We start from the raw sequence: 144,179 nt of genomic DNA on the forward strand, positions 1-144,179 counted from the left end.
TTCTGGGTTTAAAGACAGGAAATAATTGCTGAAATGTATGTCTTCCTCTGATCTTACAGATGGAGATCCTCCTATATAAAAATATATATTTGTTTTCTTCCCAAAGGCCTGCAGAGACAGTTCTATCTCCATGCCAGAGATCCAAAACTCAAGCTGAAGAGATCTTGAGCCTCCTTTCTTCGATGGACTCCCTTTGAGCAGGAAGCTGCACCAGAAAGACCTCTGGAGATCCCTTCCAGCTTCTTTGATCTGTGAGTCCCTGAACCACTTTATGCTTCCTTGGCAGCCTATGCACATGACTTGTGTGAACTGTGTGAATCGTGTGATTTCTGAAGGACTTAAAGGGCTAATAGGTGGTGCAATGTGTTGGGAGAAGCCAAAGGCACAGATGGCCTTGGGTTACGGCTGTCAAAACTTCTCGTACCTGAAATGAACATCTCACTGAGCACAGTGCTGTAAATGAAGCTCTCTTCAGGCTAGTGCTGTTGCTGGGGAGTACTCATCTTCTGGACTGGTGTTACTGGGAGCTTGATGGAGGAGCAGAAATAGAGAGTCTGAACAAATACCATATATTCCCAAGAGCAGTCTTTCCAGGAGGGAGATAGCCAGCATATCACACAGACACCGTGTGGGTTGATCTTCCTGCTATGTCCCAAAGCAGAAGGCAAATGAAGGCAGAAAAATCACCAAGATTTCTTTTTTTCTCCCCTTCCCAACTGCGCCATGGCTGCTGTGTCAAAGAGGATGGTGTGCTTCAGCCATTTAAAGACAGTCTAGTAATTTTATTTCCTATTATAGGGACCAAGTGTCTAGTAAGATCATTCTTTAAATACAGAGGGCTATTTAATTGGGAGGTTTTTACCTTCTAGCATATAGAACAATATAACTATAGTCATGTGTTAGCATTTAAGCAATTAGTACTCAGTAAGTTTTACAATAATGAAAATATTTGGGTTCAAGGTAGAAATGCCAGCATAAAAGCATTCAAATATGGATTGTGCCAAGCAGAACTCTAAGTTCTTTTTACTGTTTTATGCTAAAATAACACAAATTGGCATAAATTTCTGTAACTGGGGACCTCTCTCTTTCAATTGTGAGACCCTGGGTTATCTGCAATGCCAAAATGTAAAGAAATGGACACTGATCTCTCCAGTCCCAGCAGGCTGGAGATGAGCAGGTCTTCACACAGCCACAGCTGCACAGCAGGACATGTGCTTCTTTATTTCACACTTTGGGACTGACCAAACCTGGAATCTGATGGAATGCTCAGTGGATAAGTATAAAAGTTCTTCTTTGTTCTAATTTTTGATGCACTCTGGTCAGCTTGGTCAGCTTCTATTATAGATGTCTAATATGATGATAGCCCATAATGTTTGAGTTGCCCAATAGTTTCTACCAAATTAAGTAAAGGAGAAAAAGAGCTTAAAATATTTATAATGCAAGACTACATATCAAATTATAGATAACCTCAGTTTGAGATCAAGTCAGATGTCCTCAATTTTCTTTTGTAATTGTGGAAATTTTGGTGTGACTAACAAAGGTCATAGCCCATGGGTTTCTGAGCAGGAGGCTGATAACACTGTAAGTTGTGATTGTGGGACTAAGAGATAGGAATATTCTTTAGAGTGTGAGTAATAGACAGAAGTGTTCTCTACAATGACCAAATATTATTTTTCATCAGCCTCCTAAAAAGTTTCAACCTGCCCTGATTTTCTCCATTCAATCTAATAGAACTGGATTAAACTACAGGGGAGATGAGAACATAAATTTGATTCCTTTCATTCCATGTAATATTAGGGTTTGTATTCTTTCAAGCTGTAATAACCTCTAAACTTCAGCAAAATTGAAAACCTTTAAATAGCCTTTCACAACCTTTCAGTGTAGTAATGAAGTTTTAAGTGTTCACTGGGGATTTTCAGTTCAGAAAAATCTAAGCAGCAGTAGATATTAAAATCTAATGTTTACTTCAACTCTTTTAAAGCCTAATGGGTTTTTCTGACAATGTAATTTTTAAAAGGTTGGGTATCATTTATTGATATAGTATACTCACCCTGGAAATCTTTCTTCTTCAAAAACTCTGGTTGGAACACCTGAAAAGCCAGCCAGAACAGCGAAAAGGAACGCTTGCCAAGACCTGACTAGAAGAACAAGCAAGTTAAAAAAAACCCAACCCACAACTCATGATTTAAACACCACAGGAGGCAAAATACAAATTAAGGATGTAGATTCCCTGTGTGCACATAATTACAAGTATGTGAGTCACTGGAGTCAGCATGGTTGCTCATCTACCTAAAGACCTGGAGAGGATGTCTGACTGCACTTGACTCGGGGAGTAGCTAAGCCAATTTTATTTATTTATTTGATTATTTATTTATTTATTTATTTATTTATTAAGCTGTTGCTCAAGGGGGTAACAGTGGGGAGAGAAAATCGCAGGGTGAATTTACACTGATTAAAGAAACATAGTCTGTGCACACAGGCGTTTCTGAGACACAGTGTGGGACTGCAAGGATTCTGGGTTTTTGTGCTGCTAAATTAGAGGATCTGAATTTCTTTGAGACAGTAACAGTGTAAGTCCCAGAGGGACATTTTTCATTGCTGTATTGCTCTATATGCAATGTTTTATACATATCTGTTTTTATTATGCATACAAACAGTTATTAGTACTTGCTGGGAACATATAGTAAAGTGACTTGTAGGTTTACTTCCTGTTATAATAATCCATTCAGATTGCACCTAGATATCTTTTGATGATGGTTTTTCATCTTCCTAAATAATAAAATAAAAGCAGAAGGAAGTACAGAAACAAGAAAATAAGAAAATGATCAAAAATTCTTGTATGTGACAGATAAAAGTCCAGTGCTTCTAAAGCAAAAAGTTACAGCACATTTTCATTAAGAAAATAAGCATGTAGGAGAGAGAGGATTTGCTCATGAATATCTCTTAAACACATAAATATATGCATATGAAAAGAAACAGGTCCCAGCATAGATATATATGTAATAGCAAAACATCCCATGGCTGGTTTCTAATTTCTAGCTAATTTTAACTCATCAGTGTGTGCTTAACTTGAAGAGCATGTCTATATCTTTTGGTTAAACAAAATGCTATTGGGCTAACTACCACTGCAGTGTCCCAAGCTGCCTACTGAATTCCCTGTTAGAGGTCCTTGTTTATCCATTCAGGACAGTGGTAGCTTCACATGGAAAGCAGCTTCCTCACGTCTGTGTTGCTCTCCTTTTGCCCTCAGACTGTACTTCACAGAGAAGTGCAAGGAGAGTCACAGGTTGATGGTTGAAAATTAAGAGTTAAAAACAATCACCAAAGAGCTGGCCTGTGGTCAGTGCCTTGCTGTTCCAGTTTCAGGCAGATATCCTTCCTCTGCCCAGCACTCCTGGTCCAACAACAGCATGGTGTTAACACATCAGAGAATGTCAATTGTTGAGCAATGCACAATGGCACAACTCTTCAGTCTTCCCAGGCTGAAAGAGACTTTAGGTAAAGGGAAAAGCTAAGAAGCCAGAGAAATGTTCACAATATCAGAAGCAAAGCCTCAGAGAGAGACAAAACAAACAATGAAAGAGGTTTGACAGAGACATTGGTGGTTCAGAAAAAGCAGTGATAGGACTATTGCAGAGAAAGATACTTAATTAGAAAGTTTAGAAATAATGAGGTTTCCCATTTCACTTGTCATGTGATGCTCAAAATTAAATACTCCAGTTGATGGAGATATTTTCAAGGAGTCATTTGAGAACCTTTCATGGGTATGGTTCTGGCTGCTGCTTCTGTGAGGTACACAAAGCTCCAGTCAGCTTTCCTCCTTGTCTCTAGATACGTGCACTTTCTGACCATGTGAACGTAGCTTTCTGCAGAACATAAGGTAGAGAAATGCAGTGCCAGCAGAACACTTGCTTTTCATTTTGCAAGCAAAAGTCCCATTCACACTTCTTTCCTGTAGATTTATTTAAATCAGTCTTGGGCAGATATGAGATGGAAGAAAACAAAAGGTTAGGAGCAAGAGGGAATGCTGACAGAGAAGAAAAGCAGGTTAGAAAGAATAATTGAGACCTAGAATGAAAAAATGACAAATGGATTACCCAGACCTCTGTTCTCATACAGTAAAAGAAGGAAGCAGGGAAATGAACAAAAGGGAAAATGCAGTGCAAAGAAATGATAGTTTAGGGATATGAAAATCTCAGAACAGCTGTGAACACATGCTGGGCCAGCTCCTTCACTTGGTGTAACTACTGATTTAGTAGTTATCTGGAAGTGGCTTTATCAGAGTGGGCATGTGTGTCAGACCCACAGGGGGAACAAAGCCAGGTATATTTCTACAGTAGGTCCTGGTCTTTCCTTCAGCTATTTGAAGCTCACTCTTGGGAAATTTGTGTGCCTCTGCCGTTCCTCACCGGCCCCCAGACTTATGCTTGGGTGGAGCAAAGTATGAAATTCAGGCAGACCAAAATTAAAGCACCAAGCAGCACAGTGGCAAGTGAAAACACTGCTGATGGATACGGGCTAATGGACTTCAGAGAGAATAATCTGAGTTTTCATGCACATTGGTGTTTTGAAATTATCTGTTAACCAAATAAAAAGACTATTATATCCTTGTAGACAGGTCACTCTAAACCTCTGCTTAATGTGCAAATGTGAAGCAGTTGATTAAGAAGCAGCCTAGTTAAATTGGTTTTTTTTTGGTTTTTTTTTTTTTTTTTTTAATGAACTGGATACAGAATAATACTGAAAACATCACCTCTGCCATGATTCAGAAAAACTCTCATCTCCCTTTAACTCCATGCTGTTTTTCAGCCAAAGCAATTCTGTCCTGGAAAACAGTTAGAAGAGGGAAGGTCTTCAGATGACAGACATGGCACATTTCAAGACAGAGTGAGATTTCAGGTCCACCATATGATCTTACAAGGTCCCTTCCAGCATAAGCTGTTCTAATAAGTCTATGATTTTGAAATGAGAAGAGGCTGAAAAGTATTGGGACAGTCATATGTGACCAGGGCATTGCCCAGCAGAGGTACTTTACTCCTGTGCTTAACAACATATGTGAGAGGAAAAAGATGAAAAAACAATGAACTTCTAAAAAAAACAAATTAAAAAGTGTTGCCAGTTTATCCAGTTGATAAAGATACTTCCAGTTCCTGGGAGTTGAATCAAGAATTGAACTTTTGCAAGGGCAATGAAAGCCTCCATGCTATCCTCAGATAGGATACTTTTTTGCACATTTATTATTTGTGATTATAAAAGCTGAAGTTGCTAGGATGAACTAATTGCCAGGTTTATGTCTCCATTGCAGAAAAGAGTGCTGTGCAGATATGACTGAATTAACAGAGAAAGAGGTGATACCCTCACTCTCTGTGACTCCTAGCACTAGAAATTGCTGTGTTAATTATAAAGTTTGGGAAAGTCTCCATGGCACTGCTACTTTAAAACTGACAACATAAGCTAGGAACTTCTCTTGTCAGAGATTAGTTCATTTGTCTTGCACCCTTCTCTGATCTTAGAATCATGTGAAAAGATAGACTGAGCTCAAGATCATCCTAGTCTGTTTTTCCTCAACAGAGCTTGACCAAAAAAGCCATGTGTCCTCATGTACTTTCTGTCTTTAAGACCAAGGAATGGACATTCCACAGCCTGCCCATTCACCACTGTCACTCTTTGGTTTTGAAAACCAAGCCCCTTTGTTTTTTCATTATTCTAATTGTCTTTTTCGGTCTTATGAAATGGTTTACTGTAGAATATTCTTAGTTCTCTTTGAAGATGTTCTCCAGTGGCATACAGTTTTGTTCAGTTTCTTCAAAATTCAGCACACTATTTTAGCTGGAGATTTTACAGTGGTGGATGACTATTTTTTGAGCATATGTCTATGCTTTTTGACCTCTCATCACAGCACTTTTGAAACAACAGCGCTTTCTTAATTTACATTAGTGAGGTGTATGCTTTTTAATTTTTACACTGTTCCGTCATGTAGGTGGCTAATGAAAACATCAGAGAACAGCAGACTCAGGTGTAATGCACTGCAGAGCCATGTTTGATATAGACCTGTGCTTGATAACCAACCACCAGCAGCTACATTTAAACTACATTTTTCCAGTAGTTTCAAAAATGCAATGAAAAAAATCCCCCAGAAAACTTTTCCTTAGCTTTCTCCTAGATGATGTCAAAGGCCTTATTAAAGAGATGGTATTTGACATCTACTCTAACTTACATATCTCCTTGTCAGTCTCTTGTCACAGGAAGAAATCAAACTATTTTGGTGTGATTTTTTCCAACAAGTCAACCCAGACTGTTCATCTTGTTGTTTTTTTTTTTTTTTCAGGGCTTATGGACAGCCCTTTGTTTAATTGCTTGTTTCAGTGCTTTTTAGGGGATTTGAGATTGGGCTGAGTAATTCTTCATTTTCTCTTGTATAAATACTATCTTTCTGTTGGCCCTTGCCAGTTTTCCAATATCTCACTAGTCACCCACGAATCCTCAAAGATAGTGGGTAATGATTCTGACTTTGCATCAGCCAGGTATGTAAATACAATAACTGAACAAATTGGTTTTTAACCTCTTTTCTGCGTTAACCTGAGATATTATCCTGCTGTCATTGGTGTTGTTGGCTACAAGATTTTGGCTGGCCTCTGTAGTAAAGAGATGCAAAAAAGCAGTAAACTTGGATCTTCTCATCACTGAAATCACCTGTTGCTGATTTTTCCATTTTAATTTGTGTTCCAACTTTTCTTTTTCATCTTCTAGTATAACTAATACTATCAAATGATTTCTAGTTATGTACCATGTCACTTCATTGTTGTAACTCATTTCATGCTTTTGTGAGTCTGTCATCTTTGGCTGTTTCTGGAAGCCTGTCTGTAAACAAATATAATTTTTGCCTCCTGTATGTCTTTCAGTATTTTTTCTATGTGAAAAGATTATTGTTTAGTGAACTTCTCTCTTATTTTCTCTCTCTTTTGCATTTATGTCCTAAGTAGAGTCAAATCGGGGAACTGCTATTTCTCCTCCAATGTTTTTCCCTTTCTACTTAGTTCCTGAAGACCTGACTAGTCAATTTTTTTGAGGTTATCAATATCTTGCAGTTCATTGGTTTCTGTTTTGCTGTTCTTTCTCTGTAATGATGCTCCCTTGAGATGTTTTCTATATTCAGGTTTTCCAGTTACTCTTGTCATTAGAATCAAAGACAGAAACATATTTTTTTCTAGAGGTTTCTCTGCCATCTGCATTTAGTGGTTGTTGCCAAGGCATCTCAGGGAGAATGGGATTCTGTAGCCCAGTATACCCAGTTTCCATTAGTTACATATGTAGCTGAAATGCTTGGGTGCCATTAAGTCCTCTCATTTAAATGGTTCTGGTCATGAAATTATCTTCTACCAGATCATCCCGTTTTGCTGAAGTTTTATAGATTCCCCACTACATGTATTTCCTCTACTCATTACTTAAGGGCTCTTCAGCCGCTCAAAAATCCTCTCCTGGGATCTCAGGGCAAATAAATATATCCTTAATATTTGAAATATCAGATTCTCCTTTTCTCCTCTACCTCCACTTCTTAAGAAAGTTTTGTACCACCTCCTGTGCTGGTTCTGAGAAAGCGGTTGGATTGAACCTCTATGCCATGTAAGCAGTAATTCTGATCACGTTTGAAGATTCAGTTCTCTTGTTTATGGCACTGTATGATTGTTCCACATACTTGGTATGTAGATGTCAAAGATAATCACTGAATTTGATACATTATTCTCTTCCCAATGTTTGTGGTTTGACCAGATATCTCCTGCTAATGGTTATGCATGGTGATTTGCTTGCTTTGTCACCTCTCCCTTTCACTGCTCAGGATGGTTCACACAGACTTTAGTGGCTCATGTGCAACAATTGACCTCTGGAGGATTAGAGGGGCCACTGGTGTGACCCATTTGGGTTGTTCCTGCGCCTCCTACGTATCTGCATCTATGTCACTGCACATGTTGGAACTGAGGCTCCTGACGGTGGCAGATGAGACTCCACTTGTTGTTTTCCACCTCTGTATGAGCTGGAGCCTGATGGCTCCACAGGTGAGCCATCTGTCCAAGTTTTACTATTACTATTATCTTGAAGAATAAACCCAAGAGTTTTAGATGCCTTTTGTTTTTAAGCACAGTACAGGGAGGAAATTTCAGTGAGCCAGGAGGAACAACTTACCTGCAGTTGCATCAGGTATCCATCTGTGTTACCCATGCACCAAACCAGAATTAGTGGTTACTAGTGGAACAGCTTGTGAGTAACTGAAAATCCCACTGTCTTGAGCTTATTATGTAGGTTCAGAATTTCACTTTCCTTGTAATTGTTATTTTTTATATAATTCGAGAATTTTATTATTTTTAGTCTACAATGTGTGTTGCCAAATTAGCTTTGCCATCAGTGATGCAGCATTTGCCTCTTCACCCTCTGCATCCTTTAGACCAGCTACAGCAGCAGAACAAGGATGTGTCCAACACAATGTATATCAATGTAAATGCTTATTTTTAGATTTTTCAAGTCTTAAAACTGTCTATGATTGCATGGGTACTTTAGTTTCTACAAAACCACTTCTGTGGGCAGTGATTTCTCATGCTTGTTCTCCAGGAGATGATACATATCCATTTCCAGGAGGGTATAAAGAATATGGAGTGAAAACAATGACTTGCTTTTGGGAACACCCTGGCTGCTATACTGCTTGTGTGCCATGTGTGCCAAGGAGATGCAGCATGTGCCCAGTGGGGTACCTGCCCCTAGGCTGTGCTGGAATTGCTCCTTGTCCAAATACCAGATGTTTTGGTGAGAGAGGAAGACATGGGGATGGAGGAGGAAGCTGGATCTTGCCCAGGTGCCTCTTGGTGATATCAGTCACCTCATCCTTGTGTCAGCAGAGAGAGGAGAGGAATCCAGGAACATCTTTTCTCCCATTATATCTTTAAATTAATTGATTTTTTGTGAGGGACTCTGAGAAGCATATTTAAGTGGAGAAGTTGGGTGGACATGAAACTGCTGTTGTTCCTCTTTTAAACTTTATTTTCCTGCTGTTGGAGATTTATTTTTTAAATTGTGTGTTCCCATACATTTCCCATGTTACTGTGAAAGATTGAGTTAGTTAAGAACTGCATGAGCTGTCTTTATATTACAGACTCAGATTGGATAAATAAGGGGAAACTCTGGGGCTGGGGAGTGACGGCAGGGGAGGCTGAATTACAGGCAGGAAATGTTGCTGAATCCTATACATTTTAAATAACCCAGAAAAATGATCTTTTTAAGGTCTTTTCTTTTGTCAATGCATTGTGTTGAACTACTCTGATGGACAAGACTACAAAGCCATGGGGAAATTCTTCAAAGGTCTGGCACAATCTGGAGCCTTGGTGTGCTTTGATGAATTTAATCGTATAGAGCTGGGAGGTAATTGTAGTACCGGTTTCTTAGCAAAGTTGGTATTCAATGGAAGTGACAAGCTTGACAACTTCATTAACAGCACTGACATTAAACAACATTGACTGAATTTTACTGTTAAATGAAAAAAAATACAATTTTAGTACAATTTAATCAAATACAGCTGGTTGTCTATGGCAAATCTTTCCTTGTGATTTTCTTATGGTTTCTGCATTTCTTACAGAAAATATAGCAGAGAAATATTGTTGTTGCAACCTTCTGAGCAGAGTGACAGAGGTTTGTGGGGAGACATTGTATTTTGTTCGTGATAGATTAGCAGCGAGATTTCTCTTTCGCACGGGTGTGCAACTGCCACTCATAGTGCTTTGAAAGACAGGAGTTAACTTCCATCTTCAGAAAGCTCACAGCCAGAGAGAGACTGCTTTAATACCACATTTATTACTTTGTTGGGAGGGGGGAGCAGCAAAAACAAAAAAACAGCCCCGCACCAAGGGATCTGCAACAAATGAGAGCTCTGGGTTTTAAGATAGTAATTTATTGCACTTACACAAAGCAAAATTAACTGTCCATATTGGGAGATACTGCATAACTTATTTTCTTGTATAAACTGATCTGATTGGTCTTTTATAGATCCTACATTTTCTGAGTTTTTTTCTTTTGGAGTCACAGCTACAAACAACCCTAAGTAGAAGTTATAGACATTGAATTAGTTTATAACCATTCATTTAAATTTCTGCTTCTGATGTGGCACAGAAACCAGCTTTAAAAATACAGTATTCTTGCTGTATTTTCCATTATCTTGTATTAGACCATTAGAGATACATAGCTGTTTCTGGAAGATGCTATAGCTTTAGCATTTTCATTCATTTAGCAGGTTACCCCTATTTGATGTATAGGGAATTTTTCAATGCACTGGGAAATTTATTAGCCTAAGAGTGAGATGGATTTTTGTTTTTATTACATTTAGTAGCACCTTAAAGCATCCTTTTGAAGTTTAAAAAAAAAAAAAGCACTCTTTTTTTTCAAACTAAAATAGTGTCAAAGGTCTTGCTTTGCACTTCACTTTGATGATCTTTATATCTGTTCAGCAAACGTTGACCCTTCAGATACCAGGTCTGAGGAGATGTAGGTGTAGGAAGATATGTCTGTACTCACCTTCAGCTATGTTTATTATCAACAGTTTTGGTGAGCTGGAGGAGTGGAGCTGTCAAACAATCCAAAAGGAACCAATAGTACAGCCACTTTGCTATGGTGGACAAAATTATAGGGTCATTTCTTCCTTATTGCTGTTTTGTTTCTCAGCTAGACTTGGAGAGATTTTCTCCCTAGATCGCAGTACCGCAGAGAGCAACGGTGCCTGCATTGGTTCTTTTTCAATAAAGAGGCAGCAGGCACCCCTTTTTCTATTAGAGTGCAGCATACACCAAGTAAATGCCTGAGTGAAATCTCTTTTGCCTTTGTGCACTTTTTTCATTTGCCCACTGACAGGAGATCCCTCAAGACCAGCACTAAGCTCCTCTTCATTAGAAGCCAGTTTTCAATTTAAATTTTAATTAGAATGAATGACTAGGATACTCGCCATTTGCTGTAATTTCTGCATGCCACTAATCAACAACCAGAAAAATACTTTTTTTTAAAATTAATTTATTTCTAAAAACTAAGCTTCTTTTCTGTAAAAGCATTTGTTGCTTCTAGCTAAAATTATTTTAGCTCACCTCATATAGTTGCATTTTTGAATGAGTTTCATGCTTGCAAAGTGATATTCTTTTTTCATTTTTTTTAATGTAAGGTCACCTCAAACCTGGATTCTTACATTAACATAGGGCTAAGGGGCAGTTAAAGTTAGATTTAAACTACATATATGTGCAGTCTTAAATGTGTTGTGGTTTTTAGACCTTCTTTGATTCATAATATTATTTAATGTTAATATTATATTATAAATATTATTTAATGTTAATATATTATCATAAACTGGATATAATTATATCTACTTGATGAGAGTCAACTGACGTATTAAAGCTATCCAGTGTTTATTTTACTTGTCTTTTAATAATTTTTTTTGGTCCAATTCTAAGACCTAGGCTGCATGTATTCCAGCTGGAAGATAAACTATTACATCTAAATATTACCTATGTCATATTTCTAGTCCTCAAATTCCTGAAGCAATTTATTCCCAAAGAAAAAAGCACCATACTAATGGCAAAGAATTTTATCTAAACAAAGGTCACTGTATCTGATCAAGGAGTGTTTCAGCCTCTGGTACCCACAGGCTGCCATAGGCAGAGTGAGATGTTAAGGGATAACTTTGGTAGAAGCCACACATATATTTAAATGATCTGATATAATTTGTAGGCTTTTTATAGCATATGTAGATCAGTGTCTGGAAATCCAACAGAGGTCAGTGGGTATTTTATTCTGCTTCATCTTTTTGGTCAATCCTTGCAACCACTCCTAGACACTGCTCAATATCACTGCAATTGCCTGGCAGTAAAACAGTTCAGTCTGTGTTGGAGCACTAATATCAGAGCTGTGAGTCTGAAAAGACTTTGGATTTGCAACGGCTTTTTCATGTCTGAAAAAGAGCTCAGGTCTAGCTGAGCCTAGTCCGGAGATTTCAATTTCAGTGCCTAGTCTGAAGATTTCAATTTTAAAAAAAATTATCTTTTACAATATGTCTGGTTTCTTCCCTCAGTCCAGTACTGTGACATGTGTCTCATCTGCACAAGTTTGACTCATCTCTTAGCATCCACTCCTGAATCTAGAAATTCACTAAGTTATTCATTTTTTGTAAGTGTTGAAATGTACTAGATTAAAACACAAAGACTGTAAATGTCCTGTAGGGAGAACCATTGGGAATTCCACTGGGAGTTTTGCCATTAAAGTGTGTATATCCAAAATTTTGTCTCATTATCTTTAATTACTCTTCAAAAGCTCTGATACTGTCACTCTTCATTTTGTATAAGTATACACACAGGAGCACTTAGAATACATGGTTGAGGATTTGAAATTTCTGAATATTTTTTAACTCATGCGCTGGAACATTTTCTTAATGGCATACTATAGGAAAGAATAAATGGGAGAAATAGGAAATAAAATATTCCCTTAGAATTCTGAGGACTAAGATCTAATTGACAATAATTCTCTGGTGTGTTACAAGGTCTGAAACTGCTTAAAGAACAAGTATTTACAAGAATTTCAGACTGTGGAGAAAGCTAACTAGCTCTGCATCAGGCCAGATGTTACATTAGAATAGAATCCAATTCACACAATTGAAACAACTTCAGAATTTCTCTCATTTCACAGAAAGATATTATGCTACATCTGTGTGTTTAAAGACAGTACTCTTTGATACCATTACAATAACAAGTAAAGTAATATTCTAATGGGAAAATTAAATAGGACAGTATGTTGGGCTGGTAGATGGCAAAAGAAGTGAACTCATCTTTTCTGCAAGTATATTCCCCAAACTAGAGATGAAAAGTGATTTAATTTCTGTAATAAATATTCTAAGAGAGAAAAATCCAACCTTTTGCTTTCTGACACCAAAAATATTTGTTATTCATAATAATGTATTTGGATTACTAGCCTCAGCTATTTTCTCTCTATATCTCCTTTTTTCTTTTTTTCCTTTTTTGTTTTGTTTAGTCTGCTCCTTTGCATTCTGTTGTGCACTTTTTCAGTGCCTGAAAGAATGCAAAAACTTCTTCTTGCCATTGAGCTAGAGATTGGTTTTGAGCTATCTGCTTTGCTATTGCCATTTATAAATCAGGGAAATCGATTAAATTTTCTTGAAGCAGAGCTTTACTTTCAATTAATATCAGGTAAAACAGGAAGGCTGTTTTTTGCCTGCCTACACCTGTTTGATTTGAACCACAGCATGTGGTTTCTCTCACTGCCAATATTTGTATTCCCTGAGCAGTAGAACCCTTCTCTTCCCAACTTCTTAATCTCACCTGCACAATCTCTGCCACTGATTAATGTTCAGATTGGGTTCCACATCTCCACATTTTCTTGTAGAACCTGAAGCATGCACACAGCTCCAAATTTAGTGCTGTCTTCATAACCACATGCTCTGCTCTGGGACAATGACAAAAATGTTAATTTTAAATTTGAACATCCTCAAAAGATTACTTATTAGTGCTCCCTTCCACATCCAAGGAAAGGCCAGCTATTGCCTGATGGAACATATCTTCTCAGTGATGCCAGGGCAGCTGTCTACCCCCAGGGCTGTGATTCAAACTGTCACACAGGAGTGACCTGTGTTGTATGCAAAGGCTTCTCTATTGCAAGATCATCTCTCAGTTTTGTAAACCATTAAATTTTAGAAACAGAAATGCTGCTTACTGGGAGATGATCCTTTTCAGACAGTGTCTCCCAGAACAAAATCATCCAAATCAAGACAGCTGGTATCTTTTCCTTTTCGGTGACAAAGAGAAGGGAAGATCCATCCTGCTTTCAACTGTGATTTCTTCATCTGTAACCAGTGCCTCCACCTGTAAGCAGTACCCCCACCTGTAACCCACTCTGGCCTACGCTCTTTGTGCATTCAAAATACTGGTAAAATATTCCAGTACCACCTCCAGGTTTTTTGCCATCCTGAAAAGAAGTGATACCCTCCAATATAGGATATAGCTAATTGAAAGCATTGAGTTGGAGCAGGTAGAGTGCTAAGGAAATCTTGCATCACAGCTTTATACTGCCCAGTGCTGATTCTGTAAATTTTGTGCATGAATTCTTTCAAAAATGTGCATTCCCAGCAGTCAAACATTTTCTGGTGTGTATCTCTGTATATCAATGATGGTTATCTATTTATATTAATTTTGTGATATTTTTTATTTTATTGGAGCTCACAAGGCTGTTCCATTTTCTCTACTATTATGTGACATTCTCCTATGTAAGGTACCACTTTACTATTTCTCTGTTTAGCTTTTTTAATGACCATGTGTTTACACAGCAGCCTTGCAAACAGTACACCATCATCATTTTTCCTTACAAATGAAACAAATAGCTGACTTTTCCAGTACATTTTCCAAATGTCACTACAAATTCAGCTGGTTTCTATGCACTGAAACTATTCTGGGTAGGTTCTGCTATTTACTTATTTCCATAAGCAAAATTTTAAGCTCATTTGTCCTGTTTTTAACATTTTCAATACTCTTTCTTTGAAAGCTTCAAGAAAAGTATGAATAATTCCTTTAAATGCTGAGATCCCATTTTTTCTCTAAGTTTTGTCCTGATATTCATGGCTCTAGTGATGCAATGTCAGCTATTTGTAAGTTTGTAGGTTATTAAAATATGAAAACATATCCTTAAAATTAGTATAAGTAAAAAAAAAAAAATCTTTCTCTATACCCTCCTAAAATTCTCCTGCCATGTGTCTCTCAGTGTCTTTTATATCAAAGGTGCTCAGTGTAGAAGGCTGAACACAAAGCATCTAAAGATCTAACATTTTAAGATGGATCTGGATCTCTTTCTGCTGCTTAAAATTTAATGTAAATAGTGTGCACTGGGAATGCTTGCCAGCACCTTTGCTAAAAATTCAGAAGGCAGGGGAAGATTTAGATTGCTCCTCCAAAGCTCTGCACTAGCACTGCAGCACCAGTGCCAATAAAAATTTTTAACATATATGTAGTGAAGCAACTTGAAATCGTAACCTTACAGCAGTCAAAGAAAGTGTGGCCATTAATTTCAAAGGCATTATATGTTCTCTTGTTAATTTTGTGATGCATGTTGGCATGTGACTAATGAAAAGAACAACTGGTTTACTTCACTGGGGCCTTGAATCTCTAAAGATTCCAAAACACATAGGATATCTGTGCTTTTGTATTAATTTTTTTTCTTTTCCCTGAAGTCCATTAAAAAATTTAATCTTATTGGACTGATGTTTTGTTTAGGATAGTGATCCTATATTTAAGTGAACAATTCATGTCAGTGTAGTATTTTCTTTATGGACATATTCCCAAGTTTGTATAGAAATCCACTTTAAAATCTGTTCTTCCCTTGCTGTGTTATTCCATATGTGCAAGAAGTAGATATTCTGAATGCTCCAAATATGTCATTTTAGCAGATGACTTAATTACCCTGGCCATTTTGAATTTAACTTCACGTTAATTTTTCAATATTTTTGATTATTTGTCATTTAATGTATGTGAAAGTTGCACTCAGGTAATGGGACCAACATGTTTACAGCATGTAAAAGACTCACTTGCATGTCAACAATGTGTTTGACTGTGCTGGTATTTATTTAAAGTATATAAATTTTCCAAGTGATGACCACATGTCTCTGTATATATTTCATCCTGGTAAAAGGCTGCAATATTTTCCTCAAAGAAAATACATGTCATATTTCATTTCCTCATGCAGGTAATGTTGAGACAGTTGTTGTGGGGCTCTAATTTTTAGACTGGGAGCTAAAGCCAATGTTTATTTTCTTACTTGCTTAAAAAGAAGACCTAGGTTACTATACTTAAGTGTACTGGCTTTTTTCCTAGATAAACAGGCTTCTAGTTAACTCAAATGTTTTAAAATATTTCCTCTGAAAAGGTTTATTCTTCTGTTGAAATTTTATATTTCCTTACCTTCAACAGGACCAGAATTTAAAAGCTTGAAAGCTTTTAATCCCATGGATTTTTCTGGAAGTCACTAATCAAGTAACCAATAAATAAATGTGGCCCAAAATAGGGATTTTTAGGGTAAGAAGGATTTGTCTGGGCAGATCTGCTTCTGAAAGAAAAAACTTTATTCTTTCCTCTTATGAAGGACAGTTGATGAAACAAACATAAGGAATTCTTGGCAAAAGGGAAATAAAGGGTTTCTAATGTGCAAATCTCTTTTGATGAAGCTAATGATATTTCGTATTAAAAGCAGAATTTAGGTTGGAGTTACAGTCTCAGTGTGATGATTTCCTACCATATGCCATCAAAGACTTACAAGCACCATTTTGACTAAAGCACCTCTTGAAAATGAAAACGGGGGAACACAACAGCCGTGAGGTAAGGCATCATGAGCAGGTGCTGCGCTGTCTTCCACAGAGTGGGATGCAGATCTCGAAGTGATGTGGCGGAGATGTGTGGGGTGGAATGTCTCAGCTGATGGCAGCATGGACAGGAATTACAGCCTGAAGGCAGCGGGAGGAAGTGTAACACTGCTCGGGAGGCTGCAGATGCTACCTGCACAGGCACCCCAGCCCAAACTTTCCCTTTTTTTTAAGGGTTGCTTTCTGTTTGTTGCTTTTTTAAATTCTTTTTTAAAAACCACATTCCTAACCAAGATAGCCTGTGATGTAAAAATAAACACAACAAAATCCCATACTACTAAGTAAATTTTCTGTCTGCTACCCCAGCTTCGATAAACTAGTAGCTTTTTTTCAGCTAAGTAATTTATTTTTGCCTATTATGGTTTTAAGAAATAGGTTACTACTGAGTAAATTTTCTGTCTGCTACCCTAGATTGGATAAACTAGTAGCTCTTTTTCAAGTAATTTGTTTTTGCCTATTACAGTTTAAGGAATAGGTTATAATTGGCATGCTCATATTAAAAAGGGACTGTTTATCTATGTTCCTTTTAATACAACATGGGGAAATTGATTAAAAGTCAAAATAAAATTGAATATTTATTATTTTGCCCCATCTGTTACTTACAGTTAGGTTTTGCATCCCTGGACAGCATTGAAAATAAGTTTGCATTAATTAATTCAAGCAATTCTCTGTTGTACTACCCAAACATGATGTGTAATATTTGCAGCCTATTTCAGCTCTCAAAAAAGGTGAAGGGAAAAGATAGATATATTTGAAGATGTGAAATAGTAACTTAACAGGGGGATCTTTTAGGAATCAATGAGGCTGTGGTTTGGTTTTTTGGGTTTGTTTTTTGGTTTTTTTCTGGTTGGTTTTGGTGGGGTTCTTTTGTGTTTTGTTTTTTTTTTTTTTTTTTCTGGCGTAATTGCCTTCAAACACATATGAAAAAGACCACAAACTGTAAAAATAATAACTGAACTTCCTCCTGCCTAGTTGCAGTTAAGTTGGAAACAATGCATCATTCCCTGTACTTTTTGCCCCTGCCCTGTATGACAGCACTATATCTTTGATGCTAGATTTCCAGTGGGTAACCTTGTTACTTTGATGAAATGTCTTTGAGAGGTGTGTTCACAGAAGAGAGTTCACTAGTCTTACTATCATAAAATGGAATTTTAAAAGAAAAAAAAGAATGGAAGCTGCTTGCTCTTTACACTTAGTGAAGGCTTTGTTTCACCACAAAGCATGACAATTTCTTGCATAATCCAAATAGAAGTCCTTTTTCCATTAACTAAGCTATTTTTTCTGACTAGTTTAGTTTAGTTCTTACTGTTTCATTTCAGAGATGTGTTTAGTAGCCTAGTGCAGTGTGCAAGACATATCACTACTTCTCTACATACAACGTCCATACTCTAGGGTGGAAAAAAAGGACCCAGTATGGCTTCTACTGGGATCCTACCAACCTCCAGTAGGATTTCAAGGTGGTCTACACTGAGGATTGAAAATGTGGCAGTCAGCAGAGCTCTAGTATCCTCTGTAAAACAAGACTACCATTTCATGATGTATCTTGTGGCAACTCATCAGCTTTTCTTTTTACCAATCAAACTTGTTGGTAAATTATGGAAAAACAAAGCCTTGTGGAAAAGCAAATATTTCATCTAAAACTGAACTGTCTCTGGTAAATAAATTTTTTAAAGGTAAATTTCTTGAGATTTGTCGTTACACTCAGGAGAGATTTATCAAACCATTTTCTGTGGGTAATTTTAGAAACTCCAACTAGGGAAACATTTTTACAGCTAAATAAGTAGCTCAGCTTCACTGGGGAGCAGGCTACAGAGACTGCAAACACTGACAGTTTTGCTGAGATAGTTTCATGGCCCTCTAGCATAAAGTGATGAGCAAAGAAAATCGCAACTCTTGATTAAAAAGAAATTCACTTATTTAACACTCTTGCTTCTAGTATCATTTTAGCCTTCAAGTAGCCAGTGTGAAATGCAACACTGCATATCTTGCTCATATGCATTAAGTCCTTGAATGCTTTCATTTTAATTTGGAGCTGAAGTTTGACCTAATTTTAAGTTTCCCAGTCTTATAATTATAAATTGGATGTATTCCAATGGCTAGTGTCGTGTCAAATATGCTTTTAAAATAAGTTCCAGATTTTAGTTCTTGTCAAAAGATCTGGCTTTGCAACCCATGGGTGACAAGGGTGAAATTTGTCCTCGTCTTCACTGGAATCTGAAAGTTAATTTACAGACATTGGAAGTGTTGGTTTTCAGAAAAACAATCAGAGATGTCAGCTTGCCAAAATTAACTATTCTTGATGGTAGCAGAGTGCATTTTCCTTGGAGGCATCTATTTTATACTCACCTTCCCTTTGTCTGCTTGTTCTCAGGAGGAGCTGGTGGAGTGACAGAGCCAAGTTCTTTCCTCCCTGCTGCCAAAATACCTTTCCTGACCATTACTGAAAAAATACCCCTGTGAAACTACTTCTGTTTCAAACCATGAGGTATCAACTACTTCTCTCAAATAGAAAGCTTCCTTGAATGTTTATATCCTACTTTTACATTGCATAGTGCAAGTTTGTGCATTTGTACACATGAATTCATAGATTTAGCTTACAGAATTTCTCTGTGCAGAGGGCCATGGGTTTCTGGGGCACTTGGCTGGGAGGCAGGGAGCCAATGCCCTCCTGCAGGAGCCCTGATGCCCTCCTCAGCAGCTGCTCCAGGGCGAGAAGTGCTGCTGAGCCTCTCAGTCCCTGACACAAGCGCAAAGCAACCCATGTTTAACACCAGAACCAAATCAAACACCCTGACAAAACTGAGTCCTCCACTGCACTCCCTGCTCTCCCTCACTGGAGGGAAAAGCACAGAGGGAATAAAACATAAATGGCAGGTATTAGATGTGGTGCAGAGTACATGGCTAGAGGGTATGCTTATAAAAGTTATCATATATACCAATAATGAATATAAATATGTAGTATAATACAAAATTATACCTATAAATATATATTAACAATATGCTTGATTTACCATTCCTGAACTAGCACCGTTTAAAAACTAGTGTGATGTGCTGTTTTTAAACAAAAAGCAACATGTTTTGTCAGGATGATTTAAAACCACACACAGTAAAAGTAATCTATCAGAGAATGAGTGTGCTTTGGCTGGAAATGGGATTAGCATGTGAATTTCAGAGGTGTAATCAGAGGCACTGGCAATGGAATGTGTAACTACTTGTCAGAAGGGCTGCCCAAGTTGTCCCAGTGTGCAGGCTGAGCACGGCTAAGCTGGCAGGTAAAGTGTGTTAGTCCAAAGCTCAGTGAAATAGACTGAGGATAATGCAGTTAGGAAGAAGTTTCAGGCTCTGCATTTTGGTTCAACACTGAGGAAGTGTGCAGGTGTTGGCTGGGATGCAGTTAATTTTCTTCATAGTAGCTAGAATGGGATGTTGGTTTTGATTTGTGATGAAAAGAGTGTTGAGAATTCAAGAATGTTTTAGTTATTGCCATAGAGTACTTACACAGAGCCAAGACCTTTTCTGCTTCTCACACCAGCATGCCAGAGAGGAGGCTGGGGGTGCACAAGGAGCTGGGAGGGGACACAGCCAGGACAGCTGATTCCACAGACCTATCTCCTACCACATGGCATCATGCTCAGCATATAAACCTGGGGGTAAGAAGAAGGAAGAGGGCACATTCAGAATGATGGTGCTTGTCTTCCCACCACTACATGTGATGGAGCCCTGCTTTCCTGGCGAAGGCTGAACACAAGAACACTTGCCCGTGGAAGGGGTGAATAAATTCCTTGTTTTGCTTTGTTTGCATGCATGGCTTTTGCTTTGCATGTTAAACTATCTTTATCCCAACCCATGTGTTTTCTCCTTTTTACTCTTCAAATTCTGTCCCCCATCCCATCAGGGCAGTAAGCGAGCATCCTTACTGCCTTACTCGTCCTGCATGGGGATGAGTGGCTGACTGGAGTTAAACCACGACAGGAAGGCTCTGTCAAAGGAAAGCTGGGCTTTGGGTGCTCCAGTAAGTTATCAAGCTGTCACAATTTGGTCTTGTTCATGTGAGAGCTTTTGTCTGTCACTGCTGCTCTGGGTGGATAGGAACCCACTCACCTGTTTTGTGGTTGCTGAGCAGGGCATGTCTGTGCAATGCTGTGGTTTCTTACAGCCCACCCATTTGTACAAGGTTTCTTTACCTTCATGTCTTTTTGTTTTACTAGTGGTGCTTCTCCTCTTGTTTTTGGCCAGTCATGAATAAGTTTCTTGATGTTTTATTCTAGGACAAGCTACATAAGGTTTTCAGTAGGAGAATCATGCCAGCAAGTCACCTCTAACAGTTGCTTCTTGCATGAGTCAAATCTGAACTGGGATTTCCACCGTATTTAGACAAACTATGATCTCTGCATATCAGAAATCTCATCTCAGTGGAGACTTTATCAGACATACTCTGTATGGTCCATTATAGTTAGCAATATGACCCTTAAAATCAAAATTATTTTAGGAGGCTATTTGTTGCCAGAAATTGAGCAGGACAGGAACAGAGAACTCTACATCAGAAAGCTAAGAAAATGAACTTTTTTTATTTCAAATGCACCGCTCTATATATAGAGAACATCGAGAAGACTAATTTCATTGGTCTTAGAGTAAAAATATGTTACACCATTGGTGTGCAGTGAATGACGCACAGTAGCAGAACATATCTATAAACAATGTGAACAAAATAGATTGGAGAATTATTTACATTCTTTCCTAACTGCTTCTCAGGCTCTCGCCTGGTTAGAAAACTTTTCTCTTTCTCTCTGACTGAGTTGAGAATACCCATAAGAAATGAAAAGTGATATATTCTAAATGGGCTTTTAAACTAAGGAAACAGGACTCAGGGCTTCATTGCAGAGCTTGGAAACTCTCCAAGGAAGATTTTTAATGTTTATGTCTTGTTTACTGTGTGTTCTCACCCACATATCTGATAAAATGTTATGTTTTCTTACCTTTACATGTAAAAAACTGATAAAACAGTTTGACAAACAGCTGAATGCAGGAATTTTCAAAAAATAGTGTCCAGGAGGCTATACAAGATAGTTCTATCCAAGATGAACAGTGTAACTCATCAAAGCTTTATTTAATTTTACCACCAGTTTGGATGTAAATTCATGAGGCTCACACCACATTTGAGACTATTCATTTTGTCTTATCTTTTTTTAAGACGAGAGAATGTGAACAAATCCATTAGTATCTCTGGTTCATGTTTTCCCCAGTTTATAGTGACACACCAGGAACCCCATAAGGACTAGAAAGAAATGTCTGCAAAAAAAAACCTCTGTGTTCTTTTCCTTCTTTCCAGGCAGTTGTACAATCAGAATTGACTTTTACTTTCAATTAGTGAAAAATGTGAGAAGGTATTAATAATATAAGACACTGAAAATTCTCTTCAAAAATCGCTGCAATATTTTCGTCACATGAAACCCCCAGTTCAGGTCTACTTTATATTGTAAATAATAAAGCAGGAGAAATTGTACTCTTTTCTTGCAGCTTTAAAAAAAAAAAAAAAAAAGTGAATGCTATGCAATAAGGTTTTACACCTGTATTCTGAAAGTGTAACCCTACATGAGTAGCAATTTGCTAAATATGAGTAATTAATTTTTTTAATAGTGCCCATGTGCTTAGCTTATTTTGCAGTCTGAAAGTGAGAGGTGAAATTCATACTGAAAAGAGGTTGTCCCTTGCAGTTCTAGCTGTCTTTATGAAGACTTACAAAACCAGTATGTACACGTTCATCTTTTCAACAGCTACTGAAATGTTGCTGGTGAGAGGCCTACAGCTACCACATTGACCTGCAGACTAGAAAATAGATACTGGTTGCTCTATCCAGGCTGAAAAACAGATAAATATGTGGTTTGTGGAAGAATCAAGGCATTATCAAAGGATTTTTGTTACTTGTGGGTCTTCCTAACCTTGATTTACGCACATATTAAACTGTGTCTGGTTAAGGGATCTCTTTGCTGAGTGTTTATTTCTTGTTTGTAACATGAGAAGTAGACTAATTACAGGTAAAATAAAGCCTTTTTGGTGTCTATTGTCAATTTTATTTACAACTCATGACTACTACTTTGTTTTAGTTGGGCCAGACTTCAAAAATTGCATATTTTGAGCCAGGAACACCAGGTACAACATTCTTAATTAGCTAGAGGACATTTTTTTCTGTGATGCCTCTTCAAATCCGTCTAGATTTTTAAAGTGAGACTTTGCAAGGATTTATAATCTATTTATAAGCAGATTATAAGAGATTAAAGGATTTTTTTCTTACTTAGTGGGTAATGAAATCTTACAGCATAGCTCCTGAAAGGTTATGTTGATTGTTCTGGTTTATGTCCTTGTGACCATTTGTACTTTGTAGATGCCTTTTCCTTCAGCCTACTGAACAAACATGCGGGACACTTGATGATCATGCTTCAAGCACAATAAGCCATTAAACTCTTTCCTAATCTCTTTTGATTTCTGTATAAAAATGGGATGCACTGAATGCCCTCCTGAAATTCATCCTAAATAATTTTATGACAGTAGTAGAATTATGAAACCACGTATATATTGTTAATAGTACAATTTTAACTAATTTTGAAAGGTATTACAAATTTTGTGTTAGAAAAACTGTAAGTGATGATTGTGTACAAAAAAAAAGCCCAAAGTCCCCACAAACTATCTAAATCAGGTGTTTTTTGCTGCTAAATACTAACTTTTCCATATAAAGAAATCTTTGCTTAATTAACCAGACAGCAGTCCCAGAACATTAAAAAATATAAATTGTGTAAGTAAAAAAACAATTACTGTTGCTCCATTTTGAACTAGGGAAGAGAAAGCACAGTAGCTATTTGGGTTTGAAAGATCACAGAATTGCTGGGGCTGGAAGAGACCTCTGGAGCTAATCCAAAGCAAGTTCTCCTACTAAAGCAAGTTCTCCTGGAGGACAATGCATGGCATCATACTGAATGGGTTTCCTATAGCGACAGGGAAGGAAGCTCCACAGCCTCTTTTTGCCCAGTGTAACACTCTAGGTAAATCTCTTGAGCCAGTCTACATTTCATCTGACTGATTAAGATGTATAAGTTTGAGCCAATGAATTTTCACTGCCCTGGCAGGAGAGGTAGAGATTGGGATATTTCTAGAGGGTTATTCAGTGGATGAGCCTGGGGTGATATCTAACTTTGAAAACTTAAATTAGGGCAGGAAAACATTGGGCTTTTTTCCTCTGACTCATAAGATAATACCCCAGAGAGGCTGGACAATAAACATATTTAATACAGAGAGGCACTCAGGAAGCCTGCTATTGGAGGCAATATCAAGATCACTGACAGAATTTGCCAGGACATTCCGAGACAGGAGAGTACTTTCAGGGGTTCTGGGATTTATTTTTTGTTTATTTTTAGGGCCTGTTTGTTCAAATTGTCAATGAGGGTTTAACTGAGTGGCAGCATGGGAGAATAAAAGTCCTTTAGTAAAATTATTAACATTAATTAATGTTCAGTAATTAATGTTTCTTTAATGTTACAGGAGAGAAAATAAATTTACTGCTCATGTCCTGACTATGAATTAACCACTTTTGCTGGAACTTTAAAGAAATGTTCACACTTTCATTAAGAGTGTAGGTTTGAAGCTGCTGAGCTGCTGTGAACAAACTCATCTTAAAGTGGGAAAAATGAATCAGTACCACCAGATTTGCACTGATGTTACTCTTCTTTTTTCTTCTCATACCTGATCAATTTAATAAGTTCCCACCCCACAGCCAAAGAAAATTCCTCTTAGAATAGGTGCTATGTGATTTATAATAACTGAAAGCAGATAGTGCTATACACTGAAAGCTAGGAATTTTAATTTATGTAACCATTAAATAGAAAGTTTAGCATTTAACATTTCAGTTTGTATATATTTATTTAATTTTTATATCGCAATTTTGTTACCAATTTTTATATCCTTCTGAAGCTGCTCCAAGGAAAACCTTTCCTTCAGTTAGAATTCATTTTTCTTCTTGATTTGCATGGTAAGAGGCATAGTTATTTGCGTTGAACATGAACATTCACATCAACAGTTTTCAATTTTGCAAGAAAATTCCAAGTATCTACAAAGAATCTTAATATATATTACTTTAAATTCTCAGGAGAGCACTATCTACTATGGAACAAAATTTGGTGGCTCTGGAAAATAAATTGATAAAAATAGATTAAAAGTTAACTGAATTTTATTTAATTAGCACTTTGCTCAAGTTTCAGGTGGCAGATGCCACTTGGAATAGATCCTGTTCTCCAGACCCACAATCAAAATAATCAATAAAACATATTCGCTTCAATGCTTTCTCAAGTTGCAGAAAATGGAAATTCCGTCTGATCCACAGCATGCAGCTCTCAACTCTTACGCGTTAAAGATGAAAATTAACAAGAAAATGTTTTTGTATCCCCCGCTATTTGAGCCTGCTCCAGAGAGCGGGCTGGATCCAGCATTTTCACACAGATGCAGACAGTGACAGTCAGATAGCTCCACAGGAGCTGTTGCTCAGTTTTGGATGCAGTTCTGGCTGCACTCAGGCTGTGATTTTTTAGCACAACAGCACTGTCCTTTATCACCTATATAATTCCAAGGAGTAAGAGGGGATAAGTGGGAGAGGGGCATGCATACTCAGGATTTTGTGGGAATAGCAGCCATTTCTGTACTATCTCTCTTAAAATGGAGACCAGTCAGGGTTTGCTCGTTCTACAGAGAGACAATTTTCTGCTTGAGATCCTGCAGATTAATTGCCAAGTGTCTCAGCTATCCCAGGAGAGGTGGTGGAAGGTGTATTGATAGTACCTGCAGATAGCCAGGAGATATGAACAGTTAATGGGATTCAACAAGTCACCTCCCCGATTGGGAAAAAGCTTCTGGTCTTAACTTAAAAATCAAATTCACCTGTCAGAGAAGCTCTTTGACTTTGCAAGGTTAAGAGTTTCTCTATATACTTAGGATTCCTGGGATTAACTGCATGATTTCTGCACAAAGTGGGGCACCCTTTGCTTTGGTTAAGCCTTTTCCCCGTCAGTGAAAGGGCAAGCAAGAGCTCTCCTTGGGATAGCCCATGTTGTCTGCTCCTGCTAGGGCTCATTCCCAACCTTGTCCTGGGGATGGGGTTTGTGAAGGGGTGGGAAAATTCCCCATGCTGATGATACATGCTGTAAGAGATGGACATCTTACAGCCAAAGATGATGTAAGATCCTTTCGGGGGCTGCCTCGGCCATGTGCAGCGCTGCCCACAGTGCACTGAAGGCTTGCACTCCCAGCCGTGTGCCGCTGCAGTGAGGGACGCACTGCTTCCATTCTTCATCAGGCCCAGGATGTATCAATTAAATGCTGGCAAACAACTGGCTTATAAGATCTCATTGGTGAGGCTTGTAAAGAGGCCTTTGAGCACAGCTGCCTGTGAAACCTGTGACCCCTTAAGAATTGCAGTAATTTTGTGCAATTCTTCCCTACTAGGTTGTGGAAGTAATTCCCTGCATACATAAAGCAGGCGCTAATGCAGACTCTGGCAGATTTCAAAGGCAGAACCATACCGTTTGGTAAGGTTTAAGGAACAGTGGAAGCATCTGGGGCTGAAAATCAGTCAAAAAGGTAAAATGCTTATGTTCACAGGTTGTATTTAGCAGTGAAAATCAGTAAAGAACACCTGGAAGAGTACAGAAGACCATGGAGTAAGGAGATATTGAGCATTTGGGTGAAGTACGTGCAGCTGGTTAGACAAGCCAGTGTGGTAGTAATTCAGGTGAAAACATAAATGTGCTACAGATTCCTTGTTCACAGAAAATTTTACTTAGAAAAATAAATGCAAGGTCACTGTAAACAACGCATTCAAGTAGATTAAATGCCTTGAGAATTAAGAAATCAGGATTGTTTCTTGAATAACAAGAAGATCATCTTAATATTTTTAATAATGCCAATGAAATTGGGTGTCTGGGATTGAGAGAGGATTGATAAACACTTGATTGATTTAGCTGAACATACAGAGAGAAATGCTGCAAATCAATTCTCCTTAACACATGGTCACATGTCCCAAGTTCTATAGTACTGCTACCCCAAATGACTGCCTGTAAGGGTTAGTGAATACAGCGCTTATCTCTGTGTGTGGATGCCCAAGGTGTCTGATGAAATCGGGGCTGTTACAAGCTCTCATCTGCACGTGAAAATGAAGTAAAGTCTTTCCCAGGCCTGAAGAGTTTAGTTCTATGATTTTTTTCAAATCATCATAGGTTTGTCAAACAATTATGCCTCGTCTGGAAAGGAGGAGTAAAAACATTCACCATCTCACAGTTAAGCTTGTTTACATGAGATTTGATGTTGGTTTTGCAGGCCCAAGGGGCTCAGCTAATCTCCTGGACCATGTAGTGAAACAATCTCCAAGCTGTTAGAAATCCACTCATCAGTGCTCTGCAGCAAAACAAACGGGTACAATTATGTCTTTGCTAAGGGCAGAGGCACTTAGCTCTGCACTTTGTTTTGTACACACCAGGCATGATGGGCTGCCTGTGCCAGGTTCTCCAAATCTCCCAATGAACTGTTCTCTTCACTTCCAGGCACCTTCTTTGCCTGGTCTCCTGGTTCTTCCCAGTTTCTCTTTCCAGTTCCGAGGCTGCTGTTAGTCCCAGCAGGATGACTCCACGTGTTGTGAGCCTCAAACAGTGTGTTTCAATTACTAAGGCTAACAGCTGAATTAACACATTTCCCAATTATGATGTGCAAAGACATCATGCTGAACAAACCCAAAACTCTGCAAAACTTTTACTTTTACAGAAATAGCAATGGAAGGGGCAAGACGATTCCAAGAGGCAGGAAAGGGGACAGGAGATGGAGGCTGGCAAGGGAGGTGTGCGGTGGTGGATCAGGACTGTACAGCTGATCTGACTTGCCTTGTTCTGTGGCTGGGCTGTGCAAGGTGACATCCATGTGTCACCTCTTTTTATCAGCAACTTTAGTGGCTGCTTCTGGAATACGTGTGTGGGGAGAGGGACAATTTATTTGTCTTTGCCTATTTCCTGCACAGAAAATGTATAGATCTTGGAAATTTAAGACAGAAAGATGCCTTCTTAATAAAAAAGGCTAGCAGAAAATCAGAGGGAGGGAACCATTTTGTCTGGGCTTAGCCACATCTGTTTAGCAAAGAAAGCATATGAAATATAGCTAATTGCAGAAAGAAGACCCTAATATTTGCCTCATTTGGAGGTGATGTTCCTTGAAAGAGAGAGAAACAACTGGCACAAGTCTAGACAAAGCAGACAGGTCTGTATTAATGCATCCTTTATAGACTTCCCCACAGATGAGTAAGAGAATTTGTTTTCTTGCTCATATGTATTTTTTTCTATGTGTATGTACATACGAGTATAATCAAAGCTTTATATCTTACCATGCCAGGTTTTCCTATAACAATTGACTACTAAGCTCCTACTAAGCTCCTCCTTCTGGCTCCTGCCTTCTTCTCTCCCTGTGAAATATGGATTTGCAATGTCTGACAGGTCCACATTGTCCTTTATAGAATTACTTTCAATCTATGCTGGCATCGATGAGAGGGACATCTTGTCCTTTTCTGTGCTTACTGTCAGCAAAAAAATCATTGTTTCATAGTTGCTACAAAATGTGGATGGTGACTTACCGGGATACTGTTGCAGATATTGGGAATTTGAAAGCAAAATGGTTTTATTTATGTGAATCTAGTCAAACTAATCTATGAGACAAATAGAACATAAAATATCTTTGCTGATCAAACTTAATTTCATTAGCTAATGAGTCATGTAATTAAAAGCAATGTGTCCATTTTCCTGTCTCGCCAGACAGCTCCTGGTAGGTGCTGCTGACAACACCAAATGAAGGGGACTGCTGGGAGCACAAAACTAGAGAGGAACAGAATACTGATGGCCTCACTGCAAACATGATTCTCTGCACTGTGGACATCTATAGATACTTTTTATAAAGTGTGATCGTGCTGGGCACCCTCTCCGATGATAACCCTTAATTTAAGAGGCATGCTGTCACAAGACAGCAGAGTGAACAGGAAATTGCTAAGGATGTTTTCTCTTTCTAAAACAAGAAGTTTTTTACTGTGAGAAAGATGTAAATTACAATGGGAAATTGGTCAACTAAGCTACCATGGGGCTAGGTCTGGGGAGAAATTAAAATTAGTCTCTTTATTACATACCTTATGAATATGCAGCATTTGAGATGCAGCTACAAGAAGGGCAACTTCATGTCTCCTGCATCCACAGCTACCTGGTTCTTGTGTCCTTTTTGGAGTGCTGCTTGCCTAACAGGCTAGCTGCCACAGGATGTGCTGGCCTCCCCAGAGGCTCAATGCCTGCTTGGACAGAGAAAAACAGGTCCCAAGAGCAGCTCCAGGGCAGTTTTTTTTAAGACAGTCAAACTTCCCATGGATCTTGCAGCTTGCAGTTCCTCCAACCTGCTGCTGCCAGGTCCATGGAGCAAAAAGTGGAATGTTTGTTTTCTATAGCTTTAGCCAACAGAGTCCTGAAGATGTATTTCTTTTACCTTTTTTTGATCTTGCACAGAAGGAGATGACTTGCAAATATGTCCCTCCATGCTAGATTCTAATTCTTTATTTCCACAATGTTCTGCATTATGTATTTGCCAAGTAATTCCAGGTTGTAATTCATTCAAAACAAAGGGGTTTGTGTGGTGTTTATTCTTTAATGATTGGACTGTGGATTAGAGCAGACTTTTGGCAGAGATCCTTCAAACTTGTTTACATTTCCATCTGTCTCTGCATCTTTTTGAGGTTTTTCAGATTATTGTGCATGTACCTTATTTCATATTCCTAAGAGGAACTGGCATTTTAAAAATAGAAATAAATTAGGTATTTCAGGTTTTGAAATTTTCTACTTAGGTATCTCTTGGAGTTCTACAGGCAGTTTTTTTAGTTGCCTCAGAATTCTGAACACTTTTGTTTCTTCTACAGATAATTTATTATGCCCTCCTTGAGAAAACCAGATTGCTTGTTTCTCAGCCTTTAAATGTTTTGGTATAGCTTTGAGTCATTGTCTTGCATTAATGCTCTGGATCTATATTAGGGAGACTAGGAAGCATTTCTCTTTCATGTGTTGGCTACAACACTTTGAAAAATAGATCTTAGACTTGGTGTTTCATATTCATCTCCAGTTTGCTTTTGAACATGCATGGAAAAGTGGCATGGTAATTTAAATTGTTTAGGCAGAGAACATGCTAGTAGCCTTTACTCCTTGAAATGCATTTGGAAATGTTTTTATTGTTTGAAAAACCTTAAAGCATCATTACAGTGCTGTAGAGTTATTAAATATATATATTATAATGGAAGCTGTGAGAAGTTATTTTGCCTTAGATGCACATCTCTGTGTGTATGGAGGAGGAAAGGGATTTATAAGCTTTTATTCTGGAAGTTGTCATTCTTTCTGTTGATATGAATTATGTGTATTGGGTGATAAATTTCTCTCTTTTTTTTATTGGTATGAAAACTGTCTTCAATGTATTTATACTGCCTTGCAGCAACCAGAGTGTTTTAAATGTCACAGTGAGCAATTGAGTTCAATGTATCTGCAATTTGATCATGAAGTACTTCTCAACTGTTTCTTTTGGGCATGATTGAAACCTAATCTCTGATGGGACTAAAAACACACTGACAAACAAGATGTACTTCACCATTTGAAATTTGGATTTTAGAGATTTTTGTGTGTTGAAATAATATGACACTTGTGATCTTAAAAATGTGTATAACATCATTTTTACATATTTTATTGGAAACAGCGGCATTCTTTCAATCTACTTGTCTGTGAAAACCAACCTAGCTCTGCTAGCTTAAGAGGGTAGATCAAATTAGGACATCTTAGAAAGCTAACTGTTCAAATCAGTCTATTCAAATGCTGTTAAGCTGGACAACCAGAAGCAATTCACTTTTGAAAATCACTGGCATGTATACACAACATACTATGCACATCACCACGTTCTGCTCTTTTGTCCTTGCAGGCCAGGTAGGATGGGGCCCTGAGCAATCTGGTCTAGTGGAATGTGTCCCTGCCCATGGCAGATGGGCTGGAATTAAATGACCTTTAAGGTTCTTTCCAACCTGAGTCATTCTATGATTGTATATCATAGAATATAGGGTATTGTAATTTAAAAATATACACAGCATGTACTTCTGTGTTGCAGTGGTACAAACAAGAGAAACTCATATTCAGATATCCTGCTGAAAAAACACCAACTCACTGGTGTCAGCCCTCTCCCATGGCTGCAATATTATCACTAAAGTATCCTACGTTTTTTAGTGGTCTCAGGGGACACCTCTGCCAGGGTCCCCCTCTGTGCAAGCAGTTGTCAGCAGAAGTGAGCTCATCTACTCAGTCCCTGCCTCTTGCCTCATTCTGAGGGTGAGGTCAGAAACAAAGAAGCACCAAAGAAGTTGGCTGTTTGGATCCAAATAGGGTGTCACCTGCATTCAAAGCTATAGGAGAAAACACCTCCAAAATGCAGAAACTGCCTGCTTTGATTCCAAACACACTGTTGAAGAAAGACAGGGAACTGCTTGACTAAGGGGACTGATTCAGAGTAGATTGATTTATTCTCCTGGGTGCATACACATATCTCTCTATATACCAGAAGAAAATTATAAATGATGAAGGGTAATGTTGTTTCCTCTCATGTTAAAGCAATGCCATGTCCTAAATCTCTCAAGGCAGCACTACATCATTCTCATGGCAGCAAATTTAAAGTATTCTTTATGAGAATTAAAAACAGGACACTTTTGGATGCACAAGTTCTTTCTCGGTTCTGAAATTGAATCAGGAAAGGATCTCTTTTATACTTGTTATTAAGCTTCTCAGTCTTGATTTATTTTTTAAGTATTTCCTCTAGGAACACTTAATACACAACAAGACATTCAAAGGTGGAAGAGATGGTCCTGACTATACAACAGATGAAAAAGCAATCAGATCCAACGCAAATACATAGGGAAGATTGGAAAAGATCTCTTTTTCTGTGGTAGTGTAGCTCTGGAGTTGGTCTGTGCTGCCTGCAGGACACTAGTGGGTTCTCTTCAGTCTCTGGCTTTGGTCAGAAGGGGGACTCAATCTTGCAGCTTTTTTGTCTCTTCCCTGCTCTGCTTCCCTTCAGTATCACAGTCTCTCCAGCAGGCTGGTGAGCTGGATGGGCTCTGTGCCCCGGGGCTGGTTGTGCCCACGTGCTCCCTACTTACCCCACTGCCACCTTCCCACCTCCAGGCAGAGCAGCACCAGCTCCTGGGCCAAGCCCTTGGGTAGCTGGGGAGATCCCAGCAGGGTTTGTCCCACGGTGTGCTGCCTCACCCGGCAGCTTGGGTGGAAGGAGAGGAGAGGATTCCATGCAGCTGGGACTGGCTGCGTTTCCCCCGTGCAGGCTGAGCCCAGCATGGTGCTGTGTGACACTAATGAAGGGAAGGCATACAGGTGCTCTCCTGCCTTACACACCACATCAGGCTTATCTCTGCACAGCAAATAGGACTTTGTTTAGCCATCCAAGGCCATGAAAATAGCCTTTTTATTGAGTCACTTGTGCAAATATATCATCTGGGTCCAAAATACACAAAATATGTGTATGCACAGTTCCTTTTTTATCTTGCTGTTGCTGTCATTGCTGTTACGAGTCCACATTTAACATTAATTTGGGGTCATTTCCTTGCGCTTATTGCTTCTGTTCTTCATGTACTGGTCTGTCTGACCCTTATTAAGAATGAGAAAGATAATCTCTGCATCTTTAATGGGCTACCTTTTATTTTAAATGAAAAATTGTTTTCATAGATGGAAAGCTCATTCTCTTTGATGACAGCTCAGTATGCCACAAAGTATCATCTTGCTTTATATCTTTGCTACTCTGTGCTAGGATTTTGACAATAAAATGCTCATTTTTGGCAGTTTTTTAACTTGTCACCCTCAGAGATGTTTAAAAGAGACTTTTGATTCACAAAGTTTTATATATATATTTTAGATGATGAAAGGCCAAAATTTTACTTTTATGTTTTAGCAATAAGTGTGGAACCCTCTGAACTACTTTTTTTAATAGCAAATCTTATTAATTGTAGATGAAGGATTAAAGAAGATTTAAATAGAAGAAGCTAGAATTATTATGTTAGTTATGGCCCTAGCTGCACATTCCTTATCTGTTTTGGTTTTGGTGTTTTTTAATTTTCTATGCCTGTCCCACAGTGTTCTGTTCTCTAACAGCATCATTTCTGACCTCTTCACAGGGGTTGTTTCACTGTCTCCTGACCATAGTATCTTGAATGTATCCTTCAGGGAAATCATACAGAAAATGAATCTGCATCTGGTTCCTTGGTTCATTGGTTCATTTGTTAGATAATACAAACCAGAACATGTTTCTATTTAATGCTTTAAAATGTGAGTGCGGAATTCTTTGGTTTAAGAAAATAATGTAAAAACACTCCAGTGAAATCATAGATAATCTTTCGTGTATTTAAACAGTTATTGTTTTGAACTATGAAAGCTCGCTGTTTAAGCAAGCTGATAAATGGAACTCCAGGGCAAAACTTAACAAAAGAAAAGGGGTATCATGGGAAAAAATAACCTTTCCTTTAAATCCACCCTTCTTGCCTTCCTACCCCAAAATCCCACCCTCTTTATTCAGGAAAGTTTTGATATTGCTACCTTTGTATATTTTATAATGTATTGAATAATTTTTATACATCGCATTTCAGGGGTGTACTACCTGTCCTTCTGAAATCCTCCACTAGATAACAAACAAACAAACAGAATTCTTTAAGGGCAAAATATATGTCTTATCTTTTTTGGAGGGGATTTAAACTATGTGTAGAAACCTCTGTCATGGAAAAGTGAATGATTGCCTGATTAAGAATTTTGTCTCCATAAATAAATGTGAATATTTTTTTGTCTTTGAAAGTTTATGAATGAATGCTAGTTTGGATTGGTTTTAAGGTTGTGGAAAGCCCTCCAGGGTGTAAAAACCTCTAGTTTGAAAGTACCTGTTAGATTCTTGAACAGCAGGAGGGAAAAGTTCTAATAGGTGACCATAGAGTAGAGCATGTTTTCATAGGCCCCAGAACTATCACTGTGGAGCAGTTGTATAGCAGATTTGATCCAATTTCACATGAATGAAGGGATGGCTGGTGTTTCAGAGAGCAGAACAGGGCTCCTGTAGTGAAAACTACTAACCACTTTAATTATATTTTCATGCATGGCCTATTTTATTGTTCAATTTTCCTGAAAGGCTTAAAATTTGATTTCTCAGACTCAGGAGGTTAGTTTGGTTAGGGTTTTTCTTTGGAAACTGATGGACGTCTGGCAAGCTTTTATTTTCTTTTTCTGCATCATGTGTGAACATATGCTACAAATCAACCTTACATATAAACCCTTAAAACTATTTTTAAATGTGATCATGAGTTAAAGACCAGTCTTAGCCACCAGTGTTCAATGTGAATAAGTGAACTACAAAAGACTGAGGAGCTTGATATGATGAAGTGCCTGGCTACAGTTCACTTCGGTGCAGAAAATGTCTTTGTGGTGAGGACTGAAGTGGACAGGATGAGTGTAAGCATGCATGTGCAGAATTATCTGTCTGTCCAGTGGCCTGGCCTTTCTGGGTGCCTCCTGCTCTGAATTACAGGCTGGTGTGCCCCTCAGTTAAGTGAGTTGAAGATCTGAACAGGATTTGGCTATGGGGAAGAGAATAAATTCTAAGCCCATGTTTCTGACTATATAAATATTGAAGTTAAAACTGTCATGGATTCATGTTATTCACAGAAGGCATCTTCCTTTCAGTAGGGTCTGTGTTAGTATTTTCTGTGAATTGGATGCAATAAGGAGATTATTTTATGAGTTTAATCTCATTCTGAAACAAACTGTCACAAGGGATCATAATGCAGAAGCTGTCCACAGATATCAAAAGCGAAAGATATTTAGCCAACATGATTTTCCAAAAGGAAAACAAAACTCTGTCTTGGATCATCAATACATAATCATGAACAGACACATTTTCATAACATCTTTGAAACAAATCTGCCATATAAAAACATAATACACAATGATGCTGTGGCAAAAGCTACTTCAGTATAAGCTGGATCCAAGAAGCTAAGACAATATTAAATAACAGTATTAACATATAAAATGATATTGCTGAGAGAAAGGAAAAGGAATTAAGGAGGGAAAGAGAGAGAACATGCTGCCAGCAGTGAATTGAAGTGGGATAGAAAATAGGTGAGAATGATGCAGGACAAAGTTTCTCACAGATGGTGGGAGTGTGGAGGATGGTGGGTGAATGCTCCAGAGAGGAGCAGGAGCTTCAGAAAAGGGGGAATGGCAGTGCTAACTTAGTGGAAAGAAAGAGAACACAACAGCAGAAAATAATTCCACGTGCTGTTATATACTTGTTAAAAAACTGGCTCCGGTGTAATTTATGGCATGTCTGTGCCAGTCATCTATGAAGATCTGGGTTTTAGTTTTGTAGGGGCAGCTGCTCAGGATCTCAATAGTTCTCCCACATGAGGATTGCCTGGTCAAAGAGAACTGAAAATAAGCAAATTTTTTTCCTAATATTTTCAGGAAGACCAAATTCTGTGGAGAATGTGCTCATTTTAACGAGGTCACAGGTTTGCCAACAGGACTGCTCTGAGACTTATCTGGCAAGAAATTGATTCTTTAGCCCAGGTCTTTTTTTCTGCCCCAGACTCCTCACCTGCTCTCACTTCTCCAGCTGGGACTTCATTATCCACTTCTATATTACTGGGCAGACTGGCTTACCTTTTCTTGAGTCATAGTTCAGGGCATCTGTTGGGAGAAAAGGGTTAACAGCAGAAGAATGGCGAGGAGGATGGTAGATTCGCTCCAGTGACCCTGCAGCTGGGAATGCCAAGGCCTGGAGAATAACAGTGTGTGAAACCATATGTTATGCTTACTGCTGCTTATGCCCTCTCTGTTTGGAGGAGCAGAATTTCTGTGTAGAGATAACACAGGTGTTTGCAGAGACTTGGAGGTCCTTTCCCAGACATGCTTGAGCTCCCTGTCTTGGGACAGAGATCAAAGCAGAGATCATAAAAAGCAGAGGTGATCAGAGCATGGAGGTAAACTGTGTCTGTGTGTGCCTTTGACAAATGGATGCAAAGAGCAGCCCTGCCAGGCGCTGCGCTGGACTGAGCCTGATGGTGCCTGTGTCCCCATTGCCTGTGCCTCTGCAGCCTGGCACTCTTCCCAGCCAGAGAAGCAATGAAATACATTTACTCTTTGCATTGCAGCTGTGGTGTTTTGGTTGCTCTCACTCACCTGCATGTGTTGATTCATGCAGCACCCAATGCATTAGTTCAGCTCTGGTTTAACAGGACAGCCCACATGTTTCTTTCTGCCAGCCTACAGTAGAGTAGAGCAGAAAGACCTGACACAGAAACCTGTGCAGGAGCAGTCTGCCTGTTGCAGTTCCTCAGTGCCAACTCTCCTGCCAGCATGGGAGCTCCCCCCTACCCAAATGGACATAAATAAACTAGACTTCTATTTAAGTGACTTGATTAAAGTTTACTTGGGAATCTGTACATGAAACCAAAAGTGTCTTTGGATGATACATCCTGCCATCAAGACCAAAGAAAATTTAATTTGTTCTTACTTTGAGGAATTGCTTCCACTCTTCTCAAGGATCTTTGAGATGTATGATCTCAATGAATATACAATAGACAGTGTAAGAGTAACTGTCAGCAGAGATGGCTGTCCTTCCCAAGAAAGCTTCCAGGAATTCTTGAGAGGATACAATGAAGTAGACTAGTACAATGCAAGGAGACATGACACAATGAGACAAAGAAAAGACAATTCAGAGACAGCAAGACAAAGAAAAAAATCAATTAAAAGGAAGACATTAACCCAAAAAGGAGGAGGCCTCATAACCAGTTTTCTTTGTGCAAAGAAATATCTCACAGAAGAGAATTAAAATATGTTAATACCTCTGCATAGTGCTCCAGGGATGTTGGGTAATTGTGACTGGGAGGCTGGGAGAGAGGGTGATCGCTCTATTAGAATGTGGCCCACACTGTGAGAAAATAATAATAAATGGATTGCTGCTTCTTCAACTCTTAATTTAATTTAATTTAATTGCATTTAATTAATATGATTTTTTAATCAAGAAGCAAAATCTAATGTATGATAATAATTCTGCTCTTCAGGAGAGCCTGTGAAAATTGTGCATCTTATTTGTAGACAGTACCAAAAGCTGCTTAGTCTGGGGGATAAATGCCATCTATTTCAAGGATATGGGGTTCAAACTCTATGCAGTTTGAATTTTCATTAAAATTTCTCTAAACATATAGAACTTATGATTGAATTTTTTTGTTTTTCAAAGCAGAAACTGATGCATAAGCTTTCTGTTTTAATTTATGTATTTCTCATGTAAGAGAGAGAAATTAACTGAGAGGTAAAATAACTGTTCATCAGGTAGCATCTATCTTTATGAAATTTTGGCAATTTATTTGTTTATTTCCAATATTCAGGTTTAATACATAAATTATTCTTCAAAACACTCAGAAAACTTAAAATCTGATTCAGACGTTGTTTTGTTTTTAATCTTCTCATGTTATAAAGTCCACAACTCCACATTTGTATAAAGAAATATATAAGAGGATTCCATGAGGTACCCAATACCTAAATTAAAATGCCACAATGCTAAATAAATAGCTTCACTTCACAGGCTGTGACAGTATGGACTGCATACTTCCACTAACAGTGCAAGTCATCTATGATACTTGTCTTTTTTCCTTCAGCAGAGTGAATGATACACCTTCAGAATGCTAATAAACTCTGTAATATGTGTTCTGCACTTGCTGCATTTGCTGGCACTAAACTGTAAATTTCCATTGCCAAGGGGTAAATGCCACGTCAGCATTTGAGAAAGTCTTTTCTGACTATGTAGATGAACATCCTGGTGGGGACATTCTGGCCTATAGCACCCACAACACACTTTAGGCTTCTGTTCCACATATCCCAGTTACCTGAAGCGAGAAGATCTGTATAGAGCTGTAGTATGTTTTCTCCAGATGGCAAAGGTGCTACTAAAATGTTGGAAGAATAATAATAACTAAGTACTCAGTGCTAGGACAATTTTCATATACTATTTTTTATACTAACTTTTTTTTATTGTTGATATTTAAGAATGCAACTTTCAGGCTTGATTTTGATTCCATTTGTCACATTGCTGTTTTTCAAGGTCTCTTTTTCCTATACTGATGTATTATTCTTTAGTTTGAAACGCAATTTCAAGTCCTTGAGGCTCATAAGGGATTTGAGTCCTTTGCTGACTAAGGATGTGATTTAAATAAATGCTCATCATTAAGCAGGTACCTAAAAGCTGTGTTACACGGGAACCTCAATAAGCTCTAAGTGGAATTTGGTGCTATAAAAGCACAAAGATATTTTGCACAAAAGGGCCATTCTTGAAAAGGTTTCACATGAGCAAGAAGAAACAAATAATGCAGGCAACTGAACTTTGAGCTGGTCTTTCACAATCCTCTCTCTGTCCTTTTATTCTTTGTATATTGAAAAGAAGTGATTCAATTACCATGATATTGAACTGTGAACAAAAAATAGCTAAACACATCTTGTGCTCTCTGGATGTGGCAGACCAACGATGCAGGTACCTTCAGAGCACAGGTATGTCTGAGGACCTGCACAGCCAGGGTGACCTTTGGCCTCTTGTTACCCCTTCAAGTTAGAAGTCTATTCTCTGAGTAAATGCAGCAATGTTTTGTGGTTTGTGCTGCTTCACCCCCACTCCTGACATTGGTTTTTTTTATTGTTGTCTCTGTGGCTTTCCAGAGCTGTCAGCAGCAATTTTGGCTAGTCTGTGAGGAGAGCACTGGCACCAGGTGAAGCAAACTGCAATAAAATGTTCTTCTCCATGGCTTTGCTGAAGAATTTCTCTTACTATTCTAAACAGAGGCAGGAGAGGTTGGGATGACAAACAAAGGACCCAGACACATGCTTGTGCACAGTTTTTCTCCCTCATGTTTGAACACTATTTTCACAGAACCATAGAATAGTTTGGGTTGACAGGGACCTTTAAAGGTCAGGTAGTCTAACTGTCCCACAATGAACAGGGACATCTTCAGCTCTATGAGGATGCTCCTTTCTTTTCTGTCTGCAAGATTCATAAAGCCAAAGAATAGGCAAGGAAGTCCCTCAGTTGCCAACTTTCTGATTCTTTCCTTTCTGGCCCTTCAGCAGCAACTGCTCAGTGAATTGGGTTCTCAGTGACACCAGTAAAGCATGTGCTCATCCCTCCACTCTGTAGTGGCATAGGGAGCTGCTCAGCTGCTCCTTCCTCTCTGCTTTCATGTCTTGGGTCTGCTCTGCTCAAGCTGCCCTCATGTTCTCCTCTGCCCCATGTTAAATCTGTGTGCTCCCCACAATGCTCAGGAAAGCCAGGGTTGCAATGTCATACTGGTTTCTTTCAGCTTCTTGCTCTCAGTCTTAAAATCTCTTGATGCTGCTGTGACCAGCAGTTGAAGGAGACTGTGGGAGAGGCATTGACTGTGTGATTTGTATCTAGATCGTAAACTCATCTATTTCCCAATACTTTAAATGCATCCCAATGGTTCTCTAGGCTAATAGTATCTTGACCCTGGGCTTCTTCAGAAACAAGGTTTCTGTGATGCTATCTTTTTGCTTCTGTGTCTAAGACTTGGGAACCACTTGGTCAATGTCAATCACATCTGCTGTAGAGGCAAAGAGGTCAGACAAGACATTCACAGATAGATTCCCACTTTCCTGCCTATGTGTGGTACAGCTTGACCTGTGACCTTTGTATGGAAACAGGATTCCACTTTTTCTCCCGCTGTATAGGTTTAATTTCCAAGCCCAGATGTTGAACACAATTGCATCAGAAATCATGAAGAGCTTCTGTGTTCTACATTGCAGACAGGAAAAAAAGATCTTAAAATCCTTCAAGTCTTATGCAAAAAGAAGGAGAAGGAGAGAACCAAGATTTCTGGAGGTGCATCTGTGACCTCCCCAGCTGCATGCAAAGCTTTGCTTGCAACTTGCACTTTTTCAGCCACAAGGCAGACCAAACAGAAGACACAAATATGTTGGAAACTCAAGCTCATTAATTCTGATTATAGATATTGTTCATAGAATATTGTTCATAGAAATGCTGTTCATAGGTATTTGTCTGAAGCAATAAAAGCACAACGCTTCCTTCTTCCTTTCTTCCAACTCATAAATTTTTACCTTTGCAACTCAGTTTTTACCTTTGCACTGTGCTAGCCCTGAGCCTCAGCCTGTGCAATATTTTGTTAGAGACTATAACTGTTTTAGAGGCTGAAAGTAAAAAGCTCTTGAGGTTTAACCTCAAGCAATGTTTTTAAGGAAAAGGGAGACTCTCAAAGGGGTTGAATGAACACCAGAATTAGATATCAGAAGTTGAATTTGCTGAATTATTATGTATAAAAAAAGTTTTCTCTCAAGGCCTATAAAATAGCATTTGGAGCATTAAAACATCTCTTGCTTTTTGAATAAGTAGGTGATGAAAAATGAATTTAAAAAGCAATGATTCAAAATATTTCTGAAACATGTAATCTATAAAATATGTGGTGTATATGAAATATATTACTACATAAGGGTTCCCTATCTAGGGTTTGAGCTTAGAAAAGTAGTCAGAAACAAGCCCAAGGTGGGCTGAGGTTAGTTCAGGATAAATTTGACTTTGTGCCTTGCCAAGAAGTTGCTAGGCAGCTCTCTTTGCTGAGCAAGTTACAAGTATTTGCATTTTAAGTTGAGGACATAGAAAAATCTTGTGAGCAGTGAGAAAGTAATTAGTTTTGTCTGTGAAGTCAGATGTGCAGAAAAGAGAGCATAGCCTCATAGCATGAAGGCTGAGGATGCTGAATTTAGTCTTTGGTTTAAAATCTATTTCCTTGATGCTCCTCATACTTGCAGGGTGGTTGTTGCACAAGGATCATGTTCCTGGTAGAAACAGGTCTTGTGGGCAGGTCAACCTGTCTGGGCTCTTCATCCCCATCTGTGTGTGGGGACAGAGCTGCTGGAACACTCTGTGTTGGTACATCTGGAGGTCAAATAGGGAATAAACTTCCCTTTCATTAACAGCAAAAGTAGTTGCACAGACAGGGAAATACAAACACAGAGGAAGAAATTATGTTTATTTAAATTCAAATAACTTTATGGATTCATTTAATGTTGTGACCTTGACTTTGTGACATTACTATTCTTTTAATTCACAGTTTATACCTGTAGAAAAAGTGTGTTTATAAAGACCTGCATATCTACAGTCATTTTCACATGCTAGATATGGACAGGTATAGAGATACTATAAATATATCAAGCAAAAAGTGCTGGGTATGAATAAGATCCCCTTAGGGTAGAAAATGAGTAAAAGTGTTTAAAGACTGAGAAAGTAAACATGGAAAATTATTTACAATTTCTTTGGGGTAAGTTAAGTATGAATGTGATGAAGGAAGGAAGGAAGGAAGGAAGGAAGGAAGGAAGGAAGGAAGGAAGGAAGGAAGGAAGGAAGGAAGGAAGGAAGGAAGGAAGGAAGGAAGGAAGGAAGGAAGGAAGGAAGGAAGGAAGGAAGGAAGGAAGGAAGGAAGGAAGGAAGGAAGGAAGGAAGGAAGGAAGGAAGGAAGGAAGGAAGGAAGGAAGGAAGGAAGGAAGGAAGGAAGGAAGGAAGGAAGGAAGGAAGGAAGGAAGGAAGGAAGGAAGGAAGGAAGGAAGGAAGGAAGGAAGGAAGGAAGGAAGGAAGGAAGGAAGGAAGGAAGGAAGGAAGGAAGGAAGGAAGGAAGGAAGGAAGGAAGGAAGGAAGGAAGGAAGGAAGGAAGGAAGGAAGGAAGGAAGGAAGGAAGGAAGGAAGGAAGGAAGGAAGGAAGGAAGGAAGGAAGGAAGGAAGGAAGGAAGGAAGGAAGGAAGGAAGGAAGGAAGGAAGGAAGGAAGGAAGGAAGGAAGGAAGGAAGGAAGGAAGGAAGGAAGGAAGGAAGGAAGGAAGGAAGGAAGGAAGGAAGGAAGGAAGGAAGGAAGGAAGGAAGGAAGGAAGGAAGGAAGGAAGGAAGGAAGGAAGGAAGGAAGGAAGGAAGGAAGGAGTAGAATGAATAATATGTTCAATAACAAGTTATCAAAGAACATAGAATTTATTTAATAAAAAATTATTACTTAAAATTTATAATGAAGCATAACCAGATTGCAAGGAAAGTGTCAAGATCTATCCCTGATGTGCATCAGTACCTATTACGTACAGGCCACAGGCTAATGATCCCTGGCTCTCAGACATTTTTTACCTCATTTACAGATTCTCAGATCTACCCCTCCCCTCCTTTCAGCACTGCTCTGGGCTCCTCAGACACGTGCAGTGACTTTAGTTTCAATCCATTGGATTGAAGTCATTCTTATTCTTGTTTGGATGTGGGGCCAGAAAGACTATATTCTACAATCTCTTATCATATATCTCCACCTCCTGAAAAACAGAAAACAAGAGAAAATAATAATTATATATAGATTATATATACACACACACACACTCATATATATATATATGTGTGTGTATTTATATATATGTGTGTGCATATATATATGTGTGTAGGAAAAGGATATAAAAAATGCAAAGTCCAGCATTCAAAAGTTAAGCATTCAAAAGTTAGGCAATGTCAGGCTGAATTTCTTAAGGCATCCTTAAATTCGCCTCCTGGTGAATATGCATTATGATACGGCTTTAATTACAAGGTTGCATACTATTACTTTTCCCCAGGACACCTGCTTCAGCAGGGCACAGGATGGATGGTGCTCACTTAATGAGCAGCTATTCAATATGTTCTTTTATCCTCATTGCTTGGCGTTTGGCCTCAGGCCTTATTTACTGCACACTGCTCAGGCTTGATTCTAAAGACAGAATTATTCATTTCCTACTTGACTGTTCTGCAGTTCTCACTCTATCTGAGCACATTACAAACTTTAATGAATCTTTACAATACCCTAGGAAGAGCAAGGTCCAATGACCCCCATTTATAGGTAGAGACCTGCAACATTTCCACTTATCCTTGGTTTTAACATTTATTTGAATTGCTTTCTCTTCCCCCCTTTCAAGAGAAACCTTCTTTTACAAGATGTTTTCCACATCTTATTTAGTGAATGTTGTGGCTGAAAATTTTAAAAATCAGTGCAATCTGAGATAGCAATCCCAGATGGAAAATTTGGGTGCTTTTGACAGAGCAATAAGCTCTCTCTACAGAGCAACAGCACTCTCTCTAGAAGGGAAAAGAATGACAGGTGCCACTTCAGTTACAGAAGCTGTAACTTTTAAAAAAGGCTCAAACCTTCCCTTAGCAGCCTTTCCCTGGGCATCACCACAGCTTTGTCCAGCTGCTTCAGCTGAGGAGTTGGTCAGTGTCTTCATGGCTTCTTCCCTAATTATATAATGAACAGATTTGCTTACAAAATCGAAACCTTGTAAAACATGTTTCTTTTAAACCCTGGACTCCACATATCTGTTTCTAGTAATGTGCAGTTTTCAGTCACCTTTTTCTAGAAAGAAAAGGAAGATGGGCACAAAAAATGAGTCTTCCCTCTCCTTGCTTAACCTCCATCTGTTTACCACATAAAAGCAGAGTGTTAAAATAAAAACCTGGTGATAGGTTATCCTGGACCAGTGAAATCCAATCTCCTTTGCTGGATTTTTTGGCTTAAGAAGGTGGCAGTTTACAGGTGCCTCAGAGAGATTAGCCTCTCTAGGAACCACTGAGACAAAATGGTAGAAACGATAGCAGAAACAATCTCTTTGTTGTGCAGCTGGACAATGATAAAAACATTGACAAATTACTTAAGCATTGATTTATTTTTTTTATATTTTTTTACATATAGATATAAAAAACCCAGCTGGGTTGGGCTTTTTTGGTTAGTTTCTTTAGCTGAATAAATTCAGCAGCCAAGTTGAGATTAACTGAAGAATTACTGGCATGAAACCTTTGAACATCCTGAACCAGGTAACCACCTTTTTTAATAAGTAGAAGTTCATGGCATGAGGTTCAAAGGCTGTATAAGAATATATTCTTTTTCTAGACTATATGAATCTGCCTATATCCGATGCTGCTGTTTTGAGTTCAGATATGAACTCTGATACTATGAGGTTTAGCATTTGGATACATGAGTTTGAAAAGCAAGATTTGTTTGAAAGTCATGGAAGAAATCCTGGAGAAAGAACCCCAAACCAGCCCTACTCTCTGTAGCCTTTGTGCAAAGATTTTGTAGCTGCTTTGGTTTTCCAGTGGAAGAATTCTTCACTTCTCTTTTGGCACTGAGGATACGGTGACTTTTTTTTAGCTTTGGTAACTAATGAACACTGTCTTCTGAAATGCCATAAGATCAAGAAGAGAACTTTGGGTGAACTACATTAATCAGGACTGTATTGTTTTTCCCTTTTCCAGTTCATGGCATATTCTCATTTAGTTCACAGTTTACAGTGCAAGATAAATGGGCAAAACACAATTGCAGGAGACAGAATTTTCGCTCTTCTCTTTACTTATATTTGTTGCGTGTACATTATCCTTCTATCTATCCTGCTCCTAGGCTTAAAGAGAAATTAAACCTTTCCTGAGGGACTGATGGGAGAAGGAAAATTCGTTTTCCTTTAAACGAATATATATTATATAATTTATATATATATAATATATTATATATATATTATATATATTATGTTATTATATATAAATGAAAACATTATTAAAATTTCCTTAGACTTAGTAATTTCAATTAAAGATTAACTGTAGGATAAATGTAATTTGATTTTCAGGTAGTTCAAACTTCCAGCTGGAACAAGTAATTTAGATTAACTCCATTTCCTTCTGTTGTGCCCCATTCTGTATAAATTTTCCTTTTGACCATCTGCTGAAATGCTTTTCAGAATGGTGGCCCATATATTTTTGTCTTCTTTTTTTTCAGTTTTCCTTTCTTTTCTGCTTGGAATATTAACAGAATGTTTTTAAATTATGGGTTATGTAACCTGCTTAGAAAATAACATCATTTGAATAGTAATATAATTTGAACTGCTTCTGCCCTGTTAATTATATTATAGAGAATCATTATAGTGAAGAAAAAAGATTTTGCTCCATAAGACTTCCTGGCATTTAATTGTCCTTCACCATCAAAGATGTTCACACCCAGTTATTTCAGCTAGCAAAGAAATGGCAAAATAAAGGGATAGTGATTGACAGGCACATGGAAATTAAAAAGCAACTTCATTGCACAGGTACTTCACTGTTCTGCTCTTCCTGTGATAAGCTTTAGCAAATAAATGCCTCCAAAAGCTATGGGTTATTCTTAACATTGATCACCTTCCTCTGCTTCTATCATTATTTAAATCTGTAAGATATTTGTCCCAGACTTTGCCATGAGAGTTTCAGGGACTCCATTTGCAAGGAGCTCAATCTATTCTCTGTAATTAATACAGTTCTGATACTGGATATGACTGGTTTTATTTGAAAGGGGAATATATTAATCTGTCACAATACTTTTTTTTTTTTTTTTTCACCTAAGCAACAAGAAAAAGGCAGACTCTGAGAAGGACAGGGAAGAGTTCTTGTCCTTGTATTTACCCTCTGGGGTTGCTCCAAACAAAAAGATTCAGAAAGTACTCTGAAAAATCCAAAGTTCAACATCAATTATCTTCCTGTGGTGTTTTCCCCATCCTGTTGACTGGTGGCACATAATATGGTGCCAGAAAGTCATCAGTCTGGCAGCTGGGGTGGTTTTGTTTTGTTTTGTTTTGCTTTGCTTTGCTTTGCCTTGCCTTTCTAACACTGATCCAGTAAATATTTGCTGGGCCATTTGTACCATCTGCCATGCAAATGTTAGTCCAAGGAAGAATGGCAGACAGGGTGGAATATCCATGTTAAAGCTCCATTTAAAGTGGAACTGCCCGTGCCAGCGGCCGGAAACTGAGAACAAGGAAGTTAAGCAAGAAATACAGAGCGGAAAAAGAGAGAGCCTCTGCCGCATCTCTAAAGAATCATTTGTTTCCCTGCACCTCTGACCAAAAGTGGGGATCACACATTTCACAGCCTTCTCTTTCCTCAAGATACAGTGAATGTGGGAAACTAAGGACCTGCATTTGAGTAGCTTGGCACTAGCAGTAGACAAACTGTTTTGGCTCAATTAGAAAACAGAGACTTTGCCCAACATCTGCAGCTAAAGATACAAATTTGTGTAGCTCAAAACCACTTTGGTTTCTGTCTGCTGCTTCTGTGTGCTCAGGGGCTGCTGTCTGACTCAGAAGCTGGAGGAGGCATGATTTAGAGCCAAGTTGGGATCATCTTGGCATTTGAGAGTATTGTTTCAAACAAAACACCATGAGATGCACTAATGTAATGAAATGCCCATGTTGACTCAGGCCAAAGAGAACTTGTGATATTCTTATAAGAACCTGGGTTTTGATCCCCTCCTCTATTGTGTGAGTCAGCTCCTCATTTAATGCAAGAAAAACTCATAATGTTTCTGCATACTTTTCCTTTTAATGAAACCAACTTTCTTTTGAGTTTCTTTGTTACTCACTAGATCATTTCAGATGAACACTCTCAAAAAAGTTTCAATAAAAGAGACAAGCAAATACACCTTCCTTTTGTTTGACCTGCGAGGCAGAGAAAGGCGAAAAGACCGTGGTATCGATTTTCAGATGACACATACTTCACCACGGGTCAAGTCAGTGTACAGAAAAATGCATGGATCTGTGTAACACAAAAGGAAACAAGAAAAGGTGATTTCCTGGGCATCAACCACTCACTGTTAGTGTTGCTGCAGCTATACAAAACCCTGTGTAGTCCTGTTACTTGACCTTCAATCACTGTAACAATGATGCATGGTTAGAAAAGCACCAAATTTCACTTTGTTCCATTGTAACATTCTCCACTGGCATTTGTGATAGAAATGATTGCTGTCAGAGAAAATGAGGTGTCAGGATGCTTGGACAAAGCATCACAGACATCCACAGTGTTAGGAAATCACATAAACAAACCAAAAATGTCATGACCAGTGTACATTAATGGAAGAATGATTGTTTCAACAGGGTGAAATAAAAACAACCCTCAAAACAGAAAATGTTTTTCTCCTTTGACAAAGAGATGAAATTATTAGCAGTGTTGTTCATATTAGCAATTCCTGATCATGTATTTCCGGCTAATATCTGATGCAATTTTGCTATTTCTGGTCATTTTTCTTCATTGTGTCAAAAGTAGAAGGTTTCCTTTTTGCAACATGCAAAGTACCAACCTTCTAGCTCAGATCAGGTCTGACGAGGGTTCACAGATAAAGGGACACCAGGTGAGCTCTTTTGATGTTTCAAAGACCCACAAATCCTTCCTATTGGGAAAAAATATAGCAAATCAGAGTTTGGAAAGCCAGTGCTAAATGACCTTTTTGCTTCTATTGTATAAACAATAACATTGTTTTCCATATGCTTGATTGCATTGGGTTGATAATTCTCATTTTGTATGCACAAGACAGCGTGAGAGAGATTTAATTTTTTCTTTCCCATCCATTGTCTCGGTGAATTTACTGATTCCCTCAAATCTGAAAAATACAAATTATACTGTCGGAAGGGAAATCAGGATGGCATTTCTTGCTTCCAGACTTCCTTTGCTGCCATGTAGGTTATGCTTGCCTGCACTGGAATGGAGAGTGCTGTGTGCTGGATCAGTGACGGAGTTACTGTTGTGGATTTGCAAAGAGACAGTGATGTGAATGAATCTGAAACTGTCATCTTTTTATTGTTTTGTGAGACAAAAGGTAATTTTAAGTCAGTCCCATGTGTCACTCATGTGTTCAGCATTCACTGCAACACCATCCATTTGCCACCTTCACCCAGCCCTGAGGATTGGGAAGCCCAACCCTGGCAAATGGAAAGCACACATTAAAAATAATGAACACTTGTTTTTCAGCTTTTAAGAGCAATTTTTTCACTGATATATATGTGTAGGCTTATTTATTTCAATTGAATTTTGTTTCAGCTGTTTGACCTTCATAATAGATATAGCAGCCATCAACTATTAATTGATTCATTATAGAAGTATTGATTAATCACAGGCATGGAAGAAGGTCATTGCCCAGCTGATTCCAATTTTAATTCCAAATGATGCTTTTCACTATCTTGATTTAGTGAGCTCTCACTATATTCTTTTTGCCTTGCTATAAGAGGGATACATCTTCCTTTCATTTCAAGCTGATTGACAGTTACTTTCAGGCAGGAGATAGCAACTGCAGCAAACTCACATTTTTGTCTTCCTTGTTTGTCCCAAGTGAGATGAAACTATATAAAGGGAGTTTATTCTCTGAGATCACTAGAGCTGAGACTTGAGGCATTTGGTTTTCTTACGTGCCACAGGACTGCCAACCCTGGCTTTTTCATAGACAAAATTTCACATGCTTTTCTGAAAGGAACTTAACTTTTGGAAAAATGAAACATATCTGAAAGCACTTGTGTAATGACCAGATGTAGCAAAATGGCTTTCATAAAGGCCATATTGCTATGTTACAATTTGCAGTGTCACTGCCACTGGGACACTATAGATGTATGCAGTGCTTAAAAGGGCCTGCATAATTTAGTGGCTCACATATATTTTATTTCTCAGAGCAATTGCCTGTTGCCTGGGGGAGAGGAGAAATTTACTATATTAAGCAATAAATATAATGTGTAATTGTGTTTAAATGTAAACTCATATTTTCATGTATTTTTTTTTAAACTGGTCAGCCTGAAGGTAGTAGTTAATTACAAATAATGGCTGGACATCAGGAGTGACTTTATGAAATTCTAAGGCATGTCTTGGCATACACAATCTGTTGGTTTGCAGTGCCTGAACATGCCAGTTTTTCATTTCCTCACTCTTTTCAAATATCTAAGTTGGGCATGAAATGAACAACATATTATGTCAATTGTATAACCCCACAAGATGACAAAGTATCAGAGCATTCAGCCAGGTCAAAGAGAGATGTATGTCAGGAAAGACAGTGTTGTGAGGGTCAGGTAGGGTGTTTGGCACTGGCTCTGTGCCTGTGCCACTTCTGCATGCTTGTTTTGCCTTTCAGACGGACCTCAGCACAGACTTGTTTAGGACAGGGTCCAACATTTATATTCTCCAGGTATGTTCTCACTGTCTGCAGTTGTCATCTTGGGGCTTGAGAAAAGTCACTACCATTACTCTCAATGGGAGTAGCTGAGTGTGGCAAGGTTTCACCTGTTCAGAGAGTACCTGCTATCCATCATCATCACATCACAGAGTTTCTAGAGGTGTGCATGCTTGCCTTCTCTGGTTGGGCCATGTGGCAAAGCTGTCTCCTGCCAACAGCGCAGAACTTTGGCTGAGTGCCAGTCCTGGACCTTTCCAAGAGCTGTGCTTTCAAAGTTGAAGGCAGAAAGAGAAAACTGCAAGAATTCTGGCTCACTTCCTCTGGCAGGGCAAACTCAGGGTCTGGGACTGATGTGCCAGAACAGGATGGGGTTTTCCAAATGGCATGCCAATGCCAGGGAAGGGGTAATTTGTGCTATGTCTTCATGAAGTAAGTTGACTGAGTTAGGTTAAACAGTAGTATTTCTCAGACTATTCTATTTCCTGATACTAATCAAGTATAATTAATCTGTATATAAATATTATAATTATGATGGAAGATAAAGATATGTGAATTGCAGCTAGCTTTTTTTTTTTCTGAAAAATCTCTTGAGAAATAAGTTCCTTTTCTAGTGGTTGTTTTGGTTTTTTTTCTTGAAAGTCAATTTTCATTCATGTCTCAGAATATGGGGGAGGGTGACTAAAGTAATTTCTGGCACTTTTTTTCTTTATTCAGTATTTTTACCTTGATTAAATCTAGTCAGTGAGCAAGCCACAGGTAACTCAGAGGATGTCTGTATGGAAATAGAGGCTGTTGCCTGGAGGAAGCATTTCTGAAGGACAAGAATGGGAGCTTCATTTAAGTACAACTACTGACATCCTGGTATGTCTGAAGCTCTGAGCCTCAGTCTGATACCTATTGCAACCTGCAAGGCAGATCATTTAGTAGCTGATGGAATTCGTTAGAGTACGACAATGATGGCATTTGTATTGGCATCTGTCTAGCAGCAAATATTTTAGTTTCGTGCTAAGCATGATCAAGCCAAACAGGAATTGATTATAAACTCAAGTCAATATTTTGCTGGAAAAAGTAAAATAATCAGTGAGAAAAAAGTGGCCACTTCTCAGCAAAACTTATTGTAATGTATTATTAATGCAAAGATGATCAGATAAAAACTGTAACTTGGCAAGCTGTCAAAAACTCAGAGTGAATCAAAAATTTATAAAACACTATTGAGTTAAAACAATTCTATTATAGATCCTAGCAATCATTTTTGCTGAAGCACACTCCTTAGATTATTTTACTGTTGAGACATTAGTATACAAGGATTTAGAGCTTTGAAGATTCTCCCTCTTTCTCTCATTCTCTCTCTTTTCTTTTTCAATGGCATAAAATTAAAAATGAAATTTACACAGTAAATTCTTTAGCTTCAGTTCACATTTAAATAGAATAAGAACAATAGAGTTTAAAATAATGGCAGTACTTTTTCCTTTATGGGTTGTATTTTGCTGACTTATATGAAAAATTACTGCTATTACATTCAAGTAGAATAAATTGCTTTATGAAATCTGTAAACTTAATTTGTGCATGCACTCAAGCACTAGCTGGAGATATGATGCTTTCAGGAAAGAAAATAACCCTGGTAAAATTCTTCTTGGTATATGGATTTTTTTCTGCTTGCAAATGTTTTAAATTTTTATTATCTGTGTCATTCTTAAACATGAGATCCATTTTTCCCAAATTCTGGGCATTGACACTTGGTGGATACATTCTGAAATGGGTGCCTATAACTGTCCATATCTCTGAGCATCTGTCCCTTTTTGTATGGTGATTTCTGAAGTGCCTACATCACTCTTGCATTTAAGCTTCATTTTTCCTGGAGATAGCTTAAAGCAAGGGATGTCTTGAAATATCAGCTCTTCTAGATTTCATCTTTGTCTCTCTCACTTAGAAGTTGGCAATTTTTGTTCCCTAAAAGTAAGGTCAGCCCCAAAGGTTTGCTAATTTAAAGTAACATAGCTCTGAAACAAGGATAAAAGTTCCCTTTCTTTCTTGATGCAGCTATCTCAGAACAGAACGTGAGCTTACCAGGCCCTGTCAGTCATAGATACTGCAATGTAACTGCCATAAAGCATTGAAGGGGTAAGGTGTTATATGTACTTTCCTCTGCTGGGTTTCTTGTCAGATTTCCAATTCTTTCAATTTGTATTCATAAATTCATTTTTCTAAGTGATAAAGTAATAGCTGTATATTACTTAATATAAAAGTAATAATATGCTTTGTAATAATTGACTTTCGGCACAGGAGGAGAGGTGTTTAGAAGGGACCTGGAAGATTTTTTTTCAAGCAGCACTTCTCCCAGAACCGAGGCACACCATCCCAGGGGAACACTGGCAGGCACACGTAAGGCTTGTCTGCAGGTGCAACACAGCTCCCAGACAAAATGCAGGAAGCCCCCTCGACACGATGCTGATACTGAGCTGATGTCCAGCTTCCCCAGCTGGCTGGCGAGCCATCCTCAGCACTACATTAGCCACGGGCTCCCAGCATCCCACCCCAGCTTAACACAGAGGCTGCAGGCTCAGGCTGCAAGCAGAGCTCACCAGTACTTACCTGCCTCCCACTGTGCAGACTACATTGTGTTCTCATTTTAGCAGTGTGGGGAAAATGAAGATCTGTGTAGGTATTTGAATAATTGATAATCTTGAACTGAAATAGATTAAGCTTTTCTTCATTTACAAGCTCACCTAAAGTCTGAATGCCAGAGAAGCTTTAGTCTGCTCAGAGACATAATGTAATGAAATCACAGTTGATACCATGACCCATGAATTGTTATTTTTAACTTGACATTTCTTTTACGTCACTGCAGATGTTTTGAGGAATAGAAAATAAATGAAATTACTGGGTTCTTTCTTTTGAACTAACAGTTTATTGTCAGGTTTATAATGTTACAATAATGGTAACAGCAATTGCCTTAAGTGATTTTTAATGGATAATAGTACACATCGAGTTATGATCTTGTCAGATGTGAAAACTAACCAGGGTTAAGTTTCATCAATATTTGAATAGAAAACTGAAGAAGTTCCTGAGGGCTAAAGAAAGCTTTGAGAACAACAGGTTATTAGGAAAAAATAATAACAACAGGAAAACATATTGCTGCTAATTAAAATTAAATGACCATACTAGTCTCAAAAAATTAATGTAAGTGCAGCTGTTTATGCAAAATATGGATGACAAATTTGTAATTTAAAAGAACAGAAATTTTATGAACACAGTCACAGTTAATTAATTTACATGTATATATGTGTGCTTGCAAATATATATATATATACACACACATGATCAATTAATTTACATGTATATATGTGTGCTTGCAAATATATATATATATACACACACATGATCAGCTTCATATTCTCCAGTCTGATATTTGTCAGGTGAAAATGTCACACTGCAATTATACATATGCATAAGCAGAGGCAAGTTCTGCTGTTTTGATATTACTTAGGAACATGTAACCAATAATTTTAGATCAACAATATAAAATTTTACTGTGATACAGTCCAAAAAGCCAGTTTCTTCCTGGCTCCCATTATGCTAGAATCTAGCAAACTTAAAAAAACTTTCCCAGTCAGACAGAGGAAAGAGGACTGGAAATAGATTGTGCAAACAAAGAAATGAATAGTTGATTTCCACTAATTTAAATTAATTACAATTTTATTCATTTTAACTATGCTAAATAAGGGCAAGAGGGTAAGAGCTACCACAAAGGAGAAGAGGAAAAGTCATAATGCATGACAGTTTAAGATACCTGAGTTTAGGTGGTTACATGAGTATCTTCCTCTGTTCTGGATGTCTAAGCTTCTTCTGTGTTCAGTGGGTATTTAGCTGAGACAGGGGAATCAAAAGAGCCATTTAGCTCATATACCAAGTGGTTTATCAGCCAGATTGCTCCATACCTTCCCAGAGGGTATGGAAAGGAACCTGATCCTGCAATATAAGGGGCCTATTCTTCAAGTAAACCATTTTACCGGGTACCGTAATCGCCTTCCTACCTGAATGCATTGCTTTGTAACATTCAATGCTTTTAATTTAAATGAATTCTTAGTTGAGGCAATGCATGCGTGAGGTAAAATCTATGGCATGGCTTCGGGATCACAGACTTTCCTCTCCCTCTGTGAGATGAAGGAGATACAGCTCAGCAACACAAATCTTCCTCAACCCTTCCACAGCACAGCTGTTAATTTCTGATTTGAGTGTAACTTTCCATATTTATTTTCATATTTATTATTTGACCTATATTTTGTATTATTTGGGCTGCTCACTTGAATAACACTCCATGCATGTAAACTTAAACATTTTTTTTTTTATTTGGGCTTTCAAAAACACCCTTTGCTCTCAGCATCTGAACTCAGCACCCATGCTGATCGAGTGAGCAGAAAACAATCTCCTGGAGTAATTTTAAGAGGTTTTCTCTAAATGGTGTTGCACCAGTTATCTAATGATGCATGAAAATTACATAAAACTGGAAATGCTCTTACCAATGTTTCTGTGTAATCACAACATAAAAATGTCAGATCTTTGGGCTTGAACTTTTTGAGTGACAGAGTACAGTTCACTTGTATCACTTGATGCTCAGGTATGAGTCATTTCCCTTCTGCATAGTGGGTGGCTTTAAAGCCATGGTGAGATTGTAGATGCTGACTTTTTCATATGCTGTTGGAGGATCAAGAATAAGATTTTTATCAAAGCAGAAAAGTAGTTGCATGGCCAGGGCTGTCTTCTAACACGTGAGGTTAATCTCGTTTCTTTCCATTTTCTACCTGTATTGCAGAGAAAGTGAATTTTTCTACAAATGCTGTTTCCACACAAGGATAACACCAGCCATGACATTATCTCTGAGTTACCTAGAGCTGTGTTGTAGTTTCTTGAATGATCATGCTGGGCTTGCTCTCTCCTTTCCCACTTTGCTCCCATCTGTGCTACTTGGCTGTAATCTGCGGCTCTGGGCTATAGAAGGTGCATGCCATGGGACTTATGAGTAGAGCTTTCAGCTTATTAGCATCCCAGCCAGTAAAGCATTTGATTCCACAGGGGGATGCCAGTAAACCTCAAGGAAGATCTTCTCTGAATTAATATCTTTTTGGCTATTAATAATGTTGACCAGCCCATAAAACTATCAGGAATAAGAACTACCAGTTGCATTTAAAACCCTGGTACTTTAAAAACCTTAAAAATTCCTCCAGTGTGTATGGTGACCCATTATCTCAAATGAACTCATCGCAAATGCAGTGTTTGATGACTACTACCTCAGTGTGATTCACCAGAGTGCTGGATAATGTGTTTTTTACTTTTGTTAGCTTCAAAAGAACAACTGTAATAATCAATTATCAGCAGGTGGTGGTTTCCTCCATGTTTAAATACATCAGTTTCCAGTTGCTGTCAAACCCTGCTGGGTGCATCACAAATGGTCACAGCCTCCCAGCGTTTCTATCTCTGGTACTTCACACAGTGGCAATGATTTCTTACCATTTTTACAATCTGTGCATTCATGTTGGCCCAATGAAGTCTACTTATTGCCCAGTCTTTTGCATAACATCATCTGAGGTGTCCTCATGAATCTTTTCAGCCTCTTGGAGCATTTTAATTGGAGTCTCTGTTTTCCCCTCTTTCTGCACTTGCTCTTTCTCTTTCTCTAAGTCACCTCTGGGTTTATTTCCATTCTAAAGGTCTCTGGTAGTCAAGGGAACTAGTTTCTGTGCAGCCCAGTGTGAGCTTATTCTTTCTTTTAAAGGACTCTGCATTGTACATCCTAGTTTCTCTGTTCTCCAACTCCTGTGTTTTGCAGATCTGGTAACCATTACAGCAGTGTGTGTGTGTGTGTGTGTGTGTGTGTGTGTGTGTGTGCTTCTTCTTTCAAATACTTTTCTTTGGCTTTTTGCTTCATTTTATTCCATTCTGCATTTTGTCCTTCTTAGAAATTACTCAGTTTTCTATTTCACATTTGAGGTGTACTTTTATAATTCTAACACGGAGCATGGAAGTCACTGTGGTACAAAAGACAAAGTTTTATCAAGAATATCCTTTTATTCACTTTATATAAGAGCAACCAGACCAAGTTGAGAAAAGGTTCTATCCAGCCCAGCGTTTTTCCATGGGTAATGTCTGAGAGCAGATGCCAAAGGATGAGTTTGAAAAGCTGTTGGCTATCTATGATACTACTAAAATATTCTTCAAGCATTCTACAAGTTGCAGGTCAGTGGTTTCATAAACCTACACATTTGGGATTTTGGGACGGTTTTATTATTCACTTATTTTGCAATTAATTACCCTAGAAAGAAAGGTATTCTCTCCCTTGGACAGGTTGCTTTTTGGATCTCTGTAAGCACTTATGTAAATCCCCAGAAATCTGAAGCAAGAAATTTCAAAGCTGAAATATAAGCTGTGTAAAGAAAAACTTGCTTTAATTTTGTTTTTATGAACATACCATCTCTGAATGACTATGGATTCTTTCTTGTTCTTGTACAGGAACAGACAGAAAGTCTTTCTGGAATGGTCTAACCCTACCCTCTACAATTTCATAACCTTCTGCCTCTCTCAGTCATTGTTTTTCAAAGCATCATGTTGTTTTCTGGTTTGATCTGTGTTCTTTTCCTTGTAGTTCTTTATCCTGGCAATTTGGTTTTTTGATCATAATTCCTTCTTGCTAAGATTTTCAAGGAATTCTCTACTTATCCACTAGAAGCCTAGGAACTTGGTCCTAAAGGGTAATATCAGACAAAATTGACAGTTTTGTATCAGAAATTTTTCCTCATTGTATCTTTCTCTACACTGAGTTATGATGCCCATCATTCAACTTTAAGAGGTCCTTAAACTTTCCACAGACTTTCCACTGCTGGTCCTCAACTTTCTGACCCTGAACAACCCAGTATTCTCAGTAAACTTTGCTACTTCACTGCCCACACTTCCACAGCCACTGCTTCACAGCATTTCAAGAATATGTTAAACAGCATGAGTTCCAGCATGGTCCCTGTAGGACTCCACTGGAGACCTCCCTCCACTGAGAAAAGTGGCCCTTTACCCTTTCTTCCAATCATTTAATCAGTTGTTTATTCATGCAACAACTTTTTATACCACACCCATTTAGATGCTTTAGGAAATTTTGTGGAAGAACTTTGCTGAATGATTTTGGAAATCCATATAGACTGTATGAGACAGATCTCTTTCATCCACATGAATGAAATATGCAGTTTTTAAAGTGTGAATAATCTGACCTATTTTCCAGTCATCTACATTCGGATAAAAAGAAGCTGCCCTTGGAGTGCTTATTCACTGCATTGACTCGAGAGGGACTCAAGATATACAACCACTGGTTTCAGTGAGCTTTCCACTAGAGACCACAGGTATCCTGCCTACGTGTACAAAATGTATAAGGAAATATGCCTACAACTTCCTGGCCCATAGATCATTTATGCCATTGAGTCCCACAGCTGCTGCTCCATAGAATTCACTTCTTGTCTCCTAGACCAGTTTTCTGAAAGAGTTCTTGCTCCAAGACCAGTTTTCTGAGATATCTCTTGCTCCAGATTCCATCCATTTGTTCCATTTTTTGGTAATTTTTCTGATGCTGTGCATAAATTTCCTTTGAATGCTTACCAAAAGGGCGAACTCCAAAGAAGTGGCATGGTTTAACCCCATCCTAAACCATGTTCCACACAGCCACTCACTCCCTACCCCTCTCCAGTGAGATGGGGGAAAAAATAGGAAGAGTGTAGCAAAAAATCATGGGATGAGATAAAGACAGGTAAATAATAATAGGTAAAATAAAACTGGATGTGCAAGCAAAACATAAGAAATTCTTTTGCCTCTTACCATGGGCAGACAGGTATTCAGCCATCTCCAGGAAAGTAGGGCTCCATCACTTGGGAAGACAGAATCATAGAATATTCTGAGTTGGGACTCTCAAAGGTCATTGAATCCAGCTCTTAAGTGAATGGCCCATGCAGGGTTCAAACCCACAACCTTGGTGTTAGTAGCACCAGGCTCTAACCAACACCATCATCCTCCTTCCTCCTTCTTCTCCCAGATTTATATACTGAGCATGGCAGCAAACAGTCTTGAATGTCCCATTAGTCAGTGGTCAGCTGCTTTAGCAGTGCCCTCTCCCAAATTCTTGAACACCCCCAGCCTCCTCTCTGGGCTGTTGCAACAAGCAGAAAAGATCTTGGCTCTGTAGAAGAGCTGCTCAGCAGTAACTAAAGCATCTCTCTATTATCTACATTGGTTTCAGTGCAAATCTAAAACAGCCCCATACCAGCTACTATGAAGAAAATTAACTCTACCCCAGCCAAAACCACCACAGGAGAACAGGGAAAACTACTAGACGGATGTTAATAGGGCTTTTAAAAGCTGAATTCATTCTTATCAGCTCACATCCATACACCTGGGCATTGAGGAAGAAGCAAAGTCCCAAGACATTTCCTTTATGCCCTCAAGGGTTCCCATCTGGCAACTTATCACACAATGCTGTCTGAACACATACACTTTCCATTACTTAATGTTTATTTTCAAAACTGTGATGTCTGGTTTTAAGCTGTATTTTTGGTTTCTTTAGCTTGTGTTTTTTTGCATAGACTAATTTTATTTCAGACTGACCATTTTACACAAATGAAAAGGTACAGATTCCCATGTTCAGTGTCTAGCTTAAATATTTCACCTACTCATAAAAATTGAGAGAAATATTGATATATTTGTCAGCTATTCTTATTGTAAAGGAGAAATAATAATTTATTTAATTTATCATATTACTCTAACAACCTACTACAGGCATTTTGACCTTATGAATATGTTTTATGTAGATCATAGAGAGTTTCTTTATTCAAAGGTTTCAAACAGCTGTTAGCATTAACCCAATCATTTCTCCTTTATGTTAAAGATATTAATTATTAGAACTCAGATAAATGTATAATATGTTTCATCTCAGCATAGTAACCCAAATCTATTGTAACAGTTTGGTTGACTACATTTCTAATGATAAAGAATTAGTGTGCAACAGTTCTTCATCCTTCTGGTCCACTCTCTTTAGTGTTTTTGTTTTCCTAAGAGTGCCTGCTTTTTTATATGTTCTTTTCGTTAATCTGCTGAGTTTATTATTTCATATGATTAATTCTGAAGTATTTCCTTTTTTTCCCCAGCTCATATAGTAGCACCTATTTCAAAAGCTTACTGTCAGTTTGTGATTAGAAAATTTTAGTCTGAATGAGCTTAAAGTCTTGCATGTTATTCTTAGGCAACCACTACAGCTGCCTCTCTTGATTTAGACTAAACGCCTATAATTCTACAGCTAATTAAATTAAATCTTTGAATGCCCTATCTCTAGACTTAACTATCAGACCACTTTAGAAATATTAATATTTTAGGGGGTTAAAATTAGATGATTTATAGTAATGTATCTGGGGATTTTATTATGCCTCCTTTGAAATACATAACATTATTTAATTCCAGATTTATATGTCTGGCAGCAAGTCCCTCAGTATTTCTGAGTTATTCTTCATAAGCCCTTGTTTTACTATCTGGCTCTTTTAGCTTTTGCTCATGCTTCCGGACAGACCCATCAAATGTCACTTGTATTTGGCCTCAGCCGTGCTCTCCTTCATAGTCATTTTCGTCCCTCTCATGTTTGCACTGAAGTGTTGAGGCTCTCTTCTTTTGAGCCTCAGCTATGGCTGTGGAGCCCAGGTCTTCTACTGTGGTGTGCCTGGTATTGAGGCCCTCTTTGTTGGAATAGCCACAGTGGAGGCCACCAGCACCCATAAGGAGGACCCTTTCTTCATCAGGGTCATCCCTGTGGTTACCACCTAAGGTACCTGTCACTTCCTACTGTTTCCCACATGCACAGGACATGATGCAAAATGCCACCACATTGCCCCAGCCTAAGAAGGTAGTTCCCTAGAGCAGGAACACCCACTAATGAAAGGGTCACATAGGTATAGACATGTACAAACACCGCTTCATCACATCCAATTTCTGCTTTTTTGACCAAGCAGGCAAAGGCTGGAAGGCACAGAGGCTGACTGGGGCATGTGTGTCATGGCAAGAGTGGAGACCTGGAAAGCTGGATTTATTTCTCCTCTGTTCCACAGAATGGGGAGTCAGACCCAGATCTCCCAAATGCCCAAGAGTGCCTTGGCTGTAAGACTGAATGTCTCCACTGTGGTGATGAACTACTTTTCAGACGAATTGCAAAGCAGTTAGCTTGCTCCTCTGCAGTCATGAAAGACCCCAAGACTGCTTTTCATGAGCTTCCAGTAGTGTTACTTAACAGAGTATACTGGCTGCAGTCCAGCCTGGCTTACTGTAGGCCACATCTCTAGACTTCCATCATTTCAGATGTGTAATATAAATCATCTCACTCAGCACTGCTAATATTGCTAAAGAGTTACAAAAAGTTCCATAGCCACTGTAAAGCCATGAAGTGAAGTAATCCTTTTATATAAATGTTGTATGCAAGTCATAATCTGTCTGCATTCCCTGCATTTCTTTTCACTGTTTTCATTATCACTGCTGTTATATGCTGCTATATATTTGTGGAATCCTCTGACTCCTCCCCCTCAGGGAAATCCCCAGGATCTTGCCTTGGAAAACTATCGTAGAGTTTTCCCCACCTAAGCTGATAGAGAGGACTTAACCCATGATGCTCTGCAGCACTACTGCCAATCTACATTAGATTCCCTCCCCCATTGGCCAGTTGACACCGCTCACCCCAGTTATCCATCCCTCATCCCCCCTACAGGTTGCTGCCCTTGGCCCTGCCCTTTGCCCACCCTGTGCCCTCAGGTCGTTGGTTACTGACCCCATGCTCAAGTCATGCAGACCACATGGTTTTGTCTTTTGTCTCTGGTCCCTTTGGGGTGGTGGGTGTAATAAAACCCTCACTGGAATATATCATGCAAAGACCTTTCCTGTCTTTCCTCCACTGAGCTCTCTGTGGCATGTGCGTGTGCATGGACATGAAATGGCTGTTCTCATGGCCTTACTCTGAGTGGCCTCAAAGAAGGTTGCAGCATTTCTACCACCCTGCTATGCTGCAACATATGTTACGTATGTTCATAATGGCATGGACTAAGGAACTTTGAAATGCCAGTCTTTTGCCCTGGACTTGAAACTGATTGTATGTCAAGATGTCAAGATCGTGTTTCAATAACAGGTATTTTGGAAAGTCTGCATACAGACAGAAAGGGATGAATAATTGTCATTGTTTTTTTGACTCGCAGACAGAGTCCTTACAAATTTCTGAGCCCCTCTTGAGAAATTTCTCTTCACTTTCATATTAAAGCAGCCATAAGGTCTAAATTAAGCTCTCTTTTCTGCTTGATGGTCCTCTCCACACAAGCCATATCAATGTAAATGAAACATTGTAGATTTAATCCTGGTGCATTCATATCCAGCAGTTCTGTTGTGCATTTTCCTAGGTCTGACTGGCCAGTCTAATCAAAAGATAAAGTTCTATATGGTCAGTGGCTTTCACTTTTCTATTCTTTGCTACTGGGCAAGGCTGTGTTTTCAACACTGCTCTTTCTTAGGGAGATAGTGCAGGAAACAAAACCTAACACAGGTTACAGCTTCCTTGCCTGAAACCCACACCAGGCACACCTTCGGCCATCATCGACCAACTGATTGCGACATGCATTCCAACCCCAGAATTTGTCATACACTTTGCTTTTGTTTGTAGCTCTGTTTTTAAAGTACATCATGGTAATTTTATGGAATTATTGACTTCATCTGACTGTTTTCTGTATTCTGCTCTTAAGCACCAGGAAGATATTCATCAGCCCTCTTCAGAAACTTTGTCCATATTCCATGCAGAGACTTTTGCCTTCCTCTGCTTAAAATAGCATTCAGGTTCAGCTTGAGTTTCCTCCATGGATTTTTTTTTTGCCCCATTCTATTTTTATGTGCTGATTTCAAAGCCAGGATAGTTCTGTTTCAGATATGCAAAAAAATCCTCAAAACACAAGACCATCAGTAGACTTCAGCTGCTTGCCTTCTTTTCAGTTAAGACTGTATAGTATGTCAACACCAGCTTTGGCTGGAAAGCTCTATGTATGGTGAGCTGGTTTAGATGATCTAATTTTATTGCCTTCATTCATCATTTATAATCCATTATACCATTGCTGTATGATATGACTGCAATAACATCTCAGACTTGATTAGGATATTATTTTTTCTCTGAGTTATTTCTTTCCTGTGAAAAAGATTTTGAAACTTTTCTGCATAAGAAGTGGGTAGTTATTTTTCTTATTATTATCCTATTCCAAATGTATTTCTTACATTAGCTAGAAGTGGGAATTAATATTTGAGACCTCTCGATAGGTCTTTTAACTTTCTAAAACTCAGACAAAGGTGCCACAGCATTGTCAGTTTTCCTTTTTGTTATACACCCTCAAAAATTCCTAAAAATATCCATTTCTGTCAAATTAATTTCAAAAGTTGTTACATATACTCACAAAAATGTACTTTAGAAATTGCAATATGTAACCAACTTGAGAAAATTAAGTTGATCAGTACTACCACTAGATTATAAAAGCTTGACTTAAAAAAAAATGTCACTAAAAAGAAAGGCCCAAAAAACCAAAATGTAAATTCTGCTTGTCACGTTCCTGTGTTATTGGCAGATGCCCCAGGCAACTCTGCTTTCTCTGTCTCAGATAGTGAAATTATTACCCTAGAGCACAGTGTCTGAAGAGCTTTCAGGGCTCAGAAAAACTCCAGGGCAGCAGACATCTTTAATAGGGGTGTGGGATGACTAGGGCAAGGATTTCCAAATCTCACTACCTGCAGTTCCCTTTTATTGGAAACCTGAACATTGGGTGCATGTTCCAGTTTCAATATTTTCTCTAAGTGGCTGAAGGGGGGAACAAGCAGTTCAGGGCTGCTGGCACAACCAGCTCTGTCTGTCCTTCTGTGTCATTTGTCCTCTCTGCAGAACAAGCCATGCTAAAAGCCAAGGATGAGCATGGCCCTTTGTGCTGCATAATGGCAAAGATTTACTCTTAACTCCATATTTCTTCCATCCACTCTTTTTCCTCTGTCCTTACCGAGAATATGGTTCCTCTTTCTTCAATCCATGTCCAGTAATTTGTGATGACACTGGGTGCCACAGTGAGGGGGAGCGAGCGTGACCCTACCGCAGGACTCTGGCTCCTGCCTAGCAACAGCATCCATCAGCCTGCTGGTTGTGTGCTCTCCCTCCCCTTGCTGGAAGAACAAATGCTAATATTCTTCGCATGTGACTCCAGAAACTGAATAATAGGAGCTGACCTGACCATAAATGCCAGGATCACAAAGTCTCGAGAGTTTAGTGGCTAGCATAATGCATCATTACGCTGGTGAACCAAACTCCTTGCTTGCTGTTTGCAGCCACATTAAATATGAATAAGAGAACTAAACAAACCACTGAAAAATAGTCTAATTAAATTGTGCAGTGAGATAGGCCCATGGCTTCTAGTGCTTTTAATTCCCTATGAAATAAAAATAAAGACATATTCTCTTTCCTTCTTTTTTGTGACATTTTTTCCCATACAGAAAGGCTAAAAGCAGCTGGTGTTGGCTTGCTGTTAACAAAGGACTTTCGACTGTGAGTTTGCCTGCAAATGACTTTTGCAAGGTTAAGCAAAGCATCTGCAGGAGAAAAACAAGACTTAAAGCAACAGTGAGTATAATCAAACTTCATTTGTGTGCCACTGATCTCTGCTGCAGAATAATCCCTGCTGTGTGGAGAGGTCCTTTGCTCTCTGGCCTAGAAAAGGAGAGGAGTCAGGGGCGCAGAAGACACAGCAAGGCACAGCATGCCACACTGCCACTGTGCCAGCTCCCCCTGTCCGTCCAGGCTGAAGATTATGCTTAGCTGTAAGCGTGTACTTTGGGAGTCAGCATTACTACTCACAGGCTGGAAGATAAGTGGGTGCCTTAGTGCTGTGTAAACCAAGGTCTAATTGGGAGCTTTTGTATCTCTTCCATACAAAGCATTTCCTTTACCTGTTTTACAAAAGATAAAAATGAAACACTTCATAAGCAGCACTTACAGTCTTTTTCTTTTCAGTGCTCCCTCTCACTTGAAGGATCCAGAAAATAACTTTCTCTAGCTCTAGTCATCCACACTTGTCCCTAAAGGAGAAGTACCTCTTAAATTTTTTATGATGTGTAAACAAGTACATTTCTTTTAAAAATGACAGTGTTTTCACAAACAATGCCCCAGTCCCTGGATTTAGCTCCAGAGAGGTATTTCATGGAAAACACCTTCCAGTCACTCTGCTTCTGATTACAGTGGCAGATCTGAAATATGGCCACTTGCCACATAGGCCTCCAAGCACTTGTAATATCCCCCTTCTCCCAAATCAAATGCAGTTGAATTTCTTTGCCTCATAGAATCCAGGAGCTTTTTTTGGGGTGAGAAGAAACACGTATTCTTGAAAATGAGCAGCTGAATATTTCCCTCTGGATTTCGGTTGATAAATATTAAAGGATGGCAGCAGTTCTTATTTGCAGAGGAGAAAAAAGACACTACTCCAATCTCCTGAGCCACATTGGAAAGTTTATTTTATTTAGCAAAGATGAAAATTGCACTGGAGCCGTCAACACTTTGATAGCCCTGAAGCATTTTGGCACCCTCTGATTACAGGAGCTGAATCAAGAGAGGCTGCCCCATTGCTGTGCTCACTGCCTGTCCTAACAGGTGTATTGGGGAATGTTTGCCAAAAAAGCAGAGAATGGCACATTTCTGATGAGCCAGTGGATGCCATTTGGCCAAAAAAGTAGCTGGATGATAATAGTATGTAAAAACAGAAGCAAAACATAACCTTGTGTGAATATCTGAATGCTGTCTTTTTCCTGCAGTCTGCAGCCTCTAAAAGATACTGGAATTAGGCAATGTATTTTAAATCATATCAACAACCATTTTTTAGAAAAGAACACAGTCTAGGACTTCTCACTCACTAATTACATAATGTGAAATAGTCCAGGAATGCCCAAACCAAATCCCTCTTTTGATCTTTAATCAAAATATACAATATTTTGAAATTCTCTAGCAACAGTGTTTCTAGAAATACACTACTAACGCTATCAGCACAGAATCTTCAGCTAACCTTTTCAAGTGTTAGCAAATGACACAATTGTTCCCATTGTAATTTATGGAATTACATTGAGGAATATCAGGAAACATACCTAAAGGCTCTGACAATAATTTTTTTACTAATATATTCCCCTGGTCTGCCTTTGAACTCTGTCATTCCTTGCCTTACAGCTGTATTTAATGAGTGGTGAGATTATTCAAATGAACCCACAGCAGAACATTGTTTTTTAGCTCCTAGATTTTGAGAAGACATCTCCTGACACAGTCAGTAGGTAAGACCTACATCACAACCTTAGCATTTAATTCAGTGTTATGCTTACAGGTTGTAAGCTCTGTAGCCATAAATATAATTGTGCTTGGTTGTGATGGAGCTGATCTCTGCTTACAGCAGCTGCCAATGAGCCAGCAATAAAACAAAAGGAACAGCTCAGCCTGTCATCGATAAGTGAGAAGCCAAATGTGACTGTGCTTATGCCATGGCATACGGGCTTCTGCAAGTACATTGCAAAGAGAGTTTGCAGGATGCTCAGACGGAGCAGATTTGTATATGGGAGATTGCTGCCATCTGTTATTTCCCATTCTTAACCACTGGGTTTTGTCCCTGAGAGAGAAAAGGGAGACAGAAAGAAATTCAATTCTGTCCGAATATGGATTGTGAGAGACGTTTTCCAGCATGGAACAAAATTAATAAGGTCCAATTTAAAACTGATAAATAGTCAATTCAGTATGGTGGGATTAAGGATTTTTCCTGAGGAATTTACAGAGAGATAAGCATCTCATGAATAAATAAATTCAGCTGCAGCACAGAACATATTTATTGATTCACAAGCCATTTGTTTGAGAGTTTGCCCCTGAGGAGCAGAAGGTACCCTATTATTATTGATAATATAAGAGTTACAGTTATATTCAGAAATGACAAACTGCATTTAAATGATATCTTGGGGTTAGAACAAGAACCCACCAAAGCCAGGAGATTCAAAGTTAAGTCTGACACTATGTCAGACTGCATGGTGTCAGGAAAAATGACAGTCGTGTCTTTGCATATCTTGGCTTCTGTGGTTTGTGTCTCAATTTTAATGGCAGAGAAGTGATATCATTTCCTTCTAAATTCATTTTTGTTTTACTTTATCATAAATAAAACAGAGCAGTGCAGGACTGAATATGTGAAGAGGCCATAGTAGCTCTCCTGAGATAATAACTGTCTGTGAGAGAAAGGACTCTACCACTTGTCTAAAGACCTACCTTCTAAATGAATTATTATTTATTATGTTGCATGTTTGCCTGATTAAACAATTTACTGATAGCTTTCACAGGCAGATACAAGGATAAAATATCTGGTCAAGAAGCATGTAGATAGGACAGGTAACAGAAAAGCAAGGCTTGTAGGAAGACCCAGCAAATTTGTATGAGTGGGGCTCTGAGTTGAAGCTCAGAGCTTGAAGCTTTTTTAAAAGACAGAATTTTCTTTTTCCATTATCCCTTTTTCCAGCATCTTCTGGAGGAAAACACCTTGAAAATAACATCCATGTTATGTCACATTGCCCTCTACCTTGAGCTGCGGCTACTGGTGCTCCTATGTCCAGTTTGCTGCTGTATAAAGTCAGGGCAGCTGAACTGGTTTACAGTGACTGTCTTCACTGTCCAGAGAGGATATTCACTCACTTGGTGGGAGTCTTGGGAGAGATCTTGCAGGAGACCTGCAATGTTTTTATACTCCCCATCCTTGGAGGAACAGGAGGGTCTCCTGTTTGTACACTAGCTAGTGGTGCTGTATGTGTAATTTCCTCACGGGTGGAAAAGGTTTAACTAAAATCACACTTTCATAGGTAGAGGAAAACCCACATTTACCTTTACTGTGCCCTGGGAGGCAATTCATGAAGCTTAAATTATTGTTGGTAGGCATAAACTATATTTCTAATTCTCTTTATTTTTGTTCTCTGAAGGGGTATCCCAGGTTACACAAACTCTTACCCCTCTATATGTCAACTCCTGGCTCCAAATGGGAAACGTAGAGCTGTTTACATGGTGAATTTGTTGTGTGTTGCAGAGGACAACACATCTGTTCATCAATGGCAGAATTATATTTACAGATCTATGTGTTCATAGAACTTACACTCCAGGTTAACTTCCAGGCAAGTTGGAAATGCACACACTTTAGGAAGGAAAATACAGGAATTCTGTACTATTTAACAGGCTGATATAAGAAGTGTTTGATAGGCTGTTTCTCACGTGTGTGACAAAACTGACAACCTAGACCCTTTCTTTACAAATCTCAGTGCAGTAAAAGATATAAGATAGAAAAGATGTAAGGTAGGTGAGGTAAGGATCCTCTGTTTGAACATGGGGCTTGATAATTATATTTCCTTCAAAGGTATCCCAGGAGAGGTTTGTCTTCAAAAATAAATACAGTAAACATATATATTTTGCCCACATTGGAAGAATTCACAGGTAGCAACCCTTCTGAGCTATTTGTGCTGAAAAAAATCATAGTAATAGATTTTTTTAAGGGTTGAAAAAATAAAGCCACAGATGTGATGAATTTCAGATGGACATTAATAGATTGAACTTGGCTAAGTTCAAACTGACAGAAATTCTCACAAAAAAGAATAAAAATCTAGATCAGGTTAGATCTATTTCATTTGTTTATTGGAAGCAGGGTGGAAGATAATATTCTTTGAGAGCAATTTTTAAAATAAATATTGTTCTCCTAGATTTGGTCAGCATTTCAGCATGTGACTAATAACTAAGCTCACGGAGAGGGCCTGCCTTTTTTTTTTATCCCTGATACCCTTACAGTTGTAATCATGCATCTTGTCAGTTGTTATAAAGACAAATGTTCCCCATTGCTGTACTGTCAGCGCATTTCAGTACAAGCAGAACGGTAGCACAGCATACCTGTTAGATGTGTGGAATACACCATTTGTCTTGTCATAGCAGCCAAATCAGGTATACCTTGAGATGACAGGGTCTTCTGTGCAGGAAAAATTTGGGTCTGCTCTTTGCACTGCCGTTGACCATTCTGCTGCCATCTGTGCACTTCCATAAGGCTCTTTTAATAAGTTAGAAAATAGGGAACTAGTTTATCTGGGAAACAGCTACTTATAATATAGAGGAAAAACCCTTGCCTTTTTCTTTGAAATGCATCATATAGAGAACCACTGAGCTATACATTCATTATTACATACACAAGGTGTGACTTGGAGGCAGAAGTTCATGATCGTGACCTTTCTTCCTTTATTATGTTCAGCTTTTGAAGAAGCAGATGGGTTTTAGCTTAACTGTTAACATAAATTGCCATATGGAACAAAACGCAGCTGATTATTATATTAACACCAATTTTAATACATTTTATCATGATATTGCAGCTTCAGTTGCCATGCTATTCTGTTCAGTATATTCATTCGAGAAATTTAATGTTGTATCTTACAAATTGAGATCCTATTACAAACATATGGGGTATAAATAGATTTTGCCACCTGGTGACTGTTAAAAATCTGTAAGGGAGAGATTGTGTAGTGTTAACTCCTCCATGCCGGAAGTCACTTTCCATTTGCAGACATTTTAAAGAAACAGTGAGAGGTGAAAATTCTTGATTTGCTGCTGTGATAAAGGGTTAATTGTGCTAATTGCATTGTAATACCTGCTCAGTTTAAAGTGTTTCCCTGTTGTGATTTTCTTGGGAGTCAAATTGTTTTTAAATTGGTTTGTCAGTTGAATGCATTTGGAACTTTGTGATTAGGGTTGTGGAAATGGAGATAATGTTTAAGTTACATAACAGTTCCTTCCATAATCAATCACTGTCTCATTTTAAATCTACCCAATAAAGTTCCTGTACACATGAGAATACGCCAATTGAGGTAATGGATGAGGTAAGCTGGCTGCTTGCTGGCTGTGAACATTTGCATTTCTTTCCACCCGTAAGTGCTGTACAGAATATTTGTGGGCTTTCTGCTTTCTAGAGTCACACACCCATGATCTCCATGAGTCATGGTACACCATGAAATAAGCAGATAAAAAAAGCCCTCTCCTAAATCTTAAAAATGTTTGTTTAGTTATGTTGCTCTTCTCTACTCTTACAGATAAAGAAAGAAGGCAGCAGACCCTATTTGTTGACCACCCGAGTCAGCAGATGAACTTTTCTGGGCCGTGCCCCAGGCCGTAGCATCTGGCAATCTGCAAGGGTGGAGAAGAGTTTTGTTACTCATGGAAGCCTTTTCAGCTCTACCTGGCAGAAAGTACCTACAAATACTAGTCTTGTCAGCTTTTAATTTGTTCATAGACTGGCAAAGGTATTGAAATGTATAGATGAGCTAGTAAGAAAGGGGTGAGACTACTAGCAAGAATATCTAATTAATGGGTTGAGTTTTAAAGAAGTGGCTCCAACTGTAATTGGTGATCTCAGGAAAGGTAGCGGTACCTATGGTCTGTAATGACCTGAGGACCATAAATGCTGAAGATAGATGGGTAGACATGATAGGAATACAGTTACTTCAACAGTTTTATAGGGGCCAAGTAAAGGGCAAATAATTCCCTGGGGAAAAAAACTGATAAAAGGCATCAGGGTAGATTGATGGGAAGAGCAAGAAATGGGTTAGCTGAAATTTATTGCAGACCTGGGCAGTGTTTGCTGTGGACAGAGTGAAAATATGAAAGAGAATTGAGTAGCAGTAACAGCCAAAGTGGAAGCAGCTAATGGGGAAAGGAGACTGAAGAGGTGATTCAGATACTGAATGGAGAAATATGTGTACTGGTGGGAACTGGGTGCCCAAAAGGCAGGGGTGGGAGGCAGACCCGTGGGGGATCGGCATCTGGGTGGGACATAGGTGGGGGCTTCAGGGCCATGAGGGGGATGAGCAGTGAAGAAGGAACAGGAGCAGTACATTGTGAGCAGGCTGTAGATATAGTGAGCTGTGATAGGGACAGAGACACAAACTGACAGCTATAGCATCCTTAGCATGCTTAGGACGAGGGGTAGGAATTTTTTTCTTAGATCTGTGTGCAGTTCTGATGTGATGGGGCCTTTGGCCATGGCTATAGGGTGCTTCCTTACCTTAGGTTCCAGCTGCTGGAACTCTGGGGGTTATTGTCAGCAAAAGAAAAAGCAATAGCAATACAGAGAAGTGAATTCTCTTCTCAGGACATCCTCAATCCTTCACTGCACAGTCAGCCCACTTAAATGAGCTGTGCCAGATGACCAACAGGAGGACTGTGGAAAAATTTCTGATGTTTTGTATCTAAAGCAAGTATCAGAGGTGTTATCAGGTGTGGAAAGTAAATAAGGCACAGAATTGTCAGGCCATTCATATGTCCCACTACAATGAATTTTGTCCAGTTGCTGCATCACAGCAGCTTCTGGTCACCCAAAGATCCTTGTTAGCCAGTGGTGTGTGTTCTTTGGGTTTCTTGGCTGTTAACCAACAACTGAAGGGAAAGTCTAAAGATCTGGTCATCACCAGAAATTCTATCATAAGAATAATCAGTTATATCTCTGTTTTCATCTTTCTGTAGGCAAATTGTTATAATTTGACTGCTCCAAGCAGAAGCATGTTTTTATTCATTCATTTTCTTACCTATTCTGGACCTGGCTATTTTTCCATTGCTAATATTTTGTTGAATTTGGGTGCAAGTTAATCCTGCAACCTTCTGTTGTGCTACTTCTGCTATTTGTTTTTGCTGTAGAAATGTGTAAATCACTATAGTAATTTTTAGTGATGAAAATACTATCTAACATATGAGATATCATGAAGATCACAGAGAATTTTACAATCAAGATAAATTTTTGCCAGTGTTTTTCCTAGTATTTCTTGTCAGGTATAAATTGCATCTAACACAACTTGTTAGTGAAACAGAAATGTACTGTATCTAACAACTGTTATGTGGTTTCTAAATGACTTTAAATCACATTGTATCCAATAATTACTAATGCTCCATTAAAGATCGGAAAGGCAATTTATTAGGAGCTCCCAAAAGTCTTATTTAAGCAATGCAATCTGTGTTTGGTTAAAAGTTTACATAAAATCAATACAAAATTATAGTAACATAAATAGTTAAACAGTCCTCAGTTGACGTTATAGTTGAATTCATTCTGTTCTCGATAATTTAGAAAATGTAAGTTACAGAAGAAGCATAAGGATACAGAGGAGAAGGAGGATACACATGATTTTGCTGTTCTGACTGCTGTGTGGAATGGAAGGGCACCAGTCTATTACTTGCCAGTTATGTCTTTGTAAACTCTCTTCATTTCCTTGAGGAATCTTGAAAGTTCCATTAAAATAATAGCAAAAAAAAAGTTTTTACTAAATGCTAGTTCTCACTAGCAAAGTATTTGATATCATTCCATGGGAAGAAGTGATTCTAATTTTAATTAAGGTCCAAATCATCTCCTCTCTACACAAAAATAAGAACGGCAAAGCAGCAGGTTCTGAGGGAATAAGTACTTCATTCCTTAAAATAAAACCAAGGACAAAAAAAGCCCTCTGAATATAAACCACAAGTGAAAAATAAACTAAGGAAAATTACTTTCCCTTCCACCTACTCTGCTAATTTATTCACAAGGACATTTATTTACCTCTATCTAAAAGTCTTATAACCTTAGGAATAAAAAAAAAAAAAAGCTAAACCACCTGTCTGTTTTTCAGCCTTGCAGGATAATTTCAGCTCTTTGGTTATGATTTGAACATATATTCTACTTACTGAACTAAAGTAATGGATTAGTCATAGCTGGTGACAAAAGTTGTTTTTGTTTACAATGTGGCAGTGTTGGGTTTATCTAAAGAATGTCTCCCAAAAGTCACATTTTTACCAGAAGCAAATTGTTCAAACCTCAAGCTGGAAACATACATATTACTTCTCTTTCTCTTCTTGGCAAATAACATAAAAGAAATAATCTCTGAATAGCAGTTTCAGAGCAACACTGTTAAAAGGGACATAATGATTATAAAAGACAGAGCAGGGGCAGAGGCATAGTCTGTTTATTCCCATTGTGTTAGTCAAGAATAAGGGAGGAGTGTTTTGTACCTGATTTGGAAGTGCACAAGAAGCAAAATATTTACAAGTGATTTAATCAGTGTCCCAAATGTATCTTTTTTTTTTTCTCTAGTTTGGTCCCTGAAAGCCTCTGCTGTCTGGGCTTTGGGAAGCACAGGCAAAAACATTTCCATTCTTTAGGGCTTTTGATCCCAGTCAAAAGCAAAGTGGCCTGACCTTGATCCAGATCAAGAGCCCATAACTGTCTCCATGTGCAGAATTTCTTTCACCCATCAGTACTCTGACACCACAGACATACATAATTTTATGTCAAGTGAAGGATATGCTGTTTACCAGAGGTGTTGCTTCTCTGCTAAAACAGACCAAAAGCCATGGTGTAATGAACTTGCTTGACTTACCACAGATTTGCCTTAGGAGGAAAGGTCTATATTTAGGATTTATGAAGAAATCAGCAGTCCTTGTCTACCTGAACATCCTATTTGCTTTAGACATAAAATCTAATTTCTTAATGAGAGTGTCTTCATTAAGATGTGGATCTTATCAACCTGCAGTTAATGATAAAAGCAAATCTTATAAACAAGCAGAGTTTAAATAACACATTAAAGCTTATCACTGATGATATCTTTAATTATAGTAAAGCAAATTGTAAGATACTCTAATGGGAAATACAAATTACTTGTTAAAATTATTAACAGAGTTAATGTGCTTACATTTGTTTATGAGTACAGGAATCATTTCAAATATTTGTCTGTAATGACAATATGTGTAAAGATCAATTAAAAGTCAGGAAGATGAGATATTGGATTTTCAGACCTTAATAGGATTTCATCTGCACTTGTTAGATTATGTTATCCACTTATAATTGAGCTTCCGTCATATCATAGAATCTGTCACTTCACCAATTTATATTTCTAACCTCTAATGAAACTTATGTTTGCTAAGGAGAATTTTTGAGACCTGTGATCCTGCTGGAGCTGTTGGGTACAAACATTAATCTTCCCCACTCAGTGGTTGGGGTTCAGTCTATTGACCCAAACCCCACTGCAGAAGTGAAAATGCCTATGCCTAATTCACTAGCATCGCTGCCCAAGCTGATCAAATCAACAGCTTAGGTGCAATAGATGGCAGTTTTATGTGTAAAAAGCCAGGTGTATTGGTTACAAGAAAAATTGCCAGGAGTCTGCCCAATCTCTAGTTTATTACATTTAGCAGAAAGAAAATAACTACCATAAATGCAACAAAACCACTTTTGTTTACTTACCCACTGAGTCAGTCATGCCCCAGCTGAGGTTTTGTCCCTGGAATGGATCCATGATAATCCATCAACACCAATTTCAGGGTGGCACAATGATGGGGATTCCCTACAAGCAATGGCTAAGGTCTGACTGCATCCAGCCCTGCCTATCCTTGGCATTGGCAGACACTCTAGTGGAGAGATCTCTTGGCATTTTGGCTGTGGAAGTATGAATTTGAGGATCAACACATTTCATGTGTTTCATGAACACATCCTCAAAAATAGTGTAAAGCCAGGGTCTTCCAGTGCTCTCAAGCAGAAGCTATTGTAAACAAAAGTGATTGCTGCTAACAAATATCCTTGTAATTTAGCTTATATGTTCTATTTTCAATGCAGTATTATGAGACAATCATTTGTGCATAAAGTGGACCTCGGCCAAGGTATTTCTACAGAGAGCTAACATTTTAGCAGTACTTTATTGTAACAGCAAGCTTAACCTTGAAACCAACAGATGTTGCTTTGAAATGATCTGACGTAAGGTAGTCTATAAAGCCCAGCTTATATGATAATGAAGAGAAAAACACCAGGCACAGAGGATATTCTGACACTGTTTGAAAGCATCTATCCATAATATGTTTTTTTTGGCCAAACTACAAGTATCTTTAAAAACATTTTAGAAAGCAGAAGTATTTAATTTTTTCCTGACATGAATCTGACCCTTCCTTAAACTCTCCAGTGCTAGAGATTGTCTCAATTGATTGTACCTGGGACATTAAGCAATGTGCTACAAAGATACCACATTGCACTCTGTCTTCTCTGATATTACATACAGTTGCTTAAAATAAAGAAATAGTTCCAGAAGAAAAAGTCAGAAAGAGGCGGAAAAAAAAAGGAGAGAATATGAAAGAATATATGCCAGGTTCTCCAATGGTATAAGCGAGTATTGTTCTTAGTCTAGCCTCAGGATTATTTACAGAGCCAAATACTGATGCTGAGTTGAGTTTTAATGACATCAGAAAAAACTGAACAGAAATGGTCTTGCAAAATAAGCCAAAACACCTATGATTAAAACAACAGTTTGGAGGAGAGCAAGTCTCGCCACATGGGTTATCCCTTCTGACTGGAGAGCATTCCCTGTGGCAAACTGCTTGCCCCCTTGATCCTCTCCAGATGTACTTCATTTTAAACACTGAATATAGAGCAGAAAATGTGTATTTATGTATGTCGCACCAACAGCTGTGAGGAGCAGTTGTGTGTACATCCATTCCCTCCAAAGGGGGTCAGAGATGGCTCTGAAAGCCATCAGGAATGTCTGAGACCACCAGGCAGTTTACCAGTGCTCTGATTGATGCCTGTGCTCCCTGAAGTATTGGGTTCTCTGTTCCAGGTGAGTGTCCTGAGCACCACAGTTGATCAGGTGAGTCAATGGCTTATCTCCCAGTGATAAGGGGATGTGTGTCCCTCACCAGCAGACCAGGTCAGGCATTGCCTGCTACCTCACCCAGAGTGTTCCCTGGCTGGGTTCCTGGGACACTTGTCCCAGTGATCACCCTTTTGACATCTTGTTATCCCCCATGCTGGTAGGCTTGGGCTGCTCCCTTCTTGTCTGCTGTCTTCAGTGAGCCAACCCTGTGTCACTGGGCCAGCTGGGACAGCTTTGGGTGCTGAATTTGCCTCAGGCACCAAATGGGAGTTCATGTTTTAAGCACAGGACTCTGATTTTCACCAGGCAGTACAAAATCCCTACTCTACTCCTTTTGTTGGTTTTCTCTATTTGATTGAAATGCCTTAGACGTACGAAGTTCTCTATCTGCATCCATTTCCACAAAAATGTATTATTTGAAAATCTTCTCGCTATCATTTTTGTGCTGACATTTCCTGTCTTGTGGACTGGTTTTTGACCTACGTTTCCTTTTAATAAAGCATTTTGAATGACTCTATCTCAATTTTTAGAAAAAGAAAAGGAAAAAAATCTTCTCCATTCATTATAGAACTAAGTTCTGGGTGATGCTGAAATCCCCATCTCATGAGGCATGGAGCTCACTAAAGGCAATGCTCCTGCACTCCTCTGAATGCTAAAAATGAGCATACAGTGGGGATTCAGGATCATGCAGAATGGATTTTGCAGGTGTAGGCATAAGTCAGAGTAGCGCCAGAGTGTACAAATGGTTGAATTTCAGAGGCTGAAATCTGTCATTTCCCCCTTAAAACCAAGGAACTGCTTTCATTATTTTATTTGCTGTCTTGTTACTACGGCAACATTTATGTGAATAATTCATTCCATCTTCAACTTTATCTTAACAAAGTCAAAGACTGCATTCTTAATATCAAAGCAGGACAAACTTTTTTCCTTCCACTTTTTCCAGCTAAAATGGCATTGTTATCCTTTAGTATTATTATGCTTATTATTATGAGACAAGCATTATTCTCAATTATTATTGGTCATGGCCTGAAATTATCAAGCATACAGTCCTTTCCATGATGTTTTCACTTAAAGATTAATTTAGCCTATTCCTCTTGATAATTGTCCTCTTGATAATTGTCCTCTTGATAATTGATCTGCCTAAGCCAAAACCTTTTTTAAAAAAATAGATTGTGTGATATTAGCTTTTAAAACCCCTATAATTTCTCTGAGTTGTTTTCCCCTTGATGATATTTGTTAATTTAATGGCAAAGACACATCCACTGAAATCCCCAAATTTCACTTTGACTGTGAAATACACCCCCGTGTCTGCAGTGAAACTTTCCAGCATGTCAGCAGCTGCCTTTGATCACACCAAGTCAGCCAGGACAGATGCACTACAAAGCTCCAGGTACTGCAGAAAGCAGCACAGGCCTGGCTGGCAGTCAAAGGAAACAGAGTTGTGCATAGGAATTGCCCAGTCTGGCACAGGACTTGGCAGCATGACACAGGGGCAAGAGGTTTAATGAAAAGCAGGAGATTCCTGCTGGCATGAGCCCATGAGTGACCACCATGGTGGGATGGTAACACAAAGATAGAAGGCTGGTGCCACCAAACAGCAGTCTCAGATACCCAGCATCTGGTTATGCCCTTGGGTTGTGCTTTGACAACATCCTGTATGTTCCATAGGTTTTAATTTACTGTCTGTTTTCTCCAGAAAACACAGAGGTTTCCTAGGATGGCCTTTTGCCCACAGCTGTTTCAAAGCCACTCATACCTACAGTTGGAGGTGAGAGATAAGCTCTTAAGACTGCCCTCTGCAAAATACTTTTTATTTTTGAAGGGATGCAAAGATGATTTCCAGCGATTCAAAAATTTTGTTCTAATTTAGTAGATGTTTTAAAAGAAGCTATTTACTTGATGACTTTTCAGTCGATTTGCTTTTCATCCCATTTCCTCTGCATATAGTCTCATATTTATTGACTTAAAATCAGACAAAAAAGATTATTCGTGAAACTTTTTGAGAGTTGCAAATGAGAAAGCCTGTCAATACTTTTCAGAATCTAGAAAAAAGCCACTTAAGGATAGCTGACATTTTAAAAAATCAAAGTAACTTTTCTGCTATGTTTTTAAAGATTTAGACAACTTCTCTAAAGAAAAACAGGGAAAAGTACTCTAGATTCTGGGCAAATAGAAATTTTTTTTTAATGACATTCTCAGTCAATTCCCTATGTAGTATGAATGATCAGCAAGCAGAGTTGTCTGATTCTTGTCATATTTATTAATGATGTAAAATACTGGCATGGTATCCCGTGCAAATTATAAGTTGATTAGTTTTCAGCCATGTCATCTTGTACTTTGATCCTGTCTAAATCAATATGCTAAGCAAGGAGAAAGTAAATCATTGCTTAGATGGGAAGCCTATATCAATACCACATACTTTCCTCTCTGAAGGCAGAAGAGGAAAAACATAGACTTCATGTAGGCTGCTTCTTGCTCTTAATAGAGCCCAGCCAGAGCTGGCTCAGGTACAGTGAATACTCTTAGTCTTTTCTGCAAAAGCATATAGCAAAAAATGCCCCCAGGATACAGGAAATGGTGCTGGGCCCTTGAAAGGTCCAGGCTGCATCAGCACCGAGTCCAGATGGCAGCAGAGACTGTGCTTCTGGAAATGCTCTGATTTAGTTGGGCCATGAAGCCAAGGTCTCCTCACCTGTGTGCACTGCAGACAGCCTTGTCTTTAAACCTCGAACTAGTAATCCTGATGGCTTCACCAAATCTCAGTTTGTGACTGGTTTGCTCCTTGCAGGTCCCCTTGTAGCCAAGCTCTCAACTTCTTCAAATTAATGTGCATGTCTGCGTGTCATTAAATAGTTACAAGCTTTCACCCTCTACAGGTCATGTTTTATCAGCAGACAGGGTGTTTCTCTAGTAGTTTGGGTTAGGCAATGTGTGTATGCACATCTGGGTGTGCATATGTCTTTGATGAAGTGCTGTGAACAAGACAATCTTAATGTTGGGCAAAGGTTCAAAAACACTAGTCTCTCTCCACTAGGTCAAAGCAATACTGTCCTTTAAATATAAAGCATTAGAAAACTTTGAAAGAGATAACTAGATTAAGAATCAGAACTTGAAGCTAACTCTTATAATTCAGTAGTTATTTGAATTATAATACTGTGAAGGTACATAGTGTCTTGTGATGCAAAACGGAAAGTATTTAACAGCTTCTTTTTAACAACTGCAACACATCCCACAATTAACTCTTCTCATTATGGCTTTTATTTAAATGCACTCTACAATATTTTGCTGTGAGAGATCTGTATATCAGTGTGGATGAAATGGAGTGATGGCTTTACAAATAACTCATTTTGACTATGTCCTGAAAATTATTCTACAGGGAGGGGAGAAAAAGGGAGCAGCTGAGTTGCATGGGAAGTGGTGGTACAGCATAATCTTTTAAAGCACCTTGTCACAGAGGGACATATTGTAGGATCATATCGATTGCAAAACTCACTACCTTGTAGGAATGCAGGATATGCTAAAGCATTGCAAACAATGGGAAATGAAACTTTCCATTATTAGACAAATGGTTTTATTATTCTTTAATGCTTTGTGGAAAACAGGGGGAGGCAAACAGGGGCAGGAAAGGAAGGCAAAGGAAAATACATTGTATTCTCATTATTACATGAAATGGTTGTGTTTATTTCTCTTATTTTATGTGTTATAGTTTCAGACTGCTGGTACTTCTCTGCTCAGAGGACAGACCCAAAATGAATCTGATCATGCCTGACACCAAGCATAAAAGCCCTTGACATATTTCTTTGCTCTGTTGGGTGCCTACAGTGAACAGCATTTTATTTTTAGTAATCTATTTTATACACAAGACTCCAATTTGGTGAAGTTTTCTTGCTCAAAAAAATACATATAAGCATGGACTTTAATCAACTTGATTTAAAGTGGGCTTTAAAATAAGTCTTTAACAGTGTAGTCCTAGAGAGCAGTGTAAAGGCACTTACATGTATACTTAAATGTATTCCTGAGCTAAAAGTATAATTCACATGAGATCTCTCTGAGAAAACTGGTAAGCTCTCAGCTGCAGTTATGTCCTTCCTAAAATGGGAGTAATTGCACTGATAGCATAAGCCTTTCAGGAAATCCATGTTATAATGTTGAAAACAGCATGCACAGAGCAGCCTCCCCAGGGACATGATTCCTTTTGCTGTCAAAGAGAAAGACGTGCTCCCGAGGTGCCGGCAACATTGCGGATGGCACAGGGATATGAGCACACAAGATACAGGAGTGAGACACAGGGCGAGGGAGCCTGGCTTCAAGATGTATCAGAAAGAAGGGAGATGAAATTTTGCCAGTGGTGGTCCCATGGCTGCCCTCCCTGACATTTTTAGCCACAAATGCTTTCCAAGCCTCATTGTCAGAAGCTGCTAGCATAGAAAGGAGGGAGAACAACTGACTTTATCTTTTGCTTGCTCTTTCCAGCACCTTCCTGGTGAGACTTGGCTTATTCCCTGGAAGTGCTAGATGAACAGGTGGGAAAATAGAGGAGGTGTAATCACAAGTCTCCTGCCCAGTGGGTACTGCCCCAAGTAGCCTGTTTGAACCATCTCTTCTGCAGCAGCTGAGCAGGAAATTCCTCTCTCCTGGAGGGATTCAGTCTCCTGGTTCCTGAAAGTTGTATGCATCGGCAGGTATAGGCAGGGATGCAGGAGAGGTCAAAATCATCTGTTACATTGGCTACCATCAAGTCAGGTGTTGCTTGCCTGGCAGTCACATAATCTGTGAAGAAATCCACAGATTTAAAGTTCTGCTGAGAGATCTTCTCTGAACTTCTTAATTTACAGTTAAGTTGTGGGTCTGAGTTCTGTGATTATTGTTAAGGAGTCAATGAGTATTACAGACACTGTATTTGTCACAAAGAGGGTACATCTAGGTGCAGACACAATGTATGAGGGATGTAAATAGGAGGCCTGTGGAATAGGCTAATTATAATCCTTGAGTATATGCATACAGAGACAGGAAAAAAAATTACACCTTTTCTGATGATTTCCGCATAATTTCCCGTTGCACTGTGACCATATCTCACTACTTCAGTATCGTAAACAAGTCATAATACATTAGTGAAAACAGTCACAAAGAGTTCATGTAGCAGACAGGAATCCTCAGAAATAGGTTATACAGAATTGATCTCCCAGGAGGTCTTAAATAACAATCTAAAATGTATGGGACAATGATCACTGGATTTGTTAGTGCCATTTCAGCTTGATATTTTGCAATTTATAGTTTTTTGATAAATTGGAATCCATTCCACTCGTTCATATTATGTCTATGTTACACTGAAGGATTAAAGTGAGATGCAAATGACTTGAAGGAGCCTAATGACTTTGCTTAGCAAATTAATGTAGATCTGAAATAATCTCTGCCCCATTAGATGAAATAAGAAGCTACAAAACATCAACAAGCAGACAACACATTAGTTCAGGGTGTCTTCCCTCTCCAAGAGGGCATTCCAGTCCCTTGTTTCAGGATTCTCCACCTAACTGTCTGAAACTATTGCCTTAGGTTACAACTTGTATTTGTAAAACAAGGTTTCAGGTTGGTGATATATTATTTTCCAGTCACATTTTTAACATTGCAGGAGGGAATGGGGGTTGAAAATCAAATTTTCATTCCATTTGTAATGCACTGGGAATATAAAAAGGAATATTTGCAGTTTGAAATGTACTTTTTCCTCCTAATTAGTTTCTGGATGTTGGTAGCAATCTGATTTTTCTGTTAAAGAATTCCACTGGTACAGCAGATATACCATGAAACATTTGCAAAATATTTTGGAAGGATATACTTTTCAAGCTAACATCTTTGAGACTCTTAAGATTGAAAGGGAATTGGTACTTCTGAAAAGTTTTTTAAAAGCATAAAAGCTGAAAGAGTAGTTTTCCTTTAAAGTGAACCTACTACAAGTGAGTGATAGTTTTCGTTCAATGGGAAGTACTTATGGCTTTCAAATGTTCAATACAGAAGCTTTTGTAAATTGCAACTAGTGCTCTGTCACCATCAAGGGATGAAGAATTCCTTGCTGCAGAAAGGATTCATTCCCTGATCCATGCTATGTAAGGGACCCCCAACACTCAAAACGGCAGGATTGACTTTCACACATCTCTTTCTGGCCATTTTGGGGACATTCTGCTGCTGGAGGAACTGACTCTCACTATTATTTTATTTTATCCTCCTTAGCTCAGCCACTTCATTGAAAATCCTTTTCAGCTGCTTTCCCACAGAAATCCTGAGGACTAAATCCACCCAGCAGCTGGAAAGCTGTTGGCCATCATTTGCAGCAAAGAATTATTTTGCATAGATTTTTCTGCTGGGTTATTTTTAATTCAGATAATTTCAGCAATCTGTTTTACAGCCTCACTGCACAAAGGAAGGTGCCAGGACAGACTTGGAGCAGGTCTGGGAAGGCTGCCTGCCCTCCTAAGAGCACAGGGAGGGCAACAGAAGGCTTGCTGCTTTCAGACTGTGGTACTTGACTAGAGCTAAGCTGCAGTAGCTTCACTTCCCCAAACTGAGTGCCTGATCCTTTTGTTCTACAGGTCTTGTCCCATGACTGAATTTAGTAGTTACAGCTTTAGCCAACAGCAAGTTTTGTCAGCAGTTATTGAGAAAATGGAGGAAAATGCTGAAAAATTGTAGTCTTCTCAAAGTGTGTGCTATGCCACTCAGTCAAAATATTTAGTGGGTCTTGCCACAATGCCACTGGAGAATTAGGATATTGCTTCCACCCAAGAAGCCCTAATGGATTGAAAGCAATGTCTTTGGTAAATGTTATTCTCATTTTGATATGCAGTTACTAGAAAATTCTCTTCCATGTTTCTGTAATGTAATTCCTTTGCTCTCCAGCAGTCTCTTTATCAGACAATAAATTCTTGACTAGCATCACTGCAGACAGGATACAGGATTTGGGACAGAGGTAGAAGATGTGCAGCTAGCACGACTCTCAACTGAAGTGGAAGTTGAGGTCAAGGTCATTTCCCTTCTTCCTATTTCATCTCTCCCCAGCACAAAAGAGGGCACTCCCCCTTCATCTTCTCTATACAATTCATGTATCTGTAGGCTTTAATCTTACCACCCTCCAGCTGACTCTCTTCCAGGCTGAGGAATTCTCATACATTATTTTCTTCTTGCAAGGATGCCATAGCTCTGTTTTCTTCTTCCTCCTTGTGTTAGCCAGTTCTCTCACTTCTGAGGTGACTAAAATCACATGTAGTCATAAAAATGTGCGTAAGTGACATAAGGTTTTTTCCCTGTTGCTCCAGTAACTTTGCTGATAACTCTGAATATCTGATTTGCCTTTCTTACTCATCATTCTGTTGAGGTACCTACAAATCCAGTATTTCCTTCTGAGCAACAACTGCTAAGTTAGAGCTCAGAAACACAATAGTAATAGATCCTTCTGAAATTATTTGCTGTCAGCTGTAGTCTGCAAATGTGGTTGCCTCATTCCCATTTACAGCTCAGTTCTAAATACACCAAGGAGCACAGATGCATCTGGAACCTCATAGTAACATTCCTGCACTGTGAAAACTGGGCATTTGGACTTATCTTGTAGTACTTCATTTCCAAGTACTAACTTTATCTCCACCTTGGATAATCATTGTATAAATTTAAACCATTTGATTATATCTTCTTGAGTACAGTTTGAAAGTCTGAGTCTGGGGCTTCTTCTGTTTCTAAGTTTTGGGTTGTTTTTTTTAAATTCACACTTTGGGAGTTCTGGTATTTTTTTGAAGTTCTTGTACCTGTTTGGGATTTCTTGATGGTTTCTGCAATGTATCATTTTCATAGAGAAACAATAGAAACTCTTTTTTTTTTATTTCTGCAATGCAGTGCATAGGTATAGTTTTATTAATTTTCTAATTTGATCATCAATATTATAAGTAGTTCTCTGACTTGCAAAAATCACAGATCCTCTTTTCTGTAAATTCTTTCCTGTGTAAAAAAATTGCTCTTATTAGTCTTTCAGTGGCATCCCTGGAGCCACTTTCTTCTGCGTAGCTGCTTATTTTTGCAAACCTTGTGGGAGATTAAAAACCCCCCTTTTTATTTTTCTCCTTGTTTAATTTGATTGAAACTGGGTTCAACTGTTGCATGCCAAAGACAGACACACAGACATGTGCGTGCAGTGTGACAGCATGAGCTCTTTCCACAGGCAACTGGCCTAAAGCAAAGTACAGAGATGTACTATGAATTCTCCTGGAGTCTGGTATGTGCACTCCATTGCCATGAATCTGGGTCTTGTCAGAAATCTGACATCTCTGGGTGTGCATAATGCATACTTGAGAAAAAACACGTTGCTATATCTATATAGTGATACATTAATTGTTTTGTGAGCTTCTAAAAGTATTACTCTACTGTCAACTAATGTTGAATGGAATAATGTGAGTTTAAGCAAAAGCAGTTTCCATGGTTACTCTGGAGGTATTCTAAATATAGCAGATGATGTAATCAGTTACAAGGTTGCTGTGTATTTCAGTAAGAAGTTTCTTCTCCAGAGATACCTGTAAGAAAGTGTCTATATTACTTGAGGACACTATTTTTCAAATTATTTCTCTTGTCCCATGATTTTCTGCTCCTCAGAGCCTTTCAATTTTTCCATTTACAGGCTGGTAGCTTCTTTATAGTTATTATAAATCATATACATCAGATCACTTTAATGCTTTTACAGAATTCTTAACAGCAAAGGTAAAATTCTGTAAAACAGTTTCCACATTTGGCCAGAGAAAGATTGTAGTTTTTGCAACGTCTTCTACCCCATATATTAACACCCTCTTATCAGCATCTGTCATATCTGTCTATCCATCTTACCTCTGTATATGTCCATCTATCTTTGTTACTGTTGCTGTCATGTTTTCAGTGCCCTCTGATCTGATTTTATCCAGACAGAAAAGAATGGCTTAATGACCCAAACACATTTTCCAAGATGTGTAATAAAACATTCCCCCTCTTCATCCCCAGCCAGGCAATTAATTCCCAGTGGAACAAATTTCACTCCATGAAATTTGGACTAACTACTTAGCACGCACTACTCAAGAATGAGTAAATAGGTAGGACAAAGATTTGTTGTCACTAAGGGGGTAAGAGAGGGTAGAAGAAAATATTCAGGGAATTTCTTCACAGTTGGTTGCCCAGCTTTCTTTTGTGTCACCTTTCTGGCCCTACTGAGCCCGGTTGAAATTCTGATTTTTCTCTGAGTTCATAGTAAGAGCTAGTCACTTCCTACAGTCAGTGCAGTTTTCTTCCACAGTAATATATCTAACTTCAGTCATTCCTGTTTTAATTAAAAATTCCTTTCCATTCCTATATCTTTTAGTGTTCTACCTAATTTTAACCTTAATTCATTTTTAAAATGGCATTTCAGGAGTGCTGAGGAAGAAAAAAAGGTGTTGATAAACCGAGAAAAAAAAGGTAAGTTAGATAAACTGAAAAAAAAAGGCCTTCTCAGAAAGCACTGCTGCATTCTGCATCAGGGTTTCTTTGTTTATTAATAGCAAGTGGTCAACAACTACTTGTCTTCTCAGAGCAGTATTGTGAACATGCTACATTTCTGCTATCAGCAGAAATGGCATTCCTGTTTTCCAAAGGCAAGGAATGCCAACATGTGTAAGATGCTGCATTAACAGCTAGAGGCTAAAAATCATGCATCCTACTACATTTTCACACCATTCAATGAAACTGTTATTAATCTTAGTTCCTAAACAATTTTTTTTGTGGTACAGATAGCCTGAAGACGAAGATATGACAGTGACAAAAGACTGCAATAAAGGACAGCTGAAACTTTTTGGGGAGACGTTTCTACTTTCACGAGGCAAAAGACAGCGGCAGCATTCAATGAACAGAAATTAATTTTATTTTCTGAATATGAAAGCTCATGGAATTATATTAATTATGGACCAAAGAAAAGATATATTGGGTCATCTTTTCCATATTGGAAGCCGTGGCAGATTTGTCCCTGGCTTTTACGGTGCTTTCTGAGTCTAGGTTTAAGGTATCAGTAGACAGGGCTTAATGGCTTACTGTGAAAAACTGTTCTTCTATGTATTATCAAAGCTTGGCTTTATATTTAGCTGTGAATGTGTCATTTCTGAAAATATGATCCTACTACTGCTCCTGATCTTACCTATGACACCACTTTAATCATCTCCTTTCCATCCTTGGGATTCAGGAGTTTCTGGTACTTGTGGGTAGTTAATACTTGTAATACATAGTAATACTTGGTACTTGGCAAACCTTGTCATATTTAGGTTTTGTACTTTTCCACATCAGTCAGACTTCCTGACTGTCAATTAACCTTTCTTAGCAAATGACTCTTCTTCCAGACAGATTATTGATGCAGTTGAGTAAGACTTGAGTAAGTACCTGAGAATAAAATTGTTTCTGCAGAGTTAACCATGTTGAAGGTTTCAGTTGGTTCTACACTCCTGACTGGAAGTTGACAGTACTAGATTTGAATGGAATGAAAGCTAAAAAGTATTTGAGTATGGTAAATGTCAATTAAAGAGGCTTTCTAGGTGAAATCCTAGTCCTATTGAAGTCAAATATAAACTGTAACTGGCCATGATATCTCTTTGCACCTGTAATCCAAGTGAAGTTGCCCCTAAGGATTCTCTTTTCAGCAAGGGTGTTCTATCATATCACCATATCATATCATATCATATCATATCATATCATATCATGGCTGTTAGGTGGGCACTTCCAATTATCACTTTTGAAAACAGTAATCCTTTTTTTCTTTTGCATATTCTCCTGAAGGTCCCATGATCCTTCCTCTCTATAAGCGTGAAACTGCATGAAACCGCCCTGGAGGGAGGGGAAGATGAACATGATGAATGGAGAACTGTCAAAGGCAGTCTTCCCCGAGGGAATACTTCCCTGGTATTGCTCTGGCAGCCATGGATCTGCCCTAGAAAACTCCCAGTTCAAACCACCAAGCCTCCATATCTTTCCTTCCCCTCTGAGGTCTTTCTGCACCTGTAGTTGTACCAGTTCAGTAGTTTATATGGTTGAACTCCAAAGGGACATACAAAACACCTGTAAATTTTATCTTTTGCAGTGGGATTTTTTTTCCAGTTTTACCTACCAGGCAGAATTAACAACTGCAGAGTAGGTTAACTCTGTTAGTTCTCTTGCAGTTTTTGTGCTTGATTCAAAACCAGTGGGAGTCATTTAGTGACTTGTAACCTAAGAGTGATTTCTATAAAACTTACTTATGGCTCCCACATGTGGAGTTTCACCACTCCTTCCAGTGGGGTACTCATGCACCCTCCTGTGTGTTGGTTGGGTGAATTCTGCTCTCATTAGTGAGTCTGTGCAGAGAAGGTAATCAAAGTCTTTGTGCAAATCTATTCCAGAAGATGGGCCAAGAATCCTCTAAAAGGACTAGCCACATGAGAATTAAATGAGGATGAAATTGGGCACCTAGCTCTTTCTGACCAGTCAGCATATTTGTACAACAGTCAGCAAGAAGTTTGGGAACATATTATCAGCCTTGGAAAAGAACTGGCAAAAAGAATCATCCTTCCCATCCAATTTTTCAGTGTTTCAGAAGCTCAGGACAAGGTGAGAAAAACATGGTTTAGGCAGCAAGTTTATTACCTTTTTTCATCATTACAAAGCAATCAAGGAACGGCTTTAAAGTGTAGATCAGCCATTCTCCTTCATTAATTTTAGCCAGTTTGAAGGCTGCTGCATCCACTCTTCAGGCACATTGCCAACCTGTTGTCAGTATCCCATTTTTCTCTTCACACATGAGATATCAGGCTGGAGAGAGGTTTTCTTCTAGCTTTGGAAGCAGAACAGAAGACTTTGGCACAGCACAGGAGCCCACCTGTGGCGAGGCAGAGGAAAAAGTAAGGAAGGGAAATGCATGTTATGCTCAGAAGAAATTAATTAATTAACAATGAACAGGGGTTTGCAGCTGAGATAAGGGCAATGCAAGGCCATGGCACATAGAGGCAAGGAAAAGTTTTTATGATAGCCCAACTCTGTCCTCCTTCTGTGCCCTGCAAAAGACAAGCATCTCACCAAGCAATAGGGATATTTCTTCGCTCAGTGTGTTCCTCTGGTCCCAAGCTGCACATGGTCTTTGTCAGCAAAATGTCAACACAGACCTCAACTACCCATGGTCAAATGAGAACATCAACCTAAAACTAATTTTTCCTGCTGCCCCATGTTAAGTGGGTGTTGGGAGGCTTCAGAGGGACATAGTGACCCTCTCCACTATAAATATGGAAGCACCTATTCTCCCCAAACTCTTCTGTTTTATCTAACATTCTAGAGCAGGAAGGCTGCTACAATTCCATTGGACTAAGTCCTTATTCCCTCAGCACAGAACATCCTGCCAGTATGGAGAGAATGAACTAGGCCACTGCCTGTGAGGAAAAACTGTGGGAAATAGTCCTTGAAGACCTGCTTTCCACTTCTGCAGATCAGGGACTGAATGTATGTGAAGGCAGTGGGGTGTGTGTGTGTGAAGAAAAACATACTGAGAGGCTTTAGTTTGCCTCTTACAAAACCTTTCTATTTGCAGTCTTGCCCTAACCCTGCCCATGATATTCCTGGATGAATGTGAATTTCAAACTCTGGAATATTATAAATGTGTCTTACAAGACTTTGTCAAACTTTCCCTACATCTACTCTATATAAACCCAGTCTCTGTCTCTAATAAAAGCAGCCTGTCATTGTAGCCTCACTCTCCTTCTCTTATTTCCCAATCTCCCGGAAAACCCAAGAGGCTGATCCTTGATCTGGGAAGCACTCTTCTGTTGACAGCAAGCCTGTGTTATTTTAGAGGTCCCAGGCCTGTGTGGTTATGTTTTCAGCACAACTAATAAAGTACCAAGTACCTTGTTGGTGTCCAAGACAGTCACAGAGAAGTAGGGGGCAGGTCATGAGAGGCATGGGTCTGGTTTGACCTCCTTGGTTTTGCTGATGTGCAGGGTGTGAGCTCAAAGAAGATGCCTGGCTGTCCACCTTCATCTGACAGGCAAACAGAGAGATTGAGGACAACCTTGCATGTGTTGCTGGAAGCTGAGGTTTTCTGGCACCTAGACAGAACAGAGTACAGACAGCTGATATCCCAGAGGCCTTCTCATCCAGGAATATGGAGAAAAGTGTTGCCAGAAAGCTGGAGTAGTCCTTCTTCTAAAGGAAGACAATGGAAAGGACACATAATGGGAAAAAAGTCTCCAGAGGAAAAGAGCGAAGTGAAAAATTCCAAGCAGTTCTACTGTTTTTACCCGTCAGCTTTCTTCTACTCTTTCATCTGTGGGTTATTTTTATTTTCTCTATGCACTTTGCTGTTTCTAACTCCTTAAAGCCTATCTCTCTGTTCTACTTTGCAAAGCATCAGGGATGCATGGCAAGTTGATTATCCTCATGAAGCAGCTACCATAACACTGAGATTCAGGCACTTTCTTTATCATTAGCCTAACAAAGCATATAGAGTAGTAGCTAACTGGAAAGATACAGTACATTATTATTGTTATTATTTCTATTTTTGAAAACCAGGACACCGTGGTGTAGGGAGGGGGTGGGATGCATGACTGCATAGACAGACAGTCATTTAATCTGAAATGGAGAGCAAAATGTAATTGGTAGGCTTAGACTCATTAGTATGCTGCAGGCTGGGTCTATGATTCCTATTAAAAAAAATATTAAAGGGCCACTGTTCAGGGAATTGAAGGCAGCACAAACAATTTAGTGGAGTTTTTCATCAATATCTTGCAGAAGAGTTGCACCTTTTTGACTTTTAGGACTAGAATGCAATATTTAAGAAGAATATACTGCATCAACTGTACTTGCAATGTAGCACATCATCCTTTGAAATATAAATCTTTCAGAATAATTTTTTGTTAGTCTTTGGTTTGTATCCTTGGGCCGCAACAGTTGTTTAGGGTTTTGGTTTTAAGTGGCTTATGTCTACCAAAGTAAAACAGAAACAAAACAAAAACCCAGAGGGAAAATGCCATTCATATTCTTATCATCAAACAGAAAAAAAAAAAAAACCTTAAAAAATCAGGATGTGTATCTTTCTTTTACATATTTCTAATCAGAAAATCAGATAAACAATAATATTTTAATTAAAGCAGTACAAAGAAAATTACAGGGCTTCATACAAAATTAAATTATTTTTTAAATAAAAATATTAAGAATTTAAAATAATTTAATACCATATGTATTATTTATAGCCAATAGTTCCATATTTAATTGTGACTGAGTTAAGTCAGATTTGTTGCTAGACTTAATGGTAAGCCTCTTAACATCAGGTATTTTTTCAATAAGCTAGAAATAATCATAAACTCCCTGCTCTTGTGAGAAAATTAACTCTATACTACACCATGTATGTGACAGTAGAGGAGATATATGGTATTCAAACATTTCCTTGGACTGATATTGTAGGGTGGGCTTGTTTTAATACACCAAGGTCTGACTTAAAGAACACAAAGGAAAACTTCTGTATTAGGTCTGCAAAGATTGAATATACCCATGGCAAAGGTCACAGTTCAGAATCTCGAAAAGGATGACACAGTTTCTTCCCTACTAATTAATTTTAAGGTTAAGTTTTTTTGGAAGAAATCCCTTCTTATTTTTCAAAACTTATCACATATGCTGTTCCCAAAATGCATGTTGGAATCCCTTGCACAAGTAAAGACTAAAGAACCACCCTAATTTCCTTGTAGAACAGAGATGCTAGCAGAGACATTTCAATGTATTACATTTAATCACAGTATTGTATTTCATTCACCTAGAAATTCATTAATCATAATTCACACCACAAGAAACCATATTAAAATATGGTGATAGCGGGCAAGCAGATCCGTGTTCACAGCAGTGTTATTTAAACAACTTGTACAGCCTTGTAGTTATGCAATTAACCTGCAGTAATAATCTTTGTTATTACTATTCTACATCCCTCATCTGGAAGGTTGCCTAAGTTGACAGTATAAATATCACTGAACTAAAACATTTACCTCAGCTAGCACACTACTTTTCTCTTGTAAATTGAATGGGTAACTTTTGGGGACACGAATGGGTAACTTTTGGGGACACCTTAAATCTTCATATTTAGGCAGAGTTTTGGTCCCACTCACTTCATACTGTAATCCCGAACCTGAAGCTGACATGTTTACAGCTTATGGGTCAGGGATTCAGATATGTTAGAAAGAAGGATGCTTTTGCTCCTTTTTGCTTCTGTTTACATATATACATATCTTAAGATGTTTTTTGTTTAGTATGGATGAGGCTTCGCTCTGTCTTTTTGGCTAGGATGAAAATGCCAATGGTGAAAATTGTGAATAGCATTGTCATATTATTAGGAACATTATGAATTATTTATCTATAGCATGCACAGGGTGCTAGACATTTAATATGCACATAATCAGACTACTTCCAATTTCTAAAGTCAGGGTTGTTACTGAGGAGTTGTTACTAATAAGTAAGAGATGACTGGGACAGGATACAAGCATACAGACTCATAGCTGAAATATTTGTTGTTGATTCTTTTGCCTTTTTCAGGATTCTCTCTCGTTTCCCCATCCTGTCTAATCTTGCAGCCAAATGTGCCCACGCTCTGTACTTGGTGAAAGCAGCCAGCAGACACCATAGCAGTGCATTTCTGGTCCCAGGTCTTTAGAGTGCTTCCAAGGCACTGGGGGTGTTCTATGGGATGATAAATTTTTAACAGATGTCATCAGGAGACGCTGAGCTGGTTGAGATCGTCATGTCGGAGGCAGAAGATAAGGCCATGCCTAAGGGGTCTGTGACCTCCACCACTCATTCCCAGCACTAGGTTTCCCAGCAGAGTTCAGAGGTGGAGGACCTCCATCTTTGTGGAGGGCTGACCCTTTTCACCAACCCCTATAAAAAACCCTCCACAAATAAAAACACCACAGTTCTGCATACTGCATGAAATTCTGATAGATTACATTAATTTCAGTGTGGTCACAGACATGGAGGTGATCCAGGTGCAGCCCTTGCAGCAGAGATTCAACCATTCCCAGTATTTCCTCTGTGAAAGCCTGTGGAAAATGCTGGAGCCTTGGGTACAACTGCCAGGGCCCTGAAGAGGGCTAAGAGCTCTCCATGGGAAAGCCAGGGCCCATCCCATCTCCCCAGTCAGGAGCAGGGCAGACAGGGTCACCAGCCTTGCTAGGACAGGGACTGATGCTAAAATGGAGTTCTGGGACATAAGCAGGGTGGGGGGAACCCCAGGGTTCAGGCAAGGACAGGGGGTGCCCTCAGGGCCCTGGCAATAGTCCCTGGCAGCTCTCTGTGTGCACATTCAGACACAGGCAGATGTGTGTGTAAACACCCAGTCTGCAGTTACAAACCAGACCTCAGAAGTATGACAGAGCACTTAGAAGTAATGATATGGTGGGGAAATTACCTTATGCTGTTATTTAGTCCCATCTTCCTCCCTCCCTGGGAAGCACCTACTTTGACTGTGAGAGTAATATAACATGCTTATGTCTGAAGGAAGAGACACGTTGAGTGTATGTGTGTTGCTTAGATAGCTTACACATAAAAGCTTGTGATTCAAGGAGCTCACTGACTGGCTGAGATAGGCAGTACCAGCAGAAGCAGCATTAAACTGAGAGATGAGATAGCATGCAATAATGCAGAGGGAGAGAAGCGAAATCCTCTTGGTGAGTGCATGCTGTGGGTGCAGATGTTGCAGCTTTAAGCTTCTACTTCCCAGGTTTCCTTCAGTATAGGCTGATGGACAAGTCTGCCACTGCAGAGGTGGTCCAGGGAACAGAGCAGCACTGTTAGCAGAAGTTCAGGCATCTCTAATGGGAAGATGAAGAAGAACTGATAGTTGATAAAATACTATGACTACAAAGTTGCAGAGAAGGAGGTAAGGACTGTGGGGCAAAGAGTTAAAATAGAGAGAGTCCAGGAAGGTACACTGTGACATAGAGGGATCTCTCAGGGACTGAAGCAGAAGACTGCAGATCCCTGGATATTTGGTTTAAGACAGGAGAGGGTCACTTGCAAAGACTTGATTGTGTGGCTGGCTGTCAGAAGGAGTATCAGGTTTGCTATGGAAGGAAAGTATGGAGGTACGCGAGTAAAAGAAAAGCTGCAGCAGATGTTATTACGAGGATGACCTAGTAGCTAAGTACATGAGGTAGGAAACTAAGGAGGAAAATAGTGGAAAATATACAAGGGGTACAGTCTCCCTTGGAGCAGTAAGAACTAGCCTCATGAAGCCTGCAGCTAAAACTGGAGCAGAGCACAGTAGGTCAGACAGGCTGGGAAAGCTGGCTAAAGAACATCATCGTATTTAAAATGCAAAGAACAAAGAAAGACAGCTGTAACTGGGCTTTTGACAGTTGATTTAACGACTCACTTTTAATTATGTTTTGTCATTTGAAGTGAAATGTATTCCCCTGAAAAATTTTATCAACATAGCTCTTAGCCTTTCTTCCAATTATATCACACCTATTCTCTTAAAGATTAACAAGCCTTAATGAACTCTATTGTTGCTAATTCATCTCCCTTTTATTCTGACAGTGTGACTTTTGTTTACAATTAGTACAGCTAACATTATGCAGGGTCATGTGGGTCGAAAGAAGAGGATATCTATTCAACAGGGTAAGAAAACAAATGAGTCCTGTCCTCTGGAGTGCTTGTTAGTTTTGTTTTGTAATGAAGAAAAATCTCCCAGATATAGATCTTCTGGTGGGACTTAATCAGACTTGAGTACCGGATTCCAAAAGATACCTTTGAAGACTTCCCTTCCCTATACCTTACCTTTGAAAGTGCCATAGTTTCACTGGTACTGCAGATTTTTACCTCGTTTCTTAGGAAAGTATGACAGATATCATCCAGAATACATTTGTTTTACCTACAGATTCTCTTTGAGTACATTTTGAACTTATTATTTAGTTTCAACCATATTTCAAAGTCGAAAGATAGTCTTAAATATATTAAATTCCACAAGTTTGATGAAAATAAACAGCTGTGTAGAGGAGTAAGACTGTAATTAGGGTGCCTACTGTGATAAAGCCTGCAGCATGAGCTTAATCCTTATTAGACACTGAAATCTCTATGAGAGAGAAGAGAATCACAAATCCCAGCTGTGGTCTCAGAAATCTCAAGTCAGAGCTCATATTCTGTCAGACAGTAGATAATCAAAAAAAGAAAAGAGCTTTTTATAACATTGATCACAGAATTTCTCTTTTTACTCTATTTTTAGTTTAGTTAATAATTTTATTCTTATGACTCTGAAAATGCCTAAAGACTCAGTTTGCTCCCTGTCAGCTTCTCTCTGTTTTGAAAGAGAAGAGCAACCCATCTCCACCTGAGATCAAACCCAGAGGAAACTTTCCCTCTGAGAAATCATCTACAGGCCAGCCTGACCAGCCTTCAGAGGCCAGACTGGGCTCTGTGGGGAGGCCAGTCCAGCTGTGTCCTCCTTCAGAACAGCTCTGAGAGCACCCGCTGCCTCCTTCTTCTCTTAGCACACAATCTTTTCTTGTGGTTTCTGTGTTCATCTACCAAGTGGTCGACTGATCACTGCGTAATTCTGCTTTGCCTGAAGGGCCCTCCGAAATCCTCTGACTTTCAGGTCAGAGTTGCTCTGGGGCAAGGACAAAGGTACCTCTGGGGCTGTGCTAATGTGCACAGAACAAGTTCAGAGATGGTGTAATAGACTGGGTATAAACCTATAGTCTGTACTGGTTCAGAGGCTCACGTGGGATAACACCTCACTTTAATTCTTGTTCTGGGTTGGTGGATTAAACCATACTGAGACCCAAGCCTCTCTTCTCACAGCTGAACATTTTTTTCCTTAAGCTATGAGATCTATAAAATAATCAAATAGGTTTCATCAACCCCTTCTTCCTGATTCCTGTATGTATCTTGCATTATTTTTATATAGTTATACACTTTCAAGATAGGAGCTGCTTAGCATTCTTTTCCATGCTAGCCTAATGCTTCGTGGTTTTGTCTTTGTGCAAGGAGTAAGGAGGACAATAAGTAATAAGGATTACCTCAGCAGAGGAATTGAGATCCTGCTTAGGACTTGGGGAAAAAGAAAGTACAGATGTCAATCTTCACAGGAGAGTTTGGGTGGCAACTTCTGCCCAAGGGACAGGGCTTAAGACTTATTGTTGTCATTAGCTGCATGTGTTGACTAGCTCTAGGCAGCTTCCTGCCCAGCATGCTGGCTATTTGTGAGCCCGTTTTGCATACGAGAATGCATGTGTGACACATGGTTTTGTGGTGTTGTTGGAGATCAGGCTGGGTGCACTGTCAGCTGGGGAAATGGCACTGTATGTCATGCCAGTAGGGTGTAGTTGCACGGGGCACTTCACGGCCATCTGAGTCTCTACCATGCCGTGTTGGAAATGGGTCTGTTGTTTAACCACTGCAGAGCAGAAGCACTGTAATGCTAATTTACCCTCTTTCTCAAGGCTGCTTCAAATTTTTGGGATAGCTGGGCAAAACTTTACGTATTTTGTTGCTCTGCATGACGATGATGTACAAGATAACCTCTACCAGTAATCTTTTAGGTTGCGTAAGAAATCTTGAATCTCAGAAGGAGAAGGTAGTTAAGAGTTCAGGACTGTAACATCTAGCTTTTGATCCATTGTATTTTGAACCTGACTTTTAATCCTGGTCACTGACCATCTGTATTTTCATTAATTAAACTCCATAATTCTCTCAGTCTTCTTAGTTTTATAAGAAATTTAAACCCCCTTCAACCTGAAGACGTATAAATCGATTTTGTCTTGGGCTTCCTTTCATTTTCAGTAATCACACTACCCGTGGCTGTTTGCTGTCTGCCTGTTTGTTTATCTCTGAGCATAATCAAGTAGATACCATGTTTTCACTTCATTACTGTTTCTGCTGGTGTACTGGACTCACTCCAGTATGAATGACAACTGCGTCTTTTTCCCTGGTTCACGATGACTGTTCAGGAATGCGTGGGTCGTGCAGTCCTACAGCATCACCTCATAGGTCACACATGTGTAGAGGCTGGTGAACCAGCGAGCTCCTTCCGTTTCTGCATGAGTCCCCGTGATAAAGTTTGACTTGGATCAGGAGCTGGCAACAAAAAGCCCCAGGGTGAATAATGATCACAAGCAGCACAAGTATGTGGCTTTTCAAACCTCTTCTGGGTAATGTGAGAGGCTGATGAATGTAATAGTTTTCTCTTTAATGTTCAACTATCCTTGGCATAAGAATCTTCTCCGGTCTATGGCTTCATGGAGATGTCTGACTCAGAACAGCGAGTAGCATGAAAAATGCTATGTTCACAACTTCTTTTTTTATGTATTCATGCAGAGGAGATACCTTTAGATTCCTCTGGTGGCTGTTGAAATCTAAACATAAAACAGTTCCTGTCTTTGATAAAGTAAATATCAGACTCCTGAACTGAGATCAGACTCCACAGAAGATGTAGGCACACATAACTTTGTTTGTTGTAAGTTTTCTCCCAGGATGAAGGGGATGATCAGTGGTTTCAAACTGAGAATGGATTTTAATTACTTCATTATTTGCCAGGAGGTAGTAGCCACTAATATGTGGCTGCGCTGTGCTGTGCAAATTACTTCTGTAAAGTAAACTGGTATTTTTACAGCAACAGGAATGAGATGCTCTAACTGCATTTGAATAGACTTGAAGCAACTGATTCCTTAAATCTCTTGTGAAAAGCATGGTCATAGCCTATTACTACTGTACCAGAGCATGTTGGGAACACTAAGGATTGGGATTTTTTCAGGACCAGAACACACTTAATTTTGAGCCATTTTCCATTCTGTGACAGCAAAACAGATTAATTGTATCTTAGGCTCCATCTTCAGTGTGTTTGTCACCAGACTGGGTGAATAGGATCATAATCCTTCTATTCAGTTGAACTGTAGCTCTGCATGACCTTTTCAACCAATGTATTTTAATTAGCTGTATCTTCACCTTCTTCCTACTGCTGAAAGCAGGAAAAATGGATTACTGACAATGTGGAGTATTATATATTTAACCTTTTAGGCTGAGAATTTGGACTGGAGTGAAACCAATCTGTAAGAAAACTAACAATATTGTATAGGCCAAACTGCTTAATTCACAGCTTAGTTGTGTGTCCTCACATGTGTACAATGCACATCTCTGGATACACAAACTTTCTGTGATAATTATTTTTTCATTCTTCTCTTTCCCCTTTTCTATGGCAGCACAACAAGGTCCCCTAGTATATGATTTGTGCCCTACTGAAAATGGGTGTCCATCTGCAAGAACATCTAATTCCAGCCCATCAGTAATGTACAGTCAGGCCCAGAGACAGATTCTGGTCAGGAAAATGGCTGATTAGAGAGACAGTACTTCAGGACATGCTCCAAACACATTTTTTTTTTTTTTTTATAAAAATGGGTAGGAATCCCAGATGAGAGGCCATATTCTACTGCAGAAATACTGGCCAACCGCTTCCTCTTCAGTCTGTAGCTTTAAAAGGCTTCAAGGCTTCTTGTTAAAATGAAAAGGATGTTGTTAACTCCCTATGCACTGATGTATTTTGTATATTTGGTCATGGTTCTCTATAAATGTTACAGACATCCTCAGCAGAGGATAATGGGTCTTACCCACCTGTGCTGCTCACCCCAGTCTCCTGCTGGAAGGGACTCTGTCACAGCCAGCTAGTAATGCTGTTACCTATTTTGCTCCAAAATTGCTCTTTTGACCCTGGGACACAGTACCACATCTCTGCCTTTCCCTCCAAACTTTCAGCTGCTTTTTCTGCTCATAACTCAGGCCCTTGCAGGAGGTGAGTTAGCTCTATCTGTATATCTGCATGCTGCCTAGCAAAATGTTGCTGTACACAATATACCCACTCTGGAGCAAATGCATTGTCAGTAATAATCCAGGAGAGTGAGGGACAAAACCTATGTTGTTCAACCTCAGCCAAAGAGAGAGTTCATATGAAAAAGACAGAGCATTACTTAAGAGTGTTTTTTTCTTCACTTCACTTCTTTTTTCTGCACTTCCACACCTTGACTCTACTGTACCAGAGCCTAGTACAGTATATTCCACTGGCTACTCAGCAGTGTGGTAGCTGTGCTGTGGCCAGGTTGAGCTGAGAGGAGAGCTGTCAGCCCACAAACTGGGGAAGGCAATGAAGACTTGGCACTTCATTTAGCCCTGGACAGGCATGGAAAATATTCTTGCAGCTGTTGTTGCTCAAAGCACAATTTGGACCTTGGTAGAGCGGACTGAATAACTTCCAGTTTTCAAGAAATATAAGTGACAACCTATCAACCCCAGCAATTGGTTTCTATCAGCTTATATTGGTTACATTTTCAAAGCTATGTTCAAAAGGAAAAGGGCAGGAAACGTAATGCTTCAATGATACTGTCATTTGCTAGATTCCCTTAATAAGCCAGCTGTGAATAGATGAAATTGCTTTGTGAACCTTCTGCATGGAGCACACTTTCTTTGTAGCTTTCTCATGCAGAGGAATAGCTGCTGAGGTTAGAAGACGCCCTGTGGAACAACCAAACAATTCTGCCACCCATACACCAAGTTCAGGTAACTCCTTTGGACGGGTGTGAAGGAGGAGTGCATGCACTGAGGTTACTTTTGTTATTTTCACCTCTCTCTAGCCAGACCATGCACCTATAGCAGTGATGAGGGCAGAAAGCTAAGCCAGATAGGGGAGAACAAAATAAGTGCCAGTTTGATATACGAGTACGCAGCAAGTTTTAAGCCTGGCTCCTGCCCTTTTCTGTGTGTAATAAATGAAATGACCTTCCAGTTAAAGTGTAAGAGATTGAAAAAGACAAAGCAGAGCAGTGAGGCCCTTTTTTCCCAGTGTATACCTACATTAGAATTCTGCTCTCACACTCCTGCAAAAGAAAACTGTAGCTTGAAGAGAAAACAACATAGCATTAAGCCATCCTGGTGTCAAATATTGTAAAAGAAAACAGTTAATGACGCTGCATTCTCATTACCAGCTTTGCGTATAATAGCTTCCCTCCCTCACACCAAACAGGATTTCTTAGTGCTCTTTTGTGCTTAACTCTCCAGCTTGGCAATTCCACCCAGCCCGATGCTCATAAACTGGAACTCCTTTGTCATTCCCAGGTATTTTCTGTGGGTTTTGATTTTATTGTGACCTGAAACTATTTTATGACTGAGTTCTACTGTTCTTCTGCATACAGTGAGTAATGAAACACCTTTATCTGTATCTGCATCTTTTGGTTCTTTCTTTTTTTCTCTCAGCTTAATGACATTACTGTGAGCACCACTGGGACTGTTATGCAGATGTGCTGCATACTAGAGAAGTTGCTGCTTCAGGATAAGCCATTACTTTTTGTTGGCCCCACAGGCCTGGAAAAGATAGTTATTACAAACAACTTCCTGTGACAGTTACCTCATGAAAAATATGTTGTATGTCAAATTAACTTCTCAGCACAGGTCTCAGCTAATCATACCCAGGACATCTTCCTAACAAAACTCGAAGGGTATCCTGAGTTTTAATTAAAATCAAATATGTAACTGTGCTCAGTTTGCTCCACAGAGATCATCCACAAAATAACATGAAATGCTCCTCTTCCATTTATGACAGAATAAATGAAAGCTGATTTGTTTCTCTATGTAATGTTTATTACTGGGGAAACTACATTTTAATTGATGTTGACAAAAATTCTGATTTACGGCATATATAGAACAGCGCATTGTCCAGAAAGCATGTCTGCTTAACTTTATCTTCTTAGATGTTTTTGCTTTAGGAGAGTGAATCAGCTCCCTGTCCCTGAGTATTCTTCAGTCTAAAGCATATTAAAGGGAATCACCAGATTGAGTCCCAACTAGTAAAGAGAGCCATCTGTTAGGGAAAGATCTGAGCAGTGGGCTATATATGGTACTTGCCAACCCACGGAGGGCAAAAAGATCAACTGGAAGAATGGCAGCATCCAGGGGATTATATCTAGAAAATGGCTAGCTCACCAGCATCTAAATCATGCATTTTTAATTCATCACATGGCAGACAAACAAGGCAAATGTTAATTGGCATGATAAAAGGGACCTCATAGCGTATTCTGCACCTTTCAATACAGAGTCTTGCTTGCCAGACAGCCTCAACAAAACCTCAAACTTTATATTTGCAAGCACCAGAAATGAGATCTGTGGGCAGATCATACCTCAATCAATGAAAAAATAAATAAATATATATTTTTTTAAGTGAAAGAAAATACTGAAAATGCTCAGTGCAAGCATGAATCTTTAGGAATACTGGAGATTATATTTTTGGTGCTAAAACTTACTGTAACAATTGTAGCTTCCCTGAGCAAACAAAACTAAGAATTTGACTCAGCTGTGGTATAAATAGTTCAAGTACACAAAGAATGCATTTTTATGCACACTGGAGTTTGATAAATGTTATTATGACAACTGGCAGGCTCTAGTGAATGGAGAAATATATCCTACCAACAATACAAATGACTAGAAAATGCCATAAGGGTGTTTGCTGTGGGGCTCACAAGTCATGATCATTTCAATCTCTGAGTAGTCAAGATAAAACCACTTGCTCCATGTATTTTTGTTTTATATTTGTATTCTTCTATCAGCTGTGTTTTCAAAGTCTGTCAAAAAAAAAAAAAAAAAAAAAAAAAAAAAAAAAAAAAAAAAAAAGTTAAAATAGCCTAGACAGAAGATTTGGAAAAACTAGACATCCAAAAATGATCTGTCCCAATCCTGACAAGGTCATCATAAACTCTCTGAGGAAGCTGTACCTAGCCTGCACTAAAAAAGGCATTTTCTCTCAAAAGAGAAAAGTTCTCAGAAGGTGATTCTTTTCAATTTATCAATGTGCATATGCAAGAGTAGCATTTTGATTTTCCAGTTCATAAAAATTATTTTAAAAGTCTATGTGTTTAGTTGATGCATTGCAGTGGATTAGCTATAAAATGGGTGAGATCATACAGATTCTGAAAAATGAAATATACGTCAAGAAAAATCCGTTAAATACTTTTAAAGTGCTTTTCATGCTCTTTTCATATCTGTTTCTGAGCCAAAAGCTGCTGAATGACATGAAAGGTGCTCTTCCAAGTAAAGAAACAGTCTTTTTTTTTTGAATGGGAAACACCAACAAGCCAGTCTAGATAGTTTTATTCCCTAGATGAGGTTTCTTCTCTGATTATGCTTGGCCAAGATCACTCAGGATTATTTCTTAGACACCAGGATCATTTCCCAGAGCTACTTTAACCTCCTCAACTGAAGCAGATAGTGAATATTGCAGAAACATTTACTCAGAGTGAGCAAACCTTGAACGTATGCACCTACAAGCATTCCTGGGAATGAAATCAAACTGTATTATGGGTGCTGCAAGCTTAATTTTAAAGTTTCCAGTTGATCACAGAGACTAGTAAAAGCAAAGAAAAGAGAAACTATTTTTGTAATAAAGGTCACTGTATTTTATTAATGTTGTAATTGCTACACATCTCCTACTAAGCTAGAAGCCCTAGCACCAAGGATATTGTATTTCCTGCAGTAATTAACACAATCTAGTGTTGTAAATGTCAGTGACGGAATAACATAGCACCCAACTTGCCCACATGGTGTAAGTGGCTCTCATCTTGGGGTGGGTGCAGTGAAAGTTGGATGGTGGAAACAATTTGAAAAATGCAGCCTAACTAGTAAAAAAAGGCTGTGGGTGGTCATGGCACTAGGGAACCCCCCACAAAATATCACCAGTGCAGACACTCATGGGTGAGGACCAAGGGTGAGGCTGGATAGGGTGCAGGGCTCTCTTAGGGGCACAGTACTGGAGCAAGATGAAGCAAGTACAAGTCCATCTGGACAGTCATCAGCTGAGGACAGGGAGGAGGGAGGTGGTGGCCCCAGAGAAGGGAGGAGGAGTGAGCTGGTCATGGTTTTCAGGCAGAGTGGAGGCAGCAGGAGGCTGTTCAGGCAGAGGTGCACAAGGTACCTTCAGCATAGTGCCAAACTGCCTGATCAAAGAAACATTTAAGCTACATTCAGCGCAAGGCAACTTTCTAGTCTACAAAAAAATCAGCTAAAGGAGAACCCAACCTGGATCTGTCAGCGTGATTCAGCCAGTGATTATTTCATTAAGTATTTGATCAAAAGACTCAAACTTTCAGGCAGTTTGTCAGCTGGTTGAAAATGAACACCAGACATCTGACTACATGACTGAAGTCATGTACTGAATTAAACAGCCAAATAAATAAGGAGTCTAACAGACAGTGCACAGTGTGCTCTCAAAAATTAGATTTCTTTCACCCCTTGTGACAAAGGTTGGTTTTCCCCTCTTTCAACAAGTGAGAAAAGACACCCTGTACTTTTTTGCCTGTGTCTGCTTCGTTCTTAACTTGTCCAAATCCTCGCTGCTCAAGGGCAGTGAGGGAAAGGCAAGGGTTGCAGTGTACCCTCTTCTGTGTCAGTCAAAATATTCTGTCCTGGAACACAAGATGAGGAAGAATGCTCTTCAAGGGCTGGAGAAACAACTTCATCTCCTTCTGTGGAGCATTTCTTGTGCTGCCTCTCTCCAAGAGCAGATTGCATTTACCCACCTGCTAAAGCAAATATGGGTGGAGTGATTTTCATAGTTTGATTACAGTTTCTGTTTTGAAGTTCTGTACTGAGTTCTTTTACCATCCCTTGGCGACCAATTTAATTAATTCTTAAAAAGAAGAGGGATATCTTTGCCAAGAAGCTTCTCACACAGACAGGTCTTTTCAGGGTGTACACTCAGGCCCCTGAGTGGAATATTGCATGCCGCAATATTTTCTCTCAGAGCTTATAGGCAGGTTGCACTGGTAAAGCTATCATTTCATGCCTGCTTGGGGAATGTGAAATGCTGTACTGAAAGGCAAGGAGCAAACCAGCACCTTTTCAGGCTTGTTGGCGCAACACTCTGGTGAGCAAAGGAACTCCAGATACAAGTCCTGTCTGGAGAGTTAGTGATTAATGAAAACCTTTCCTGTGTTTCCTCCAAGAGAGAGATGAAGAGAAGTGACCATCCTTATGAGCACAGCTGGGCCTATCAGGCACTGCTGGAGCTGATATGTGTTGCTGGCCCTGAGATGCAACCTTATGAGAGATTAAAATATAGACAGAAGCTTCATGGTGGATTTCCCAACCTGCAGAAATTCAAAAAGGTTCTCTGTGAACTGAAAAATGAAACATGTCTGTCTTTGGGAAAAGGCTTTCCCAAAGACTTCTCCATATATATTCCTGTGGATTTCTTTGATGCTCAACTTCAAGCAGAACACAGCTTGCAGGAATCCTCTGAACTCCCAGTCCCCCTTTTTCTTTTGATGCAAAGAAACTGCTTGAGAATCCATGGCTGTCCAGCTGTTCTGCATGGAGGAAAAATGACCTGCTCTGAATACTGCAGGCAGTTCTCTTCATTGCCAGAGAGAAGCCACTCACAAAAGGCATCCTGTTGGTATTTCTGCAGGGCTCCATCATCCAGAAAATTTTAGAACATATCTTACTCATCTGCATGAGTTACCACTTCCATTTATTTCAGGCAAGAGGCCTAAGTTTAAATGAAAATTAATGTGTTTGTTAACATCCCTCTTATTTATGTTTGTTAGTTTTTCTCTTATGCACCGTGTATATTAAAATGAATTAAAAAATAATAATAGCTAATCATGGCTTGGCAGGGATTTTTAATGGATTTAATTTTTCTCTATCATGCTTACATGTAATCTCTAACATTTAGTGTTTTATGGGCTTGTTATCACTTGTAGTGTTTGCAGTGTGTGCCTGGAGTGCTTCCAGATTAACTGTGGGAATTAGAAATTCTCCCAAGACCAACAGGTGCTGGTTCCCATCCCCAGGCCAAGCAGAACATGTCCTGTATCTGGCTGGTTTAGTGTGATTCACATCATGGGAGTTTTTGTCTTTCCCACAACCACTTTGAGGGAAGGGAGCATTTACAGGAATGACTTACATCACGTGATGATGTAAGGTGGCCTGGAAAGGAGGCTAAGGCTTGGCCCTTGAGCTGCCCTTGTGCTGAAGCTGACAGACTCTGTGTGCTTTTTGTCAAAATGAAAGGTGGCCACCTTTCATCGCGTTGTGACATATTACATACAAAATTACCACATTATTACACATGAAATAGGAGAGCCTGAACATTGCCCTATGTGAGCATGAGTGATGTACGTGTCAGCTGTAGAGGGGATCAGGGCAGACTGGGGTTCATCATTCTACCCACACAGGTGCTGCCATTGTCCGGAGGAGGGGCAGCTTTTTATAAAGCATGAATTCATTGTAATGCTCCAAAATAGTGAGGATCACTGGTCCGTGCAGTACAGAAAGCATTGTTGCTATGGTAACAAGTTCTGTATCATTTTTTGTGTGTTTCTGTAATAAAAGCCTATATATATATATATATATGCATTATTTTCATTAGATTATGGCACCTTCAAAAAGCATTGCTAAGCTTTTTACCTCAGAATCAACAGTTTAATTTCAGACTGGGTCAGTACCAAAATGATGATCATTATTATTACAGATGTTTATTTGGTGGCCTTTGTGAATTTTCTGACAGTCCCAGCTCAATAGATAGTGACAGGTGTCTACACTATTAGTGTCTACTACAATTAGTACTAATTGGTACCTCTATTGGCAGTAGAGGTTGGCTAGGGATTTAATGGAGATGAGAGATGTACATGCTTTCTCTGAGTTCTTCCCTTCTTTCTCCAAATAGAGAGGAAAACACATCTGAAATAAGACTTCATGGTCAAAGTAAAGAAGGAAGTTTCCATATTTATTACTTGGTTTGTTCCTGAGTGGTAGCTTAATGGAAGCATTCAATCTCTGAGACTTCCAATTTGGCACTTCTCAGGTGAAATTTTCATTACTAGTCTAATTTTTTCCAGGTGCACTTCTGCAGCTGCAATGTATTGTGCCATAATTTAGCACCTGCAGTTCTTTCTAACAGTAAGAATTTCCAGCCAGGAAAACAAAGGTTGGGTCCAGCCTTGATTTAAATAAATAATTTTTTAAAAAACAACCCCATCATGAAAAGAACAACAACAAAGTGCTTTTAAAGAAGGTTTAATCAAGCAAAAGTGTTAGCAATACAATACTCTTTGTTGATAAGCTTTAACAAAAAGAGGAAGGAATCTCCGTGTATTGCATTTTAAAGGATTTTCTACAAGACTGTTCGTTTGCTTAATTGTTACTCCCCTTTGTAGAGAAATCTCACCCATTTGTTAATTTGTTTCTTTTCTTCTTATGCCTGACAAACAGCTCTAACCATGTTAAATTGTTTGCTTGTGATAGAGGAAAGGGTTTTATCATTTATGCCTGTGAAGTTAGTTGAAAGTCTTAGAAACGTGAAATTTATAGTAAGTTGAAAACAGGCGAATTAGACTCCAAGTAAGTGTTGGCAGCTCTTTATCTTTTCCTAGTTTCCCATATTTAATTCCACCCTTGAAAGATGGAATATGCATCGTTTCCCCATCGCCTCTCTCTGGTTCACATTGAGTGAAGTGTTTTGAATTAATTATGTTAAATTATTAATAGCTCAAGATTTGAAAACATTACAGGATTTGAGCAATGTTTTATCAGGCAGTAGCTGTATGATAATTCTGACGTTTTCATAGAGTAGAGTACACTTCCAGCTGATAGGTAAAAATTATGACTATATGCTGAAAGCACTGATTTCAGTTCATTGTGAAGCATAATAAGGTAATGAACATTTAAGCTGCTGTTTATTAGAAAAAAGCTCCTGTTAATGAATAGACGCCAGGAGAAACAATGAAAGCAGAATTTCTTAGGTCGTGTAAAATGAACTGTATAGATATATAGAATACAAAATGGCTCCATATTGGTAGGGACATGAATGGCATAAGAATTCTTTTCTGCATCATTACTGTTATTCTAGTCTTTTTAGTATTTTCTGCTAATTCCTGTGTTTCTCTTCTACCAGATATTATCTGAGATATAACCTATATCTGTCAATAATTAACTGATGGCTAACTTACAGTCCATTTGTCAAGGAAAATGGAAAATACTCTTAACACTAGGCACTCAAAAGATGGCTTTGAGCTGCTAGAATTATTCTAACAAATACAAAATTTATCTTCTGTTAAATCTCCCTGACATTTTAACTAGGGCTATAAAATAAATGGTCATCTAAATCAAACTGTATTAATTTCAAGTATTATTTTGAACCCATTTTATGGCTCTACAACCATCCAAGAGCATTCCAGGGAGAGGCGAGACAGCTGACAAAAGACCCTAGAATTAGTTCTATATTTATTTGCATGGGGGAAATGGCTTCTTTGCACAGTCAGACCACAGTGTACTTCTTGATACATGTCACCAGCCTTGTGTAACAAACCCTGTGGAGGAATTAAAGAGCCAGGAAATATAGGTTAGACTCACAAAACACATGCCAGCACTTAGCACTCATTTCAGGCCCCCCAGTGTTTGCATCCTGCCTCCCCTGCTCTGACTCTGTCTCTCTGGCTGCCTGTGCTTCCCTGCTGGGAGCTGGGCACCCAGGTTCAGGCCACCCATCCACTTGGGCAGGGACTTATGCCATTTCTCAGGAGAGCTGCCCTAACCAGGGCATTTTCCTGGGGCTGACACAGTTCCTGTTTCTTGGGTTATGCAACTAGCTATTACAAGAGTGGAGAGGAGCCTAACTTTCCTTAAGCTGATTTTGCCTTGCTCTGATACCTGAAGTCTCCAGGCATATAAGGTCTCTGTATAGAAGCGTTGGTGACTCGGAACCTGTTTTTCTCGCTATTATGGAGAGGCCTCAAGCACCCAGCTTTGAGCTGTGGTTTCCTTAAGAAGGCAAAGTGCCTAAAAGCTGCGTGTGGCATGACCTAAATCTTCCCAGTGGATCCAGACCCATCTGAGTAACAAGCCTTAGTATAAGAGACAAAATATGTATACACCTGTCCTTGTATATCTAACCATAAAGGATTGTATTTCCTAAGGTATTTAGACATCTGTTGAGTCATGTAACTGCGAAAGTGATTTTCAAATGTACCTTAGGAGGTTTGACAGCCAGTTCTTATTTCAAAGAGTTCTTTAGACAGCCAGTGAGATATTCAAAGCATTTATCTATTTCTCTGAGTATTGTACTGAAAAACCCAGCCCAGACTCTTTTGCAGGGAGAAGCATGAGGCTGTTAATATGCATCTATAACATTAAAACACCCATTCGCTGACCATTTTATAATGTATTCTGTAAGTCTTGGCATCTGATTCAGTGTTCACAAGGACTCACGCAGGACTGGGCTTTGCCAAGATGATCTACACATTCTTCAAGAGAAGCAATTTCTTTACTCGTCTTCTAGCCAGTAAGTTCAGGTTGTTTCACCACTTTCAACCTTGGTAGCTGGTATTTCAACCTTGCCTCCTGTCCTATTCACAGACCCTCCTGTATGTTAGACATTTCCCAGGGACCCAGCACAACCAGTTAAGCTTGAGAAGAAGTAGAACCAATACCTTACTTTTGACTCCCCAGCTTATATAGTACCCACACTGCAGCACTATCCTTTTTCTGACACCCCAACCTGATATTTTTGAGAGGGGAAAGAAAAAGGGAGGAATTTTTTCAAGGCCAATAATTAAAATCTGCTGTCATATTACATGCAGAAATACAGGGTGTCATAGCTGTTTTCCATTTATGTTGTTACTTCACAGTGTCCCAAGCTTTTCTGATGCAATCAGGATACAGGCTGGTAGAATTGAAGCAGTCTGCCCAGTGGTTGCCTTTAGTTCAAGTTCTCTCTGTTTTGTAATTAGCTGGAGTGAATACATCTCCCCAGCAGCCTACTGTGCACCACAACATGCTTTGGAATGAGGTGCAGGACTCTAAATAAAAGCATTTTACTCAGGGTGCCAAAGAGGCTACTGTAGATGCAACACCAAAATTCACTTATTATAATCCTTCTTGCCCAATTAATTCCATTGATACATTCAAGTTCATCAGAGTTCTGTTGACAGTTTTTAACAAAGGGTTTTTCTTTTCCTTTTTTTTTCTTTGTTTAAATGGGAATAGTTTTATTAGCTTGTTTACTTCAGAACAACATGCCACCTTTGATTAAACTCTATGTGGATTTATAACTATGTCCTCCCCATGTTTCTGTGACCTTTACGGCACATCGGATAAAAATAAAAGGTCATGGATTCCAAAAGAGCTGGTTCTAATAATAATGTCAGTCAGGCTCCCCAGAAAGTGTGTGATTTTCCTTCTTTCTTTTCTTCTTTTCTTTTTCCAATTTCTCTCTCTCTCTCTTTTTTTGCCTTTTCAAAGTAAGATGAAAATTAACATGAATAAAATTAATGGTTTAATTTTGCAGGAGAAAGAAGAGGGTTTACAGTGCTCCACCAGGGAAAAGGGCTTTTGTCTTTGTTGATGACCTAAACATGCCTGCCAAGGAGAAATATGGTGCCCAGCCTCCCATTGAACTGCTGCAGCAATGGATTGACCATGGCTACTGGTTTGACAAGTGCAATAAATATTAATTAGTGTGCTTGGCTACAGAGGAGTAATGATATACACTGTTTCTCTGAAGCGTTAAATTGTAGTGTTAGTCTTTTATAATTCCTCATCTTCTCAGTCACAACAGGAAAACACTCTGAGTTACACGACTCCCTGTACAGGAAAAGGAATAAAGGCTTATATGTTGCAGTGAATTACAGCATGAGAAAGCCAAGCCTGTAAGGGAGAAAGGCACAACATGCATTTTCATGTTTTTGAGAAAACACCGTCAGTATTTAAGCCAGCACAAAACACTTTCAAATAAATTTTTAGTTCCTGGTTGTTAAGGACTGAAACAAAACAATTTGTCTTTCAGCAAATGACTTTGAGGTTGGAATGCAGCTGAAGATGCTTTTCTAAAGCACAGCCAGCATTTAGAAGAAGGGTGTATAACAGACTCAGGCACTTTTCTGCATGATTTGTGGTAATACTGGTTGTTAGAAAGACTTCAAATTCTCCCTTGTTTATGTCTCATATATATGAACATTAAATAAGTATCTATTGTTTAAGAGTGAGCCTACTTAATGCGCAGCTTTAAGGAAAAAGAAACCTAAATTGGAACAGAAAAAGTAAAATAGCACCTAGTCTAGCACTTTACAGAGCTCAGCTATTAGAAAACTGTAACCATGGTTTATGATACACTTAATTATATACACCTAAGATATAAAGCAGCTGCACTTTACCCAAAATAATGGGCTGTTAATTAAGAACTGGTGCTTCTTACATGATTTATTATTACTCTAGTTCACAATTATGCTTAAACCTCTCATTAGACACATTACTGTACTGAAAATCTTGTTTTCTAGTAATTCATGTTTAACATTGTATTACAACTTTACGTGGCAGTCTCAGACTGTGATCCCTCTGTGCTTTTCAGGAGAGAGGCAGGAAAGTTGACAGGTACTGTCTGCATTTCAGTTGGAACTCCTACCTTTCTCTTTACCCTACATCAAATAAAATAAAGGCTCCAGCTTTTCTATAGTGCAATACAAAAGAGTAAGGAAATAGAAAATGAGAAATGTGGGTGTTTTCAAATCTGATGTTTTCTCAAAACTATAGAAGCTGTCTTAATATTTTCAAAGTGAATTTTCACTTGAAGCTTAAAGCATGAGGTAGAACCTTCTTACCATTTTATACTGAATTTGGGATAGTGCAATTGAAATGCATGGAATTTTGCTGGTCCAAAATCCCTTATTTTCTAACAAATACAGCAGAATTTCTTTCCTTTTAGGAGCCATAAGGTTTTTCATTGTTAGAAATGCACATCCTCCCCTGCCCTCTGTATAAGCCATGAGATGGAGGTTAGGAAGAAGCAGATGGGGACAGCGAGAAAACAAACTCATGCCATTTGAAACACAAAGGGTTTGCTCCTTTATATACTCAGAATTACTTGTGCTTGTGGGTGCACCTTGTCACTTGTCAGCCTGTCTGGATGAGCAATATACACAGAAAGAACAATTCAAGCAAGATGGTCTTCACTGAATAAAAACAACAAAGCATTAGTTACCTGGGAGGCAGGAAGACTGGCATGTTTTCTCCCCCAATGACAGTTTATAACAAGAAAATATTTGCTGATAATGTCTGACAATATAGCCACAGGAAGAAGTAGATGAGGTAATTCTAGGTAGTATCCTTTACTATCAGAGGGAACCATGGCTTTCTAAGGTGATTAAACTGTTGGTGGTAAAGCCATTGAGGATGCTAAATAGGAAAGATTTGCTAGTAAAAGACCCACTACTGCCTCAGAGTCTGATTTCTGCCACACTATCTGCGAGGTAACTGCAGACAAGGAAAAAAGTTCCTGATTTCATGCAGGTAAGAAGTCCCAAGGAAATCATGCTCCTGTGTTTTCATTATCTGGCAGCTCCTGCTCCCTGAGAATTTGTGAACCAGTTTTGACACAGCGATTGCAGTCTCAGAGATGTCAAAGCACCCCAAACACAGAAGGTGTGACCCCAGTGAGGGATGGATAGGGTGGTGCAGAAGTGGGCCCACATGTTGTGTGGTGGGGTATTTGGGGTGGGAGGGCTATGGTGGACATGTTAGAGAACCTGAAGCTGTAGAGCTGGATATAAAGGGTGAAAGGTCCCTTGGTTCCCCAGTCTGTGAAAGAAGTAATTTTTATTCTAATAAATATTAAAGAGAGCTTTGCAACTACTTGTCTGGACATTCTGTTTCATGGCATATTTTCATTTCTCCACTGGTCTGTCTTTCTGTAAGTTTCAGTCCTCTAAAAATCCCCCTCCAAACTTCTGGAGCCCAACATACCCAGCTCAGACTACTTTGAACATTCCCAAACACCTGTGTCAGAGGGAAAAGCAGATGGCGTAAACTTATTTATACCAGAATTACTCCACATGAAGACTCTTCAATTAATTGTCAAATGGATGTTAGTAGCTCCATCACCTTTGCACTGTCCACACCGGGTGAAGGAGCAGGAGCCAGGACTTAATATCTGACCTCTGGAATAACCTCCATCTGGCAGAAGATCACAGTTGAGGCTCCTTTGAGGAAGCTCCCTTCATGGCATAAAGCAACATGGCACTCTTTACAGGGGATAGTGAATGGCCAGAAGGAATTAACAACATGACTCATTTTCTTACAGCTAAGGGTGTCATCACTTTTAATCTCCTTCCTGGGAATTTGTTTAAAACCTGTGGTGAACCCACGGGTACACTTATGTTTCCTCATCTAGGTTTATTTGTTTGCATCTGTGTGTATCACTTTCAAGCCTACTGGGGGTTTGTCTCGAATACGTTAATGAAATGCTTAGATGAACATGTAGTTGCCCTGTGCAAATGAGGTGTAGGAGGGGAAATCACAGTGCAGTAATGAGGGAAAGAAGATCTAAGCTTAGTTTTGGATGATGAAGCATTGCTGGCTGGAGCCACATGTATAGCCAGCAGAAGACAGGTGTACTCCACAGGAGAAGCAGAATAAATCTGATTCTGAGCAGTATCATTATCCTTTTGTATCCACAGCACGTTCAACCGTGTGTTTATTCGTACATCTGTTGTATACCAAGGTCTTTGTACTCCAGCAAAGACCAGCAAGCCTTGAGTTATGTAAGCAGTTGCAGGTCTACACCTAATAGACCATATGTTGCAAACTGGCTCTGAAGTGCCAAAATAAGGAACATGAAACAGAAAGCTGAACTGTAATAGGAGTGAAGAAATGCATGGGATGTGTGGAAATGAAAAGGAACAAATCCTGCCTTAAGATACATACTGGGAGGTGGGTATCTTTTCCCACGATAACAGAACCCTGTTTTTCATGATGGAAGGGACAAAAAAAACCCCATTTGTGTGAAGCTCTTCTTGTTTTGCTTTCTTTCTCATTTATCTTCCTCACTATACATGAGCCTTGATTGCCCCATTTTCTAGCACTGTCCCTGACAAAAATTGTATTAAAAAAGTTAAATTTAAATGCAATGCAGCTGAGTCTGATTTCTTTCAGGAGCAGGTCCTACAGCCAATGGTTGAGCAGACAGTCTTATATCTTCAATTTATATTGCTTTAAAACTATGGCTTTTCCATGATACAGTTTTAGTGGTGAATGAGAAACTTAGTGAATGTGTTTCTTAGATGGATCACTCCTGATTTTGGAAGGTTTTTTTCTATTAAGCAGGAATTGACCTTTGAACTTGGTGGGAAGGAATGTGTAAGGGAAGAATTTTATAAAGGAAGATGAGATGTGTTCACTGAGTCCTTTGTAGATCATATGGGTGGTTGAATTTCTGGGCTGTTTGACTCAACCAGTCTGAAACAGTCATGTTCACCTCCAGGTCGAGTAAGAATCTGTGGTCCCTCCCAGGGCAGACAAACACACGAACTGCAGCTCTTTTCGGGGATGAGCAAAGCAAGGTATGGCAGCCAGACAAAGATGACAGAAGGCTTTCCTCACACACTTCTTTTCCTGGTATCCCATAAGACCCAGGAGATATTACACAACAAAGGTCAGAATTCTGGCACATTCTGTGCAGTATTCTCCCTTCCTGTAAATATCACACAGGTATCCTGGATTAATCAAGAACCAGCTGTTCATCAGTCCACTACTTGCTTCTAATCACTTTAAGGAAAAAGAAACAGGCACATATGTATATAGTCATGTCCTCCTTTCTCCCTCTCTTTCTCTTTGTCTCTCTCTCTCTATATATATATAATTGTAGTTAATATAACATCATACAATAGCAAATAGATCTATGGATGTTTGTGCCATTTTATGTAGATATGAATGAACACAGTAGGGAAGCAGTCCATCATGTGGGACTTTCCATCATAACAGTTTTCATTGAATCAATGGGGTTTCTTTCATTTATTTCACTAGGACAAGTCTTTTCCTCCTCCATGCCCATCCCTTAAGAATCCTGTGGCTTTGTTTGAAGGCTGCAGCAGAGTCTAACCCAGAGATAGCTGCAGTCTGTTCTCATATTGGCAATGGATAAAATATCTTAACTCACCGGCTGTGGCTGGTGAGGACAAGAGGTCTAGAGCATTACAGTTTTGCATTGCAGACCTGTGCAACTGTACTCAGAAGAGACAGGCAAATGCTGCTCTGCCCTGGTGTCAGGGCTGGGCCTGGGGGTGGACTTTCTGCTGCCCCCACTGAGGCTCATGAGAAGTAGCTTGAAGCTACTGGAAGGGCATTCACGGCAAGACAGGGCTTTGCATGGGCTTTGCATGAGCTGCAAATCCTGCCTAAGAATCTGCACAAATGCTTGGTTGTCTGTGCCATTGGGTTGTCTCTGCTTCTTTTGCTCTCCCAGTTCAATAGTTAAACAGTGGGTTAACCTAACTCATTTATTATGGGTTCAAGCATGTCTCTGGAGACAGGAGTTACAGCAGTGTCTGTGGAGCAAAGCAATCCCAAGGATATACACATCTGAGATTTGGGGTTTTAGTTCAGCTAATGAGCAAAAAATGTCATGGAATGTGGGAGACTTGGGTGGAGATTGACTGACTTATCTGCAACTTTTCATCTTCTACATCCTGTCCTTATACCCATTGCTCCTCTGCTCCTACCCTGCCGATTTTACCCCTTGCTTTCTTTTCAATGCCTGTTTTTTAAAAATTAACCCCCCGAGTCACATTTTTTCAGTTTTAGATATAGCATTTCATACTTCTCTCTCTCTCACGTGGTTCTGAGAAATCATAGATGTGAAACCAACAACATTTGGTCCCTGGCAATTGTCCCTACCTTCTCCAGGCTGAACTCAGTGTTCAATCCCCAATGTGGACAGAGAAAATAAGCTGAGCTACCTGAGAAAGATATGTTGCAAATGGTTCAGGCTCTCTGTAGAAGACAGAAGAAGAAGAAGAAGAAGAAGAAGAAGAAGAAGAAGAAGAAGAAGAAGAAGAAGAAGAAGAAGAAAAACATTTTCCCCTTACTCCCCATGTAATAGACACTATGAATCTTGCTACAAAAATAAAATATTTCAGCAGCTTCTGAAAATGTAAAATTTGCTAGTTCTTCATGCAGTCATACTTATCGTGAGATTATGAAGTTAAATTTATTTATATCATATTTTGAAAACTACCACAAAAATAGGAAAAGAAAAATATGTTTTAGTCCTTTCTTGGATTTTAGGTTTTGGAGAATGTTTACACATAGCAAAGTTTCAGAGTTTTAATCCCCCATCATCTAATGTGCTATTTTAGAAGTATGGAATGGACGAGAGTGCACCATTCTTCTGTTGATTGCAATTGCCCCCTGAGAAAGCTGGTTCAAACTGCGTAAAGGATAGGAATGGGGAGACAAGATTCACATCAGAAGTCCCTTTCTTTCTCTTGATTTGTACCTTGCCACTGAGCTTGCAAAACCTCTATGTACAAAGAACTATAATGGAAACAGTCCCGTGTCTGTGGATTCCTTAATTTCTGATTTACACGAGATTTGAAAGTGCTTGTCCATCCCTGCCTATCGCCATAGAACTTGTATAGTCTGTAAGAGATTTAGATGTGGGTTTTTTTTCCTCTGTCCCTCTTCTCAGTGGCCTTGTCACACACAAATCCTTCCTTACATGATGCAAGATGACACCCTTTGTGCTGTCCTGGTCGATTCTTCAGATAGCTACAAGGCAGTTTCTGACTGTTTCATCCAAAGGCAGCATCCAAAGGACCCCTTGGTCTCTCACACAATCAGTGCAAAACTGGGCAAGGAATCTAGCTGCATTTCTCTCTCTTCTTCTCTTGCTCTCAATTTCTTTCAGCTTCTGTAATGTATTGTACCCACCACTTTTTGTTACTTCCCTTGATATCTTACCAACCCTCTATAGTTTGAAAACACAGACTCCTGGAGGTCACTGGTGAATGAACAGCACTTAAATGTTATATATAAAAGTCCAGAATTATTGTCTCTGAAGTGATGGTTATTTCTACTCATTACATCAGTGCTCTTGGATAGCACGGTAAGCATTTAAAAAGAAAACTGAGATACGCAAACAAGACCATGTCTTCAGCCGTACCACAATTAGGACCATCAGTATCAGACATTTTTAACAGCAAGAACAAAATTCATGCCAAGAAATTAAGGTGTTTTTTCCAAGAATTAAGGACAATCCTATGATTTAAAAGAAATTAAACCAAATCCTGATAAACAACACAAATCACTAAAATGAGTAATTGGGAAATTTTAAATAAGTCTTTTCTATTAAAAAGTGATGAAACATAATTAATATTATTTGTTTTTTGGGTTTATTTTTTCCTATTTAATTTTTAATCAAAATCCTCTATAATCACTTACTCTATTTTTGCTCTAGTAATACCTGCTGGTTTATTTCCTAGTCAGAAGTTCTTGCAAACTCAATAGTATAGTTATATATAGCCTTTTACCATATATATAGCCTTATATATAGCCGTCATGAAACACATTCTTCAAGTCAGAATTTTGTTTACCTTCTCCAGTGTGTTTTCATGTTTAGTCTGGGAAAATTTCAGAGGCAAAGAAGGGGGATGACTGTAGAAAAAGTTTACACTTTGGCAATTTACTTTTGAAATAAAGCATTCTTGATAAAATGGCAGCCAGGTTAAAAAACCAGTCTGCTTAGAGCCTCATAACATGGTGGGGGATTTGAACAAGTCTTCCAAGGAGCAGAGGAGCACAATGTGAAGCCATGAATGTGGTGAAACACGGGAACAGTTTCCCACAAAAGTTGTGGGTGCCCCATCCCTGGAAGTGTTCAAGGCCAGGCTGGATGTGGATGGGCCTTTGTGCAACCTGATCTAGAGGAAGATGTTCCTGCCCACTGCAGAAGGGTTGGGACCAGATGATCTTTAAAAAACCCTTCCAACCCAAATCATTCTGTGATTCTATGATTCTATGAAGGACAGGTTTCTTTCACAGCCGAAGACACAGAAGGACACAGAAGGAGCTCCAAGGGCTGAGGAGAAGATGCCTCCTGAATGGTTTAAAAGAGTCTGATGCTTTAAATTGATAAAGAAACGAATCAGAGAATAGCAGGTAGGGGTTTGGTTACTTTACATATATATATTCCTTATGCAATCTTTATGTGTCAGAGCAGTGTGGTTAGAAACCTCTGCAAGTCCTGCTGGATATCTTGATTATTGCACATTTGTGGAAAATTGCATGGCAAATCAAAGAGCCTGCAAGTCTTGTACAGTGGTGAGGTCTTGGGTTAAGCAGTGAAAGGTGATCAGTGGTCCTGAGAGCATGGCAATCACACCCTGTGCCCCATCTCTGCAAGGAGCAAAAGGGAGCCTGTGCAAGGGAATCCTGACAAGAAATCAGAAGACATGGAGTTGCCAAGCACAGCTCAAGCATGAATAAACATTTATATTCATTTTATTTGAGAATTCTCACCAACTGTTAATAGTCATTTGCAGGGGAAAAACAGTTGTCCAACTAACACTGACAATTGGCAATCCTATGTGTCAGCAAAGAAAAGTACATCGATCTCTCAGCCCCACTCAGATTTTGCTGGCCCTCTCTCACTGCTCTCTGACTTTAGCCCTGCTAGGTTGGGGTGGCAATCAGACTGTCAGACAGCACCACATTTCAGATCACAGCAGCGACTCTCTGTCTTCTGCTTTTTTTTCATGTGTGAACAGAGCCATGCAATCCTCTCACAGCAAGCTATAAAGAAGCTGAACCACCAGATGGACTGGTCTAGCACCAGTCATGCTGCACTTTTCTATAGCTCAGACTTCATCAACTTTTACCCTCATCCCAGCACTCCCCCCAACCTCCTCTCCCAGGGTATTAGTTTTATAACAAAAATGTGATGAGTCTTTCAAGCCTTCTGACCCTGCAGTCTGGCCTCTTTCCTTGCCCACTGTACATTTTCAGTTGAAATTTAGCAGCAGTATTTTGGAGAACAGAGTTTCACATCTGTGACATGGACATGTTTTGATAATTGAGCTACATGCTATTGTGGTAGGGTGTTGGGAGAGGAAGAAGGGGAGACAAAAGGAAGAGTTGCTCTGAGACAAAAGAGAATGAGTTGACTAAATTGCTGCCAGAGCTATTTAAACTAAATAAAAGAAGCAAGCAAAACAAAAGCAAGGGACACGTACTGATTTTCAAGAGGCAGGCTGCAAATTTTTAGTAAAAAAGAGATTCAGTCTCTGCTCTGTTAGTCTGGTGTAGCTGTGGGCGGTGATGATGGCAAAGGCACCAAAGCAAAGTTCCATAGGAAGGAGTCAGCTCCAGTTTAGGAGCAAGGGAAAGAGGGCAGCTGGGCTAGTACAAACATGGCTGCATGTGCAAACTTTCCCCTACAACTGATACTGCATGTCACAAAGGAATGGCCTTCACTGGGGAAACAGTGCCCAGTAAACTCCAGTGCCTTGGAGGATACACATTGGTGAAGCACATTCTCCTGAATGGTGGCTCTGCCTGTCTGAAGGCAGGCAGGAAGATGGGAGAAAGCAATTTATTCTTTTAATGCTTTTCCTCTGTCTGATTGGCAGACCAGAAATTAGGCCTGTTCCAGTAATTTCTCTGAGAATGCAAATCTTAATTCGCTGTTTGTTAAATGCTTAACTAACGTCTGAGATCATTATTTTAAACTCCAGCTGCCAGAATAAACACTGTCAGGAATCCATTTGCTTTAGAGAATAGCTCTTCCTGACAGCAGCAGAGATGCAAACAGTTACCTTTTAATACCAGGCTGTGAAAAGCTCAACCCTCCAGCCCAGCCCCCCACTTTCATTTGCAATAAACAGCATCGCCCATCCTTATTCTGTGCTATGACTCTCTTCTGCTTTCTGAGGCACACTTAATAGCAGAGGGATAGCATGGTGTGCTTTATGCTCCCCATTAAAGAGAGTTTGTGGTGGGAGAACAGGCAAATTCATTGGGTTTGAGGTTTTGGCAAGGACATGAACGAAAAATTAAGTCATTTTTGGTTTTGATGTAGGAAGGAAGGGGTGTGGTACAAGTCAAGGACAAGTTCTTGGTTGCAGCTATGGCCCCTCCTGGTGGTGGAAGACAAACAAATCTCCCTGTCCTTTTTTGATGGAATCTCCACAGATGCCTTTCCTAACAAAAGCAGGACAAGTGTCTTTCCTGTCAAGCTCCTTTCCTCAGGAGCTGACTGAGCATTTTGATGCAGAGTTGTCTCTTTTCTGAAATCTTATCCAAGCATAAAAGCTTAGCAACCATGTATCTTCTTTTCTCTGACCATACTGACAAAAATATGAGCCAAATTCTGTGTCAAGGATTTGTACCCCAAGGACTTCTGCATTGGTGGAGAAGTAAGAAAAGAGTACTATGATTATACGATTTTTCCAATAAAGATAACAAGAAGCCCTCATAGGCATTCATTAAAATATTTTCTTAATGTTTTTCAGGATTTTAAGCCATGTATAAGCTATATCCTACATTTAGGTCATAACCAAGATCGGTTTAATGTGCTATTCTATATCCAAAAGTAACTAAGAGGGAGAGTTTTGTTGGGAAGAAATAATGCTTTCACTGTAGGGAAATGCAGCTTGCCCTGCTAAGCTCTCAGCTAACTTGATATATAGCCCTTTTCAGAAAAAGGGAATTGTCTCTAAACTGTTGCCTTATTTTATCCTTCAGTGGGAATAAAATTGGCCTATAAGAATGAAAGATTTTAATACATCTCTATTACAATACGGTCTCCTAATTGGTATTGATCTTCCCTGCGGTACCTGAAATGCAAGAAATTATTTCAGCAGGATTTGAGCTAACAGAAATGGGAAATGGAGAGAAAGATTGACACCAAACAAGGTGGTGGGGAAGGGTAGGGACTGGCAGCATGTATAGCTTCATCATCAAATAAAGAAAATGGTTTTTACAAGGGGAGAAAGTATAAAACAATCTGAGCTTGAAATGGAGATGATAAATAGCTTTAGTAGGAGAGAAATAGAAAAAAAAATGGAGTAAGGAAAAAAAGAAATAAGAGTCTCTAAAGAGAAAAGACATCCTTTTAGTGAGCTAGCTAGATGAACAAGCTCTAAGAATGGATTTTGTTGGGAACTTAGCTCATGTCCAGCAAGATCCAGTAAGGTGCTACAACACCCTGTTGGAAGGTCAGAGGCTCTGGAAAAGAGCCAGTGCCAGAACCCTGCCAAGAAACAACTCTGCAGGTGGCAATGTCCTACAAAGAGGTAAGATTAAAAGAATTCCTGAGCTTAGTTGAAGCACATCTTGGCATTTTTGTTTAGTTTTTCTTGCCTCCAGTTCATTCTATGAAGTTCAAAATATCCTAAACTCCACTGTGTCAAAAAAGCAGAGACACTCATCTAATGCAAGCAGAGCTTCACAACCTAATGGGCTGCATACAAGATAATATTGTTTGCTAATAATTCAATCACAAATGTATTTATCTTGCAACAGAGCACCAGGTAAGTAATTAATTTAAAAGCTGATACATACAGATTTCTTAAAATGGATAACACCATTAGTTTTGAAATGCAAGATTTGTAATTTAGTAAAGATATTCAGCATTCTGTGGAAAGACTGGTTGATTGCACTTTTTCAAAAGACTAATCCCACCCTTGTAAAGAGAACAAGGTAATAATGAGGCTCTCTGTCACTGTGTCATAGTAGAACACAGAGGGCAAAACTTCATTACACTCTTTTGACTCCCCTTCCATCAATATGAGAGAGATAAACACAGGGACTGAAAACATTCCCATCAGTTTCTGGGTGTGTTATTTAGTTGTTTGATAAAAAGTTCATTCTTTTTCTGTGATGGTGGAGGGAAACCACTGAGACGGGAGAAGCCTCAAACATGACCAAAGTGGACTCATTCAAGGTCTTAACTTGAAAGAGGTGCATTTTTTTCTTGTGCATTTTTTTCTTTTCCTGTTTAGCCTTATTTGTATGTATTATTCATCCACATCTCCTTTGGCAGTTGTGGAGTTACCTGAAAGACTACTGCAGCTAGTTGCTGAGTTTTGTCTCTGAATTATTTCACTTTGCCAGGTAAACTTCAGAGTCTCTACATTATTTGTGACTGATGTGAATGCAAAGGGAGGGGAAGGAGTTTTGGCATGCACACTCAAAAAGGAGAAATCATATTTTGCAAAGAGTCAGAATACTTTTTTTTTTTTTTTTTTTTTTTTTTTTTTTTTTTTTTTTTTTTTTTTTTTTTTTTCCCCACTCAATCAATGTTTCTGGCTATGCAAGTCCTTGTTTCTGGGCCCTGACATCCAGCCAACAGAGGGAGCACTAGTTTAATTATAAAACCCAATCTCCCCCATTGCCAGTGTTGCCGCTGGCTGCACAGATAAGAAGGCCATTATGGAAAAGCTGTACAAGTCTTTTCTTCTAAGAACTGGTGGAGGTCAAAATCTTTGCCAGTGGTACAAAAAGGAAACCTAGTGAGGAATCATTTACAAGCCATTGTGTGCATGGCACAAAAAAAAGGGACACAAACAGACACACACACACACACACACACACAGACAAATATGAAGCATTGCCCATTAAAACAAATGGTGTCTCCCAGGGAGCAGCCCAATCCTGGAGTTCAGCTGCTACCCATGAACAAGCAGAGCCCCCTGAGCCAGTGCAACCTTGTATTGGATCTGGGGCCATCTGTCACCTCATTTATTAGAACTGGTTAAAAAAGGGATGAAATTCTTTGCAGAGTCCTTCTGGTGAATTTTGGCTTTTTTTCCAATGAGGACTTAATTGCAAATCTTATTTATCCAGTCCATAGATCTGTCACTCTGCATGGTAATATGGCTGTAAACTGCAACTGTGAGCTAAAAAACAAACTGAGACAAATGAAGGTCTGCATGCATCTTTTTCCTAAAAAAGTTCTTTCGTATTGTTTTGACAGGCACTTATACTTTGAGATTTGAACTGCCTCAATGTTTGCTTTTTCATGTTCAGCATTTACTTGCCTACATTATTAACTCAGGTTTATTCTTTCCATAATTCTGGAGGAGATAATAAGTACATCAAATATATATATATATCTCCTAAGAATTCTGTTTTTATGAAACTGGGAACTTTTAATTAGGAAATTCTCTGGTCCTAAAATCTACTAAAGACATAAAGAATAGGGACACTTTTCACAGAGTTGCAACATTATAGGGAGGCAAACATGGCTGTATTATAAGAGCCCTGTGGACACACTCATCTCTTCTGCCTGGGGTTTTTTGGTTGTTTTTTTTTTTGGGGGGGGGGTGGTTCCGTGCAGACCACTACACAAAACAACACAAGTAGGGGACACAAGTACCTTATTACCCTGAGGTAATAAGGCAACTGTATATGGCCAGCTCTGAGCAAAAGCTTTGTTTTACTTGGATTTGTGGTGTTTCAGAAAAATCTTCCCTCCTGCTGATTAAAGGCTTACATCTCTGGCTTCTCTAGTGTAGTTTTCCAGTCTAAAGACTGGAAGAGCCCTTAGAAATAGCTGGAAAACATAAAACAAGGAGCAAAAATGGGGAAGATGCAAACAGGAGGTTGGTAACATAGGACATACCACCTAAGAACAATGAAAACAGCACAGACAGCCATATATGGATTAAAAAGAAAGTAGTCTACATGCTAAAATTTTATTTCCTTTTATCACTTACTTCCTCAAATTGTTTCCCTTTCTCTTATGTTTTGATTACATACATATTTATGCTGTAGACTGATCTGACTTATAGCTTCTCTGGCTTGGTTGTCTAGAAAAATGATCAGAGGGCAGATGTTTTTAACTCTGGAAAGTTTTCTTTCACACGCATTTATCACCCTCCCTGGAGACCAAGGACACAAGGAATGGGAGCTGCATCCAAGCTCACTTTATCACCAAAGGACTCCTAAAAGCTGCACATGCTTATAAACAAGATCTGGCTGAACTCTTGACTGACAGGCTAGAGCTGCTCTTCGATATCAGTGTACCCAGTTTCCTGCTGATAAACCTGAGCTATAATGTGGTGCTTTGAAATACCAATAGAGATGTAACTTTTTTTTTTTTTTTTTTAATTTTTAAAATCTCCTATTCTGTTTCTGACCTTGTTTCTATTCCATAATAGATTTGGGCAACAACATACAACAACATGAGTAACTGAGAAGTGGCTGCTGTTTATGTAAATCTTCTTACACCTTCCCCAGAAAGGATTTTTCAGCATACTTGCTGTGTAGTATGTTCAGTCTGAAATAGTTAAATGTAATCCACATATTCTTGTGACTCTGTAAAAATGTAAGTAGAAATCTGTATTACAAGGGGGGAAAATGGGGCTGGAGGGTGGAGGGAAGATTGGTCAGTGGAAGAAGTTGTTTGTAAGGTGCTCGTTACACTCCTGGATCTGAGCATAGTTAGAGGGATAAAACGGCAATGCAGTTTAGACATCCATTTGAAATTATGCTGTCCTGGCACATGGAGCACAGGGCTGCAGAGGTTATCCCCTGAATTATGCTGTACTTAGGAGATGGTCAAAACCGAGGAATATCAAGGCTCTGTTCACGGTCTTTCAGTGTCATGCACCAGCCCAATGGAAAGCAAGAACACTAGAAACTAAAGCTAGGCTTGAAGAAGCACTGAGGTCCAATGTGAAAACACATGCTTTTGTGCCAGTCACCCTTACCTCTCATTTCCTACTGTCAATTTCTTAGTACTTTCTTTGCAAGAAAGCAAGCTTATATGAGTATACAGCTCAGAATGAGCTCTAAGAAAGACTTTTAAAAATATAGCCATAGCTTGCAAATATCTCAGATTCAGAAAAGTGTCTGTATTTGAAAAGGTTGAACAGTTACATGGCAATTATTTGATACTTTGGAATTTGAAGACTGCGGGTTCTTAAATCACATTACATCAATATATTATTTAGGAATCAGTGCCATCCCTAGAGCATCCACCAGCTAACTTTCCAACAGGACCAAAAATGTTATGAAGAAGATGAAAACCTCAGCCCTTCACGCAAGGGGGCTTCCTGCTGAATGTGGACTTTCCAAGCTGCTTTCAGCTTGCATTGTTGCAATCATTTCTAACTAGCCTTGTATTTTTACTTCTGTAATGTGGCCTCATGAATCCTCTTTGCACCACATAAATAGCTAGTGTGAGAGGTTAGCACTCATATACACTATTTTGTTCTTTTACACCTGGTCTGAACTCTGCCACTTCAATTGGCAGCCAGCAGAAAAAAAATTCTTATCAAACTGAAAATCCTCACATTTAAGTGGAGTTTGTTTTGTGAAAGTTGAGGGAACAGGCTGAGGAGTTAATACACCCACTCATCATCTAACCTTGACACTGGCTCACACAAAAGTACAAGTGAATAAAACTACATCATCTGCTAGTTTCTGGACACTTTGAGATCATTGGTCCTGGGATTTTCTTTGACACTCCAGCTGTCGCTAGCATACTTGTGTGATTATTGTACATAATAATTGATTTTGAAAGATTCATATTCTCTGGGTTTTTTTATTGATTGGTAAGGAGTGATTTTATTGCAGAAAAGTACCTTAAGCTATTGAAGGGACGTGAAAATCAATGCAACTATGGGTACAGCAAGTCTACTGAGTCCTTTGTGATAAAGTTGTAGACAGTAAAAGCTGGTACAGAGGGAACTTTCGTTCCACACTGTGAAGTTAATGAGAAAATCAGCTAATGATTTCAGACAAATCCTCAAAGTCTTGGACCTTCTAACAGTAAAAATGTTAGGAAAGATGCGCTGATGCTTCTTTATTTTGCTTGTTTGTTTTTTAACTCCATGAGTGCAAAATATGTTCAGGTAAATGAAATTCAGCCCTTGGAACAATGGAAAGTCAAAATTGCTAATGGTAGTGGAGAAATTAAGTGTTCAGTCCAGCTTCCTGTAAGCTTAATTTCATTTCACAAGTCATTACTGCTAGACTTCTCTATGATTTCTGAGACAGAAACAATCATCCATTCATTTATTATTTAATAATAAGCAAAGTCTATATTTGATGTTATTCAGAACTGGCTTTGAACTGTTAAATGGTCAACAGTTACCACGCAACTGAAAAGCCATAACTTCCTCAGGGTTCTTCCTGTAAAGGGAAAGAAATTACTTGGTTTTAACTTAGTGATGCTGCCTGTAAAATATTCAATTAAATCTATGGAATACCCTCCCCTGCACAGGATGAAGAGCCAACAAACACTGCCACCATGCAGCCACTCTGTTAAACAAATCCTCTCTGGCTCTCTGAAGAGGATGTGTTCAGCAGTTAAACCAGTTAAAATAGGAGAGAGAATTCATCTCATTTTTGGTAGCCCTTGAAGTGGAGCTTAGCATCATGCAGTAATGCAGGAAAAGACCAGTAACATGAGGACAAATATATCTGATGATAATTTGTGTCTTCAGGCAAGCTCACTGCTGAGAAATGAGAACAGGCATGTGCAGTTTGTAAAGGCCTAGAGAGCCTCCTCTGATGAATGAATAATGGGGCAACATCAAAAGCACATTCCTCAAAATTATGGAACACCTGATAGACATTCCTGCATCCTGGAGGTTTCATGATATTCAAGAGAGTTTTTGTACAGAAAGTGAGTTGACATGGTACACATAATTCACTACTGATGAGCCATGATCTACTGACCAAACAAATTGAAGCTAGCAGGCCCTCAGCTCACCATCAGACTTGTTCACTGGCAGGTCAGAGAATTACAGAATGGTTTGGGTTGGAAGTGACCTTTGAAGATCAACTAGTCCAACCCTCCTGCTATAGAAGGGACGATAACTTTTACTAGAGAAGGTAGCTCACAGCCCCATCCACCCTGGCCTTGAAAAATTCCAGGGATGCAGCATCCACAACTTCTCTGGGCAAATTGTTCCAGTGTCTCATCATCCTCATGGTAAAGAATTTCTTCCTTATATCCAATCTAAATCTAGTCTCTTGCAGTTTAAAACCATTATTTCATGTCCTGTCCCTACAGGACTTGGTAAAAGTCTTTTTGTATTGAACGGCTGGAACAAGGTCCCCAGCATCTACTTTTCTCCAGGCTGAACAGCCCCAACTCTCATCCTTTTTACAGGAGAGAGGTTCAAGTCCTCTTGTTATTTTTTTTTTCTGAGATTTCAACAGGAATATTCCCTGAAATTATTTTCTCTGATATTTTCTTTTCTCGTGTCTTTCAAATCTTGCATCATTTCTAACTCTGTTTTTTCCTCTCTATTTACCCAAAACCCAGTCTCCTTTAAAGAATGGAGTCTCATTTCTTCTGCTTCTAAAGTGTAGCAGCATTTTGTGGTTGCAAGGGGAAGCATTTGTCTGCAATGGAAAGATGACAGATCCAGACAGACTGGGCTGCAGAGATACATGGATATAGCTATTGCCCTTCCTAGTGGCTTGATGAGTTATCCCAGGTGATAGCTCTGGGATTATGTATCACTGTGACTTTTTGGCAAGGTGATGATTCTATAACAAGATGACATTCTTCTACTTGTATTTTAATTCCTTTGTCTCGTCCAGGATATGGGGGAAACAGGGTAGACCTAAGACTAGAAATCCATCACAAGTATTGCCATAGAGATTAAAGTTTACCACAGTTTTGCAAAAAAAGGAGTGTCTAGATGTTTGCATGGTTTAGCTGGCAACATGCATTCTCCTGATGACTAAATCCTAGCTGTAAAGCCCCTACATTATAGTACCCTATAGCTTGTAATTGTGTCTGGCTGCAGGTGTCAAGAGCAGTCTCAGGCACGTCCATGTACTTTTTCATCCTTTTATTGATTCCTCGGCACCTAAAAAGCCACAGCTGCTTCCATTTCAGGGGATGTACTATAGTTCTTCTTTTAAAACAGTATGACACAGTTCAGTAGCTGGAATGGGCTGCAGAGCTGGGACTGCTAGATAGCTTGTTTTTAATTTTCTCCACAGGAAAGAGTAATGTGTAACTTCTCAGCAGAGTAACTGTCACAAAGAAAGGGGCTAGAATAAAAGGCATATTTTGGCTCATGTCAAGATAAAACTGAACAAAAAAAATCTTTCTTGGAGTTCTGTCTTTATAACTCTGAAACTGAATTTATGTCAAGATTTCTGGTTCAAACAAGAAGCCAGTCCCAGATGCTCACTGGAGATTTTAGAACAATTCAATCTTTACAAGACTTTCAGTATGTTGGTTTCTGTATTTTGATTCAAACAGGTCTCTAATTAATACTGCAAAAGATTCCTGTAAAGAAATCATTATCAGCAGAGAGTGCTGATGCAAGCATAGGGAAGAATAGTTAATTGAGGAAGAACTTCATTACACTTTTACACTTTGCAAACTGCCTTTCACCAATACCTGGGTGGCAATCCCAGCATTCATGGGGGATGGCTAGCAGGGCACACTGAAGCAATAGAGACTTGACCTCATTGCTTTATTTGCTAAAAATGTTTTAACAACTGCTTTTAGACATTTGGCTGGCATTAGAAGTAGTGATTTCTTTTTAATTAAAATCTCTTAAAAACTGATGTGACAGGATTCTCTGAAAAAAAAAGAAAAGAAAAAAGAAAAGAACTGGAAAAATTAATTAACTAAACTAGAAGGTCAGTTTTAAAATCCTGCTGCAGCCTAATTAAATCCTAGACACTGACATTTTTGGCTAAAGATTGCAACCATAGTAATTAGTGTTGCAGGAAATTTCCATATGCCATTGTGCCAAATGAATGGGAGTATTTCATAATTGTTCCTATAGGACTTCTTGCAAATAGCTGGGAGGGACATGATCCTATTGTAGGAAATATGCAAAAGCAACGTAATATTTTTATTCCTGCAGTAGAGGCTCTCCAGGTCAGTAGTGCGAAGGAGGGAAAAGTCTGATACATGATAGGAATATTATAAATTATTAGTAGTATTATATTGGTCTCTCTTTATTGTCTATTTAAAGAAACAACCACTATTTAAATAAATAGGGCAAGCTGTTAGTCAAAAGGCTGTGGATAAATACATGCTGAATATGCAATTAAAAATCATATTAGTGAACAATTTTATATGATAAAACAAAAGATGCTGCTAATTATTTTATTTTATTTGCATGTATTTTAGTTAACTCCACAGAGAGATTTCTTTTTTCTTTTTTTAATCATTAACTTGTTCAGGATTGCTAAGGATTTGTTAAATGTCAGGCAGTAAAATTAAAATGTCATTATATGACATATGGGTCAAGTAGACTTAATAAACTTGAACTACATCATTCCACATTTATTTCTAGATTTTCCTTTCCTATTGAAGAATATGGTGAAAATGTGGTAAAAATATGAAATATTTTTTGTACAGTCTATGTGGCTTTTGAATAAAATGGGCAGAGTTATTAAGATCTTTCCCTTCTCAGAACACTGTGCAAACTTCACTCAAAGGGAAAACAACTGCTCCCTTCTTGAGAGGCACTGCTACAAGAGGATGTTTTTTGTAGATTTTCTTTGACAAATATATCTCATCAGAGAAAATTAAAATGCCAGAATAAGAAAATTACCGATATACCCCATAAATAAAATGAGTAAATATAAATTACTGTTTCACATGAGAAACAAAAAGATAATCCTGCCATGCAGAAGGACCAGCCTGAAGAACTGGGAGCTCTGGGTTTGTGGATCTTGTATGTGTGCCTGAAATGGTGCTCTGATGGCCAAGCTTCATCTTCTTGTTCTAAGGCACTCCTTGTTATTATGTCCCTCTTTTATTCTCCACAAAAGTGTGATGATTAGCACTTGGAAATAGTTGACAGCCTTCTCTGTGGCCACTTAAACTGCAAAATGCTCAGCAGTGAATCACTGTATGAGCAAGGAGAGAAACTTTCAGAGTGTCTACAAGCCCTGCTGGCCTAATGTCCTCTAGTCTCAACAGTCAGTCTGCAGTTTCCCCTTTCAAAGACTAATGTGCTGGTCGGTGACTGACTGTGGCAATCAAAGAGCATTCAGGTGCATGTAGAGAACAATTTTCTGGTTGATCTGTTATTTCAGGTGAATTCATTCAGCGAAGTGACATTCCGTATTTCTCTTAGAAAATTTCAGGATTTTTTTATTTTATTTCAGGTGGAGAATATATGTTTGTCAAGCTATTGTTTCAGGCTCTATGCAAACTTAAGTCTTCTCACAGTAAAACCTAGTGTAAGACTGAGGAGCAGGTGGGTATAAACTGGAGTCATAATGGCAGAATTTCAGGCACGTATGGTCCTTTAAAATTCAAAAAGTGGACAAAGGGCAAGTGCATTTCAACTGCCAGGTGATCCAAATTTTGTGCAGGATCTTGAAGTTTTGGGAGATTTACATAGGCTCATTCCATGGCATTGCCCAGTCCATAGTCTACACCAACAATTTTCAAGCTACGCTAACAATCTTCCTATCCAGCCAGTCTCCCCTGACCTTCAGAGTGCATTTTGGCTTTGGGGATGGTCCAGGGCTTCCTACTCCTGGAAAAAAAGTAGTTTGAGAATTTTTTTTTAAAGTGTGTTCCAATGCAAAATACTGGATAAACATACATCTAAGTAGAAATAAATTTGACAAGACTGGGTAGATTCTACAAATATTGTGCCACATGTTTTTTTCTGAGTGCAACAGCATTGATTTTCCCTTTAGGGAACTTGGTTCAGCAACAACCTCTCTCACCACCCATGAGAGGTGAGCCCATCATACCCTCTGCTACACCAGTGGAACATTACCCTTTCGATAAGCTGTAAGGAAATTTGCTCTTGTGGCATCCAAATGAGCTGTTGATCACAATATATCATTCATTTTCCCCATAAGGCCTTGGGATTTTTTTATTTTACATCATTAGTGAACATCTTTGTCCTCTTCTAGGAATAACCCTCCAGGCTTTTTTAAACACTCAGACAGAGGAGGAGGCTATTTTTTCCCTGTACTTATCCCCCCAAAGATTTCTGTCCTACATTTCTTCCAACATTTGAACTACAGGATAAAATTTCAACAAAAGTGGACTTGGACTTGTGATCTGCTGGGACACAAGAGTCAGATTCAGGATCAAATCTGGGGCAAAAGATATTTTTTTCCAGTGGCAAATGTTGCTATTTACTTGATTTTGCTGTTGGAGACACCACCACTGGAATGCATTTAGGTCAGCCAATTAGCAATACTGGATTAGAGCACAGGGCAAGAAAATTTTGTAATAGATCTGCTCTACAATGCTAGGACAGGTACTTCACAACTCTGAGGTTTATTTCCTCAGTCTGAAATGGCAACACTGACACTAAGCCATCCCTGTATCATATACACAATTTGTATATGATGAGGGCACCTATTCTGTGTTATGGGCTTTGAAGTCTGGGAGGAGAAGTGAGAAGACTGTGAAGGGCTTTGACAAGCACAGTTTGTCTTTTTGCAGCTTTCAGAGCACCACAATATATTTTCACAAAAGACCTGTTTATATGAATCTGTCTGAAAATATTTTCAGCACAAGTGTATATCTAATGCAGGCATGGTGATACAGTCTCTGGATTTTGAGTGCACATTTAAAATAGAAAAAACCTTTCAATATCTTCAAATAGCAGCAGGATGCTGGATAATTTACATTGTACCTCATGCAGGCAGGCATGAAATCCGGCACCCTGAAACCATGCCTGCTACACACTGAGTGCTAAGAACTTACCTGTGTTTGTAGCATGTTTGAGAAAAGAGGCTGCTTAACTCACTGAGCAACAGTGCCTTTCTTGAGACAGAGTTCATCCTCTCTAAAGGCTTCAGAACAGATGAAGCTGAGCTAATCATCAAGAAACCCTCTAATCTCTATCATTACTTAGGTTTTCATGTTAGTCATTGTGACAGCTTTTCCCCCTTGTCATCAGGGGTAGAAAGCAGTGGTTGGCGCTCTCTGGTGAGACTGGAGCCATTTATGGCAGGCTGAGCTATTCCAAGTTAGCATTCAGGAGTCATCCACAGGCAGTGGATGGGGACACAATCCCAGAAAGGTGTCGCAAAGGGCCTGGCACAATGTGGGGCTTATGTGGCATTCCTCTTGGCTGATTGTCAAACAAAGGTAGAGCCAGCCATTACCAAAGGGTATTAATGTGCACAGAAATACAAAAAATAAACTGGCTATTTAGGGCACTAACTATTACAGGCAGAGATATAATACAATACATCACTGAAATGAAGAAAGAGTGGCAAGAGGCACTGAAAACAGAGATATTTTGTCACTAAATTGCAGCATTAATAGCGCTTTGAAGCTTCACATTTAAATTGCCTATTTCTGACACTCAAAATGCACATTAGGAAAATGATGCTTATTTTATAGTCACTCATTAAAAGGAAGGGGATAAATAAGAAGGAGTTTTAAACTATAAATCTCTTTCATAACGAACAACCAATAAGAACATGTGGGCAGACAAATAAATGGATAGTGAAAGAAAGATTTTTAAAATGCTTTTTGTAATCTGGGGTGTAAATGAGCAACTGTCTCATCTGATTGAGCATAAGTAATTTTTAGAAGGTCTGGGTATGATTGCAAAACCAGGAGATACTCATATGTTACTTGATAATGAAGAAGAACTAGAAATAACAGAAAAGGTTGTTTCTTTTCCTTCGCAATAATTCAGGCATTGTGCAATTACACTGTCTCTTCTGTACATGACTGCAATGCTACATGTATTTCCCCACCTACAGTTACATCAACTTTCCCCACCTAACAAGGCATAACTCCAGATTACCTCTGAATAGCCTGTATGACAAATTCAAGGAAAGAAGCAGAAGGAACTTACACATCACTTTGGCATTTAGTTTTCCTGGAAAGGTCTTCATGATCACCTATGTAACTCCCCCGCACTCGTTAATGGTTGCCCAGTAGCTTGCTGCTGCTTGACTATTTGCATAGCATCTGCATTTATCTAATCTTTATTTATTTTTTAAAGACTGCAAAGTTACAGCTCATTTGCAGTGCTTCAGGATTTGAGTATTAAACAAAAATGCAAATACAACAGTAAGCCCTTAATGAGATGTATCCAGTTCATTTTTTTCAACATTAACTCCATTCTTTATCCTGTATGAGCATCCACAGTATAAACTATTCATCAGATCCAAAACTTCATTTTATTATATTGTCAGCTTCTGCCATATATTTTACAAGTTTGAATTCTAATTTTTTCCACAATAAGAATAATAATGATGTTTCAAACCAGCATTTATTGTCCAAAGGAAAATAGCTCAAATATTGTAACAAACCATCTTTTCTTCTGACTTACTGAGCCAAAATGCAGTGTTACAAACTTCTGGGTTTGTGGTACTTGACTGCTACTTTTCACTAATTTGAAAGATGATAAAGTCACAAGGTAAGGGAAATGCTAGTTCCACACATTTGTGGCCATAAAAGGAGATCTGCTTGAGGCAATTTAAATACCCTGAGGAAAATTCCTACCTTTGGATGTATGTGAGCATACACCACATTTTTAGTTTCTAATTTTAATCTTCTAATGATATAAACCAAACTTTTGCCTCCAAGAAAAGAAAACATGATTCTCTGATTAATACTGCAGTGTGGATAAAACCCTCAGGCCTCAGCCACAGAATCACTTGTGATGAAACTTGTGTCTCACCCTAGGAGTTCTCCTTAGCTTCCAGGTGTGCAGCACCTCTTCTCCAGAGCTGTCAGAGACCTCTTTCACTCTCTTCATTTTTGGGCGGGATTCACAGGGCTAAGGAGAAGAGATGAAAGGGAATACTTACAGTACTAGTATTTATTTTTCCAGTAGTAGTATTTCTATACTAGTATTTTTTTTTTTTTTTTTGTCTCTCCTGACATACCAATTGTCCCAGAGAGAAGAGTGTGAGGTTCTGGATGGCCATAAATACAACATGTAAGGACCATCAGGGGTCACATCCTCTCCCCATCACTGCCAACAGCATCCATCTTTTCTCACCACTTTGATAGCAGCGTGAGAATCATCCATAATGTAGTTTGCTGACACTGCTGCAGAGTCACTCATGCCCAGAAGGATGATAAGTTCTTCATGTCAGGCTTTCTCAGCGTTTCCTCCAGGATTATGTGGTCTGCAACAAGGACTATCAATCTCTCCACCAGCTTTGGGAGATCCAGTCTGTGTCCCTCATCATACTGATGGTCCTTGTTCTACTGCTTTCCCCCCTGGCCCAAATTAGGAAAGGAAAAAACAAGCTTTGGAACAAAAAAAATACCTGAGTGTTTCATGTTTCATTGCTGCTACTTCTATTGCAGCAATGACACCGGCTAAGCTTCTGTGCCAAAGTCAACTCCACTGTGAGCTACAGAAACCCCTTTTTATTTTTTTTCACAGAAAATGTGCCTGGTTCAGTTTCAGCTTAATTTTTAGAAAACTGAAGCCTCTTTTCTCCTGTTCCCTCCATGCCTCATGCTTAAATCGGCGGGTTTGTACCTATTGTAGTTTCGATGAACAGGCTATGCTGCGTGGGGTGCATATTGCTCTGAGTGCCTCAGAGAAAATTTTTATTTACATTCATTACAAGCAAAGGCTATAAGGCTCTACAGGTTTCTCTTTGCAGTTTTAAAATGTGTTTATATAAGTTGCTGAATTTTATGCCCAGGCTGGCTCTGATGGTTAATGTGTTTATTTGAGAAATGGAGAGCAAAACTTTGTCACTGTGACAACTTTTACAGCATCTTTGGTATCTTGCTTGGGAAAAAACAAGGTTTTGCAATATCAATTTGTTGGTCTTAAAATCCTCAAGAATAAGACTTCATTGACTCATCAACAATAAAGCTGATCATATAATATATATGTTAATATAATAATATCATAAATATTATAACATCAGTAATACAATAAAGATGGCAATATAACACAGTCGTCAGGTTTTTAATCTCCAACATTTTCTTTGGATGCTACAATGTTTCTGAATTTTCACTGTGGAAAATTTCATAAGTGTCTTGTCTTTATTGTTCGTTCATTTGCACTAAAGAATTATGAGCTTCACAAACTTCTTTGTAGCTCCCAGTGGAACTAGCACAATTATAAAGTTGTGCCAAATTGGCTTCTTAGCAGAAGGTATCTATTGGAAGAAAACAAATCCCTACATTAGATTCCATCATGAACAAACAAATCGTTTTAATTGGCTGCGTAATGAGATGGCCTTTTGTAGAATACGTGCTTGGAAAGTTCGCTGTTACGGTGGATCTCCGACGTTCTGCACAGGATGAGCGTGTCAGCAAAACTAATTGTAAGAAACACAGCATGGCTGTGTTTTGGCTTTTGAAATGTAGATTATTCATGTATTTCTTTTCATTATCTCTTTAGCTGTTTTTAAAAATTTATCAGACTCCAAATTTCCATTATTTTACAAAGTTATATACTTGGGGGTTTTATTTCTTTAAGAGAAAATGGCAAAGTGGTATACTGCAGTTATAGGTCAGCTTCATCTTAAAATAATTTGTATTTCACCAATTCCTTAAACATAGCTAATTTTAAACAGGCAACTTCAGGATTTCTAAAATATTATGTTTAGACTGCTTAATTCTACTGCAACCTTTCTGTAGATTACTTTCCTGATTGTACCAACCAGTGTCTTTCTGGTTGTGGAGCAGGGAAAGCTCTTACCTTCAAGGTTATGGGATCCAATCCCACAATAACTTCATAACCCTTTGTAAAATCTTTCTCTTTCCCTCCTTGTGGTGAGCATGGCTGGTGCACACAGCAGCATCCAGCCCCACAGCACAGCAGAAGTGAAAGCACACACACAGTGGCAAATTCCCCAGCTATTCCCAAGGTCACAGATGTGGGCATGTGCATGCAGGTTGGACTGAGTGAAAGGAGAGTTTTAGGATATAATTGGAAGGAACAAAATTTCCTGTCTCCCATGTGTCCTGTGATTTTGTTGATGAGGCAAGTAGTAAGAACTTCTCATATAGTTGTGTTCTTCAGCTGTCATTTTCATAGGGAAGATGAACAAAGTAGATTGGCTTTGAGTTATAAAAACAAGTTCAATGAATGCATTTCAGAGCTCTTGTGCATTTGAGTGGTAGGCAGCACTTACTGGGCACTTTTTTGTCTATCCTCAAGCTCACAGAGATTGTCACATGGTGACTTGGCTAGAGCTTGAAAAGAGGTCACAGAAAAAAATCAGAGAGGTCCCTATAGGATGTACAGGAACATTTTATCTGTTCTTCAAAACCTAAGCACTAAATACTTTTTGTCTTGTTAGGTTTATCTTTCTAATGAAAAACTCTACTGATTTGTGCAATTGTACTCCCTTAAACTTTGATTATGTAAAGCATATCCAAACATGCTCACACATCTACTACTGTTGAGATCCCTACTGGTGAGTTAAAAGGTATCAGCACTAGCCCTGCAATGGTTTCAGTATGGTTTCAGCGTGGTTTCATGACGCTGTTGAGCAGGACGGGAACAGAGAACTCCACATTAGAAGGCAAAGAAAATGAACTGATTTATTTCAAATGTACCGCTCTATATATAGAGAACATTGAGAAGACTAATTTTATTGGTCTTAGAGTAAAAACATCTCACACCATTGGTGGGCAGTGAATGACACACAGTAGCAGAACATATCTATAAACAATGTGAACAACAAGATAGATTAGAGAATTATTTACATTCTTTCTCAACTGCTTCCCAGGCTCTCGCCTGGTTAGAAAACCCTTTTCTTTTTCTCTCTGACTGAGCTGAGAATATCCACAGTTTCAGAAGACATGACCACAAAATATTTCTGAGGTAAGACTTAGAATTGTCTAAATAATGAAACTGTGCCAATGGAATTAAAAATCAAGCTGTAATTTTAATGCAAGTACTCCATCCAATTTTTTAAACATTTTCATAAGGTATCTTAAACTGTCACATTTCTCTATCATTATGAACAGTGTATCATAATTTCTGTAACTTCTGCTTCACTAAATGTTTTTTTTATACTTTTCTATACTCACTTTCAATATCTAGATGATATCAGCCCTGCTTGGACTTTCTTGCTTTCTCAAGGAGCTGTTGTTTAACATTAATTAAGCGAGTAGAAAAGACGTGTGTGAATCAAGATCATTAAGGTAGATCTTTACGTTCTACCACTTCAGTGGAATTGATCCACTACAAGTGTTAAAAACGTGTAGCTGGAAGCACGTAAATAGTCCCCTTAACTCGAAAGACAAGCAGGTGGTGTTCGTGTCTGGGTGTTCAACTGTAGCCTAAGTTGATGTTAACAACAAGTTGTTTCTCGTGAATATTTTAGTGCTATATGAGAAATGGGATGGCTTGCTTCATACCAGTGTAGGGATTAGCTTGAAGAAAAGAAAAGAAAAAAAGGGGGTGGGGTGGGGTGGGGTGGGGGGAAGGGGAGGAGAACAGAGAGAACCCACAACAGCAACAACAAAGCACTACTGTAATGTTCAATAGCACCTTTTAAATAGACAGGTCAGAGATTAGGCGGGCCATAGAAGTGAACAGCTTTTATGGCTTTGAAGTTGCTTCAGGGTCAGTGGGCAGCATGTGGGTTGGTCTGGCTACTACTTTTGCTGTATTTTACTGGTACCTTTGGTGCATTTGTTTGTAGGGGGGGAAGAGGTCAGAGTTTCCATTGTGGTGTCTTTCAGAGACACTGTGCTCACCAACATTAAATAGGTCTCCAATTTTATTTCAAAAGTAAATACTTCTTCCTGTGGTAACTAAATGCAATATCAGTCATCATATTTATCATTCAGCTGACACTTACCTTGACCTTACCTCTTCAAGCATCCGCAGTTTGTTCCTCTCCTTATCCACCACAGATCTCAAAGCCTTTTGCAAAACTTCAGTTAAGCTTCTTGCTTGACGAATGGATCTGTGCTAATAAATGACTAGGACATGGGACTGGAAGGGATACTAAGCAAGTCTGCAGATAATACAAAACTGGAAGGAGCCGTTGACCCTCTTGAAGTCAGAGAGGCCCTGCAGACAGACCTCAGCAAATTAAAGAGATAGGCAGTCACCAGCCACAGGCAGTTCAACATGGGAAAATGCCAGATTCTGCGCCTGGGATGGGGCAACCCTCTTGGTGTGGTACATACAGACTGGGGAATGAGAGGCTGGAAAGCAGCGCCATGGAAAGGGACCTGGAAGTCTTGGTCAGTGGCAAATTGAACATGAGCCAGGAGGGCCAGCCATGTCCTGGGAGGCATCAGGCACAGCATGGCCAGCTGGGCAAGGGAGGGGGTTGTCCCCTCTGCTCTGCACTGGGGAGGCCTCACCTCAAGTCTGGGGACTGTTTTGGGTGCCACAATAAAAAACAGACTCTAAACTGTTAGAGAGGATCCAAAGGAGGGCCACTAGGATGGTGAAGGGCCTTGAGGGGAAGCCATATGAGAAGCAGCTGAGGTCACTTGGCCTGTTCAGCCTGGAGGAGACTGAAGGGAGACCCCATGGCAGTCTGCAGCCTCCTGAGGAAGTAGATGTGCAGGCACTGATCTCTTATCTGTGGTAGTCAGTGACAGGACCCAAGGGAATGGCCTGAAGTTGTGTCAGAGGAGGTTTAGATTGGGTATTAGAAAAATTTCTTCTCCCACAAGAGCACTGGAATGGTCTCCCCATGGAAAATGGTCACAGCACCAAGCCTGACGGGGCTCAAGAAGTGTTTGGACAATGCTCTCAGGCATGGTGTGACTCTTGGGGATGGTCTTGTGCAGAGCCAGAAGCTGGACTTGATTATCCTTGTGGATTGCTTCCAACTCAGCTTATTGTGTGATTGTGTGATTCTGTGAATATCAAGCTGTTGTCTTGCTGCTGAAGCTAAAGCTGGGCCCTGCCTGGTGCTGGCATGGAGGAGCCTGGGACACCAGGGCACTTCTTGTGCCCCAAAAGATCCCAGTACAACAAGATGCAGTCCCTGTTGCATCTCCAGCACTTCAGAAGAGGCTGAAGAAATCTAGGAATTGGTATCCCAATATCTGTTGCATATGAAATTATATTTACAGGTCATTTGGATGTGTTTGCATGAATCAGATATGTTTGAATTATTTACAGGATGTGGTGGCTTCAAAGAACCTAATTAGAGTAGAGTAGCATGTTTTAGGACCTGAAAAGGCAAGTTCTGCTCCTGCAAGTAATTACTGCTCTAATGAACAAACTCAGGAGAGTGAAACGCATAAACAGATTCTGTGGGATCAGTGCACAGAACATATTTTCAAGTCCAGGGAGCATGGCACTGTAATAGCTGTGAAACTGTAAAAGTATTAGTGGTAAAAGAAATAACAGCACTAAAACTTTATAGTGCAATATAGTCTATTCAATGTCAAAGAGGCAAAGAGGCATCTTTTTCAGTTTGAATTAATAGAAAAACAGTATTTATTCACCTACAATGGAATTCAAATATTTGCAGAAAATACTGTATTTTAATTTTACAACAAAATGAATCATACTTAGCCTCTGTGCTGCTGGCACACCTGCTATCTCAAGTTCTTTGTCTTCATTTCAGCAGTCACAAACTCTACCATAAACCTTAAGGACTTTCATATTCCATAATTCAATTTGTAGCAGCTTCAGTTACTATAAGAAGTCTCCTTATAAAAATGATATCCAAATACTCCCTACATATTCCTGCACCATAAATGCCACATGAATTCACTCATTTTTAAAGTCAATTCAAGATTTTTTGATTAAGAGTGGAGATTTAGCCTGATAACTTCAAGTTAATCTGTGTTATTTCTGTGCTTTAAGTATCATCGCTGACTATAAAAATTGTAAAAAAAAAAAAAAAAAAAACTTAACTGAAAATTCTCTAGGGAAGTGTTTGAGTCAGAATGCAGTATGTTCCTGTGTAGTTATATTGTCTCTACTCTGGTGACAGAAAGAAAAATATAGGGTTTTTTCAGTAAACTGGATGCATATCTTTCAAAAATCTCACAGGGAATTGTTATTTATAGCACTGAACTTCCATTTTAAGATGAATACTTTTTGTTTGTTTATTTTTGATTGCCACCAATAATAAGGATGCAAAGCAGCAAATCAGGTCCTATAATGGGTATTTTACCACTTTAATTCTTTTTGGTGTTTTAGACAGTAATCATGATCTTCTGTTGAGATATTAAGGCTGAAATTGGACCAGTTCTGATCAATAAAAAGCCCTGGTCCTAAATTTATCATGTCTGAAAAATATAGCCATATTGGTGATCAAAAACCCCTCATCTGTGGACAGCTGTAAACCTATTTACTTATTACTGTTCCTAAAACTCTGCAGGGTGAAAGAGAAATGAAAGATATTATAGCTCTCTCATTCCTTTATTTTTTTTTATTTGTGACATGTCTGACCTGCACCTCAGCCCTTCAGTTATGATTTCACTCTGCACCATTTACTACGCACAGGTAACAGCAGCCTACCTTGTAATCTCCCAATCAAAATCTAAAGACCTTCTGTATGTCAGGGATATTCTGTTATTAAACCCCAACATTATTAGTTTTCCTTTCCTTTTGACAACAGAAATAGAAACGTGTCAGTGAGAGAAACTCCTCAATTATATGGATTTTTTTGAAGGGCAGATCTGATCCTTCTGGACCTTATCCTATTTTTAACACTTTACTACAAATAGGGAAGTGGCCTGGCTGGTTGCCAAATCCTCCAAATCCAACTTAAACATCCATTCACTGGTTTTGTCTAGACTAGGGACTGTAGGGGATTCATTTGCAAATGTTTGGCCACCCTTTCTAACCTGTGTGAAAATTCGGGCACTTTTAAGGCAGAATGCCTGTAACAAATACTGCTCTGACCTATCTACTGTGTCCCAAATGTCCATGGCCCTAGTCAGCCACTGAAGCAGTGGCTGTGGGGGCATTGGGTATTACTGCCAGACACCAGTTCCTTGTTCCTATGCAGCTGAAAGCATTACATCAGTGGATTTTTCTCTCTCTGAGTGCAGCATTAGTTCCAAGTGCCACGAATCTGGTCCAAACTAAGCCAGCAGATACTGCATTGAGGCAGAGGAAAGGCATGGAAACCTCCGCACATGACTCAACCAGAAAAAATTCTTTGTGTGGTGTCTGTTTGATCAGCTTAGCAAAATCCATAGACTGTGGTGAGGGTCTTCTCTGGGGCAGAACTGCAGGACTATACCTGGAGCAAATATTCAAGTAAAGAAAGTCCTCAAAGAACATGGGGACACATATGCAGCCAGGGAAGTGAACTAAAAAAAGGGCACATGGTCCTTTGTCTTGCCATGTGCATGATTTTCAGGGATTTATTTCAGCACCCTTCATGCAGAGCCAGACTTTGGGTCTACTGAAAGTCACAATCAAAGCCTGCAGGTACCCAGGTTGTAGAAGCTGTAAATGTTGAGCTGAAAGTCAGTTTCCATGTTTTACTGTGAGTTTCTAGTCTTCCTCTTGAAAACATGGCCCAACTATTAAATTATTATCTCAGGGACTTGGTCCTGAATGTTATCGGCTTTATATAGTCTCCAACCAATCCCATTGCCCTTAGGAGCCCAGTATATAGAAACATAATTTATGAGGCTGCTGTATAAGGTTTTTCTTCCTTATGGAGAATCTCACTGTTGTGAGTGGCCAGATGTTTGTCACCAGCCTGCAGAAACCCTCCTGCCAAAGAGAAAATTGCTTGCTGACTACCAAAGCCAGAGGAACAGAAAGAGGTGGATCTGTGGAGGAGCAAACAAAGGAAGAGGCCAGCCCCGAGATGGATGTTCTTTCCCATTGTGAAAGCCATTGTCATTATTTTTGGAGTCCCAACAGTTACATAACAAGATATTCCTCTGGCCAGTGTTTATCTCAATTTTAAAATACAGCTTTCACTATGTCTTAGAGCTCAATAATATTTATAAACACAAGTGTCTGCATTGCTTCACGTCTGACCTAAACTTCAAGCTGCTGAAGTGGAAATCAGTTTCTGTTTTTAACTTGGTGTGATTTTTGCAAATGATACTTGCTGGATTTGCTGAAGACTTGTTCTACAGATTATATCTTCACTCCAGAACAGGACGGATGGGACAAATAAAGGGAGGAGTGGAGGAAAAGCTGTTTCTTTGACAGATATAATTGTTACTCCAACATGAAATTTTGGCTCATCCTCTATTTTGAACAGGTGGATGGATTCTTTGAATCCCTATTAAGAAAAAATACGTGATTCTGGTTCCTTACCTTGAATTAATTAAGGGTTTTCTTAAAATACTGTAACATAAAGCTTGAGTTGCTAAGTAAGACACACGGTTAAGTCTTGAAATATTACATTTTTTTCTGCTTTGCAAATATATCTGAAAGGTTAGCACCCAGTGAAGCATGTAGAGTCATCTTAATGGAACAGAATCTGAGGTGCATCCGTAAAGATTTTTATCTAAATTAAGACCTGATGTTTAAGCAGGTGCAGCTTCCCCATGATGTGAATGGAGTTTGCCATAAACCGCAGTCTTGAATTATTGACATTAAAGAACAGGAGGAACAAGCTTATCCTGTTTTAATTGGTCTATAATACTCTCTTGTTAGAAAGCAAAGCAGCCACCTTGGCATCACAGACACAGAAATCATCACAATTTTCTGCTGCCCAGAAAGGTTAGGAAGCTGCTGCTTTCTTCTTTTCTTGCCTTTTGATCAGGTATTTACAGCAGAAACCTCACATTATGTTTCTTTTTCTCCCAGCCCTGGTGATTTTTTGTACGTTTTTTTCTCCCACAGGCTGTGAAGCCTGAGCTCTTTCCTGGAAGAAGAAAGTAACCATTGTCCTTTGGTGACTATTCAGGCGTGTCTGCAGCTTTTTTTGTTATACCCAAATTAGTTTGACCCGAGCTGCTGAGCAAATTCTTGAAGTGCTACACACTTAGTCTCAGAATTAAGAATCCACTTGGTGGTATTTAATTTATGTAGGGGTTTTTATACAGATATTTATACTTGTTATATAGATGATATCTGAAAAGTGGAAAATGGTTTGAGCATAAAAAACATGACTGAGATTCATGGGATTCGTGTCCTTCCCACTGCTACTCACTTCCCATCTGACTTTTGAGCAAGTCATTTACCTCTCTTGGTATCTGTTTCCCAGTGCACACAAAGGAGAGTCTACAGCTACTTCAGAATTATTCATTAATAACATTAGAATTATTTCCTATCTTCCCTGTATTGTTCCATGGGATAGAGACCCTGTGCCTACACAGTAAATGGCAGGAGAGACTCTGCTACACCTAGTATTTGTACAGTCTAGAGTTTGTGAGTATTCAATTAATGAAAGCTTGTTTGCCTAAACTATCCCACCATACATGTGGATGTGACACATGCCCTGGCAGTGAGACACCTCAGAAGAATGGTGATTTTCCAGCTGTCACACATCTTTCACCTGCATCTGTTTCACTTTCAACTTCCTTTCCAGTGGTAAGTGGGGAGGCAATCCTTCCCATTTACAGCAAATTCAGGCTACAGACAGAGAACATTTCCACTTTCCATGTTACAACCATAATGATCAAACACTGCTGTGGCGCTGTGTGCTCTGCACGCCACATGAGGATGGAGAATACTCAGGGTTTCTTTGGAGTCCTTCAACACCTTTCAGGTTTGGCCCCTTGGCAATTAATGAATGGCTTGAAAGCTTGCTAGGAAATGTTCTTTAGCACTGCAGCACTTCTTCATTTAGTACTTTGCCAGTGAGTTGTAAAAATTTGCCCTGGAGACAGGGAAATGCAAATATAAATTAGATGGAGCACTAATAACATTACATTACAGAACAATGCAAACTGTTTTTGACACCCCACAGAGAAGAAATCCATGCATTCCTTTCTGAATCATCTTTATGGAAATTTCTGTAAACGTGGTGTTATTAAAAGAAAGCAGCAATTATTTCTTTCTTTGGTTCATCAGAGAATAGGCAGGGGAATTAATTTTGTTTTCTTCCCTCTTTTTCTTGCATGTCCATGTCAGAGAGCACTCACATGACAGGGACCAACAGGATGGAAGCCACCACTGGCAGAAGAGAGCAAGAAGGATGAAAGAAGTGGTCAGTATTGTTAGAGATGGAGCTCCATAGGTGGAAGTAGGTAAGAGAATAGCAGAAGCAGAGAAGGTTGCAGCTAATAAGGTTGCTCAGGAAGCCAAAGCCATTAAGACATGTTGACATAACATTTGCACAGGGGCCATCGTTATAATTTAGATTTAGTATTGATCAGTTCAGCATCAGGGCTGGAGGAAAACTGAACACGGTGTTCTTTACAAAAGTGGCACTTCAGATACTGCCTTCTTATTAACACAGAAAAGCAGAAATCCCCCATGCCCTGTCTGATCTGTGACTGCTGTCCTCTCCCTTGGCGCAGACAGAAAGTTGAGGTCACTTGGGGTTGGTATAATCTTTCGAAATTGCAGCTGCAGTCATAGCAAGGACATTAAATGTGCCTGTGAAATACAAGTTCAGTGCAACGCATCTGCACATGCTAGCAGCTCCCTGCTAATGAGGCCTACTGGAGGTTTTGCAAGCATATCGTTTAGGATGAAAATTGGCTAGCTGTGCATTACAAGGTGTGCTAGGGAAGGGATCTGGTGATTTAACACATGGTGAGAAAGCAGCTTGTGAGGCTTGTTGGATCAATGGAGATTCCAGCCTTATACTTCAATTATATGGCCTCTCTTCAAACATTTGCCTTTAACTGTGCAACACCCACGCCTTCCTCTTTTTTCCTCTTTTCTCTCTTTTTTTCTCCCTTCCTTTTGTTCCATCAGTGCATTTTCATGCCTTTCTAGTAAGCACCACCAGAGCAGAAAATACCTGAGGTTTACAGGGAAACCAAAGGTAATTCACTCAGCAGAAAGTTTATTTGTCCAAAATGATTGTTTCACTGTCCTCTGTATCACTTGGCAGTGTTTAAATTCCCAAAGAAAATTGCTGCTGGCAGTTTGACAAGCGTGCAGGGACCGGGTGCTCCACCATGCCAAACCCTGAATAGCATGTACCTGGCAGGGGGAGATGATGGTGATCAACCACATCCCTCTCCAACCCCCCAGCAGTTAAACACCCTTCCTGTGGTGCTGAGATTGGTGAAGATTTTTTCCCCTGCCCGACTGACTTGAGGTCCAGGTCTCCAAAGTGAGTGCAGAAGTGGGATGGTACTATCTCCACTTGCCCTTTTCTAGTGCAAGAAAAGAGTGGCATTGTTCTGGGTGTGAGCTCCACACCTTCTCCCCAGTGGTGGACTTTCTGAATGGTTGTCCTTGGCCACTCACCGTGCACACTGTAGGTCCTGGTCCCTTTTCTAACACTGCCCAACCCAGTTTATCTGGGGATCCCAGACAACATGTCAGCTGTGTGGGGATTAAATTTTTTGTTCTCAGTGTCCCCCTGAACATCCAGCCCTCCATAGCTTGCTCTGCCCAGCTCTTCCCAACCCCAGACATGGCACAGGGCACCTCTGGCACTGAGCTGTTCATGGTCCCCTGCACAGAACCAGCAACGGCCTTTCCTTAGAGCTCTCCCCTCACCCTTCTGGACTGCTGGCTCCACACACACATCCCATGCTTTAAAACATTTGATGTCCATTGGCAGACAGAAGCCACTGTTCGGTCTTGGGCAGCTGTGAGCTGCTACTGAGTCCCTGGAAACAGCTGCTGTTAAAACAGAGAAATCCCTGACATGACGTCAGCATTTAGTGATTAATACATAGTGAAGTACAACCTCCCACTTCCTTGCCAGTGAAGAGAGATGAAGATCCAAGGACAGTGAGACCCATCTGGGCTTAGCCCTGATTCCTGGGGAGCTTTCCAGACCACTGCCACTGCCTTTCACTCCTCCAACCTCTACCTCCAGAAGAAAGCATATTCCCAGTGTCACTTCCAGCTCTTAGGTCTCTAGTGGGCACAGGAAAATGAGAAATGTCCTTCTGAAGACACATAGAGTAAGCTGGGATTGTTCCGGGGACCTAAGGGGTGGCTCAAAAGTAAATTAAAACTTTTAATTAGGAAGGACTGATTCTCTGCCAATCCCTAAAGCACTAGGCTTCAATGAACCTTATGGGGTATTTTTAAACACCCCTTGGCTTCCGAGACGTGCAGGGCATGTGGCCAGCATGCTGGCAGCCGTGGCTGGGAGCCAGGGAAGGGGCCAGCAGGGGAGCACCGTGTGGCCATGTCCTTGAAAGAGCCAAAGCAGAGGATGTCACTCACCTCTGCTCTGCATCTCTGCCCGTGAGCCACGGCAATGAATTATAGCTGAGTGGGGAAGCAGCAGAGAGGCAGGAGACAAAGGTCAGTGGAGGGAGAGGAGCTGCAAGCATCCTCCAGCCCTTGCATTGTGAATTGGGTTACTTGAGTGCCCAGTCACAGAGAGGGCCACGACAAAGAGGCTCTTTAAATAAGACTATTCAACCCTTTATGTCTCATCTCTTCATCCACAGTGCCCCAGCAAGGAGCAGAGACTGCCCATAAATAGCAGTTGAAATCCATAATACCTCTGCACTAGACTGTCATGAAATGGTTACAGGTAAAATAACAAGACAAAAATGAAGTCTGAAGAAGGATTTTTATTGCTTTTCAAAGGTGTCTTGCAAGTTGCTTGCCTTTTATTTCAAAGACAATGCTGAAGAGTATAGAGAAAGCAGGGGAAATACAGCCCCCACGTCTGAAGTGGGGAAAAAAACAATACTTTATTCACCACTCCTATTTATAATGTAATCTTTCCTACATTTTGTTTCAGTACACCTTTTGTAACCATTTCTCTACTGATTTTCTGGAAGATTATGCTAAATGTCAAAATGTCTCTTTGGGCTCATAAAATGATACCATAATAAAGCATCATTTCAACTTAGAATGGGTAAAACAACCTATAAAATAAAATGGAAAATTTTGACATTAATTGAGAAAGTTACCTGCTTTTTTAGTTTTAGCAGATTCATGTCAGCATTAAAGAAAAAATAAATTAGGTTACAGTTTATTACAACATGTGATGACCTTTAAGAAATTTTATAGCACTTTATGGTTCTGCTGCAGTCTTCTAATCAGCATTGTGTCTGAGGGAAATGATAAGCAGACTTTCTTATTCATCCAAAGTTCCATTAATTTGAATCCCTACACACCAAGCATTCCTGCTGCAGCCGGGTGAGTCAGCTTAGAGTACAGTTATTTGAGCCTTGTAATGTCTTCCTGATGCCTTTTTTTTTATTTCACATTTATTAACTTTTGAGAGTTTCAGGCCTTTTTTATTGCCAACTAAATGTGAGTAAAACCTAAATTTGGCTACTACAGCATTCAGACATGTTCCTCTAACTTTATACTCCAATAAATAGTTCTGCTAGAAACTGCATAATTTTCCATTAAAAGACTTCCTTGTACTCACTGCCATTTATAGAATAAATGTACCCTCAAGGTAAATTTATACTGGCAGTCTTGATGCGTGTTTACAAACTGCACAACATTACACAAGCACATACACAGAAACACATGCTAGGATGGTGTTTTAAAAAGGCTATAAAATTATTTTTAGAAAGTCTTTGCAGAAAGACCCTGCAAGTTTTTCTAAGTCGGTTTTTGTATTTTTTTAAAACAGAAGAGACAAATGCATTAACTAAATGCTTCTAGCTGAAATTAAAATGTCCATGATACATTGCTTGAGCATAATAAATTCACCCCTTCTGTTTTTCCTGTGATCTAGTTATAACTGTCTTAGAATATAAAAGAAGATACATGATTTAAATTACAGAGGTCAGAATTGAACATTTTTGAGAGTTCAATAAAAAGGAGAAGAAAATGGTGATGAAAAGCTGCAAAGCAAAGAAGCCAGCAACCAAAAACTCAGTCAGAGACTGACGCTGCTGCCTTCTTGGTTTGGGCTGCTAATGGCTCCAAAACCAGAGGAAACCTCAAACCTCAACTGACTGCTTAGATCACTTTTCCTCCCAGCATATATCTGATCATTTCTCTTCATGTGTTAGAGCTGTTATTATAAAGCATTGTAATTTCCCCTGTCATATGACTAAGAGAAAATATTTCTAAAGCTTAGCAGTAAGAAGATGTAATAGTTTAGATTCTATTGTTGTCTTTAATCTGCTGAAGCATTTAATTCCTTTTGTTATAATGTAAATACTGTATTTCTGTTATCATGTCCAGAGAATTCTGGCAAAAATTATAAGTTTTCTCAGAAAAAGTAGTGTTTGACTATTTCTCTGATGAGGTGAAAGGCCAATTTGCTTGTAGTTTCCATGCTTCATTAAAATTCAGCTTCTGTGCTGTGTAATGTGGGTAATATTAATTTTCTAAACATTGATGTACAGCAGCTGCTAACTAATTTCCATAATGGTTGTTCTATTCTAAGGGCATTAAACCTGAAACAAGGTGGATCCAAATGGAAAAAAATGTAGATGATTACTGGCCATCTGCCAAAAAGATGCTTGGGGACGTGAAATTTCTGGAATCACTGAAGCTTCATTTTGATCAAATATTCATATTCTGAGACATGTGTCAACAATTTTACTGTTTAAAGACAAGGAGGTTGTGGAGGGGAATATTGACACCATTCTTCGCATGGGAGCTTGCTTTCAGACTTCTTATAGAAAGGAGAATATGTTGCTAAAGAAGAGTGGAGTTAACACTAGGAACATAAAGAAAGGTGCTAAAGAATCGGAGAATTTCTTCCCTTGGGAAAAGGCAGAGTGCAGGGAGACAGGTCATAGAAATGCACCAGTTTTGAAGTCAAGCATAACCATATGCATGACCATTTGGGAAATGCTTCATGTATTTTCATTTACACAGAATCATTATACTGATGCCAATACAGAACTATTTTTTTTTTAACTGAGGGAGCCACAGTTCTCTCTTAATAGATATGCATACTCAGGAGGAATCCCAGGCTTGGGGTCCTGAACTGGTAAACCAGCCAATACCTTCCGGTTGCTTTCTCTCCGTCATCCTTTACTGTCTGCTCCCCAAACACCTCCTTCTGGGAGAAATTGCCTGCTGCATGCCATTCAGTCCCACCTGCATATTGCCAAATAGCTCACCAAAGATCCACTTGTGATCAGCTGGCTATTTTTCTATTCCTCTCATTTTTCTCTAGTGGATTTGATGAGTGAT

Source organism: Vidua chalybeata, chromosome 5, assembly GCF_026979565.1.
Source record: "Vidua chalybeata isolate OUT-0048 chromosome 5, bVidCha1 merged haplotype, whole genome shotgun sequence".
NCBI classification, from domain to species: Eukaryota; Metazoa; Chordata; class Aves; order Passeriformes; family Viduidae; genus Vidua; species Vidua chalybeata.